A 144,179-nucleotide genomic window follows, 5' to 3' on the forward strand; every position below is an offset into this window, starting at 1 on the left:
CAATATCTCCAACGTAGGAGACTCCACAACCTCCCTGGGCAACCTGTTCCAGTGCTCTGTCACTCTCACAGTAAAGAAGTTCTTCCTGATGTTAACGTGGAATCTCCTATGCTCCAGTTTACACCCATTGCCCCTTGTCCTATCACTGGATATCACTGAAAAAAGCCTAGCTCCATCATCCTGACACCCACCCTTTACATATTTGTAAACACTGATGTGGTCACCCCTCAGTTTCCTCCAAGCTAAAGAGACCCAGCTCCCTCAGCCTCTCCTCATAAGGGAGGTGTTCCACTGCCTTAATCATCTTTGTGGCTCTGTGCTGGACTCTTTCAAGCAATTCCCTGTCCTTCTTGAACTGAGGGGCCCAGAACTGGATGTAATATTCCAGATGCAGCTTCACCAAGGCAGAGTAGAGGGGGAGGAGAACCTCTCTTGCCCTACTAACCACACCCTTTCTAATGCACCCTAGGATGCCATTTGCCTTCTTGGCCACAAGGGCACATTGATGGCTCATGGTCCACCCTCCTGTCCACCAGGACCCCAGGTCCCTTTCCCCTTCACTACTTTCCAGCAGGTCAACCCCCAACCTGTACTGGTACATGGGGTTGTTCTTCCCCAAATGCAAGACTCTACACTTGCCCTTGTTGAATTTCATCAAGTTTCTCCCTGCCCAACTCTCCGGCCTGTCCAGGTCTCGCTGAATGGCAACACAGCCTTGTGGTGTGTCAGCCACTCCTCCCAGTTTAGTGTCATCAGTGAACTTGCTGAGGGTACACTCAGTTCCCTCATCCAGGTCATTGATGAAAATATTAAACAGCACTGGTCCCAGCACCGTCCCCTGAGGGACTCCACTAGTCACAGACCTCCAGCTAGATTCTGCCCCATTGACCCCAACTCTCTGCCTTCTTCATTTCAACCAGTTCTTGATCCACCTCACTCTCTGACCACCAATCCGCCACTTCCTTAGCTTATCTATGAGAATGCTGTGGGAGACAGTATCAAATGCCTTACTGAAATCAAGAAAAACCACATCTACCGCTCTACCATCTTCCCTCCATCTAGTTACTTCCCCATAGAAGGCTGTAAGGTTGGTCAAACATGACTTCCCCCTCATAAAACCATGTTGGCTGTTCTTAATGACCCCCTCATCCTTGATATGTCTAGAGATGGCATCAAGAATAAGTTGTTCCATCACCTTTCCAGGGACGGAGGTAAGGCTGACTGGTCTAATAATTACCCAGGTCCTTTTTCTTGCCCTTCTTATAGACTGGTTGTGACATTTGCCATCCTCCAATCCTCAGGCACCTCTCCCATTTCCCACGACTTACCAAAGATGATGGAGAGTGGCCTAGCAATGACCTCCGCCAGCTCCCTCAGCACCCGTGGGTGTATTCCATCCGGACCCATCGATTTATAGATGTCCAGATTGCATAGCTGATCCCTAACCCAATCCTCATCTACCAAAGCAAACTCCTCCTTAGTCCTGATTCCTTCTGGGGCTATAGGAATCTGGGACCCCCAGGGAGAGTCTGCAGGAGTAAAGACAGAGGCAAAGAAGGCATTCAGCACCTCTGCCTTCTTTATATCCTCTGTCTCCAGGGCACCCACCTCGTTTCAGCAGTGGGCCTATATTGCCTCTTGTGTTAGTTTTATTCGCTATGTATTTGAAGAAGCCCTTTCTATTGTCCTTAACCCGACTAGCAAGATTAAGTTCCAAGGAGGCCTTAGCTGTCCTAACTGCCTCCCTACATCCTCTAACAACTGTCCTATATTCCTCCCAGGTGGCCAGCCCCTCCTTCCGTAATCCATAGATTCTCTTTTTCCACATGAGTTTGCTCAGCAGTTCCTTGTTTAACCACACCAGTCTCCTAGCTCCCTTACTTGATTTCCTACCCATTGAGGCACTGATCCTGAGCTTGGAAGAAGTGGTCCTTGAGTGCTGACCAACTATCTTGAGCCCATTTACCACCTAGTAACCTTTCCCATGGGACTTCCCTTAGCAGTTGATTGAAGAGGCCAAAGTTGGCCCTTTGGAAATCCAGAACTGTGGCCTTGCTAGGTATTCTATTCCTCCCACACAGGATCCTAAACTCCACCATTTCATGGTCACTGCAGCCAAGACTGCCATTAACCATCACCACTTCAACCAGACCCTCCCTGTTGGTGAGCACTAAATCCAGCAGCACTCCTCTCCTAGTTGGATTGTCCACCATTTGTATTAAGAAGTTATCATCAATGCACTGGAGGAACCTCCTAGACTGTGAATGATTGGCTGTGTGACTCTTCCAGCAAATATCGGGGTAGTTAAAATCCCCCATGAGGACTAAGGCATGTAGTCGCAACGCTGCTTTCATTTGCCTGTAGAAAGCCTCATCAACTCCTTCGTCCTGATTAGGAGGTCTATAATAGACCCCCACAACTGTATCACCTTTACCAGTCTGTCCCTTAATTTGTACCTACAGACATTCCACTTGCTCCTCATCTGACCCTGGACATAACTCAATACGTTCTAGTCGCTCTCTCACATAAAGAGCAACTCCATCACCTCACTTTGCTGACCTATCTTTCCTAAAAAGGACATAGCCATCCATGGCCGCATTCCAGTCATGTGGGCAGTCCCATCATGTCTCTGTAATTGCCACCAGATCATAACCTTTAGACCGCACACAGACTTCTAACTCCTCTTGTTTATTCCCCATGCTGCGTGCATTGGTGTACAAACATTTCAGGGAGCGAGCATAGCATGCTGATGGCACCCTTGGGAGGCAGGAGACCTTCTGGTCTTCATTAATACTAGAACAACGCCCCACTAGTTCAAACCCAGCTACAACCCCCTCACACTTTGAATATAACCTGAAGCTCTTTGAGTGAGCTCTGCTAACTCTTGTCCTAGTACCCTTTTTCCCCTGCAGGACAGGGTCTAAACAACTATCCTTTCCCACAGATGAAACAATAGATTGATAGTCCTCCCTAGTCCGCCGTTCTTCAAGCCCTAGCATGTTTCTCTTGGGCTTGTCCCTAACAGGCCCAGTTAAATCCCCTCCCCCCTTCATTTCTAGTTCAAAGCCCTTTCAATAAGCCCTGCTAACTCCTGCCCCAAAAACTTTTTCACCCTCTGGGACTGGTGTATCCCACCTGCCACCAGCAAACCAGGTGTCTCATATAGCAGCCCATGATTGAAAAACCCAAAATGCTGCCTTTGACACCAGTCATGTAGCCATACATTAATCTGCAGACTCTTCCTATTTATCTCTTCACCCTTGCTTGTAACTGGTATGGAGGCAAACACCACTTGCGCTCCAGACCATTTAACTAGCCGTCCCAGGGCTCTGAAGTCGCTTTTCATTGCCCTTGCTCTCCTTGTAATAATTTCATCACTGCCAACCTGAAAAACCAGCAGCGGATAGTAGTCAGAGGGCTGCACCAGATCAGAGAGTTTCTTTTTAACATCTCTAATATGAGCCCCAGGTAGGCAGCAGACTTCCCTGTGGGATGGATCTGGTAGACAAATGGGCCCTTCTGTTCCTCTCAGAAGGGAGTCACCCAGCACAATTACTCTTCTTTTCTTCTTGGCTGGGGAAGTTCTAAGGCATGGGAGTGAGTGACAAGCCCTAGGTGACTCAGTAAATAGATTTACCTCTCCATGTCCATTTACCTGGCCCTGTAGTTCCAAGACCTCATACCTGTTATTCAAGGGCAACTGGGAGGGAGGAAGGGATTGCAAGGGTTTTCGCTTACCTCTCTGAGGAGGGACCTCCCTCCATACATCCTTGTCCCTTAAGTTCTCTCCTTCTGTCTGATGGCAGGAGGGAAGGGGATCCATCATTTGTTCAACTATTTCCCTCTGCTCTTGCCTTAGGGTGTGGCTCCACCAATCTATTTCACTTTCGCATTCTCTGATGGCTCTCAACCTTTCTACCTCCTCCCTCAGTTCAAGCACCTGCCTGAGCAGATCATTTATTTGCTCACAGCGAACACAAGCAGTGTCACTGGCTCACTCCAATACAAGGGCCAGGCTCAGGCATTCGCTGCAGCCAAAGACCTGCACGGCCGCATATCTCCAGGAAGGCTCAGTCTGGATATCCACATTATTACTCACTACAGCTTTTGATCATGTTGTGACCATGATCTATCTGGTTGATCGATCTGTCTACGTCTCTCCACACAAACAAACACTCCTTCCTCCTCCTGCGCTCAAGGCAAGTCCTCTTGATGAGGCGGTTATCCCGCTCTCCTGCCCACGTGAACTGCCGCGCAAACTGCCTCGACCCACTCTGTTTGCCCTCCCTGTTCACTGCGTTCCTGGTCGCCGCTCTCCCTGGGAAAGTTTTTAATCACTCACAGCTGGTGCCGCTCCTCCTCGCTCCGCCCCCAGTGAGTCAGCCCCTCTTGTAGGCTGAGCTGCCGGCTCCTGGGCAAGTCCTGTCAAGGACCTGAGGCTCCCTCCTCGGTGGCTCTTGTCACTCTGAAGTGACGCTCCTGGACACTGATCTCCCCCGCTCCGCTCCGTTGTTGCGGGTGTCCTCTCACAAGCCACTCAACTCAGCAACTGACAGAGAATGGCCGATGAATGCTCCATCCCTGGAGGTGTTCAAGGCCAGGTTGAACAGAGCCTTGGGTGACATGATTTAGTGTGAGGTGTGAGGTATCCCTGCCCATGACAGTGGGGCTGGAACTAGATGATCTTAAGGCCCTTTCCAATCCCAACTATTCTATGATTTCATGATTCTCTTTCATGAATTAAATACAGAAAACACTAAATGGAACTATGTGCACGATATAACTCCTTGAAACACATCTTGACTGGAACTACAGTCAATAATTTTAGGGCACATTAACTTCTACTCCATCAGTTGCATCCACGCCAAAATTTTCTTGACATTAATGATACTATGTGTGTACAAAAAACTCACGTAAGGCTATATGATCACTTTATCGTTCTCCAGCTGTTAACAGATAATTTTTTTTCACTTTTTTTTTCTAGACACACAAGTTAAACAGATAATTTCATTTTTATCTTCCATTATATATCTATACCCTGCATTTGTCTTTTACAGCTATTCCAATATTTACTGTTCTTTGTGAGCTTTCAAAGGTAATGCTCAAGGTACTGAGGATGTTTCATATAGTCCTTTAGTTAATTAACCTAGCATAAGTTTCACATATGTTTTCTTTTTTCTTCATATTCAGAAAATTGTCAAATAAAGTAAGATGATTGAGGTGTCATTAGCTGTGACACCATCTTGGCAGTTTTGAATATTACCATCTACAATTGTTCACTTTTGTAGATTTTAATTTAAGTAAGTTAATTAATTTGTTTTAAATGAAATAGGATCACTGCTGTGATCAGTTATGGACCACGTAATAGGGGAATGGCTTTTACCTGATTACTTAGAACAAACTTGAGAGCAGTATCTTTACAAAGTTTTACAACCACACCCAACTAAAGGACCGCATCTATAGAATCCAAAGAACAAGGAAGAGCTGCTGTTTGGATGGGAAACCATGATTGTCCATGGTTTTTAAAATTTAATTGATGCATATGAGCTTTGGGGGGAAAAAAAAAAGATAAGTGCTGACAAAACATAATGCAAATTGTCTATTGCTTCACGAACCCCTTCCAAAGGACTTACAGGAGTCAGTCAGCTAGCAGCTTGTACACAGGTTATTTGCAACATGCAAATCCCTATTTGGATTTTTAAAGCACCCCATGACTTGCTGGACAGCTCTTCATGGATCCATCACAATTCCAGTGGAAGAGTAGTAAACCTGTATCCGATTAGTGAACTTTAAATGAAAGTATCTGTAGAATTTCAGTTAGTTGTGTAGCTTCTAAAATTCTTTCCCTGCATAAATGGTGGTACATGAATCTGTTTATCTTCAGGGCCCTATTATAAACTTATTTGTATTCACAGGATTTTGCCTAAGGGCATAGTAATAAGAAGTATGTCTAATTTATCCCAGACCAGAGGATTTTGCTTAAGGTTGATGTTGGTCACTTATACATCGGCTGTCTACACCAGTGTTTAACTTCTATAAAGGTCTCCAGGAGAGTTACCTATAGACACCTTCTTTATCTCAAAATACCAGGGAATACCAGAATATGTACATAACACAGCTGAAGTATGACTGAAAATCTGACTTCAGTTATGCTCATGTAAATCAAGTGCAACTAAAATATCTTCAGCCTAGACAGATAAAATGTCTAGTGGTAAACTGACTGCCTACTTCTATCAGAAATGCCTAAAAAAATGTTGTTCTACAAGTAGCAGTATATCCCGAGAGCACTTCATAGTGACGTGCAGGCTGATCAGTAAGCCAGCTGGTAGCAAAAAAAACATAAAAATGTGGCCTCTGAGCTCTACAGGTCTTTTCCTTGGGTAGTGTGTGCATTAGTTTGCAGCTCTATCTCTGCCCAAGAACCATATTTTACAATACTTATAAATATGTGTCTTCTAAGAAATCAATGTTCATCAAACATAATCCATACTATTTTTGGAATTACATCAAAGGAATAGACTGAATAAATGATTAGTTGCTGCTACAAGCGAAAATATGCTAACATGAGAAGGAATTATTTCTTCAGTTCAATTTCAGAATGAAAAGGAAAATGAGTAAAAAATATTTTAGTAAATCAGCAACCTTCCAGAAAGCCTAGAATTTTTAGAAATTCTGGAGAAAATGGCCTAAAACACTAGCATATTATTCTACAGAAAATAGACATTCAGGAATGGAGGGTAGTGGGAAAAGATAGGAGAGGAAGATTACAGTTACTCTTTACAGAAAACCAAAATGTATCCCAAGATTCAGTAACAACAATGTAGACTTTGATGTATAGTATCATAGTCTTTGCAAAATCTCACTTATAAACCGAAGACCAGAACATTCACACATACAGAGTAGGAAAAGGTAAATTCTCTGCATGGCATGTGTACGTTGCAGATGAAAGCCACTTATTCTCCTGTACTTTTGCTAAATTTAGCTCAACTTTCTAGCCAAAACTTCAAAGAAGAAAACTTATTCATGAAAAGTCTAATACCCTTGCAAAACCACTAATGATAATTAAAAAGTTTACATTTTATGATAATTGCATGATTACAAGAAACCCAGCAAGTACTATGACAAGCATTATTTCTTAACCAAAACCAGACTTGAAACTACTATATTAGAGAGTCTGGAAGCTGATGATCAGTGCAGTTTGAGATGCTATGAATCAGTCAAATGAATTGGGAGTCTGAAGTTTACTACATGACTTTGAGACCATATTTCCTGTGTTATAAACACTTTTTTTGTCAAAAGTTAGTCAAAAAAGGTTTTGACAAAAATTCCCTGAGTATAGAAAACAAGAAATCACATTTCTTGCAAAAAGAAAAAAATAGTCTTTTTATCTCTTTTTTGTACACTTTGTCTTCATAAGCTTTTTCAATATCAAACTGTGCACATAGTTGCTCTATTTGCTGCACTCTTTGGTAGCAGGAAACCATGGGTTTCTTCTATGTCACTTTCCTTGTAAATACTGTGGGGAGATATCCAACTGTGGTATTCTCAAAAATTAGAACAGCCCACATCTAGTAGGTGTTAAAAAAAGGCTTTGAAAATCTAATCTAACCTATTTCAGAACCAGAACTGACAAATGGTTTCAGCTAATGAAGCTTTGCAAAAGTTAAAAGTTTCAGCTTCTGCTGAAAAGTGTGATTCTGGTGTGTAAAATAGCTAAGTTACTCCAGTTGCAGAAAATACAAGCAGTACTAAGGATTGTTTTTAGAGTGTAAATATTATAGTCTTGCAAATTAAGGCAGGGAATATTTGGAAGGAAATTCAAATGTGAATGCCTAATACCTGTGTAATCATTGCATATGTACCTGTATCCACACAGACGTATAAATGTTCATAATTTATACAAAGATATTACTTTACATTTTGCATTGTAGATATATATAAGGATCATCCTAGCATCAATCATTGAAAGTTAAATATTTTTTATGGTATTTCTTGTTATGTTTAGAAAGGAACTACACTTTGCCAATCTCATTGAATGAAAGCAGTTTAGCATACAGGTTGTGCAGACTGTGCAACAACTGTTTAAAGGTCTGGAAGAATGCTTTAAAGATCTGAAAATTCATGGTTTTCATGTTTCTACACAAAGAAAATCCAAAAGGAATTATCAAGTTGTGGGGAGGGGAGAATAGGACTTCTCACTAGGTCATTCACTCCCGCTTGGGGCATTATAAACATGCAGGTGAGGGATCATAACAAACAGTATGTTGTCCTCTAGAAAAACCTACAGGGCTGTTTTATCAACATAGTCTTTTTCTTTCAAACTATAATTTAATGTATAAGTAAGTACAAATCAAGAATAGAAATATCTCAATTTAAGCAGTCACATTTTTTTTTTAATTGTGATGGGTTTGGACCTTTTTGCTTCTTTGATTGGATGATTGATTCAGCCCTGCATGCCTTTGAGAAAAGTGTTTATGCCTGAGGCTCTAGTTAGTGTGCTGTATGCCCAGGAACGGCAGGGAGAAGGCTGTCACATCTTTGGTGCTACTCTTTAAAAATAAGCATTCAGGGGTGCTGACTGCCCACTGACTTTACCAATCTCTCATGGTTTAAGCACAGCCAGTAACTCAGAAGCACATAGCTGCTAGCTGACTCTCCTCCTTCCTCCCCATCCAGCTCCAGGAGGGATGGGGAGGAGAATCAAAAGAACGCAACTCCTAGGGGTTGAGATAAGAACAGTCCAGTAACTAAGGTATAACACAAACCACTACTGCTACCACAGATAAAATAATGATAAGAGAAATAACAAGTGAAGAGAATACAACCACTCACCACCCACTGGCCAATACCCAGCAAGACCCAAGCAGTGATCTAACCCTTCTGGGTAACTGCCCGAGTTTATATACGGGGCATGACATAGCATCATAGAATCATAGAACAGTTAGGGTTGAAAAGGACCTTAAGATCATCTAGTTCTGACCCCCCTGCCATGGGCAGGGACACCTCACACTAAACCATATCACCCAAGGCTTCATCCAACCTGGCCTTGAACACCGCCAGGGCTGGAGCATTCACAGACTCCCTGGGCAATCCATTCCAGTACCTCACCACCCTAACATGCTGTGGTATGGAATATTTCTTTGGTTAGTTTGGGTCAGGTGCCCTGTCTCTGCTTCTTCCCGATTCTCCTCCTCCCTGGCAGAGCACGAGACTCACAAAATCCTTGGTCATTACTGAGCAGCAACTAAAAACATCGGTGCTATCAGTGCAGTTCCCAGGCTGAAAGTCAAAACCACATCACTGCACTAGCTACTAAGATGGAGAAAAATGACTGCTACTGTTGAACCCAGGACACAATTGGACAGGGCTAAAGAGCATCTGCAGTGTTTTTCATTCCATCACCTTCTAATCATGCCTGAGTGCACCATGATTCACGACACAGCAGGACTTTCTTTGTTGTGGCTCACATTATGTATGACAGCTGCACACAGCAAAGGTCGCTGGGCAAACTTGCTTTTGATAACAGCAGAGCTTCAGCTGTTGCATAGGTGAATGAGCAAAGAACCAAGATTCATAGCTTTCTCCAAGAAGTACCATTTAGCTGGATATATTCAAGGGCTTGGAGATGAAGCAACATGTACACAGGGGAATGAACAGTTTTATGCTGGAACTATAATCATCTGCTTCTTCTGATATAAACCAATGGCTTTGAAAGATCATTATTAGAAAGATGAGACTCCTGAGGGGCCTGATCGTGTCCTGGCTAGTCCATTATTGAATAAGCACTTCAGAGAGTGATATACTTATTTTGCATCAAGTCAGAATAACTTTTATATCCACAACAATTTTGATGCTTTCGTATTGAGTTAAAGAGGGAAAAAATGCATTTCCTTATGAACCACGGGAAACAATGGAAGTTATGTTGACTGGGAGTGTATACAGGAATGAACTGCTGTAAAGACCTGCTCCTGAATGGCTCCTCATCCCCATCACATGTCATCCTCTTGAATCCGATAGTTTTCATACAGATCACTGGGGTTTTCTTTCCTTCATTCCTTTTGATCCACTCCCAGATATTAAAAGTGGAAATGATAAAAGAGTCACATAGCTGGAGTACTATTCGAAGGGCAAGATGCTTCAACGATTCTCATATTCTCATTCACTTACATTCAGATTCTTCAAATTCTCTGTTCCTTAAGATCTCCAGTTCTTCAGTTGCCATAAAGGGAATATCAGAGGACAGCTCTGTCATAGAAGTGTCAAATAAACCCCACTTCCTAATAATTAGATTTTACTTTCATTTAGTTAATTTACCTTCATCAAAATATTTCTCAGTCTGTGACCACTGTAATCACTTGTACTTCTCCAAGGTACAATTTCTACCCAAGAAGCATTCTCTTCACTCAGTTTTGAAACCCTATTTTAACTTTTACAGTTTTCTAAAAGAGTTCAATTTCTCTAATTAGGGGCCTTACAAATCCAATTTGGGGTGTTACTCAACAAGCATTTTTCCTCCGAAGTATTACAAGTATGTAGAATTGCCTCTTTTATTCAGCTTCAGTGCCATGATTTGGTATTAGTATTTTCCCCCTTTCCAGTAAAGGACAATGTCCTAAAACAGATTGCAGAGAGTTAAAAGCAGCCACACCAAGAATTAAGAATAAGCTAATAAGATTCTGCTGCTGCAAAGTTCAGCTTCCTGTAGGAAATATTTTTCTTCTTAATAACTTAGTATACAAAAATACCTAACACTAAAATGTGCACAGCTGACAAAAAGTAAGAGAAGGCAAGGCTCTAACTTTGCCTTCTTGAAGGATGATAGTCTGGGTTTTCTTTGTAACAAACATGCATACATATCCATCATATTCCTAAATCTCTTTATTCAAATGCTTATCTTTAGGAGCAGCTTTTCAGGTATTTCAGGTTCTTCACATAAGAAGTGGGGGACTAGAAAGGGCAGTATGGGGATGGGATAGCCATGTGAACAGTAAGTATGCTACATTTGGCAATGCTAGTGAATGCAGGGAGAAGTTTAGCATCCCTCTGGATTCCCCATAAATCTACATTTGAAACTTTTGTCATATGTGTAATTATGGCAATTTATACAAATAAAGTCAGAGTTTAAGTATATGCATTAATCTAAATGTTTATAGAATAATGGTTTAGCTGTCCATAAATTATTTCAGATATAGGGGCAAAACTAAGAAGGAAGTTGTTCCTAATTTTGTATAAACAGAATAATGAATTATAAGCTATTTTCTTTAGCCATATTAAAGGTATAGAGGAGCAAATATCTTGAAAACTAGTAATTACACTCAGTTAAATACTTCAGTATGTTATATCATTTGGACAAGAGATCAAAATTAGACATGCTTTAAAGAGAAAATTACAGATTAAAAAAAATGCATCTTATCATTCTGCATTATGTAGAATTGGAAAGTACATGTAAGAAACAAAACCAGTTTTTTTTGTTGTTTTTTTTTGTCTTGAGAATTACTTTCAGTTTAGGAAATAACATATCCATTGGGTGACAAGTACTTTGCCCTGAAATATCAGTAAATTTGTTATTTTTAGATTCAACTAATATTTGTGAATTAAAAGAGAGATTAAGTGACTCTTTCAATGTTTTTGATAATATATTCTCAGTGTAAGACTGTAACCATAATGAAAACTAATGCAGGAAAAAAACCCTATATCTGACAAGCTGAATAATATGCTTATTCACATCTTTAATATATCCTTCACAGATCATTAGCTTCATGGGATTAAGAATGAGCCTGCACAGATTTTGCAATTAATCTCCTTCCTCAGGATATTGTAACAGGTATGAAACCTTTCCAAAGCCATATGGTGACAGAGGGCAGCACTCTTTCCCAGGAGTCTTGTCATACTTAGCCACAATCCATTGTCAGGCACAGTTGGTGAAATTGAATACTCACTTAGTTTAGTGCAACAGAAGTCCCCTTAAAGATACGATCAAGAGTACAGCAATCACACCAAATTACTTGCATTCTGTCAGTCTGCCACATTTCTTACATAATCCCATATGTGATTATTATACCATATACATGTTTCACTTTTTTCCTTCTGAAATGTATTCATATTTATATATGCATATGGATATCTAGAATCACAAAATTCGTTACATAAGCATCCTTTTTGCAGTTCAGTATTGTCCCATAAGTGGAATATAGTAAGCAACTGGGAAAGAAGAAAATAGTGATATGCTCTTGAATTATTTCTGTGTTTTGGCAGATGATCTAGTAAATATACCTATCATTTTTCCATCAGATTTTATATAATTTTTTGATTGTTCCCACATATAAATGGAATTTAAAATTCATTGTAAGAAATATACTATGCAGTCATCTGGAATACACCTTAATGATGCCTTTTAAAGCAAATAGAACTGTTGTCTGTATATCACAACAGTTAAAATAATTCATATAAATAGATCTTTTGTAAATAGGGGGGCTAGGAGCAGTGGGGCACAAGAGATTTATTCAGTAGAGTCCTCGGCTTTCTCAGAAAAATTGCTGTTGGCTTTCAGCAGTACACAGATCTCAGTCAAATAAAGTGTTAATGGTGTGCTTTTGTCTACTGCCTACAATAATCCAGCACAAATTGACTTTCATAATGCCCATGTGCTCCCCTGAGCTATCATCTACTTACAGCATACACAGCACAAGCCAAAGCAAAGGAATCATTCTTTCACCAGTGGCTCATTCCACCATACTGACAGTAACAATAAACTACAGAGAGGCATGATGAATACTTAAATCCAGCTAAAATTAATCAAGAGCTCAATTAGGCAGAAAGTAATTTGCTGAACCTGTAATTTGACTAAGACACAGTAGCAGATGTTCCTTCTCTTGAGTATCGTACTATGGGACCTTTAATTAGCTTAAAATAGCCTCATCTTTGGAATTAGTTTCCCATCCTCTTGGTCAATAATACTTTCAGTTTATTGAACTGCAAGACCCATGTGTTTTTCCCAGCTGCAAGATATTGGGAAACAGTGAATGGTAAACATATTTTAGCTGGAGTTATCTCATATTTTCAGGATTAGACTTTAAGAATTTACAGCAGCATCACTTATATGAATTGTCAATAACCCAGTCACAATAAGGCTCCTTTTAAAAAAAATGTTGATTTTCTATTCACAAAACCACATTTTTAGATGCCACCCTGGAGAGCACACCACTTTTCCACCCAACAGAAGAGGGACCTAGGGGTGCTGATTGACAGCCAGCTGAACATGATCCAGTTTGTGCTCAGGCAGCCAAGAAAGCCAACAGCATCCTGGCCTGTATCAGCAATAGTGTGGCCAGCAGGGCCAGGGCAGTGATCATCCCCCTGTACTAGGCACTGGTGAGGCTGTACCTCGAATCCTGTGTTCTGTTCTGGGCCCCTCACTACAAGAGAGACATTGAGGTGCTGGAGCATGTCCAGAGAAGGGCAACAGAGCTGGTGAAGGGTCTGGAGCACAAGTGTGATGGGGAGCGCCTGAGGGATCTGGGGATGCTTAGTCTGGACAAGTCTCAGGGAGGACCTTATAGCTACCTACAGCTGCCTGAAAGGAGGATGAAGCTAAAAGGTGGCCGTTCTCCCAAACAACAAGTGATAGGACAAGAGGTAACAGCCTGGAGAAGAGAAAGCTGCATGCAGACCTCATAGCAGCCTTCCAGTATTTGAAGGGGGCCTACAGGGATGCTGGTGAGGGACTCTTCATTAGGGACTGTAGTGACAGGACAAGGGGTAATGGGTTGAAACTTAAACAGCAGAGGTTTAGATTGGATATAAGGAAGAAGTTCTTTACTGTTAGGGTGGTGAGGTACTGGAATGGGTTGCCCAGCGAGGTTGTGAATGCTCCATCCCTGACAGTGTTCAAGGCCAGGTTGGATGAAGCCTTGGGTGACATGGTTTAGTATGAGGTGTCCCTGCCCATGGCAGGGGAGTTGGAACTAGGTGATCTTAAGATCCTTTCCAACCCTAACTATTCTATGATTCTATGAGTCAAGATTCGGAGAAACACATTATTTGCTAAGTCACTGACCCTCCTTTAATGAGCATATTAATTATTGCAGGGAAAATTTCCATTTTGATGCTGAATGAATAAGCTATTATTTTGCTTTGTCCAACAAGATCTCATACTGCAATGACGTAACTTTAAGCTTCATATAAAACTTTATAACGTCAAAACGAAATTAAATAAAATTTGAAAGCAGGCTTTTTTTTTTTCCATTAATTTACCTGATTTTCTCTAGGAAAAAAGCTATATTCCCTAAATCATACACCCATTGCCATGTGCTGCAATGTGACCTAGGTATTTTGACTTAATTTCTGAATCATTTAGTAAAAGTAAATGGAATAGGACAAGTTGGAGTAAGAGGGTAGCACAACAATTTAAACAAAACCAACTCTCATAATTAAAACAAATGTCAAGGATATATGGATATCAAGTTAGACAAGTCTCCCTTTATATCTTTTGCTCCTTAAAATTATAAATTGCACCAAAAAACCCCACCTTTTTCTGATTAAAAGCTTCATGATATTACCTAATGATATTTTATCATACTGACAGGACACAGAACAGTTACCAAAGCAGGTTAAATCTATCTTTCAATAGAATAATATTCAGGATTGTTTTAGCCCAACTCATTATTAACACTTCAATGCTTCACTGTTTTGTAGAGTGAGTTTACTCATAGGATGAGCATTAGAAAAATATGTAAAGGAGGACACAAGCTACAGCATCAGATATATCAGTATGACATCACCTACACTGAGGTCAGCTTCCAGGGGTTCGCTGCACTGGGAAAAGGATGTGATGGCTGTTCATTTTGTGGAGGTCTTTACTGTGTCAAAAAGAGCAAAAAGAGTACAGGCTCACTCCCTTACAGCATTACAAAAAGGAAGTGTGTATTTTGATTTTATAATTCGACATACACAGATCCATCTATCTTATGGTTATGCATGGTCCTGAATGAACGTGTATATGGCATCACTGCTAGTCTGGCAATGCTAACCACCAGTAATTGCTAGCCACCACTCAGAAAGCAGATAAATTTATATTCAAGTGACCTGTAGAGGTCATCCAGTCTAATAATAATAATAGACTCATTTCTTAACTTAAGTCTTCTTCTCCAGAGTTAGGCCCATGTGAACCTCATGAAGTTCTGTGGAATGGTAAAGGGGTCTGCACTTGGGTTGGGGCAACCCCGGTGTCAATACAGGCTGGAAAGTGAAGGAGTTGAGAATATCCCTGAGGAGAGGACCTGGGGATATTGGTGGATGAACGTTTGGGTATCAGCTGGCAATGTGCACTTGCAGCCCAGGAAGCCAATTGTATCTTGGGCTGCATCTAAAGAGGTGTGGCTAGTGGTCAAGGGAGGTGAATCTGCCCCTCTGGTTTTCTCTGGTGAGACCCTTACTGCAGTACTGCATTGTGGGGAGTTAAGGTGATAAGGTTTGCATGAAAAAGAGTTTGGGAATGAGCTCTGAGGCCTTGGTGCTTGACAAGTCCTGGGGTGATGAGCTGGAGCCTTGAAGGAGAGGAAAGATCGAAAAACAAGCCTTGGGGGATGGGCCAGGATGTAGTTGTGGTGGGAATCTCAGCTGGAAGCCAGAGGATGTGGGGGCTGTGAGAGGGTCTGCAGCATTGTGATTGGGCTATTTACATGGAGAATTTTACAGGGGTCAATGAGATTGAATCTTGTATGCATGTGCAGGCTGGGAAAGTACCAAACAGGGGGATAAAAAGGGGTTGGTTGTAATAAAGTCGGATTTGAGTCTCCTCATCAACTTGAGTCCATGTCGTGAAATGCCACACTGCATCCAGCTCTGAAGTCCTCAACAAAGGAAAAATATGGACCTGCTGGAGAGGGTCCAGAGGAAGGCCACAAATATGATCAGAGGCTGGAGCACCTCTGCTGTGAGGAAAGGCTGAGAGAGTTGGGGTTGTTCAGCCTGGAGAAGAGAAGACTATGGAGACACCTTATTGTGGCCTTTCTGAAAAGGACCTGTAAGGAAGATGGGGAGAGATCTTTTAGCAGGGCCTGTTGTAGTAGGACTAGAGGTGACGGTTTTAAAGTTAAAGAGGGGAGATTCAATTGGATATGAGAAAAAAATTCTTTAAAATGAGGGCCGTAAAATACTGGAACAAGATACCCAGAGAGGTGGTGGATGCACCATCCCTAGAGACATTCAAGGCCAGGCTGGATGTGTTTCTGGGCAACCTGATCTAGATGAAGCTGCCCCTGCTCATTGCAGATGGGTTGGAACAGATGATCTTTGAAGGTCCCTTCCAGCCCAAACTAATCTATGATTCTATGACTGATTCTTTGAATAATTCCTGGAAGCAAGGTTTCCTCTAAAATCCTGTAAACCATTTAGAGACACATCAGGACAAGAAAATCATAAGGGGTAGTCAGCATGACCTCCTCAGGGGAAGTCATGCTTGACCAGCTTGATAAATTTCTGTGACAAAGTGACTGAAATAGTAGATGTTGGGAGAAAAGTGAACATACTGAAGTTCAGCTGGTACCTGGATGTCAGTAAGGCTTTGGCACTGTCTCTGATAAGACCCTCATAGACACACTGTTGATGTATGGGCTAGTAGGCAGTGAGGTGGACCGAAAACTGGTTGAAAGGCCAAACCCAGAGTGTCATAATAGAATCATAGAATGGTTAGAGTTGGAAGGGACCTTAAAGATCAAGTTCCAATCCACTGCCATGGACAGGGACACCTTTGACCTTACCATATTGCTCAAAGACCCATCCAATGTGGTCTTGAGCACTGCCAAGGATAGGGCAATCACAAATTCCAGGGACAACCTGTTCCAGTGTCTCATCACCCTCAAAATGAAGATTTTTTTTTCATAATATTTAATCTAAATCTCCACTCTGTCAGTTTAAAGCTATTCTTCCTTGTTCTGGCACCACATGCCCTTATAAAGTCCCTCACCAGATTTCTCGTAGGCCCCTTTTGGGTACTGGAATGTTGCTACAAGGTTTTCCTGCAGCCTTCTCCGGGATGAAAAAATCCCAGCTCTCTCAGCCTGTCTTCATAGGAGAAGTGCTGCAGTCATCTGATCATCTTTGTGATACTTCTCCAGTCATAAGCAGGTTCATGTCCCTCTTGTGTTGGGGGCTGAGCAGCTGAATGCAGTACGGGCAGGTGGGGTTTTATGAGAGTGGAGTAGAAGGGGAGTATCACCTCCCTCACCCTGCTGGCTACTCTCTTTGATGCAGCCCCGCATATAGTTAGAAATATGGTTGTCAGTGGCTCAAGGTTTAGTTGCAGGCTGGTAACTAGCTGTGTACCCCAGGGGTCAATACTACGTTCAGTCCCAGTTAACATTTTCATTAATGTGCTGCATGATGGGGTGAAGTGTACCTTCTACAAGTTTTCAGCTGACACAAAACTTGGAGCTCTGGCTGATACTCCAGAGGTTTGTGCTGCTAACCAGAGAAACCTTAGCAGGGTGGAGAAATGGGCTACCACGATCATGCAGTTCAACAAAAATTGCAAAGTCCTGCACCTGGTAAAGAACACCAGGCACCAATATATGCTGGGGGATACCCAGCTGGAAAGCAGAAAAGGGCCTGGGAGTCCTCGTGGACACCAGGCTGAATATGAGCCAGCAATATACTCTTGCTGTGATGAAGGTTAATGATATCCTGGGCTGCATTTAGGCAAATATTGCCAGCAGGGTCAAGGGAGATGATCCTTCCCCCTTAATAGGCATTGGAGAGGCCACATCTGGAGTACTGTGTCCAGCTCTGGGCTTCACAGTACAAGAGAGAGCTAGTGCAATGAGTCCAACAAAGGGCCACAAAGATGATTAAAGAACTGGACCATTTCCCACAAGAGGAAAGGCAGAAAGAGCTGTGATTATTCAGCCTGGAGAAGAGAAGGTTCAGTGAAAGTTTTATTATGTATATACTCAAAGAGAGATTGTAAATAACAAGGAGCCAGCCACTTTTGAGGGATGTTGAGTGACGGAACAAGAACCAGTGGGCATAAACTTAAAACACAGGAGGTTCCCCCTGAATGTCAGGAAGCACTTTTCTACTGTAAGAGTGTGTGAGCACTGGAACAGGTTGCCCAGAAAGGTTGTGGAGTCTCCAAACTTGGAGATATTCAACAGCTATCTGGACACAGTCCTGGGTAACTGGCACTTGTGGGCCCTGCCCGACCAGCAGTGTCGGACCAGAGGACTTCTAGAAACCACCGCCTTTTTAATTCATAAAACACCGAAAGCAGAAGTTCCTTCCAACCTCAGCCATTTTGTGATTTTGTGAAATCCAAATGTCTCAACCTCTCCTCATGTTACATACTCCACCTCCTCAATTGTCCTGGTGGCCCTTCATTGGACTCACTCACTGTGTAGGTGTCCTTGTGCTGGGGAACCCAAATCTGGACAGATTGCACTAGATGTGGTCTCATAATTACCAAATAGATGTGAAGGATCACTTCTCCCAACTCACTCAGTATGCTCTTGCCAATACATTCAGAGTGCATTTGCCAGAGTTATTTTGCTTGGGAACATGATTGCTTGCTCTTTCATTTTAAGTGAAGACAGAAATTCTTCCTAGCATACACAAAATAAAGATCTAAAATATCAAGGCCAAAATTATAACTTTTTAACATGAAAAGATTCTGAATGGTCAATTTTCAAATATATAATGAATATTGCATTTTATGGGAAAAAACCAGTATCTCTCAACATGACTCCTAGAAATATTCCATGTTTTGTTTTTTTTTTAAGAACTTATTTTCTAACTCTCCTGTCAGAGAAGAATAGTTTTATTTTTGTCTACAGAGATAATACCAATCCCAAATGATAATACCTAAACGATCTTCAGTCTTTCAAGGAATGTTTTCCAGTTTTAGAAGCTTGGAGTTTCTGATGCTTTCACATTTAGAAGTGAAAGAGGGAGCTTCATCACTGGCACTACTGCAGAAATAAACTTAGTGGGAACTGAGAGGGCCTGTCTGATCCTATTCTGATAAAGTTTACCTTTCCACTAGAGAGCCTGTAAAAGTGTTACCACTTCAGCAATGTCTTTTTCATTCACAGAACACTAAAAGCAGAGAATAAAACCAAGTGCAACCTAAGTTGCTGATGATTTGACTCCTTCAGCACTTGCATAAGGCTTATGTTTTGTAAGGTGCTTCATTCCTTTCATCTTTATTTTCCTGAATAGGGAAAACTGCAGGAGGACCAGATTCCACACTGGCTAGTTAAACCAGATATGTGAAGCAATCCAACACTAGAGAAAGTCAGGACAATGGAATTGAGTGTGCCCTCAGCAAGTTTGCCGATGACACCAAGCTGTGTGGTTCTGTTGATACGCTAGAGGGAAGGAATGCCATTCAGAGGGACCTTGACTCACTTGTGAGGTGGGCTGATGCCAACCTCATGAACTTTAACCACGCCAAGTGCAAGGTCATACACCTGGGTGGGAGCAATCCCAGGCACAGCTACAGGTTGGGCAAAAAGGAAATTCATGGTAGTCCTGCAGAGAAGGACCTGGGGGTGTTAGTCAATGAGAAAATGAACATGAGCCAGCAGTGTGCACTCACAGCCCAGAAAGCCAACTGTATCCTGGGCTGCATCAAGAGGAGCGTGACCAGCAGGTCGAAGGAGGTGATCCTGCCCCTCTACTCTGCTCTCGTGATACCTCACTTGGAGTATTGTGTGCAGATCTGGTGTCTTCAACATAAAAAGGACATGGAACTGTTGGAACAAGTCCAGAGGAGGGCCACGAGGATGATCAGAGGACTGGAGAACCTCCCATATGAAGACAGGCTGAGAAAGTTGGGGCTGTTCAGCCTGGAGAAGAGAAGGCTGTGTGGAGACCTCCTAGCAGCCTTCCAGTATCTGAAGGGCGCCTGTAAGGATGCTGGTGAGGGACTCTTCATTAGGGACTGTAGTGATAGGACAAGGGGTTGGAACTAGATGATCCTGAGGTCCTTTCCAATCCTAACTATTCTATGGTTCTATGATTCTATGAGTTGGGAATATATGATGCAGACTGAGTGCATACATTCTATTAGTAAACCCTCCCAGTTAAGCTTGCTCTAGCAGCCACAGATAAGCACTGAATGAGCACTTAGTACTGACAGGTTGTGGATATAGTCCTTTAAATAGGAACATTTTTTTACAGCAGGAACTACTCTGAAAGAATATGGGAGATAAAATCAGAGACCATTCAAATTATTTTTGGTATGCTACTAAAGTATATTACCAGAAGTACTTTAAAACATTTGTACAGCCAAGAATTAGTATCAGTTTCTCATACACTACCACCCAAACTGGAGTAATTAAACTGTCAAGTGCTCATGCCCATTCCATCTTATGAGACAATGATCCAACAGCCATTTAATGGAGTTATTCCTTTTTGCATATGTGGACTTACGGTATGCCTTATGGGATGTCCATATGCAATTAAAAAAAAAAATTCATTCACAGACATCAGGCCTTGTTATTACATTTCCATAAAAATACTGTCCTACATGGCTTCCTCAAGCACAGGAAAAGTTTGATTCTGGTCTTGCAATTTCTTCCTCTTACATTTTTTCTCATAAACTGAATCAAATAGAAAAGAAAAAAAGTTGTGTGCTTTTATAAATAATATTACTGCACAAATCCTAAATCTATTTGCAGTCCTTATGGTGCATATAAAAGAACAGGTAAGTCTACAAGCATAATCTAACCTCTATCTTGTGCTCAGAACGTCTTTGAACATCATTTACTAGTGCCAAACCAACTGGTTTGATGCTAATTTTCAAAGCATTTGCATGTAAGCAGTTACACATAAGTTAAAATTTATCACAGTTATGGCCAATTCTAGTACACGGCATATACACAGAAAAGTGGTAAATGTATTGTTCATATTGAGCAATTCAACTGTCTGCACTTACTGGGACTGACAAATTTATTTATTTTGCAGATCCCTGGTAGATGTGCCCTCATCTGATTCTTATAAAACTGCTTAAGTCTCTTGAGCTTGTGAAATATCATTTAGATCAATTAGATGAAGTGGAATCAAAAGAAGTGTTCAGTGGCTAAGACAAGATACATGGAATAAATGTATCAGTAGATTGCAACACCAGTAAAATAACAGACTATTTCATTCTAGACATTAAATCCTTGCCGCTCACCTGGATCCTCAATTTTGGTCCTTAACTCAGAAGCTGATTAGGAGAATATGATAATTCAGGAAATTAAGTAACACATGCAGACTAGATTCACAGCAGGCATTTCTCCAATACAGCAACTGGCACAGCTGGTCTCCAAGTGCAAGTAGTGGCACAGCACTAGGTCCTCCACTTCAAAATCACTCCCCAGTACATCAGGCATTTCATGTACTCTAGTACTGAAAAAAAAAAATCAGAAAACCCCCAAAATTCTTGCACACAGTGTGTTCTTTTTTCAGTTGTCTATCTAAGCATATGACAAATCGCTGGAAAAGTATGCCTTTTTACAATTTGTTCTTACTACTGAAAAAATTTAGTTTGTTCTCTTCAAGGTGGCCTCCAGTTTGGACCTTGAATAGTTAAAAGTTATTCAAACATACAAATTCTAAAACTTGTGAGGATTAACAAACAGGTTAACATAGAACAGTGGCTGTATAGGTGTTCACACAAAGTTTGAATTCATGCCAAGTATGAAGTACGTGTCTAATTTGAAAGTTCTTCATATAACTAATAGGAGTGTCTTCTCCCAGAGAAATAGCCTTTTCAAATGTTATTAAACAGTCCTCAACTGTTTAAATATTAAAAAATGTCCTGGCCAACACCAGAGAGTGGAGAATGCTACGATAATTCTTTACAGAAATGTTTATATAAACTTTGTAGTGGTGTACAAATGAAGGCTGTGGTGAGTTTTGCTACTGTAGAAATACAGCTTACCTACCTGAAATCTCCCTCAGAACTTGAGGCACAAATCTGTTGTGTCCCTTTGCTCATGGCATCAAAATATCCAATAACACTATAGGATGTTACAGCTAGATGAGTCTTCTGACAGAGAACATAAAATTTTGCATGTCGGTGTGGTGTTCTCCAAGCAGCTGACCCTGTTCTTTCAAAGTGATAGGTAAATAGTATGCAACTTTTGTGTTGGAGTTTTAAGAATGTGTATCAGTCATATTGGGTATGGAGTATCAGTATATCCTTATGAAAATTAGAAAAAGGACAAAATCTATCATTGGCTTAATTTTTTTCTGGCTTCCCAAGCCCTGAACTGACAAAATTTATGAACATTTTGTTGGACTTCCTCCACATTTCTTTTTGAGTTGTATTACTTTGTTTAGAGATCTGTCTTGTCCTAAGACTGCTGTCCAGAAAACATCATTTATTTTCCTACCAAATATTTGTTAGGTGCTTAGGACAAAACATTTACATTCCTGCATGTATGCTACTTGGCTTATGTGAAATAAATATCTGTTGCAATAAATGAACACTCAAAGCTTAATTCTTTCTGTTGCTGTTATATATGAATGAAAACTACTGAGAGCACTGGAGAAGATCATTTTTTTCACTCTAAATGTGAAGTATGCTTTGAAGAACACCAAGTAGAGGATGTGGGAAGAGTCTGGTACTCCTAGTACATACTGAGCTCGGCTGTATGAACGGAACTGAAAGTCACATACTCCAGAAAAAAATGAAGGCAGTTTTGGTACAAGTCTCCAGCTCTGATACAGGTCCTTGCTGTCTAGGGGTTTGGGGTGACTATGAATGTGGAGTTAGGGCAAAACTGTGCCCCTGAAGAGGAGCTACAGCTGCAGGTTTGGAATCTGCTTCTGAAGCCCAGTGGCGAGAAGTAATCTTTTTCTATATCACTGCACGCACTGTACCTTGGGAACAAGAACAGGTAGAGAAACCTTTAGATCTGGAAAGCCCTATGAGCTTATGTGGCAAACTGCTTAGATGACAGCAATTGTGTGAAGACTCTGGAAACTCCAGAGTACCTGGGAAAGTTTAAAAACACAGAAGCAGCAAATGAAATTGGATTATTAAATGTGGTACTTAGACTTCCATATTTCAGTACCTGCACCTAAAAAAAATAATTTTTTAACCCTAGAGTAGAACAGATTCAATCTTTTTTTACCATGCCTACCCAGAAATTCATAGACATTAAGGAAAACTGAAGATTTTCAGCATTAGGATCTTGCAGAAAGCAATAGTTAGTGGCAGATGAAGGTTGCAAACTCGATACCACTGAACCAGTGACATTATGGGATGCTGCAACTAGATGAAAGTCCGAAGTCTTTTGACAGAGAATGTTAAATTTTGCATACAGGGAGTAGGGTAGGAATTCAACGCTGTATTACAGTTGTTGCATAAGACTAAAAGCTGAAGAGCTCTTTCCAGGCTTAATCACGATACTTATCTACACTCTACATAAGACACCTTTAAAAAATCCTACTTAACAAGCCTAGAATCATTCCTTGAAATTACATTAATTAATTTATCTCCTTTTTCTTACCTAGAGATATTCAGGTTCTGGCTATACGCTCTAATTCTTAGTGATTTTTATCATCTTCACCAAATACTAATTTCAACGGAGACTGGATTGAAAGTAAAGGTGTTTTCTTTGCCTAAAATATCTTCATAAGCATGAGTGTAAAACATCAGAAAATGTGACTTTTAAAAAACGGCCTTTAAATGCTATAACTGGAAACAATAACCACCTTAGCTAGCTGCCCTGCTATTATACAAAGTTAAAACAGAATATAGCCACATTGTTTGCAACACTAGGTTTTAGCATATAATATCGTCTACCCACAAAATGCTTATCACAGATCCACAACTTCGGTCTTGTGTTTTTTTCAAGTGTTTTGCCTGTAAGGGGAGAAGCTCACCAGAACAAGTATGAACTCTAAAAAATACACTACATGGATAATTGGTTCAAAAATCACAAGGTGTTTCTTGCTGAGAGATTAGTAATGGCTTGTGAACAGACTTTTTATTTGATGGAGGGTTTGTTGTTTTGCTTGGGTTTTTTTTAGAGAGGAAAGCAGCAAATGGATAAATGTGGATAAAATATGATTCATTTGAGAACTAGAAAAATTCCTCACAGTGAAAAATATCCAATTACGTTTTCAGACCTTTGATAAACAATTTCTTGTTACAAATCAATAGTTTTTATGATTATTTTGAAAACAAAAATGTAAAATATTTCACTGTCTAACCTTAAAAAAATGGAAATGAATAATTTTGGATCCATGCAAAATGAGGGTGATTAAAACTGCAAATTTTTTAATAACAAATGACAGATATCTGGGTTTTTTTTTACCATTTTCAGTTCACAATATCCAAAGGCATTGTGAAGGTCTCCTATGTGTTTGCTGAACAATATGTAGCAGAAGATAATCCCTTTCTCAAAGAGCTGATTTAAGAAAAAAATCACTCTGTGGTATACACAATAGACAAGGAGGAGTTGAACATGCTGGTAAAGGAAAAAATAAAGGATAATTCTTACACATATCATGAGAAACAACAACATCTATAATGTGACCTCAGGGATAATATGGAGCAAAGTAGAAGACATCATCAAAGAAAATCAATCAGTGGTGTCAACCACAAGCGTTTGGAGAAGAGAGGAGGAAGAGTTTTCCCAAGCTAGTGTTCCTCAGGCTGATCAAAGACCAACTGAGGCAGTGCTCCTGCCTCTGTGCTGCTCAGATGACTAACTATGACCAGTTAACAGACTGACCATGCACAGATTATTGACATGTAGAATGAGCTGAGCTAACTGAAGCTAGCCTTGTAGCCTATCTAATATACTTGTTACCAGGTTTACCCTTTATACTTAACTGGGTATTTACTCCTGATTCAGCCTTCTAGAGGCATAGACCTCAAATATGGTTTATGGCATAATGAATTAAAGAGCTCAAGATCAAGAAATACAGCTTTATTCATGTTTTTGTTTGTGTTATGCAGGTGCAAAGAAGGCAAGAGAGATGGGGAGTGAACACAACAGGAGCCATGAAGTGAGAGTATGTCAGCAGAAAAGTTTTTTAAATCTCCTGAAAGGTTCTCTTTAGAAGGAAAAGAACGGTTGTTACTGTATAATGGGTTAGAGTATTTTTCTTTAAATAGACTTTCCAGTGAGGGCTTTTAAAAACTCCTGGGTTTCAGGCATCGTACCTATGTTGCATCACACTTTAATATATTGGTACATTTGAAAATGCACAATGGGACATGCACTGAAGGGTGCTCTGACCTTTCAGTTAGACGTACAATAGCATAATAATTAGTGTGATTTTCTTTACCTGTGTTATTGTTTAGGCAGTTGGCACTTGCAGGAATTTTGTAGAGGAAAAATGTTTTACCTGGCTCAGCTGTTAGTATAAAGCATAAAGTCAGCACAAAGCAAAGCTTTTAAACTGATAAGAAAAAAAAAAAAAAAAAAAGATCTATTCAAGTTTTTAATCAGGCAATATTAGAGTAAGTAAAGTGCAGATTTACTCCATCGCACTTGACAGCCTTTGAATTCAGAAGCTGTGTGTTTAGATAATGAGACATATTACCAATTGCAACCAAGCCTTGCTCACTGGAACTTCGTACAGATATAACTGCGCCACAAAGGTATGCTCTAATTATGCTAATCATGATGCCTTGGCATTCACTCAGAGAAGTCACTCTGTATTCATCGGCAGCAAGAAAAGTGTCAGAACAGCATGCCGCTACTTGGCTACTTCCTTAATAGCCCACCAGCTTCTGTCAAAGGCTGAGTGTCCTGTTCCCAATCAGTTTGTCTAATCTTACGAGTTCTACAATTATTTTGTCATTGTGATGGCTGAAGGGTGGTCTGCAAAGAGCCTGGTGGTTTTCTAATTGTGGGTGGTATTTGGCAGCTGTTAAAACACTAGATGAAGATATTCTAATGTTTTTTAGACTTCAGAAAAAAGAAAAAAAAAAAAAGAAAATTTAATGGGGAAAGGACAAAACCCCCAGAAAACCTTGTAATTCACTGTATATGAAAATCACTGAAATTGGTTGGTTGTCTGATGTACAGTTGTGAAAAGTATGCTTATAAATATTCATAAGCTTACTAAATTCTCTGTACTGGAATATCCTTTCACCTGTCACAAAATAGTTAATTTCCTTAAGAAAAAAAAATGAGTATGACACTAAATAAGAAATTACATCTGTTGCAGAATTCTACAGCGGGATATCCGTAGGAGACAGCAATGCATCTTCTATTTTCTGGGTTAAAAAAAAAATAGAAAGAAAAGAAGGTAGTGATTGTGGTTTTTCAATGTCTCAGTAGCTGTTTTTTCCAGCAGGTGTGATTTATATAGGCTGCATACCTTTCCTGTGGAATAAAGCCCTTTTTAGCATATTTCAAGAAGTAATTAAGTTTCTATAAAATTATTTTAAGTTAAATCAATAACACTTATAGAATTCCTTCATCTGTCACTATTTCACCTTGTCCTCATGTGAAGAGTATAAATCTGCAATTTTTGCAACACAGCCTAATAAACTTATTTTAAGACAGAGCTTATAGTAAATATATATGGTAAAGTATATGGTAAAATTGGATATTACTCTAGAGATCTAACATAAAATTAAAATAATATGACAGGGAAAGAAAGACTTATGAAACCAAATCCTGTTTTCCCCCAAATCAGCACATGCATGAGATTAGAAAATATCTGGAGAATGGGGAAATAAAGTACAATCTAAACTACTCTGAAACCCAGCCACTTCATGAAGAAATATTTTCATCTCTTCAACCTCATCCTTTTCCACAACTGAAAAAAATGTCAAGCTCTGCTTCTCAATGAGGCTCCCTCCAGGGAGTGCAACTCGTCCCTGAGAGCTGTTTGTCTTGCCCTCCACCTTGCTGCAAAAAGGGGAATCTTTTTGCTGTATTAGGGCCCAGTTCCATTTCCCATGATGTTAGTGGAATTTCTTTCTCATCTTGACTGCAGAATACATATGATAAAACCCTTTAAAATATCTTACATGAGACAAAAGTATATCAAATCCTCTGTATCTAACTGGATTTTTCTCTTTAGCCATGTGCATTATAGTGAAAACATTTAGAAAAATGTGGTTATATTTATCTCTAAAACCAATGGTTTCATTATTTATCTAGAAAATAATTCATTGGTGGTCCAAATGAGGATATTATTCTTTTTTCTTTTTTGTCTGTGTAGAGAAGTCAACTGTCAAGATAAATACTAAGAACACAGTAGAAAAATATGTTAATCCTCTACTTAATCATCTGTACAAGAGATTTAAATAGAAATTTAATATGGATATTGCTAGATTCTGAACAGAAGCCAAACTAATTCTGTAAAAGTGCTCTGTCTACATATTAACTACTGTAAACATGCAGAGATCCAATCCTATTTACTTTCCTCTCAAGCAACTGATAGGATTCTGTTTCTTTTTCTTGGGGTTTTTTTTTTCAAAAACAGCAAACAAAACAAAACTGAGCATTCAGCATTTTGAGCAATTGCTTTATTTAGTCAAATATCAGAGGTATTTCGTGAGAGTATTTTAGAGGTTTCGGTTTTCCATCATATATTTGCCTCTTATTTGATTTGAAAAGTTCAATATAGAAAGTAAACCTTAGTCAAATCAAGCATTTTTTAATATTGCAGAGTTTCTTTTAGTTCTATCTTAACCAGAGAGCTGTTGCAATGGCATTTATGTTGTCATATATAGTATGCAATCAACTCCATAAAAATGTAAATACAGCAGCATATATGACTGATTAAACTCATCCCAAACCACTTTTTAAGTTTAGGACAAACAAGCAAGCAGGATTTTTTTTTTTCACCATATGACCTGGAAACAGTTACAATATGGTAAATTTTGTATTACATCAAAGTTTTCATATTATTAAGCATAGTCAGTTATAACATCAACTAGAGCAACCCCCACATTATGTTAATGTTGCAACACAATTTTGTCATTCTTCATGACCTGTCACAAGGAAGTAAACAAAGAAAAAAAAGCCTTAAACTCTATCATCAAAACCTGTTATACTATTTGCCTGAGGCTCTTTTATAGTACAAAAATTTATTTTTTTTACAAAATAAATTTCTTGGCTTTGGATAGAAGAATTATGTTTTTAAGATAAAACAAAAATAAAAAGCAATTAAAAAGTGAAAGGTTATGCAAATTGTGAAAAAAAAAAGATTATTGATGAGGTTATGTCATACAATTCTATTGAACAAGGAAAGTAATGCCAAAGTCTGTAGAATATGGCAGGAAGGTGACAAAACTGGACTGAGGGCTGGTAACTACATTCAGAATGAGATTTCTCTTTTCAGTTCACTTGCTTAGACAGTGTCTCACAAAACCCATGACCACACTCCCCCAAGTGTACATGGCTGTGTTTCAAACATGAGAAATCCCATGGGATAGCTAATTTCTGGACAAAGTCAAGGAAATTTTCCACTGTGTCTGGAAATTTCCCTAGCACCTTTTCCCTAGCTTCTTTGCCTTCTTTTTCATATTTGAACAAGTCTGTCTAACACATGAAGCAAAGTCCTTAGGAAAGCAGAAATCCTATAGTCCATCAATTCATCATCATTTTGAGTAGTCAGTGCTATGCCTCCAGGCCAAAACCTGCTTCAAAAAGGGATGCTGCAATGTCACAGTCATAGTGAAGGCTCAGAAAATAAAAGCACTCCACAGGGCTTCCATCCACTAGTCATTTTGTATACCATAACAATGAGCTGGTCAGGGCTGTGATGTAGCAACTTGACTTTTTGTTGGACTGTGATGTAGCAACTTGACTTTCTGTTGGACTGCATACTGTGTATGCAGAGTAGCAAATAACTAGATGTTTTAACACATTTCAGAGTGAAAATGAGCCCTTCCTATCTTTCGTTGTGTCCTGATTAATGCAGACTACTGAGAACAGATGTCTTGTGCTCTCCTTTGAGGCAGGCAGGTCCTACAGATATATATAGTCTCATAAACATTTTGTATGGAAGTACTTTTCTTGTATCATTTTCAGTATATTGTTATAACATTACCTTGTATGATGTTCACAGGGCCATAGTTGATGTTGAAAGACACAGTAAATACTTTAAATAGCAAAATGTTTGGAATGAATGTTTATAGAAAATCAAACGACATCATAGCAGGGAAAAGCATGGAGCTCATTTAATTAGGGGTATGGACTAACATAAGGTCAATGAAATGCAATGGTCACATTACATACCACTTACCTTCATGCAGACTTGGATACAATATACAGGAGGATGTGGATTTTTTTTTCACCTCATTTCCTAAATCTAAGAGAAGCTGCAGTGAGATTCTCATCTAGCTGTTATATTTATGAATTATGCCCTCTTTATAGGTACCTGAATTCTCACTCTGCAGTATTATTTTTGCAGAATTGTTTCCTGTTACTCTCTAAGGAACATATACATAAAACAATAAGTTTATACTGGCTTTTTGGCTGCTATTTCAAATCTATGGCAAATATGTACATATGTCACAAGTCTGTTATATATATATAGTTATATAAATTGACAATAACCAGTACAGCAAGTAACTGATACCCATTAAATAGCAGATAAGAAGATTATATTTCCAGTATAGCTTTTTATACAATGTTATTTTACAAAATGAAGATAGTTATCTATGAAATAAAAATTCATATGACAAATATTCCGTCATTTGTTTTCCTATCTTTTTGCACAAATGCAACATATATATGGTAGGGTTTCTGTCAATAAGACCATTATTCATCAGATTGCTGGCCAGAAGATTTTAAAAAGGTATGCCATCATAATTTCATAATGCTCAGAGAGAGATCCAGACAAAACTGTAGGTATGTCACACCAACTTAATTCTATCTAGATCCACGAGTGCATTCTAACACAGATAACTGTACAGATTGAAAGTTTTATCTGGAGTAGTTGCCTTTGCATTACTAAAACAATCACAAGCTCATATGTATTTATTTACACTGTCATTTCTGAGTGGAAGAAGTGCACAGCTGTGCTGTGCACACAGCATAGCTGTGTGTTCCTGCAGAGCTGTAAGTGAGAGCAAAGTGCAAGTCCCTTTAAAACTTCTAAGAGAATCCTGTGTCTTGCTGCCTTAACCCTTTTAAATGAACAAGATAAAAGGAATGAGGATAGAAGTAGGTATATCAAGTTAAAAAACAAACCAATAAACAGATAAACAAAAAGAAAAAATTAAAAAAAAAACCAACCTTAAACATTATTTATACTAAAAGAGAAACTTTCAGTATATTATTTTTTTTTTTAATTTTACTTCACCTAGTGTGCAGTAGTCACACTGTGGGAGAGAGAAAGAATGATGATTTGTGCATCATCCACCAGAATTTTATTCATGATTCTGCAGAAGTTTTTCTTTTGTATCTAGTCTTTCAGTTTGTAAGTCACATGGTTGTGTTCAAATGACCAGAATGCTTATATATTATGAAGGTGGGCAAATATTGTTTTGGTAATTAATTAGATTGAGCGTAGGCTATTTTTGAGGAAAAGTATTCCAGAATAGTTTCTGTTGGACAAGAGAAATCCAGATTCTCTCAGTGTGAGTGCTTTTCTGTAGGCACCTAGGGCTCAAAAGACTGCAAGGTAAACCTTTCTCTCACACTCTCAATTCTTAGTTACAATTAAATATTATTCCTGGTAGCATTCATTGAGTAAACTCTCTAGAAATCGCCTGGTGGCTGACATGAAAGCTGCTGCAGGTCCAGTTCCATATCTTTGAAAAAAAAGTATTTTGAGCTTTTGTGGGCCCAGAAATATTTGGTTTTACTCTGCATGAAAATGCAACTCCACTTAAAAAGGAAAATACAACTCAGTATGTCTTAGTAATTTGAAACTGGTGTGCCACTCATGTCCCTTATTTCAAGTTCCTGACAGGAAATCTGCTCTTCTCAGCAGCTCTAGTTTGGATCCTGGTTACCATAACCACAGTGTATGAATAGGGCATACACAATAAACTGGATTTATTGAAATCCAATTTTAAAGAGAATTTTTCTACCCCAAAATTCAGGCAGGACTGAATTCTGGCTGTGGTTCAACCTAATAGAGTATAACTAAATTGAAAGCCATTTTAGCAAGCTCAGCTCCATGCTGTCTCTTGTATACGCTTGTCTCGGCAAGCAGCACTCACTTCTCCTCAGTCTGGAACTGGAAGTCCCTGCTCATACTGGAAGTTTCAAATCATTCTTAGCTCCCTATTCAAACTCATTTGGAAGGCTTTCTTGGCATATGGGTGAAATTACCCTTCTCTTTAAACAATGAAAACACTTCCTGACTTTAATAAATGTAGGACTGCAGATATTAAAACTTTAGCATACACAGCTTTCAAAAAAATGCTACATTTCTTTGCCTTTTTCCACCACATTAGAAAGAAGGATGCATTAAATTATGATTTTAGATAGGATAATAGACAGAAAAAGGTCCCAAAGCCCTATGATGTTTTCAAGGTTCTCTAGATTGTGAACAGACCTTATTTCCAGAATTAGAGAATCATGACTGACTTCTGTGCTCACGTCACCACTGCTGAAGCAGTCAGGACCATACTGACCACCTTCATGCCACATATTGTGAAAAATGAATGATCTCTTGCTTGGTGGCTATCCCCCTGTTTCTTCACAGCTAGCCATCTGCATACCATGCAATGCAATTTAGCAACTTTGCATCATGTACCCAAGACATCTATATATAACCCTAAGGTCCATTTCAGACCAGTTCCATCTTTCACTGAGGAGGGAAGATCACACCTGCATAGTCGGGTTTCATCAGCCCAAGAAATGTTGCTATAGGACTTCAGTACAGATGTCTGCTCCTAACTTGTACTAGCAACAGTTATCTGGGGACACAGCTGTAACAACAACTCAGGGTTATATACTCCTCACTGAGAAAAGATTATGTTCTTGGGAAGCCGGTGTCATGAAGGGGTCACTCCAACGGCCAGCAATGACTCTTCGCATTAGGAGCCAATATTCAAAGACCTTTAAGGGGAACCTGTTCCAGTGTCAATTAAAAAGCTAACTTCTTCCACAGTTTTCTTACTTCAGATCATATCAGTCTAGCCTGTGTAGATCTGAAGCTCCCACCTCTGTTTCTGGAAGCTAATTTTCAAGACAGTCTTGCTTCAGGAGAATCGGAAATGTTGTTTCTCTTCTTCCCATAAAAATCGTGTTGTCTGCTTTGCAGAGGCTTCCTCATACCTCTGTTAATTAATTTCCCATTGTGCTGAAAGTTTCTATATATTTTTCTTATATTTATATATGGTTTTATATATTAGAGAGAGATAAGGAGGGAGGGAGAGAGAAAGGATGGGTATGGAGAGAAGAAAGGAAGGAACAGAAGGAGAGAAGGAGGAAGAGACGGAGGGATTAACACAATGTGCTTTGCTTGAGGGGAGCTTCCCTAAAGCTTGGAAAGTTTCAGTGTCTTACAACAATACTGATGGTATCTAGAATGTGTCTTGGAGTACAGGAATCATAGAATAGAGGATTGGCAGCTGTAGCGGAATCATGATGTAGGGGATTGGCAGCTGTAGCGCAAAAAGAATAGCAAGCTACAAACTTAAAGAATGTGTGTGGATCATAGATTATTAAACCCACATGTTATCAAATACACCTTGTTGCATATCAGTTTGTCTTAGTCCATAGCCACTATTCCAAAAAATGAGCTGAGACATTTGAATGAGTAGGGAAACCATGGTCATGAAAGAGGAGAGCTAAACCAATCGAGTAGGTATACCATCCAGATATGGTCTCTTACCTGGATAAATTTGAACTTTTTTCAGTAGCAGGCAATCTTGGAATTGTGACCAAAATGTATTCTCCTAAGAAACCTGCCTGAGTTTCCTGAACACTTTCAGCAGCAAGATGATTTATAAGAAGATTCTTGACAACACATCCCCCACTAGGCCAGTTCACAAGAATGTTTCTCTATGTGTTTCCTACTGTTATTGAGGGCTCTATTCAGCCTAAGGAATTTGAAAGGTCCTGCTGATGACTGGTGCCAGATAACTGAAGTGCATATATCCTCTATAGGTTGCAGGCTCAGCTGTCTGACTCTGAAGCATTTGGTTTCTCCCTCCAATATAAGTTATTTGTCTCCCTGTTTTCAAACTGCTGAAGTGGGCACATAAAATAATTGGATTGCATCATATTTGCACACACAAATATTCCCATTTGGAAATATTTGAGCAAGTTCATCTTTTGTACGCATACATGACACTGCATTGAATGCATAATTTATTACTTATTTTCAGAACAAATAGCCTGGAAAAATTGCATGCACAATTGATAGTAATTTGAGTGTGCAATCTGACGTTGGAGCTTATTAACATATTCATTCTGTCTAAACTCTGTGTGCAAATTCAAACCTTGATGTCTTCTAACAAAAATTGTTCCAGGCATCAGCAAGAGCATGAACATCAGATCAGTACAAGGTACAAAAAAGAATGAAACACAGGAGGAGGTCATGGTGAAGCACAAAGACAATTATTTAAATTCACCCTACAATGGAATCAGAAGATTTAAAAATTATTTTATGGAAAACATTTCAGTATTATGATAAACAGCAAACTATTTCTTAAATCTGTGAAATTTTTAATGGGTTTGTATGAAGACTTCACACCAAAAAAAACCAGAGACAGTAGTAAAAAATTTAACTTACAAAGTTAACTACTGTAGTTTGTTTTCTTTTTTTAAAAAATTAAATGAAGTTGCCAACTGGATGAAGACAGTACTTTCAGGCTGTCAGTCTCCTGTGCTTACAATGAAGTAAGTTTACATTCACCGTGATCACAGTTCATGCAGCAGATTTGGGCACCTTATAAAGATAAATCATCATCTGGAAAGAAAAGTCATAATTGCAATTGCTTTTTCTCTCTACAAGAAATCAGAACTATAGAAACGTAAATATGGAGATCCTGATATTGAGTAGGCATACATGCACAGGATGAGAAAAGATATTTCTCATACAGAAGAGAATTCCTTAGCCACCTGTCCTGTGTGAGGGCAGCAGCATCATGCAATTTTCTTAATTACTATCTATGAAATCAATAGAGCATAGCAACAGAGTATACATATGCAAAAAGATTATAGTAACACGAACTGTTGTTTGTATGTGACACAACTACATATACAAAACCACCAAATCTTAAACAAAAAACTGACAACTCAAGGAAACTGCTAAAAGTATGAATTCACTATGAACAAAGGTTATGTATTTAATAGTACAGTTCTGCAGAGTATATCTTTCAAACATTGGTGCATTACATAAGAGGATTTGACAAGGTTACAATTTGTGTTACTAGTGGAAATTTTTTTAAGAACTAACCTTTGGGCTATAAAGAATGACAGATATTCAAATATTCACAAATGAGTATTTGAATTGAAATATTCTGTTCCTTTTTGCTCCACAACAGAACTTCCATCCTGCATTGGAGTGTGTCATGCACACAACTGAATCCTTCATGGCTGCTATTCAAGAGATCTGCAGAGGACCATTTGAAAGTAACATGTTGCTCTATGTGACATCGTGGTTTTTTCTCCTCAGAAATCATAATTCTTTTACACATCTAGTAGTCTTCCTAACAGGAAACCAGCTCTGCCTGTCATTTTGATTGGGGAGGAACCTTGTTTTCCAGGTCACTGGCTTGAATTCTGGAGACAAGATATTCATGAGGGACCTGTATGGGGAATTTACATCTCAGTGCAGAGTTTTCCTCTCCATTTGTCAGCATGTGAGGTCAGTGAGTTGCTCTCTTGTCAGAGGGAAGATAATGGCTGCTGCATTGCCTCCCGCTTATTACACACTCAGTGCATCTGACCTTCATGAGAGACCCCCAAAGCATTCTGATTTTTGGCTTCTCTCATACCCTAAGTCAAGTCTCTTTTCCCATGAACCTACAATCTGTGACATTCAGTAACACTTTGTTTTCTGTCTCCAACCATATCCTATTATACAAATCCTATTGCTACATAGTCCTTTATTTCATAAAAAAAAAAGAATAGGATGCTTTCATTTATTGTTATTTCAGTGGAAAGACAGAGTGCTACTACGATTAAAGCTATAATAAACTCTTGTTAACACTTCCTTTACACTTTATTACATTATTAGAATAATTAGAATATAAATATTGTTCTCTATTGCTCTATGGTTTTAAAAAAAGACAATAGGTAACGCTTTTATTCTGAGTTCCTAAATTTAGGAAAAAAAATCTATACATGTTTAGTACACTCTTATAATATGTTATGCTATCATACACTAAGTACTTCTTATTGTTAAATACACAGCAAAGTCAGCAACCGCAAAAGTGAATACTGAGCTTTTACTTTATTAAGGCCCGATCTAACATATTAAAGTCAACAACTATAAGAATGCCATATTATATCACTTAACCTTGTATCTGACCCTTTTCTCATAAAGGTTAACAGTGTATTATGTGAACTGTCAAGTTAACTGTACAATAGAAATGAAGACAGTGTGACCAATGCCATGACAAAGTCCAAATGTACATTAAGATTCAAGTTTCTCTACCTCATGGTAGTGATTTCATGAGGAAGAACTCATTTGTGAGCATATGCAAATGACCTAGTGATGGGGTGGGTTTGGAGAAAAATGATATAAAGCTTCTTAAGTTAGAAGACATGAGGGATTTCTGTTAAAAAAAAAAAACAACAAAAAAACAAAACACTAAAACACGAAATTTTCAAAATTTTATTTTAAAAAATCTGTTTTGATTGTTTCATTTTTCTGGACAATACTGCTTCTCACTACAGAGGACATTAGTGTCATTCACTGGAAAATGTTATGGTTGAACAATCCAGTTAATGACAGTGGTCTGCTGTAGCACCCAGTCAATAGCTCTACACTTTTACAGAATCATGGAATCATAGAATAGTTATGGTTGGAAAAGACCTTAAAAATCATCTAGTTCCAGCCCCACTTCTATGAGCAGGGACACCTCACACTTATCCATGTCACCCAAGGCTTCATCCAACCTGGCCTTGAACACCACCAGGGACGGAGCATTCACAACCTTCCTGGGCAACCCATTCCAGTGTCTCACTACCCTAATAGTAAAGATTTTCTTTCTTATGTCCTATCTAAACTTCCTCTGTTTAAGTTTTAAACCCATTACCCCTTGTCCTGTCACTACAGTCCCTAATGAAGAGTCCCTCCCCAACATCCCTATAGATAAGATGACTAACTCTCCTCTCCAATTAGTCTGTTGTAGAGGTCAATAGTTCTATATACTGAATAAAAAAGAGATCTAAAAGGATATATAAGTAATAAAATCTAATGAAATTAAGGTGAAGGGTGTGGTGAAGGTAGTTGACTAATGCACACAACTTTTCCCTTAATTCTTAGATTTTCTTTTATAAGTCAGAAAACTGAGATGGGCAGGTCATTGGCCTGTTCTGCTGTGAGAATTCGCCAGTATAAGATGAGGCTTTCATGAACTCTACCCTTTTTAGCAAAACCATTTCATAAAACAGCAACAAAGAGCTAAATCCTAAAAAAACAAGAGCATACACATACTTCATTTTCAAAATCCTACAATCTACCCCATAATCTGATTTGGCTTACCTACAGTCTGGGATAAAAGCAGAGTTAGAAATCCTAAAAATCTTGATGAACACTGGGCTTTAGGAAACTTTGGGAAAGAGAGAAGGAGGAAATGTAGCATACAGTCCAATCTCTGATTCGCTGTTCAATTCCAAAATCTAAAAAACACATCACTGAAGTTGAAAATAAATCCTACTAATAGCTGAATTGGTTTATATTCTTAGACTTATTGTAAGATGCTAAATTTGCAGAAATATTATTGAATTTGAATATGTTTTTTGACTTAGTAAGTGACAGGCATCTGAAGAGTAGATGGTATTTACATTTTCAAACAGCATATGAGTACCTAATATAAAAGACAAGATACCAATGAAGAGAAATGCACATGTAACTGAAAAAAAAATATGAACAAGCACAATACAAGAAATAGTGTTTTTGTAAATCAGTACAACAATAAGGTTGCTGTTTTGCATTTGAAAATATCAGTTTGCTGCTTTATTTTCTTGCAATTATTTGAAAATAATCTGGATAACTTTACAATCAAGGTATTTCCTCTTGGCTCCCTGGTATACACCAGGCTGCCTGAGGAGATGATCGACATCCTAAGGTGTCCACAGCATAATCAGTCTGAAGAGCCTCCAGTATTAAAATTCTAACTAATGATAATCAAAAAGAAACAAAAACAATAACAAGATTGTGTTTAAAAGCCAGGAGATAAAAGGCTACATCTGATTTAACAGAGCAGGTAGACAATTTGTCTATATGCTGCTAATTTGTATCCCTGAGGTATGTGTCTTTTACACATGTATTTTTTACATGAGACAAAGAGATTCCCCAGGTGTCTCCTAGTGCAGAATTGACCAAACTGTACACAGAGTAGGCACTTCTGATTATTCAGTAAAAAACGTTCATGCAGATGTAGAAGTGATCATACAGGACAGCATTTTGTGCATCATTAACATAGATGTTCTGTATATAGTTTATAGTAGCCTGTAGAGATGAATTATGTACATGCTAAGGAGGTCACACAGGGCCACAGGCTGGGGAGGTTTTTAAAACTGGTCAGAAAATAAATTGAGGAATATTATTTACCTGATCCAGAGGAAGACACTTGCTATGGAGACCTCCATTACCATCTGGTCTGCAACCAGCTACCCTAAGAGATTTCATTCCTCACCCAAGAATCATCATATGCCACTATCACAATATTTTTTAGTAAGCACTGTGAATTTCGGTGTAACAACAGATAAGATCAAGTACTGGCGATCAAATAGTCCTGCTTCAAAGTAAATTATTTCCATAATAATTTAAATAGCAAAGCATCAGCTAGATGGCAGGAAGGGAAGCTGCAGCAGAGTTCTGCTGAGATGCAGGTGAAAGGGAATGATTTGTTAGGTGAGAGAAGCTCTTTCCTTCTGAAAGTGGGATGTCAGGCAGTATGCCCTCCCGGCATTATTGCTGCAAGTGAGAGAATATGTCAACTTATGGTGTCATGTGAGAAAAGAGAGCTTGCTCACTGAGCTTGTTTTCCCAAACTCTGATCCCTACTCTTTACAACAGATTTGCAAACTCTCAGACCAATCTTGGAGTGCATCACTTATACAAGTTTTCTGAAAGCGCTTTTTACAGTAAAGTGTGAAGCAGGTTTGAAGTGAGATTATCCTCTTAGAAGTGATAAGACAAAGAACATTCCCCTGAGGTCTGGACAGACCATATTATGTCTGATGAATTTCAGAAGGCATGTTAATCCAGTATAATTGCAGGGGACATAGGATTTATGTACTTTGTTTCCTGCTGTTTAGCTGAACCTTTCAGGACTTTTAAAAAGCACTGATGTAACACAGGGCTCTGTTGCGCCCCGAACACAGATGCACGCATCTTATAAAAGTCTCTTCTGTGCAGTAACTAACTGAATAAGACATTAGACAGCGGTCCAGACACACACATGGAAGTCACAACATTCCTATTTCTGCATAACTTAAGAGGAAGAGACTAACTCCATTGTAACTTGGGAAGAAAAAGTACTGCTGGAAAGCAAATTGGGTAAGCTTCTGGGGACTTAATTCGGCTGGACTTTATTCAGTTGTGTTTCTTACTGTCATCTCCAAAGCACAATTATGTCACAACTACATTTTTTTTTTTTCCTAAGACCAAGATAAAATTTCTCTCAAAAAGCACTGGTTGCTTTGTCTTTGGATGTCTTAAAAAAAGATGGGAACGATTACCTGACATAAGAAGTATAAGCACAAAACTGGGCACAAAACCAGAAAAAGCTTCAAAAAATGCATTTAAACAGCCACTAAGGCACACACTAGGCAAAATGTTAAATTCTATACTTTGTCAAAGACTGATCAGTATTCTTTGTCTTTACAGTCTGGGACATGAAATCATCCTTTTGCAAATAAGCCATGATCAGTGCTAACTTCAAGATTTTGTTCAAATAGAGTTTTAATTTCACAGCAGATTTTCCATGAGAAGGGGACTATTTATGAGTCATTTTAATATTTCCAAAAGAAAAACATATTATCTGACAGCTTCATACCTTTATTGTTACCTAACCTCTTATGGGTATCAGCTGGGAAATCATGAGGATCCTTCCCAAACTACAATAGTTATTCTCAATAATAAATTTTTGCTTTACCACTGAAACTTTCAATAATGACAAACAAATAATGTACAAAGGAACACAGATGACAACCAAATTCAGGCACTAGTGTAATACACAGGAATAAGATGTAGATGTTATATAGAAATAAAATAAAATAAATGTAGAAGAAGGTAAACATTAATCAGGAGTTAAAAATTATTCTGAATTAAAAAACAGTAGAAAAAATGTGAGTACAAAATTGTAGTGAATTCTTTGCTACTGAAAGAGTTGGGACACAATGTGTGAAACTGAGAACCTTTTTCTAACCAAAGGAAATGTCTGCTTTGCAGCAAACGCTGATAGCTTGTTTTTGTAATCACATTTTCATGTGAAAGACACTGTTTTCCTGCAGCAGAATGCTGCTATCCTTATAACTGGCATCTGGAGTGAGCCCTGGCTGATGCTATGTAGACATCCATGTTTGGCTTATATTTCTTCTTTTTAAGTGACCACAAACACCCCATATCATTTCTAGTTCAGCACAGGACACACAAGGCTCCAGAGGAGCTATGAGCTATCTTCCTCATTCAAACTTTGCTGCAGTCGAGAGAGACTTTCTGTTGCTTAGTTGGTTTTGTTTGTTTGTTTGCTTGTTTGTTTTAATACTGGCCTTGATTTAAGTTAATCTCTTGTTTTGATTTGGTTCCCCACAGTGGGTACAGAGGTTAAACACTTTGAGGAAATGAGGATACTTCTTTACAAGCTACAAAAGCATAAACAGTGGTACAAGTACTTTTCATTAATCAATATACCCAAGTTTTGTTGTGAGATTTGCCTCACTTTTGTATACTACAGAAATAAAAATTCATTTCTATAAGGAAAAAATATATTAGAGGATAAAAAGCTCTTGTGAATCAGAACACAAAAAATAGAATGGTTAGTCAAAACCATTGGTAAATATACTGGGGAATTAAGCATAGGAAGCTTCTATAATACACATAAGCATACATTAGTGTTAACTCATAAATTATTCCACTTTGGAGAGAAAGTGACTGCAATGCACTGAGTTACTATCATGCATATAATGAATTTTTTTTTTGATAAATTATTTCTATTTCATAGAATCATAGAATAGTTAGGGTTGGAAAGGACCTCAAGATCATCTAGTTCCAGCCCCACTGTCATAGGCAGGGACACCTCACACTAAACCATATCAACCAAGGCTTCATCCAACCTGGCCTTGAACACTGCCAGGGATGGAGCATTCACAACTTCCCTGGGCAACACATTTCAGCACCTCACCACCCTAACAGTAAAGAACTTCTTCCTTATATTCAATCTAAACCTCTGCTGTTTAAGTTTCAACCTGTTACACCTTGTCCTATCACTACAGTCCCTAATGAATAGCCCCTCACCAGCATCCCTGTAGGCCCCCTTCAAACACTGGAAGACTGCTAAGAGTTCTCCATGCAGCCTTCTCTTCTCCAGGCTGAACAGCCCCAACTTTCTCAGCCTGTCTTCATATGGGAGGTGCTCCAGTCCCCTGATCATCCTCGTGGCCCTCCTCTGGACTTCTTCCAACAGTTCCATGTCCTTTTATGTCAAGGACACCAGAACTGCACACAGTACTCCAAGTGAGGTCTCACAAGAGCAGAGTAGAGGGGTAGGAACACCTCCTTTGACCTGCTGGTCACACTTCTTTTGATGCAGCCCAGAATACAGTTGGCTTTCTGGGCTGTAAGTGCACACTGCTGGCTCATGTTCATTTTCTCATCAACCAGCACCCCCAAGTCCTTCTTGGGCTGCTCTGAATCTCTTCTCTGCCCAACCTGTAGCTGTGCCTGGGATTGCTCCAACCCAGGTGTATGACCTTACGTGGCATGGTTAAACTTCATGAGGTTGGCATCAGCCCATCTCATAAGCATGTCAAGGTCCCTCTGGATGGCATTCCTTCCCTCCAGTGTATGAACAGAATCACACTGCTTGGTGTCATCGGCAAGCTTGCTGAGGGCGCCCTCAATCCCACTGTCCATGTCACCAACAAAGATGCTAAACAAGACCGGTCCCAACACTGATCCCTGAGGGACACCACGCATTACTGGTTTCCAGCCAGACATTGAACCATTGACCACAACTCTTTGTGTGCAGCCATCCAGCCAGTTCTTTATCCACTGAGTGGTCCATCTATCAAATTGATGTCTCTCCAATTTAGAGACAAAGATGTCATGTGGGACAGCGTAGAACACTTTGCACAAGCCCAGGTAGATGACATCAACTGCTCCACCCCGTCCATCATTTTTGTAGCCCCATCATAGAAGGCTACTAAATTGCAATTTTTTTTCTCTCTCTCATAACACCATCTCTCATTTTAAGTGACCACCATGAAAAAAATGTTGTTGTAAGAGAAGTATTTTTCCTTATTTTTTCTGCCCCAGAAATAAACCAAGAGCATCTTCTCTATACCACTCTCAAGTGGCTTTTAGAACTCTGCAGACAAGTAAACATATTAATGATCTGCTATTTATAAGATTATCCTTCTGAAGGACCAACATGTTAAATAGGAGAAGAAATGCAAAAATCTGGTCTGGCAAAACCTTAAGTCTCCCATGCATCTTACTGCTTTATGCATTAATACATTTTTAATACACCTCTTTCCTTTCATGATTATACTTGTCAGAACTGGAGCTCCAAGATCATGAGCAGCTCAGTTGACCGCAGACAGTTTTTCAGAAAAGGTACTCCATGTGTGTAGACAGAAAAACTACTAGTAAAAGAAAAGCCATTACATTGTTGTTATATCTGCATTCTGGTTTTAGATTTTTTTTTCATCCTATGAAGCACTAAAGTTCACTAAATAACTATTTATGTATACACATAAAAACAATCAGCTTCCTAACCATGCTAAACTAAACGAACAATACCAGTGAGTTTGTCAACTATTTTATCATTCAGCTGCATTAATGCTGTAATGGGTGTCTTTCTGTTTTTTGGGTAAGACCACAAGTGAAGATTTACTATACAGAACTCTTATTGCTCAGTGTCAATCACTAAGTGCCTGTCCAAACTAGCAACTTGCAGCTACGACAACTGACCTTCAAGATATTTTTTTCTTTTCCCGTTATTAACCATTTAAGCATTGTTTAGTGTGCCAATAGGGCATCTTCACAGTTTCTGAGCAAATAGCTTGTTGCTCTTAAAGTGAAAATATTTCATCTCCACTTCAATGAAGTCTTTTCTGGAAGCACATGGAAAAGAGCAATAGTGTTATCTCCACACTCTGTAGGGGTAACTTGCACATAAGGAATAGCTGCCTCACAAAAGCTGAAGGAAACAGTTAATGAAATTAATTTCTAAAAGAAGAATTGGTGCTGAAATGCCCAAATAATCATTTTTAGGAAGGAAAGCTGTGATTTAGGCATTTGATTTCTTTCCCATCATGCCAGTCTTACTCCCTGGAGCAAAGAGAAAAAGGAGTTGTATTCTGACAAGCTCTACACTTCCCAGACATTTAGAGAGAAGTAAGCCCTGCAGAAAGTGCATAACACTTTTTGTATCTCTGGATTTGCTATTGGGAGGTGCATACAAATCAGAATAAATTTTAGCATTATATGAAGACTGTGACTCGTTTCTGCTGCATTGGGCTGGAAAAGGGTGAGGAGGGAAAAAGCAGATTAAAAACTCTACAGAAGGGTAAGGCTGGTTTTCAGAAAACCCAAAAATATTCCAACGAGAGCCAATAAGGAATTCATGAGAGAAAACTAATTAACTGGTCTCCTAAATGCAAAAAAAACCTCAACATCCTGACACTCACAAAAATCCATGCTATCTATCCTAAGAAAGGATCCATAACATTCTCATCTTTCTCAGAGCTACATATATCTAAAAACAGGGAAGAAAGGCCTTCAGATAGCAACGGGTAGTTTCACTTCAACTTTGAAAACTGCTATCTAAAAAATTATTCATATTTTTTGAATTTCAATGAGACATTATAGCTTCACGTTACATTTACTATAGTAAAAATTCAGGGTTTCTCTTTATTTTTTGGGGAACACAGATTAAAAAAAATAGTTCAGATACAAATCAATATATATGGTCAAAGTTTATAGGAATACAGCTTGCAGAATGTTTAGCAAAGAGACAATTAACCTGTCCTAGCAGCCCTTGCACCATATGGTATCCTACATGATGCAGCTGCGTATGTTACATGTGTAACCAACTGCACAATATTTATATTTGTTTTCCTACAATGCAAATCAGTCAGAAAACATGAAAAACAGGATTTTATCTTTTTTTTCATCTGAGATTTCCAAACAGGTAAGAAAAGCACTTATTCCACAGTGTTCCAAGATACTGAGACGTAAAAGCAATTAAAAAAAAAATCTTGCATCAATCAGCTGATATCTGTTGTCAGTAAAGTTACTTTTAGTTGATCTTCTCTACCTGAATTTTGTGTAAGTATTTTCTGCAATGCTAAAAGAGAAACCATTAGACAAGCAGGAGCAGATTAAAATCAGTAGCAGAACTCTGGTTGTGAGCAAGGGAGATAGTGATGGCTGTACTGAAAGAAGAATGATAAAATAGTAATTAGTAAAATACAGTTCCTAAGGATTGGATATCACTTCATCTGAAATATGGGGTGAATTCTAATCACTCAGGCTTGGGGGAGGAGAACAGGTAAAAAAAATTAGAGAAAACTAGAGGAGGTGCAAAGGGTTACCTATTCAGAGCAGAAGGAAGTGGTAAAATAGCATAGTTGGTTCAGCCTAACTGAATGAAAGTTGGAAAAATATTTACCAGTAAGCTCCAGAGTGAAGAAAATACTAAGCTAAGGGTAGTGCTGAGACATATTTGATAATTACAAAAAAAGAAATAAAATCAAACCCACAGAAACATGTGATTCTAGAAAAAGTAATGAAGACAAGAAATTTAGCATTCACTGCTGTAGCTTGAGATAAGACTAAAGTGACCAAGAGGCAAGTTGCAGTCTGAAGTCCCATGTCACCTGTGAGAATGATATCCTTCATCAGAATGGTAATAAAAGGTGTAAATAGATTAGATTAGAATTTATTATCACCCAAATCAAAATGAAATAGGAAGAGAAATAGCTTCAAACTTCTGACATTAAACAGCATGAGAGAGTTAAAATATTCAACCAATGCATGTGGAAGTACAAAAGTAAATTTCTGAAGCAATTAACTGAATGTTTTTCCATACATAAATACAGCATCTCAATGTCTATTGTTACGGTAGTCCTGTAAGAGGCTACAGATACAGTACCTTCATGTTTCTTTATATGTAAGTGAATATGGTTATGATAAGAAAAACAACCTATTTTCTCTATTTCTTTTGGTTTTATTACTGACAATCACCTAGTTAGCAACGTACAGGCTGTGAAAAGGTTTGTATAATGTTATAAACCCAGAAAATTAGTGAATTCGGAAGCAGAAATTGTTCTACATATTCTAGTTGTTGCTTAATCTATTTTACAACTCAAGTCTCTGGCTTTCTGATGTGCAAAGTATATGCATGCATAAAAATTAGTCCTGAAAGATTTATCTAATGGCAGCTGACATTATTAAAGGAGAATTGTTGATACTTCCTTGCCAAAAGTAATTAATAACAATTACTGAAAAATTACTACATCTGTTACAGAGAAATTGTAGGAATTTAAATTTGTATTAGGACTAAGCTTCTTTGGTAGCAGTTTTATCATTGTTACACCATTTTTATTCCTGCTGTGATAATTTAAGACATGGCAGGGCTTTGTGATTCAAGACAGCTTTTTTTTCTTTTTTTGTACTTTTTTATCTTCAAACAAAATTTAATAGATATTTTTTCTCAATATAGACTAATCATACTAATGGTGATTTTGGAGCAAATCAACTGATAAATGAGATTATTTATATGTGGGGTTGTTTGGTTTTTTTTTTTATTTAGCTACCCATTATAGTGATTAGTCTATATTAAGACTAAAATATCTCTGAAACTTCATTTTAAGGTAAAATAAGGTAGAAAAGAAAAAAAAAAAAACAACAACCAAAACCTGCTTTGAATCACAAAATTCTGACACTTTTCAAATTACCACAGCAGGGTAAAGATACACTTTCCTAAAACCCAAAAAAGGAAAGTTAGGCAATAATACTACAGGGAGAGAGAAAAACAGCATACGCACATGCACATAGGCACACGTGCAGAGACATAACACACACTCAACGTACGCTCTTAAAACCGTAACTTTTTGATGGTGAGAGACCTCGTAACACATTACTAGTCTCATGAGCCACTGAATCTTGGGGATTGGTAAATGGACTCTGAAGCCCTCTACTTCTAAATTCCTGTTATGAGTAGCTTGAGTTGCTCAGGACACGACGTCATTACCATCCAATGACTGTTTGGTCAACTGTGTGAAATGAATTGGTGGCCACAGTTCAGTTCCTAGTGGACAAGTAATTACTACTGCTGTTGACCCGAGGGCCCTTTTTCACTCCGTTACACAGATACAAACAAGTAACTCTATGTGAATTGAACTAGTGTAAATGCAATTAGATTCTGGTTCTTTGGTGGCCTGCTGCAAGCTTGTGTGCCAAGTTTCATGCAGTTATGACAATGTAGGTGTTGCCCACATTAAGTGAAGTCCAACATAAGCAAGTCTAAAGTCTTGATATACAGATACAGGACAGGCTAGGAGGAGCCTTTACAGTCTGCAGTATTTAATGAGGATGATGGTGGTTAGCATCAGCCTTTACATGCACACTGTTCAGAAGAATAAAAACCAATCTGAATTACATTGCTAGATGTGTGATTTCAGGATTACCCGGTAACAACCCACGGAATTTCACTGTGAAGAAATCAACATCTAATACTGTGTATAAGAGTAAATATCTTTAAAATATCAGAGACAAAGAGATATGTGATCTATTCCTTATCCTATTAGATTAGAATATACATGAACAAAAGCACATCCGGGTACATTCATTGGGGGCATCCAATTTATTGCAAAACGTGCAATGCAAACCCACAAACATAAATCAAACAATCATCTTCTGTCATCCTAACTCCAAAACCTATTGGTGTAGATGCAAACATAACAAGATATTCACAAGTAGACTGACCAGAATGTTGCAGGCAGAAAAGTTTTTTACTTAGTATGCCGAGATTTGTCAAATCCAAATGAGTAGTTTTTGGGGGAATCCTGGGGAAAAGAAACCTATCCTGACCTGACAGCAGTCTGGAATATGGATTTACATGCTTACTCTCTTTGATGAAAAGCAGATACCTGAATCTACACTCCCCATGCAAAATAAAAACTTTAAACATTAGGCTATTCATACATGAATTTCAATTTGCTACTGTTTGCTCTCTTTCCGGAGAAACAGCTAAAAGGACAGGAACTAGAGCTCAGTCTCCCAAAGCCAGGGGAGAACATGAATGGCCATAAGAATGTTCAAATTTCTGAAATATAGAATAGGCATTTATGCCTAGTTTATGTTTCATTCTCTTTCCTTTTAACCCACCAATCCCAACATTTTGTAAGGTTTTTGCCTGGTGTATCATATGGGAGGAAAACACGTTTCATCTCACACATTCACAGGATGAGAAAGTATGCCCTCCTTGCCCATCACAAAAGGTGCACAGAGATTTGAGCACAGGTAGCACAAGCTGCCACATTGAGGCATGCCTGGAGCTGAATGTGTTAGCAATGTAGCAAGTGCCTTTTGTGTCTTTGTTAATAGAGGTTTAAGTCTCAAGCTTGATGTTATTTGAATGTAGATCTCTGTGGTTTAATTACTATCATTATTATTATAGATACAACAGTAATTATCTCTTCTTACTGTCTCATTATGTTTTGATCAATTCACATAAAAGTTTACTGTAAATATAAGGTTAGGTAACATTAAAGAAAACATATAATTATGGAATGTATAATCAAATACTTTCTAAACAGTTGTATGTTTTCCAACAATTAAATGCCTTTAAAATAAATAATTAATTGTTTTTAATAGGCAAGGTGCAGCTTTTGAAGCAATGAATATATAAAGCTTTATTTGTTGACCTCAAATTACTTTAGTCCGCTTATATTGATAACATCTAGGTTTCTGAAAAACCTGCTGGCACAAAATCTTTTCAGCTTTATTAATGATTCAGATGGCAGTTTCTGAAGAGACAAGTCCCACAGAGAAGGAGCACTTGATTAATGACCTGGAAACACTTTTCCTTTTCAGCTGATTAAATAAAATTGACTGGATTTTTACATTTTTATAATAAAATGACCCGCAGGGCTGAGATGACACAGTGAAAGCAGCATGTTCACTCTTCAACAGATTTTTATTTTGTCACTTGTAAAAATGAAAGGGCTAACCACCCAAGCAGAAAAATGCACTTTATCACCGTCCACTGCCAACATGCTGACAATTGCTGCATACAAATACAGAAACATGGAGGAAACTAGCCTGTGTTTACACTCAGCCTGATTTTGTCTAATGATGACAAAAGGTCTATGACTTCTCAGGGTTGGAGTGATACTATTTAATTATTATGCAAAATAGATTTATAACAACACTACTGGCAATCATAAAAGGCTTTATAATATGGTCCCTTAGAAGTGATACCACATACCTTTCCAGAAATTTGCACATCACAGGAGATTTGGTTTTCTAAAGCAAGCTATTCTTAAAGAACAAATGAAACTCTAACACTCTTCCCAGCTAAAATAATTGGAGCCATTATAGACTTAAGACCAAATATCCTCTGCAACAAGTAAAGCCAGTAGATCAAATATATTGTCTCTAAACATACACACTTGCACTCACAGCAGTATATAAGGTTATTGTACATAAAGCCATAGAATTATCTGCTATGGCAAGTATCCCTGAGTATAGCTAGGTTTAAGACCCCTATGTTCATCTTTTCAAGTTTTATTGTCTTTTTCCTTGGCCATGCCTTTTGCATACAAACACCTACCCTGACAAAACAGACAATAATTTCATTAAATTTAAGTAATAAAAAGTTTTGTGCATTTTTGTAAATCTTGTCTTCCTAATACTAAACTGCTGCAGTATCAATAATGCCTTGTTGGTTCAGTGGGCTGATTTAAATGACCTATACCTCATATGAAATCTTATCTCTTCTAGCGTAACTCCCTCCCTCAAAAAGAGACACCTTATCCTGTCTACTGGGAACAGTCCATGGCTGACCCTAGCCCTGTAATCAAGCTCAGATACTGACTGAGAGTTTTAAATGGACAGAGACAAATACACAGCCATGAGTGTGGTATTTGCAAACACTGTCAATTACCATATTCCTGAGCCTTGACACAGTGGTAAACCTGGGGTTACATCTAAGAAAATTCAAAAAATATACAGCGTGTCCAGACCTTCTCCGAACTGCCCAGGTTACTGAAAATCTACAGAGTTTGAGTGCAGCTTCTTCCTCAAATTTCATTTTAAGCCTAAAGAATTTAAAATGCTCTTTTAGAAATAATTTCTCTTAAAGAGCAATGCACTGTATTATTTCTCAGTTGTCTTCTACTCTGTTCTATATCTGAATACCAGAGAAGCTTACAGTCTTCAAACCTGCAAGGGAGGGAGATGCATAACTTTAACAACATTAATCTAACATTTCATCTCCAAGTTGTATCACTTCCACCACCTCATTACAATTCAGTTTTTATCTGTAGCACGTAAACATGTAAGGCAAAAACTAATGGCATTTTTCTGCATTCCACATGGGTGGTGGTGGAAGCTCAAGCAAGACAGTTGGCAGAACCAGTGAACTCATTTTAATGCTGCCAGGAGAAGCATAATTTACTTTTTTTTTCTTGACATCTATTCATTAAGAGCTAGGCTAGGATTTCTAATGTATCTGTCATTTCAGCATAGGGATATTTGAATATTTAAGAAAAAAAACTAATATTATTTAAGATGAAGTTTCTACTGTTCCTATTTTTAAATAGATATGTGAATAACCATTATGATAATGATTTGACTTAGTTTCTTCCTGCTTCAGCTATGAAGTTCTTGAATGAGTATGAATGAAAGATAATTTATATATAAATATATATATGTGTGTGTATGTAAATATTTTTAAGTTTAAAGTAACTGACTGCTGTTTGGTGTAAGTATTAAGTAAAGTTTATCCAGTTTGAAATATCAAGGTCAGACAAATCAATTTTTAAAGTGTGCTTCTCACAGAGGACACCCTCTCCCTAAGAAAAATCTACATCAAAATAAAACTGACAATAACGTAAAGAACCTGAATCTTGAGTACTGGATCCCTTAAACCTGGGAAGGACAAGTATTGGCACTCTGCCATTTGTTTCACTGTTTAAATTCAGTCGGAATGTGTTTTCATCTGTTAGTCTCTTTCCCACCTATACATGCACTCATAGTCAAGCATACAAGGAATCAAAGTCAGTGGGGACATAGCAAGAATAAACATGCTTTAATTAGCTAATTTTTCATTATAAATTAAAACCATCATGGTAACAGTGAACAAAAATAGTACTCAAATACATTCAGCCTCCCACAAAATTGTCCGATCTCAATACTTAGCGTGAGGGGAGCCCTTGAACTGCATAAACCAAATAGTGTTAGGTTGGATGCGAAATTGCAAAAGATTGGGAATAATTTAATATAGCAATGTGCAGCTATTACATCAACATATATATTTCCACTCATGGCCTTTGATATTGGTTAGCCAAAGGGAAAGGCATTGAGGCAGAAGGAGAAAAAACATAAATTTCAAACTCCCTGAAGAACACAAAACAGGAAATATTTTCAGACTGCATAGACTTCCAGAAATAAGGAGTGCAAGTGGTGTGTTTTTTCTAATACTGCGTGAAGTACTTTCCTACTGGTGGAAAGTACTGGGCAAGGTTCTTCTCCTGTAGAAGCATGGTAAGGGAGCCCAGTCATGGAAATTCAGTGCTCATCTTACAAGACCAAGAATTAGGGGCTGATGTACGTACACTGTAAGTACAAACTGTGGTACTTTTCTTTCTCTTTTTTCTTTTCCTGTACTACAGAATTAATTTTTAACTCAGTTAAATGGAGGAAAACAAGGTATTGCACTTGGCATGACTTGCATAAGAGCAGACTGAGAAATTACTGGCTAGATGTCAGATCTGCAGAAGAGGATTTAGTGATTCACAAAATGAATGTGAATTAACAGTTTCATGGCATTGCTCAAGAGGCAAATACCCAGTGTGTACAGTAAACAGGAAGCAGGTGGTCTTTAAAGTCTCCCCCAGCCCAGATAATTTTATGATTGTGTGATTCTTTGTGGCCTTCAACAACAATAACAAAATGTATTTTGCATTCAGCTTAGCACTGAAGTGCTAGTCTTACTTAATGATGTCAAGAAAAAACAGGCTTGTTAGAAAGAATCCAGAGAATGGCAGCATGAATGATCAGAGGTCTGGGGAAAATGGTATTGTAAGCAAAATGCTGAGAGAATATAACTGTTTAAAAAAGAAAAAGACTGTGGAGGGAATCCACAGCTGCTGCTAAGAATAATAATTTATTCTTCATGTCTGTGACAGATAGAAAGGTATAATGGGAGATTTAGGTTTATCACTAGGAAGTACTTTTTATTCGTAAGAGTATCAACCATGAAACATGGACTGTGGAATTGAGTGCATCCTCAGTAGGCTTGCTGATGACACCAAATTGTGTGGTGCAGTTGAAATACTGGAGGGAAGGGATGACATCCAAAGGGACCTTGACAGGCTTGAGATGTGGGCCAGTGCAAACTTCATGGAGTTCAAGGCAAAGTGCAAGGCGAAGTGCAAGGTGAAGTGCAAGGTTCTGCACATGGGTCAGAGCAATACCAAGCACACATATAGATTAGGTGGAGAGTGGATGGAAGCCCTGATGTGAAAGCCTTGGGGAAGCAATTTGACAATAAGCTCAACATGACTAGGCAATGTGCATGCTGTCCTTGTTTCAGCTGGGATAAAGTTAATTCTCTTCTTAGTAGTTGGTACAGAGTGGAGTTTTTGAATTAGTGTAAGAAACTCTGTTGACAACACACTAATTCTTTAATTGTTACTAAGTAATGCTTACCTTAAGTCAAGGACTTTTCAGTTTGCTATGCTCTGTCAGTAAGGAGGTGCACAAGAAGCCTGGAGAAATCATAGACAGGACAACTAACCTGAGCTGGCCAAAGGAGTATTCCATGATACCCTGTATAAAAACTGGGGGATTTGGCTGGTAGCCACCAATTGCTGCTTGAGGATGAGCTGGACAACAGTCAGTACGTAGTGAGCATCACCTGTGTTTCTTGGTTTTTATTCCTCTCTTTTCTCCCCATCATTGTTTCCCCTATAATTATTATTATTAACAATAATATGGTAATTATCACTATACTAATTTGTTTCAATTACTAAATTGTTCTTACCACAACCTGTGCATTTTAACTTTTTCTGATTCTTCTCCCATCCCAGATGGCAGAGGGAGCAGGGGGTTAACAAGTGAGTTGCTGTTTAGTATTTAGTTGCTTGCTGGGGCTAAACCACACAGCTTGCAGCCCAGAAAGCTAACCATATAGTTAGCTTTTGATGCTGGGCTGCATTAAAATGAGTGTGACCAGCAAGTTGAAGGACGTGATTCTGCAACTCTATTCCATTCTCGAGACCCCACCTGCAGTACTGTATTCAGTCCTGGCCACCCCCAGCCTCAGAAGGATGTGGAGCTGTTGGAGTGAGTCCAGAGGAAGGCCACAAAGACGATCAGAGGGCTGGAGCACCTCTCCTATAAAGACAGGTCAAGGGAGCTGGTCTTGTTCAGCCCGAAGGATAAAAGGTTTCAGAGAGACCTTATTATAGTCTTCTAGTAAATAAAGGGCCTACAAGAAACCTGGGGGGGAAGATCATAGGGATAGGAAAAGGGGTAATGGCATTAAACTAAGCTAGGAGAGAATAAGATTAAATATTAGAAAGAAATTCTTTACTCTAAGTGTGGTAAGACACTGGAGTAGGTTTCCCAGAGAAGAGAAGGCTGCCCCATTGGATTGCCCCAGGGATGCTGGCGAGGGACTCTTCATTAGGGACTGTAGTGATAGGACAAGGGGTAACGGGTTGAAACTTAAACAGCAGAGGTTTAGATTGGATATAAGGAAGAAGTTCTTTACTGTTAGGGTGGTGAGGTACTAGAATGCTTCGAAATATTGTAAGAATCAAGAACCTAAATTTTTTCAGAGATTTGTTTCTTTTTTCTTACTTGGTTAGACTGAATGCATATCAGTTCAGTTTACTGCTTTTTAGTGTGGACAGTATAGAGTATTTTCCTTTTATTGCCTACATGGGAGTATCAGAGAAGCTTGTTCTCTGTTCTACTGTATTTTCTACTGTATTTACTACTGTATCCCTGCTACTTCCTGCATTTTTAGTATGAGATTAAAATAATATTTTTCAGTGCTAAATCAATGAGGACACTTGTGCATCTGACTTTAGGAATTATATGTACTTGGTGGAGCTTTTGCTTATTTAAATATTTTGCAATGATTTTAAAAGTGTTAAGATTAACAACAAGCAATTAATATTCTTAACATGATTAAAGCCTCCGTTTAAACAAAAACCTCTGTTTAAACTTATCCATGTTTCTTCTTAGTCCCAAAGGCTTTGCTAATAAAATGAAGATAAAAAAAAAATCCATTTTCATCTAAGATTTTGATAAAACCATGGAAAATTAAAAATGTGAAAATCTTAATAGTTTTTCATCTATTAATTTTTTGTTCCAGTTTTTGTGCTTACCCTTAACTTCTTAGCCTTAGAAACATCAAACTGAAGGTTTTTTTCTTTTTGAGGCAGTCTAATATTTCATATTTCTATTATTTCTAATATTAATCTACAATTATTTTGTGGAAACCACAGAAAACTTAGTAATACAGTACTCATTTACAAAAAATACTCACTATGAGGATAATTTCTGGTAATTGTCATCAGCAGTTGTGACAAAACTCCACCAATCCACTGAATACTAATATAATATGACTACATTGTCAAGTAATATTTAAGCTTGAAAGCTTAAAGTGTAATTGAATTCATAATTTCCATTGATTTCAGATTCCTATATCGATTTTTTGTTTTTCACTAGGATATGAATCTTGAAATAGATCAGCAGAAGGAATTTTGTGAACTTTGGCTATTCTTACCTGCACAATTTCTTTCTAATAAGCTATTTCATAAAGAATGGGGAAATCTTTATAAACACAAAACATTTCAGAAAGCTTTGTTGATTTTTTTAGTTTGTTTAAAGCATGAGAATTGTTTGAGCATACAGTATATTCACAAAATAGAATTCTTACAAAATAATCAAATGTGAAAACAGGAATCCTTTCTGGCCTCACTTTATTATTCAACTTTTATTTGAGGCCGTTTTTGTCATCCATATTTTAGGATTAAAGTTTTCAACTATCAGTATTGGCAGGGCAGCATGAGCTGTAACAAGAAACGAGGTTAGTCTTTAAATACAGCACTAAACATCAGAGGCAATTTGGTTGTAAATGCGGTACAGATTTTGTCATACCACTAAGCATTTATCCGTTAAAATAATGATAGAACTCAGAAATTGTGTAGGATTCAGTTTGGGTTTTTTCTCCATCAGGTTCACTACCAGTTGCCCCTGCCAGCCTTGTGTTGTAATTGCCACAGCAATTACATATGAATGAATGCTACTGACTGTGAAAAGTGTATTTGCATAGAATCATAGAATAGTTAGGATTGGAAAGGACCTCAAGATCATCTAGTTCCAACCCCACTGCAATGGGCAGGAACACCACACACTAAACCATATCACCCAAGGCTTCATCCAACCTGGCCTTGAACACTGTCAGGGATGGAGCATTCACAACCTCCCTGGGCAACCCATTCCAGTACCTCACCACCCTCACAGTAAAGAATTTCTTCCTTATACCCAGTCTAAACCTCTGCTGTTTAAATTTCAACCCGTTACCCCTTGTCTTATCACTACAGTCCCTAATGAAGAGTCCCTCACCAGCACCCCGGTATGCCCCCTTCAGATACTGGAAGGCTGCTAGGAGGTCTCCACGCAGCCTTCTCTTCTCCAGGCTGAACAGCCCCAACTTTCTCAGCCTGTCTTCATATGGGAGGTGCTCCAGTCCCCTGATCATCCTCGTGGCCCTCCTCTGGACTTGTTCTAACAGTTCCATGTCCTTTTTATGTTGAAGACACCAGAACTGCACACAATACTCCAAGTGAGGTATCACGAGAGCAGAGTAGAGGGGCAGGATCACCTCCTTTGACCTGCTGGTCATGCTCCTTTTGATGCAGCCCAGTATACAGTTGGCTTTCTGGGCTGTGAGTGCACACTGCTGGCTCATGTTCATTTCTCATTGACTAACACCCCCAAGTCCTTCTCTGCAGGACTACCATGAATTTCCTTTTGCCCAACCTGTAGCTGTGCCTGGGATTGCTCCCACCCAGGTGTATGACCTTGCACTTGGTGTGGTTAAAGTTCATGAGGTTGGCATCAGCCCACCTCACAAGTGAGTCAAGGTCCCTCTGGATGGCATTCCTGCCCTCTAGTGTATCAACAGAACCACACAGCTTGGTGTCATCAGCAAACTTGCTGAGGGCACACTCAATTCCATTGTCCATGTCAGCGACAAAGATATTAAACAAGACTGGTCCCAACACTGATCCCTGAGGGACACCACTCATTACTGGTTTATTTTGAATGTGTTCAGAATATCAGGTTGAATTCTGTGTATTTGACATACATTTGACCAAACATTTTGAAAAAAAAAAAAACAAAAACAGAAGTTCTGGTCATTGCCAGAGGGAATTTTTAATTTCACAATAGAATCAAAATTCATTCAATGGATAAAATAGAATTTTCATTTTAGCGTCCCCTGTTTCATAAGTAAAATCATAAGAATGCAGAACTAAGGCAAGGTATTCATTGTAGTCAATCTGTTTTAGATGAAAAAATTCTGAAACAACCAAGCTACTTTATATTTTCATTTATAAAACAATTGTCACTGCTTTCAGTTCCTTCTGTGGCATCCTGTTTGATTGTACTCAGTTTGCATGTGAGTGTACATAAACCACACAGACATAATTAAGGCACTTTTGAGCCTTATTGAGCGAATCCATAGCCTAGCAGGTACCTGTTAAGTCTCTATGTAGTACTGCACATTTTCCAGTGTTCTTCTCTGGAAGGATATGTTTCTTTAGTCAGCTGGGAGGCATTACAACCTGAAAATAAAATAAATCATTCTAGTCAGTAGACTGTAAATATGCTTTTGTAAATTCTTTAGCCCTCATTTCTCTTCTAGAAAGTCAAAAGACTAGAGAAAGTGTGCAAAAGCAAGGTAAGCTGGAGAATTAGCTCAGAGAATTATCAGGAATTCACTGTAAATATCACAGAAATAATGAGCTTCTATAAATAGGAAAGCCCCACGGCAAAGTCATCATCAGAAAACTTTTGCCATGTTGTGTAGAAAGGGACACTGGTACCATTTTAGTATTGCTTTGTAGAACTTCAGGCTGATTAAAAATTTTCTATGAAACCAGTTGGCCAAAGTTGAGATGATAGATTAGGGTTTTCCTCAGAAAACAGAATGCCCTGCTGCCACTGGGGAAACCCACTCTGCCTGTAAAGGGATCATAGCAGTTTTGTGATGGAGGCATCTCTGCTTAACAGAAGCTGTGAATCCCCCAGAGCAAGTGATGCATTGACATTTGAGGAGAAATGTAATTTTGGACTGATCACTAATTGGTGGATAGCTAGCTTTATGTAGCTTTCCACTCACGGAGTATTTCATATCTCTTTCTTAGCGGTCCACCTTCCCCAGGTATTATGCAAAAAACTTAAGTCATTGATCAAGAATTACATATTTCAGTTGAAGTCATGTGTCTAAGTGAAATGTCTAGCTGTTCCATGATGCTGATTTCTTGTAACACTGGAAGGAAAAGAATGAAGTCAAAATAAAATACAAGAAAAGCTAATAATTCTTTCCTGTGTTAAGGAAAAGAGTGGCAAAGGACAAATGTCTTCAAGAGACCTCAAAAATACAAGCACATTTTGCTAACTCAGCATTTCAAAAGGACAATTAAGGTGGGGGAAAAAACAAAACCCTAAACTAGGGAATCCTATTATGAGGAACCCTGTAGGTGATGGAGCTGTTTGCGATTCACTTGTATAGATGTCTCAGTCAAGGGTAGGAGGGTCGTGTTGGATAAATTTTTCCTTAAAAGTAATTTTTTTAAGAAGTAATCTAATTGTCTCTTTTTAGTCTCTGATTTGGATTGTTTTCAGTTGTTTTTATGGGTGATACACGTTTCATCTTGTGTGAATGTATAATTCTCATTATTATTGTAAAAGAGTAGTCCATGTTTTGATGTGTAGAATGGTAGGTTCCTCTTTTAAAATGCTTTTTTCTTTTTCATTATTTCTTTTTCATTATGAGGCTTCACTACCGTGTTCCAAATATTTGCTAAAGGTTTATTGGGGGTTGTTTCCATTCTCTTTGTGAGAAACTGAACTGTCATCTTTTTTCTAGAATCTGATACTTAATCTGATCATTATTTTAAAAACAGGCATGTAAACCAGAGGTTCTTTATAAAGCTCATGATATTTTGAGCCAAATTGTATTACCAAGACTGAGTTGGGCAAAGAGTCTTTGTTTGGCATTCAGCAGTAGCAAGTTCCTACTTCAGAATGTCTGATTCCATATACACAGCAAGCAGGAATGAGGGACTGAGGCTATGGGAATATGAAGCATTTTTATATGTACTCAGTATTAAATGAATTATCATAAAATATTGCTATATGTAAATGCTAGGTTACCCTAGGACTAGATAGGGCCATGGAAAAAAGGGCAGGGGGGTTGGTTGATACCTGGTGCAAGTTAGAGAATATCTTTCATTTGCAGGTATCTAAGCAAATACAAAACCATATCCTCCAACTTGTAATATTGTTGATTATTCAGGTTCAGAAGAGCAGGAAGCTAAATGGATGCTTTACAGTTGGAGGCTGAACTAGCTATTCTTGAGACTTAATAGGTTTAACCACTCATCAAGAATGACAACAATGTCCCTTAGTGATTCCATGATTTCTTATTTTTTGTCAAATCTACCTAGGAAGAACTTCATCTTTCTCAGCAATAATTATGGGAAAAGGTAGTGCTGTTTACAATAAAATATATGCATTTCTTGCAGCAGTAAAAGTTACTGTCTCTTATAAATCCTATTTACTCTTTTATCTGTCTGCTTTTCCTAAAAATTAGTTTGAAAAACACTTTCTCTAGTCCTGAGTATTACACAATAACTTTCAAGAGTCAGGTAATGAGTTTAGTTACTTAGGATAACTCTGGAGACAACCAGAGGGAAAAAAAAAAAGCCACCCTAAAAAAACAAACAATTATTTATTCCACTAACAAATTGATTTTTTTAAATAGAAAAATAAATGCTTTAATTTTAATAGATACTGGAATTAATAGGTATTAGTTAATAATGAATGTAAAATTAGTATTTCCTCTTCCATATCATGAAGATAATGTTTGAGGAGAAAACATACTACCTTTGGAAGAAATTATCCAATTTGCAGACATGGCAACCAGAGAGACTTCCAGAAGCAACATAAGGATCACTTGGACTAGCACAAATAATTATTAATAGTAGAATATCTTTTTTCTGTAGGACCCTGTTTTTTGATTAAAATCTTATGCTTTAATCACTAATCACAGGTTAGATAAAAGCTTTTTAAAGGTTCTGGAAACTTTTTTTATACTTAAAACTTCCACAAAAAAAACCAAAAACAAACAAACACCAAAACAAACAACAAACCAAAACAAACCTATGGAATCTAAGGTCAGCTATTCCTTTCTCATTCACATTTTCAAACAGTGTTGACTCCTAAAAACATATTCGGCTGCAGACAAAGGTAGTGCACCACCAGGAAAATAACTACAAGCTATTCATGTCACCTGTGACTTATTTTTTTTTACGATTGGCCTACTAGCCAAACCCTTTTTGAAATAAAATCTTATGTATGTGTTCATATCACATATACGTGTATGTGCCACATTCACAATAAGGTCATTAAAGGAACATTCATAAAATGCAATATTCATTAATAATAATGAGATTTGGAACTTTGCTGCATAATTTAAAGTTATGTAAAAAATCATTGATTTGAGAATATTAAATATTTGGTTGGAAGTTTATTTGAGGATTATTAGGCATCAAGAATTCTAAAGCAACATCAGCTGTGGAATTGACTAAGAAAAGTTAATGAACATTCACAGCCTGCCATCAGTTAATAGAGCATTTTTAGCCTCATATGAATCCTCATGCAGAAATACATAAGCAACATTTTTAAAAAATCATTCCTTTATCTGGCTTTATAACAGAATCGCAGCTCTGAAAAATCTGTAATAAAATGGATATGGCATCATTTGAGGACAAAGGAGGTAGCAAGGACAGTAGGGAGATGGCATTAGAAGGCCTGATGAATGAAAGGCTGATGGCTCTTGTTAGTATCATATATACAAAGCAACATCTAACTTTATATTAAGTTTTGTCTTTTTTTATTCTCTAATGGAGTGAAGTCTCTGTAAGAGACACTTCACCTTCAGCTCTACACTTTTAAATGAATTCTAAAGTGTGGTATCTAGAAATCTTGTTTCTTAAACAAAACATATAGTACAATTCCTAGAACTGTAAGTATCAACCAGGTCAGAGCTCAAACATAAGAAATAGCTCAAAGGATCATTTTGCATATGTAAGTAGGTTGTCAAAAGAAATTCTTTGCCTCTGAATATGGAACATTTCAGCTATGGAGTTCTATAAAACAGGACTGTATAGGTCTAGGAGTTCATTGGCTAGCTCAGCTCTGCAGTCACATAAATGACTCATTTGTGGATTAAGTTTTCTATATTAGGAAGTAGTAAAACACACCACATCAACAATTCATTTGTTCCTAAGGATTTCAATATATTTTAATGACCATTATCTGAGACAGCTGCCACCAATATGGAAATACCTATTTTAGTAGGTTAAGTTTTTTAGTTTTCAGTTTCACTTTGACCATAGCTTCAGGTGCAGTTATATCATCATGTATCAGTCCTTTTACTCCAAGATCAATAAGGAAATATTTTAAAGATTTGACAATGACCAACTTCAACTGTCTCAACATGGCAGACTAAATGGACTGGACAAACTAATCCTGTCTTCCAAACAGCTTTCTGCTGTTACAGTGTTGTCATCTTGCCTCCAAAGAGGGGAAGGTTGCTGCATTCACATATTCTTCCCCCCAGCTGATCTGTCAGAGACACTGCCTCTATCTACAGATTTCTGTTTCAGGAGGACAGAATCAGTAAATTGCCGTTTTCCAAATCTGATTATCATGGACATGTGTAAAACTTGGCTAAAATGGTTACCCTGGGAGACAGAAGAAGGCATTACTTACCCTGTGGGAGAGTTACCTGTAAAAGTAATGCTAATATACTTGTGTAATAAAATATTTCTTAAAGAATTGTCCATGCAATCATGCAAATGTTGAGCTTCTTAAAGTCCACTAAACCATTACATAATTTATATCAGAAGTCAAACCACTACTGGCACTAAGCGGTTTTGTACCTGCTCGATGTAATAGGATATTTTGTCGGTATAATAAAATCAAAGCAAACCTCCCATCATCATGTGAACAGAATGGTCAAAACTAATTGTCAAATTCTGTGATGACTGCTCTTTTTCATATTTATTTGAAATTACTCACAGAAGTCTAATGCTTCATTATATGTTCATTCAGTAAATTTGTTCACTACTGCTTATTTTTGATAGATGCAATTCTGACAGCTGAAATAAAATTGTAACAGAATTATTATAGAAAGACTATAGCTTACATAAATAGCAATCAAGCAATGATGCAGATTTGATGCTTATTTAAAGTTACTACTCTGTATGTCAGCACACTATATGTCTATATGTCACTCAACGGTCAGCACACGGAGTGGCCTCATATCTGGAAATGTAACTCTGGGAACATTTCTGACACCTGCTTGAACACTTGTTGATTTATTTTAGATCTATCTACATAGCTTTTATATGCATTTTCCAAATACTTCTCTATCAAATACTCTAATAAATTAAAATATATTTTCACTAGCTAAGCATATTACTATCAAAATTGCAAGAATGTGTATTTTAAGTAACTATAGTTGTGATTATTGAGACTTAATCTTGCATCTCCTTGCTTAACAAACAGAAGCTCATCAAGAATTCAAGCGCTGTAATGTACAAAACCTTGAATTTTATCAGCCATGCCAAACACTGAAGGTAACTGCAACCTATCTGTGATGTTGCAAAGTGTTTGGTCCTAGCACACTTTCTAGCAAAGCTTTCGCATTTGCAGTTCTACAAAGAAAATCCACTGTGCTAACAGGTTGCCATGTAGACTAAGAATATTGGCAGTACTCTGTTGTATATATGCTTCCTGGATAATTTATTTGCACACTTTGTGCTATGTATAGAAATGTCCCAAGGGTCATGTTAATAATGAAAAAAAATAATGATTTCTAATAACTGTAGTTTAAAACTTAACTTTCTTCAGCAAAAATTATTGTTTGGGAAAAGCAGAGAGTCCATAACTGCAAAGTTGCATTAATACATTTCCTTCTGTTACAACTCTCACACTCCTGCTTGTCAATGTTGCTGGCATTATCAAAACCATATTAGGCTTGCACAGAGAAAAGGTAAAAACACAATATATAGGGCAGAAAAAGTAGCTGGGAAGCTGTTCCATTACTCATTTTTTATTTCTATGTAAAAGAGATGCAAAGACTACCGTTAGAAACTTTTTTCTAATTCTGGGTTTAACAGAATAGCTCTCTAAAAAAGAAATTTCTTGCTTGGAAAGGTGAATCTACTGTCAGACTCTGAGCAGCTTTTTCTCTACCATGTGGTCCTAGCCTGTAGATTTGTCTATAAATGTTATGAGAGAATAGATGCAATGATGAAATGCTTTCACTCATCCAAACAGTTGTAACTCCACCCCCTGCCTTTTTAAAAAAAAATAGCATTTAATTGCCAGAGTTGATAAGGTTCTCATTCTTCTATTTTTACAATTACAGAAAAACCAAACTTAACCTTCATAAAGAGGAGGAAAATATTAAGAGCTAAATACTAATTTTGCCAGGTAATGACTGTGGGTTCAGTATCCTATGCTGTTTTACTTGGATTTTTCTGGAAAAATTACTGACCAGTACGCAAGTAACAATGACAGACCATAGAATCATAGAATAGTTAGGGTTGGAAAGGACCTTAAGATCATCTAGTTCCAATCCCCTTGCCATGGGTAGGGACACTTTCCACTAAACCAGGTTGCTAGACAGCCCATCCAACCTGGCCGTGAATGCTTCCAGGGATGGGTAAGCCACAGCTTCCCTGGGAAACCTGTGCCAGTGCCTCACCACTCTCACAGGGAAGAATTTCTTCCTTATATGCAACCTAAATTTCCCGTTTAATTTGAACCCATTACCCCTTATCCTACCTCTACAGTCCCCAATGAAGAGTCCCTCTCTGACAACCTTGTAGGCCCCCTTCAGATAAGCTCCTGGAAGTCTGCTATGAGGTCTCCAGCCAACTTTTCTTCTCCAGGCTGAAAAGCCCCAGTTTTCTTAGCCTATTGGAGAAGAAGGCAACAGACCATTACAAGGAAAGAACAACTGGAAAGTATGCTGTAGGAATGGGTTGAGAAAAATCAGTTGAACATTCCTTACATGTTGCCTAAATGATTTGGTTTAAAACCTTCAGAAAAAGGAATCAAAACTTCATGACAGAAAACAGTTCAGAGAAGAATGTACAAAACCGCAGTGAGTAGCTGTATAAGACTAGCTATGCTTAGAGTTACACGGCTGAGGCCATGTACCTGTTGTACATGTACCTGAGGTTTTACAGTTGAAGATCATACTAAACTACCATTCTTTAACATGTGTTCTGCTGATGAAAAAAAGATTCTTTTATTGTGTCTAAATTAAGATTTCTCCAAGTCTTTTGCTTTTTAGAAACCACTACCATATAATTTCCTCCATTTTTGGTCACTTAAAGGTTTCTCCAGAGAAAAATCAAAGAACAAATAACTGACATTCTCACCCTTAGTCTTTCACAACATTAAGGTCTTTTCAGGGAGATTCAAATTACATCTTTTCTTTTTCTTCTCTGTTTTTTTTTCTGTAGTCACACATTTACTGATAAATATGTGAAACAATATTAATTTTATATCATCATACTTTTCTTGGAGAAGTATGCTTTCCTTGGGGTTTGCCTTGATATTTTATAGCTCTTATTTCCAGTGAAAATAGAAAGTGTCAGGAAAAAGACAACTGAACACCTTATCATGTACCTCTTTTCAATGTGTACAAGTGTTGGCTTCCTTTAAGTACTTTGAAATATTTTCTGACCTGTTCCTCCATTCTGGAGTCATTATTTTCTTATCACAATTGACTTTACTGAACTCCAAACTCCTGTAATGTTGTCAGTGCTGCAAAATAACCTTATTGGGTATTTAACTTCATCTGAAACCTTATTTTCACAGAGGTTTGAAGCATTATCTGCAATTATTGAGTGGATTCAGAAAGTTGTTACAGAACTGATGGATTTTCCAGCTAGCAGGAAAGACTGGCTGCCAGAAAACCTGCTGCAGGTTACTTCTCAAGATGAACTAGGACAGTGATCCTAGTCCAGCTGTTAGTAATTTGATATCTCTCCTCTTCATGACCAGACTCTGACCATTCTGGACAAAGCAGTAAGAAAATATAAGAGGAATTTGCCACAGAAATCTTTTTCTGGTTTATTGTTAGAAATACATTGGTTCTTTCCTGACTTTTTCCTGGACTCCATTCACTTGACTGGGGGTAAACAGGAGACTTTTACTCTGGAATTACAGTGGTAGTTCTCCTTTTAAATTTATACAAAAACTGAGATCCAGCATCCTGAGATACCATAATATCTCTTTCTAAGTTGAACGGTCCTATCCCTGTGAAAACAGAAATAAATCCTGTTCAGTTTCAGAATAAGAAGAAACCAAGTACTTCTTTTTTACTCACACCCTTAAGCTGATAGTCTGTACAATTACGTCATTGCTAAGAATTCATATTAACTTTCAGTCTATTTCTGTGATCATTTGATCCAGAAGCTGACATATAATTTTTCTGAGGTCTATATATTAAAAATATATGGTTACTTATTTTGAAATGATGAATTTGATTTCATTAATAACACTATTTTTTTCAATTTTTAAGATATTAGACCAATTTAATTTTATTTTTGGCTATGAAGTCTTGACACAGTTTTTTCTATTTTCTATACGTGTACATATGGCACTAGATATTGTATCAGAATTGTGAAAACACCTGGTTTTAGTTTGCTTGTTGAACCAAAACAGTTAAGAAAATAAGTGTATCAAAACAATAGATCTTTTAAAACAAAATGAAGTACTTATTTTCATATTCTTATATTTTATTCATTTAAAAAAAAAAATTAGTATACCTAAATGTCACCTAGGGATTGCACTCCATAGTGAGACATTTAGCATCTTCACTGGGAAATGTAAAAACAGCATAATGAAAGTTTGAGCTCCATGAATATCATTTTGTGAAAAACAAGTGTCAGATCTTGTGCAAAGCCACAGACTTGATTCCTGCAATTGTATGTTTTGCTTAACTTACCCCCCCACAAAAAAATATTCAGCTAATATTGTGATATCATGTTATCAGCACTGTGCTTGAAGGAAACTAGAAAAAGGTGACATTTCTATTTCTGCACCATGTTAGTTTGTGTAGTTTAAATCCTCTTCTTTAAACGACCTAGAAAGCCACAAGCTTTCATTTTTTTCTGTGAATTCTGATACTATAGATTTCTCTTAATAGATTAGAAAGGAAAGTCTCATAGCTTACTCACAAGGCTGCAGATATCTTGACTGTACTTGTCACATGACAGAGCTAAGTCAGGTCAGCTGATGCAAAGTGGTGGAGAACCACAACTGAAACTCTGCTTTATATCACCTGAAGTCAAAGGATAATTTATGCATCTGTAGTTTCTATGACCAGAGTTTAAAGATGAAATGACAGCATGTGCATTTCTTTATGCACATAAGCAACACTTTATGTAGAATAATGTCTTTGTCTAGAATGTATTTTAATCATGGCTAGGTGATTCCTCTCTCAGATATAAAAAATAGTTCTTCACAGTTAGGGTCACATTTTAGCTTACACGTAATTTATATACACACAAATTTAAGTTGGGAAGTACCATTCATGCACCACCACTTAGTTGCAAGTTTAAAATCTGAAAGGCACAGTATAGCATCAATACTAGTGTCTCTGAAGGCAGCAATATATTCTTGCAGCACTTTTTGAAGATTAGCTTGGTTGATCAGCAACAAAAATGAAATCTGCCTCCCATAGATATTTGTAAACACACCTTGTGACACACAGACATGTACATGCATGCAGTCTCAGTCACAGTTCATTATCATCCCATATATTAATCTGTTTGACAGTTCTCCTATGCAGAAGTATTCTACAAAGAAACAAATGCAAAGGCTAGTTGTTACCCTAAAGTGTAATAATATTAGACTGTCCCAAGACGTTGATAAAAAACATGTAGATCATTGCACTTTCAAAGGAAGTCTGTTTCTATCAGCATCAAAATCAGTGGACTGGGAAATTTGCAGTGTCTAAATAATGTTTATAGTTTTGCTGTTATGTTTCTATTTAGTGATACAGCCCATGTGGCTTCCTACTTACACGTGGCTGATGTCTTGCTCAGCTGAAGAACCAAATGGAAAATCCTTTGATACAGTTTCTTTTGGTTTTCTACTGCCTTGTATATTAAAAAAAATGTAATTTAAGTTTATTTTATTTTGTTCTGAAAGTCGTAAGAATATGTTCATAATTTACATAACAGCAATTGGCTAGAATCCTGGGCTTCCTTCTTACCAACCACTTTTATCTGAAAAGCTGTATGGTGGACACAGACTCAGTGGCAAAGAACACAAATTAAGGAGGTATTATCCACTCCATATCCATTAGTATTAATTTCTGTAGTACATTCCTGTATGACATGATGGTGTAGAAGTGCATATTTTCCCTTTCTCCCTACCCATTTTTTCAGGTGAAAAGAGAAGATAGGAAATTAAGATTAATTTCTTAATTAAAGATTAATGTCTAACAGTAAGCTTAATTTCTACTATTTCTGTTTGTATTTCTAGGCTGTATAGAATCTAAGAATCATAAAATAGTTTAGGTTGGAAGGGACTATTAAAGGTCATCTTGTTCCCTTCAATGAGCAGGGTCATCTTCAACTAGATCAGGTAGCCCAGAACTCTATCCAGACTGGCCTTAAACGTCTCCAGGGATGGGACATCTACCACCTCTACCACCTCTCTGGGCAACCTGTGTCAGCATTTCACCACCCTCACCATAAAAATTTTCTTCTTTATATCTAGTCTGAATCACCTGTCTTTAAACTTCTTAAAAAGAAGTTTAAAAATGTGAGGGACTGAATGTACTTTCAGCTGAGTGTATGGTCTGATCCATCTCTTTCTTCTTTTTGTCCTAGTTTTTATGGGAAAAAGACATGTGCATGGATGGGAAGGAAAATATTAGGGTGGTTTAACTTGTACAGTTTTGTCTAGATGAAGTTTAGCTTTAAGAATACAATTAAATTAATTTACATTTAATTCAAAGAACTACTCCTCAGGCTAGATGAAGCCTATGTAGGACACTTAAGGACATATGCATTAGGTGAATCTTGCAAAAGGAGCACTGCAGATGTTTCCCTTCTGGGGTGCTTGATTCTTTCACAGTAGCTGCTCAATAATTTGAACATCTGTCTCAGCAGTCTAAGGGCATAAATTCTGGTTTTGCAGTGATTGCTGAAGGTCAACACATTTCACCACAGCAAAGGAATGAATTTCAATCATAAAAAGCTGTATTACAGAACTAGTACCATGTTCATAGAGAGTACCAGCAGAACAAGGCGGGACTGGTCATTTATCAAATTGTCTATTTGTCTTTTAGGTTCTTTGGCTGTATCTATACTCATGATAGTGAATTCCTCTCCAATACAAATGTAGTCTATGTTTGTGAATTATGCATAATACTGTCTAATTATTTGTATAAACATTTCCATATTGCTGAGCACTGCAATATCTGGATCTCCAGAATAATTTAGTTTCATCAGTCTTCAATTGACTATACATAAAGCAAGCCATACTGCTTTGACAAGTAAAGCTAAATTTTGCTCTTATTCACTTGTTCAATATTCAACCTTCTAGACAAAGAAACACTATGGGAAATAAAAAGATGAAGCAGGAAGAGTGTAAACGTAGTTACTTATGCTCACTGAGAAAAAAATGTAACACCTGTAATTCATTTTTTTTCATCCCAGTCTTAGTTTGTTGACCATCTTCAAGTTGCTTTAGTGTATAGTTAACATTTGCAGAGACACTTTTGGCAGAAGAACACTGACTTTGGCAGCTTTACAAGTAAATGTCAGTTCTGAGTTTTCCCAGGCCTCCACAATACATCAGAGATTACTTGGCATAAATGAGAATTGGCCTATTCCAAGTAGCTATCTGTATTCTCATTTCTAAAGAATTAGAGAATACTGTTTTTAAAGAATTCCAGTGATTGCTAAAAGTAGGTTTGTGTAAATAAATAGAAATAACAACTTTGTGCACAATTTTTCTGTCAAGATTACAGAACTTCCAGGCTACTACTACTTTGCCTGATCCATTTGTTACCCTACCTCAGTGTTTTTCACTAGATTTTTGTCTTTGTTTTGAGGCAAAAAAAGTCCACACACTAGAGATAGTCATGTCCTTTGAGAAATATAGATATCAATATGTACATATATTTCCAATACATTCAGATCTGCTTTACCCAGGATGTCTTCAGTGATTTGCCTTGTCTTTTAAGCATGATGAGGTGCTTAAAACATGTACTGAATTTCTGCAAAACTAAGAATTTCAGCAGTTAAGAAAACTCAGTGTTATAATCTTTATTCATTGCTATTGTTTTGACTTAACTAATGCTAACTGAGCTCTGGATTCTAGTTCTCATGAAGAAAAAACAAAATATCCCACTAATTTTGACCTACCGTTGGATTGTCATGTGCAAAGCTATACAAAGTTAAATTTTTCAGATAAATAACTCAGAAGGGTGAACTAATAAAATTTAATTTCTTACAGATAAGCCAAACTTTCAAGAAAAGTTTTGGTAACTGGAATGTATCTAACATGAAGGAATAATTGCTTCAGATAAAATAATTTTAAAATTATAAAACAATTTATAAACACTTTTGAAATCTCAGTTTATGAGTTGAAGAATGAAATAAATCATACTATTACCTGCTCCTTAGCATAATTTACTATTGAGTAATCAGTGTCATTTGAGATGAGAAAAATTGGTTATCTATGCATGCACACCATTTCTCTTTAATAGAGAAAAACCAGGAAAAAATATTGCAGCATTTTCATAAGAATTAAATGATGGTAGGAAATGAAAAAAAAAGGTAGAAATTAGCAAATTTCTATTTAATTATGTATTTAATCTATTGTAATATGTAATATGTAATACGTAATAATCTATTTAATTATGATTAAATATGTAAAAGAACACTTAAGTAAGAAGCCCATATAGAAAAACCTACTCAAATTTAGATAAGGAAGGGCTAAAGAGACAATTATCTAGTGCTTGGTAAAATAAGAATCTCCTTTTGGGATTTCCAACTTCTTCAAATATTGGTGGAACCTTTTATTTTTTACAATGGAAATTGTCAGAAGCTTTATTATTACAATTACTCAGTTTTTGTATTTTTTGCCATAACATTTTCCATAGCATCATAGAATCATAGAATAGTTAGGGATGTCATTCTTATGTCTCAAACAGTATTTTTGTAAAACTTCTGTCAGGTTGCTACAGAGAAAACATTGTTACATATGCTAGATCTAATATTTTTTGCTTTGAACTTTTCAATATCACAAGAAGCTAGAAGGACAGATATATTTATTATTTCAGACAAAGTCATAGCTTACAAAAAAGACAGTTCATATCTATTTGGTGGTGGAAAGAGAAGAAGTTCAGATATGAAATTTCAGCAGCTTCCAGTCATTGCAACTCCTGAGCTGAGCATGACCTTTAAAAGTAGTGGTAGTAGTTTTATATTTTACTTTAGTTATTAGCTTATCCTTAACCCCTGGGATTTACGTTCTTTCGATTCTCCTCCCCATTCCACACAGAGCAGAAAGAAGGAAGTGGGGGAGTGAGCGAGTGGCTGCATGGTTCTGAGTTATCGGCTGGGTTTAAACTTTGACAGTGCATAAGGGAAGAGTGACTGAGATCATCTACCTGGACTTGTGCAAACGATTTGGCACTGACTAGCATGATGCTCTAGTCTAAACTGGGGAGGCATGGATTTTAAAGGTAGACCATTTCATAGATAAGGAATTAGCTAGATAGTTGCATTCAAAATGTTGAGGTCAACAGCTCAACAACTCAGTGGAAACTAGCAATGAGTGGTGTTTCTCAGGAGTCAGTATTGAGACTCCTGCTGTTTGAAATCTTTGTTGGTGACATGGACAATGGGATTGAGTGCATCCTCAGCAAGCCATCTATATGCTGGGCTGCATCAAAAGGACTGTGGCCAGCAGGTTGAGGAAAGTGATTCTCCCCCTCTACTCTGCCCTCTACTATTCCCACCTGGAGTATTGTGTTCAGCTCTGGGGCCCCAACACAAGAGGAACGTGTAGCTGATGGAGTGAGTCCAGAGAGGCCAAGAAGACGATCAAAGACTGTAGCACCTCACCTATGAAGACAGGCTGAAAGAGTTTAGCTTGTTCAACCTGGAGAAGAAAAGGCACAGGGAAGACCTTATAGCTACCTTCTAGTACCTAAATGGGGCCTACAAAGCTTGACTTTTTACAAGGACATGTAGAAACAGAACAAGGGGAAATAGCTTTAAACTGAAAGAGGAAATGTTATGTAAGATATTACGAATAAATTCTTCACTATGAGGGTGATGAGGCACTGGCACAGATTCTCCAGAGAAGCTGTGGATGCCTTATCCCTAGCAATGTTCAAGGCCAGGCTGGACAGGGCATGGAGCAACATTGTCTAGCAGCAGGTGTCCCTGTCCATGGCAGGGGTGTTGGAACTAAACGATCTTAAAGGTCCCTTGTAACCCAAACCATTCTATGATTCTGTAATTTTAGGATGATAAACTAACATACAGGAGAGAGCTGGAACCAGTTTTGGACTTTATCTGCCGGTTATGAAGCAAAATCACACATACTTGAGGTAATAGTCAATGAAGTTTTCTTTTATCCAGTCTGGGCCAGGACACAATGGAAACAACGATATTATGATATAAGTTTCAATATCAGTAGCTTTTCACTGTTGTATGTGTTTTTTTAGTTGATTACCCTGAAGACAATTATGAAAGAAAGTGAATTTTCAATTGAGGATAGGATGGGATTATAGATTATTTGCAACGAGTTCAGGAAAGAAACAAATATTTTTCTGAATGTTACTTTTCCAAAAAATTCAGAAGTTAAATAAGACAGTGGTGATAAAAAACATACTAGCCATACTGGCACAAACATGCACACTTCATTAGCTTGAATTTTAGTTAAGATTCGGCATAAAAAAGTATGGACATAAAAGCATGTTGCTCAATTATATTTAAAATAATTTTAATTAAGTATTAATGTATGAGAAAAACTATTTTAATAAAAAGAAGAGTACCTGTAAAGAAGCAAGACACAGAGTATTTAAAGGGATTTTTTAATATGGAGATGTGATCTCTTTGACTATGTTTGACTGAAGATCATATGCAACATGTACATCAAGCTGCAAACAAAGTAGAAAAGACTAAAGTTTTGAAATACAAGGCTTTTTCCTTCTCTGCACTGAACTAACTTTATGACAAAACAGTACAAAGATGCTTCCCTATAATAAAACATGAGTTACTACCAGAAGACCGTATGCTTTAGCTTTCTGCCCTAACTTTTCTTTCTGAATTTATGTATGTGGTCAACAGTTTCAAAGTGAGCTTCAAACAGCTAAAGCCCAGTGAAGTTATTTGAAGTGAAACACAGTTATTTTTCTATAAAGGATACAAAACAAAATTTTTTTTTAAGTTGAAAAGGTGTGACTTAAAATGAGTTACTGTCTTTCTAAATTTTACAGCTTTGAACAGACACACAACTGAAAAGTAGAAGACCTAATTATTTGGCTTCTATCTCGTCAAATACAATGTATTCTTTTGCCCTTTGAAAGTCTGTATTTTTGATTTATTGGATTTCTGAGTTTTTGAGGTTTTTAATTTATTTCAAAATGAATTCTAATCATTTTATATTTAAAAATAAAATACACAATAGCCTGAAGATTTTCATTTCAGTATTCTCAAAACACTTCAGAATATAGTTTATTCCTAGAATTCACAAAGTAAATATTTTAATTCTTAGGAAAGTAAAAGCAAGTAAAAGCTGCAGGGTAGTTATCACCTTAAAAGGAATAGACATGTCAGAATACACTTCATAATAATACACATTAGAAGGAAAAAACGTTTGAAACAAAACACTGCTTATACCAGTTTTATAGATACATGTATATGTGAATTCTTCTGTGTGAATAACAGAATTTGAATTGAAGAGACACTTCAGAGCTACTAATAGCTACTAACTGTTGAGATCACCTGAGATTTCTTTGTGCTGACTGAAAGGGACACTAAAACGCATACTCCTTGCTAACTTGAAAATGGAGAATGAGATAGTTTTTGTGTAAACACAAACAATCTGGAAAAACAACTATCAACACCAAAAAAAACAGTGTAGCACAATCTAAAATTCTCATCTCTTATAAAAGGGGTTTCAAATAGATCCTGATTTTCACCTAAGTATGTGACTTGGACAGTGGCAGGATTTCTAAATGATGATTCAAAAGTATAGATACACTGTGAACATTGCTCACCTTCAGATTCCCTTCAAGCATGCGTATCTCTGATCATTTGTGCTACCTGCAATAATTCTTTCTCACTCTAAAATTTTCCAGACAAAATTCAAGGCTCAAGTAGCTGAGGAATATGCCCTTAATCTAATCCAGATATATCCCTAATCACTCTCAGCATTTTGGCTCAGTCCCTAAATTAAGTGCACTATAACCAGCTATGTATTATTCACAATATTTTCTTGTAAGGCGCTCTTCACTGTGGAGCATATTACCACCAAAGGACAGCATATGCCTGCATTTTGTTTCCAAACTAGTTTGGGTGCTGAAGCATATTTACCATTAGTATACAATTATAATAAAGCCTTGCGATATTCTCAAGAATCTCACTGAAACCACAGTAGCCCTACTTACAAGCCAGACCAAGATATAAATATAATATATGAAACTATATCAGCAGAATGGCTGCGTCTTAGAATCATAGGATCACAGAATGGTTTGAGTTGGAAGGGACCTTAAAGATCACCTAGTTCCAACAGCACTGCCATGGGCAGGGACATTTTCCACCAGACCATGTTGCCCAAGACTCTCCAACCTGGCCTTGAACACTGCAGGGATGGAGGAGACACAACTTCCTGGGCAATTTATTCTAGTGTCTCACCACCCTCATAATGAAGATAGAAATGTGTTTTCTACCTCAAAGCATCCTGTCTTTGAAGTATAAGATAGCCTGCACATCATGATTAATGTGACTTGACACACTCAAAATAGGAAACTATAAAAAGGAATAATATAAGATTCAGGACAAATTTCAAAATTCCAAAATGGAATATTTCACTATAAAATTCCAGCACTCCAAAACAATCTTTCGAAAAAATAAGGCTGTATCAATAATTACCTATTTTCCTTAAACTACGGATTATCATAAGAATAGATATAGGAATAAAGAGAGCATACTAATACTGTTAAATGCATAAGCACTTTTGAGATATTTTCTTAACAGTGCGAGGTTTTACGAGTGATAGATTTAATTTGCTGTCATCTCAAAATAGAGAAAAAATATTTTCTTGGCAAAATAATATTCATACTATATACTTGGTATGTAATTTATCAAGCATATTGACATGAAACATTGTATTTGATTGTACTTGCAGAGATGTCAAATAGTAGATTTACAGCAATATAAGATTGAAAAAGAGTCCAGTTCATCTAGTTCACTCCTTAGCCAAATGATAGAATCAGATACTCCTGTCATCCCAGGCAGACATGTTTAGCCTGTTCTAAGAAAGCTCACCTGATGCAGAATATTCAATTCTGTAGCACTTCCTGTATAAAAGAGGTGCCTGAGAGGCATTAGCATTCACAAAAAAAAAGTCTTTTTTCATTCCTGTCCAAACAAAAGGAGTTTCCAAGGAGTTTGCCATACTGTGCTAAAAAAACAAAACAAAACAAAACAAAATGAACCAAAGCCCCTGAAAAGCAAGCAAACAAACAAGAAATACCAACAAGAAAACCCACAAAAAAAGCCAAATAAACAAAGGTGTATGGTACAGTCTTGAGTTCTTTGAGTAAAAAATGGGTGATTGAAGAGTCTACAGAAAGATCAAAAAGTTGGCTACTGTTGATGGCTATGAATTTAAAATTCTGTGACGTAGTTAGGGACTGTAACATAGGGATTTCATTTTGAGCTAAGTCATTGGAAACACACATCCCTAAGACTGCCTACTGTAAATGTTCTGGGCATCATACATTTTTTAGTAGTTGTGTCCTTAAGAAGTATTGTTCTGTCTTCTGGAAAATACCTACCTACCTATTTTAGCCAAAAGATACTGCAAAGTTCCTTCAAATTGGGTCTCGAACTGCTTAAAGCTTTTGTAGAGTGACCTCATAGATTATTCCCTTCTGCTTCTGCTGTAGTATTGTTTTAGAATCATAGAATCATAGAATAGTTAGGGTTGGAAAGGACATTAAGATCATCTAGTTCCAAATCCCCTGCCATGGGCAGGGACACCTCACACTAAACCATACCACCTTAGGATTTGTCTAGCCCGGCGCTGAACACTGCCAGTGATGGAGCATTCAAAAGCTCCCGGGGCAACCCATTCCAGTGCGTCACTACCCTAACAGTAAAGAACTTCTTCCTTATAACCAATCTAAATTTCCCCTGTTTAAGTCTTAACCCGTTACCCTTGTCCTGACACTACAGTCCCTAATGAAGAGTCCCTCACCAGCATCCTTATAGGTGCTCTTCAGATACTGGAAGGCTGCTATGAGGTCTCCATGCAGCCTTCTCTTCTCCAGGCTGAACAGCCCCAACTTTCTCAGCCTATCTTCATACGGGAGGTGCTCCAGCCCCCTGATCATCACCCTTCTCTGGACTTGTTCCAATAGTTCCATGTCCTTTTTATGTTGAGGACACCAGGACTGCACACAGTACTCTAAGTGAGGTCTCCCGAGAGCAGAGTAGAGAGGCAGGATCACCTCCTTTGACCTGCTGGTCATGCTTTTTTTGATGCAGCCCAGGATGCAGTTGGCTTTCTGGGCTCAAACACACACTGAAGCTGGCTCATGTTCATTTTCTCATCTACAAACACCCCCAAGCCCTTCCCCGCAGGGCTGCTCTAAATCTCTTCTCTGCCCAACCTGTAGCTGTGCCTGCAATTGCTCCAACCCAGGTGCAGGATCTTGCACTGGGCACAGTTAGACTTCATCAGGTTGGCACCAGCCCAACTCACAAGTGTGTTAAGGTCCCTCTGGATGGCATTCCTTCCCTCCAGCGTATCAACTGAACCACACAGTTTGGTGTCATCAGCAAACTTGCTGAGGGCACACTCAATCCCACTGTCAATGTCACTAACAAAGATGTTGAACAAGAGCGGTCCAAACAGTGATCCCTGAGAGATACTACTCGTTACTGGTCTCCAGCTGGACATTGAGCCATTGACCACAACTCTTTGCATGCACCCATCCAGCCAGTTCTTTATCCACCAAGTGGTCCACCTATCAAATTGATGTCTCTCCAATTCAAAGACAAGTAGGTCATGTGGGAAAGTGTCAAACGCTTTGCACATGTCCAGGTAGATGACATCAACTGCTCTACCCCTGTCCATCAGTTCTGTAGCCCCATCATAGAAGGCCCCCAAACTGGTCAGGCAGGATTTCCCCGTAGTGAAGCCATGCTGGCTGTCACCAAGCACCTTGTTGTTTTTCATGTGCCTTAGCATGCCTTCGCGTAGAATCTGCTCCAAGATTTTGCCAGGTACAGAGATGAGACTGCAGTGGAATGTGATAAACCACACAAAACTTGGTTGCTTTACTGCAATGCCATATACGTATAAAGTCCGCCTGAAAAGAGAATGTGATCGCCTGGGTTTTGGGAGGGGGAAGAAGGGAGGGAATGAATTGAAGTTGCATTATATTTTCATCAAAGAGCGGGATTTCTTTCTGCTAAAAACAAGATGGTAGACATATGCTTTTTACATTTTCACCTTTTGAAAAAGGCAGATTTTTCTGTTATCATATTTTGTTCATTCTGCTACTTGAGTAATATTATTGTTTTGACATCTGAGTGCCATGAGCATTAGTTTTATTCTGATTCAGTGCTGCAGTGTCACTGTTAAAACACCTGTAAAGGAAAGAAACATTAAGTGATTTCACAAGCAGTTTCTAATATTTCACAAAATAAAAAATAAAAAAAAATCATGATAAATCTGCAGGGAAAGTATCCTATTAAGTGGTGCCAGTTGGTTATAACTAAAATTTTATTCAGTATTTCATTTGAAGATATAGTGATGGATAAATAAGGTGTTCCCCACAAGAGAAGAAATAACAGAGAGACTTTGGTTGCAGTTCAAGTCTAGGAAATACTTTTATAAGATACATGTGCTGGATTTCACATGAGGTAGGTCTTATTCTCATTTGACAAAATACTGTTACCAGTGCTAACTTTCTTGCTCCCAAAGTGATGGCTGGGAACTGTGAAAAAATGCATGCAGCACGAGAAATCCCTACACCAGTTATTTTCTTGCATAATTTTCCAGAGATGGAATTAGGTATGCATTAGTGTTATGGAAAAGAATCCTAAAAAACAAACAGATCTCAGAAAGATGACAATGAGGCTTTGGAGTGGTCTGTCAAACTTTTAAAACTGATTAATACGCAAAACAGAAAGTCAGGTTTAACCTCAGCCTCCACTAATTTTGGAGTCAAGAAGTGTTTTCTTGTTATACTAAGGCTAAAGAAACATCTGACAACTCATTCCCAGGTATGAAAAGTCATTGTCATTTTTAGTCTTTGCATCCATTTTACAAATGACTTATCAAAAAAGAAACAAACAAAATAAAATTTAAATTTCTTTCAATTCAAATCCGTATTCTGACCACTAGAATTAACTGTCTCCCAATGAAATCCAAAGGAGGGTTTTCATACACATGGTGATAATTTTCTTAAATTAATTACAGGTTAATATTTAATAGTAGCTAGTATTATGCATTAGTTAATATTATTTTCAATACAGAGCACTTAGGAAGGATATCATCAAACTGATTAGAAGCAACAAATCTACCTGAATAGCAAATAGCTCCAATATTCTTCTTCAAGTAGCTGACTTGGAAGTAAGTGATGGAGAATGGGAAAAACCAAAGCAGAAAGATATACTTATGCCATCCATCATCTCAGCAGCCTGAGAGCTTTGAAGAGCTCCTGGTAGGCATTAAGTTTGCTTCTCCCTGAGAAAAATATTGAAAGAGTTAACATTTGCTCTCTCTGAATGAATCCAGCCTGCTGCACAGGAAAACGACAGATATAAGTAACCTGGATTTTATCCATACAAAGCACCATATTTTAGGAAGATATAAAATTTTCGGTAGACTGTAAAGCATTTTGTTTGTCAGATAGTGACTTAAAATGCTGACTAATGCAAAAATACATACTGCCATATACAATATGACATAACGGAGTTAGAAAATACAGAAAAATTTAGATGTAATTTTGAATTCATATCTGATATTTTCTCTCTAAACAAGCTTAACACTGTACTGATAAGACTGCAGTAAAACTTTATACCTTATATACTAAACTCAACATCTCTGATTGCAAAAACTGCATAGTAAGTCAGTCAGCACAGTCTATGCTCTTCTGCCTTGAGCAGAATGACAGACAAATGCCACCAACCATGCCGGTGTTCATTAATGTTCAGCTAAAGCCACTGCATCACAACCTAGAAACAATGTAATGCAAGAATGAGACCTCAGAAAGCCTGCGCAACCCAATGAGCGTATCTACCATTAGCTGGTATTCAAATAAACAAGCAGTTCATTAGTTTGTTATTGCTGGTCCTAAATTATATAAAACTCTCGGAGAAAAAAACAACGCACAATAGTTACAATCTGTTTGGGTCTGCTGAATCCAATCAAAAGGACTTGGAGAGTGCATGTTGGTGCTGTGAGACTGAGGAATGCAAGTGAAGGCAAAGGGTCTGAGGAACCCTCCACAGCCTGTTTTGTACCTGCTAATGTACTCTGTTCACTTAATGGCATCTTATAAAACATCTGGTCTCAAATGCTCAAATATTGATTCAGTATATGGAAATCTGGTATTACACTACTGCTGTTTCTAGGAACAGCTTATATAAACAGATCTGACATGATTGTGCCATATGGTTTTATTTCTGGAGTGCTTTGACTACATTTTTTAGGGGGAGGGGGGTGATTAATTTGAGTGATTTATAGGTCCCCCTCACTTCCTTCAAGGTGGATGATGACTAAGCTGTAAAAAACACAAATTTTGGTGTCCAGGTTCATAAGGGTTTTCAGTTAATAGGTAACTGAATGACAAATCTCTGCTGTGCATTCACGTGTGACGCCAGTGAGTAGGTGATAAGGGCTAAATCCTCCATAGAGTACGAATGTGCAGGCTGAAAAGGAAGTACATTTTACAAGCTCTATATGCTTTTACCATGCTGCATTTACACATTAGTGAAGGCAAATACAGGGAAATGAGAGGTTTTGAAGAGACAAATAGGCTGTGGCCCTTTTACAAACACCAGCCAGAGCCTGAATATTGTACCTGGGTAAAGAAGCTGCAGGTTCTGGGTTGCGTTTAAAGTCTAAGGTATTTGCTCACCTTGAAGATGCTATTTGTCCTGACATTTCTTCCTCACCAGCAAGACTCTCAGGCCATGGTGTCTCAGGTTGACTCACCAAACTGACAGTTTTTCTGCCAAAAATCTTTGTTTGGCTACTCAAACACACCAAAAATGGTGGGTTATCACTTGGCATATCTGGTGATATATACATAGGTAATTCCTGGACTGGCTTCCTCTACCTTTGTTCCATGTATTTCTTTCATTAAAAAAATGCTTTTGACCTATTCCCTAATCGCTTCAAAGGTCTTTTGCTCACACAGCTTTGTGGGTGCAGTTCCTCCCCATGCTTCTGCTATGGAGTCACTAGAAGAGGTAAGAAGACAATAACAACCCAGTAGTATTAGAAAGACTCATGGCTGTCCAACTTTGTCCTTTCTCATATTGAAAACAAACTGTCTCTTAAATATTAGTAAGTAGTTTTCATTTTGTACCTATGCTAGGACATACTATATTCTCCCTGTTGCTCATCATTTGGTGCTGCTGATTATATCCTGGTACTTACCTGTTGTTCTCCAACCTACAAAGTGTGTCAGGCACAGGCAGTAGGGAGCAGAAACTGTTAAATACTGGGCTAGGCTAGGTTAGACACACTGGGCAAGGTTAAACCCTTGGGTGAACTGAACCTTTGCAATCCCTAGACACATCCATGAAGTTTTTAACTTTCAGGTCATGTAGGTGCTAAACCACCTCAGAATATCACATTGCAAATATGTAAATTACCACATCATATCAGACTGGTAGTCCATCTTGTCAAAAGCCTCTTACTGTAGAAACAGCAAATGTTTTAGAAGAAACAATACTGCAGTAAGCAGTTTCCAACACTTAAAACAAAGCTTTTCAGTTAGCTCATTGACGTTTATGTGTTAGGAGGATGTAATAAGTTCTGCTGGCTCATTTTGCTTAGAGTGAAGACTATCTCCTTGTCTTTCCTTAAGGACATTGGTTTATTTAATTGACTCATTGTACTTACATTTATAAGAAAGGTTGAAGAATACTTCTTGAGTGCCTTGCCACTATTCATTTTAATATACATCTTTTGTCTTTCTTGTGCTAATATTTTCCCCAAGGAAAAGACCTCTTCCTTTTTCCTTGGTGGAATAATTTGTTAATTTCTTTATTATCCCTACTTTGGATTCTGCCAACTAGTAATACATACTTTTCATCCAGAAGTGGTAAACACTGAACACCATGGTAAATATGAAAAGGCAGTTGGCTTGTACACAGCACTATGGATTTTAAAGTCTCCTATATTCTTCCCCAGTCTTGCTTAATATCTTTATTGTTGTTCTGGGTGAGGGGATCAAATGATCCTTAGTAAATTTGCAGATGACACCAAGCTGGCTGGGAGTGCTGATCTGCTGGTGGGAAGGCTCAGCAGAGGGATCTGGACAGGCTGGATCAATGAGCTGTGACCAATTGTATGAGTTTCAACAACGCAAAGTACTGAGCCCTGCACTTGGGCCACAACAACCCCATGCAATGCTACAAGTTTGGGGCAGAGTAGTTGGAAAGCTGCTCAACAGAAAAGGACCTGGTGGTGTTCACTGATGGAGCTAGACATGATCCAGTTTGTGCCCAGGCAGCCAAGAAAGCCAACAGCATCCTGGCCTGTATCAGCAATAGTGTGGCCAGCAGGGCCAGAGCGGTGTTCATTCCCCTGCACTGGGCACTGGTGAGGCTGCACCTCGAATCCTATGTTCAGTTCTGAGCCCTTCTCTACATTGAGAGACATTGAAGTGCTGGAGTGGGTCCAGAGAAGGGCAACGGAGCTGGTGAAGGGTCTGGAGCACAGATGTGATGAGGAATGGCTGAGGGACCTGGGGGTGTTCAGTCTGGAGTACAAAAGGCTCGTGGAGGACCTTATCACTTTCTACAGGTTCCTGAAAGGAAGATGGAGGAGGAGGTTGCAAGGGGGTTGGAACTAGATGATCTTAAGGTCCTTTCCAACCCTAACTATTCTATGATTCTATGATCTCTTCTCCATAGTAACAAGCAGTAGGACAAGAGGAAATGGCCTCAAGCTCCTCAGGGAAGGATTAGATTGGATATTAGGAAAAAATTCTTCACTGAGAGGGTGCTCAGGTAGTGGAACAGGCTGCCCAGGGAAGTAGTGGAATCATCCCTGGAAGTGTTCAAAAAACATTTAAATGAGGCCCTTGGTTACATGGATTAGAGGTGGATTAATTCCTGGGACAATGCTTGGACTTGATGATCTTAAAGGTCTTTTCCAGCCTAGTAGATTTGATGATTCTAGGCCAATGCACAATATTGAGAAGCATTAGCAGAGCATGAAGGGAAGCACAGTGCTGACTTGAAGCAGTAAAGTCAGAGGGTAAAGAGTAGTCTGAATAGTGAAAGAAATCCTCCTGGGACACTGGGTTCCCACTGAGGTCCTGCTGGCACCAGGGTATCCTCCCAGCAGGGTCTGGAGGTCACCACCAAGCCTTCCCCATTCTGAACAGTCACACCAGGGGCTCACTTTCTCCCTATGCCATGGCACCCCCAGCCATGATTCTCAGTCTGGTCTGGGGCCATGTTATAGGGATTCAGTGGGGCTCAAGGAACCAACACACCCAAAATAGTGGACTAAGTATCAGCTTATTAGCTATCTTTCTCAGACACAAATTAATTTGAATTAATACAAAGATGTAATCTCTACCAACAGGAGACTCAGAGATCAAGCTATTTTTAGATGCACCCTACTGGTGTCACCACAAACTCTCCACAAATTCCCTCCTGTCCACTTCTCTTGGTGTTTCTCTGAGAATTAATGAGACTTCGTGCCTTTGAAACTTTGAACTCTTCTTCCCTGAAATGCTCTGCAACCTGCACTTTTGTGATACTTTCACCACTTCACAGGTGTTTCTGCCACTTCTGTCTTACAGCTTTTGCTTCTGCAGAGCACTGGGCCTATAAATATGGCTCAGACTGGCTTTCTGAGTGACTTATGAGCCCAGAGAAATCTCAGAAAGTAGATTTTTAAAGTGCAAGGAAACAAACAGATTCAAGTATAGATAGAGGTGCATATAAGGGAGAAACATGAAAATGCATCAATTAAGGCTCCTGATATTTAGTTATTAAGATCTTAGGCACCTCAGTTAGCATAACTGCAAAAAAAATAAGTGCACCTGAAACATTTCATATGTTAAGAAGAAATTTGCACTCAAACGACTCTTGACAATTAGTCTCAGAAATTCTTGGATGGGCTATGGAAAGCTGATGAGCCTAATCAAACCCTAACATCTCAGATTTTTTAGAAATTCCATATCCCCTCCTCTTGATTTGTTTTTAGCTTATGTACAAAACCCAGATGGAGGCCAATTTTTTATATTTGGTTTAAATGTGGCCCAGGGGTACATCAATCTCTCCAGACAAATTGATTTCAAAAGAACCTAAGTGTTTAGTCAATATCTAATGGTGATTATTCATGGGGTTTCTGGTACCATCAATTCTCAATGTAAAATTTCCCGTCATATGGGCTTGAATGTGAATTCCAGCCAATGCTTATTGCTATTTAGGGGTTCAGGATTGATCATCAGGATTGATAATACTCAGTGCAGGACTGATGATTTTCATTTCCATAATCCTTTTCATGCAGGCTTGAAGAAAACACCTCCTTAGGCTATGGAGTATTCCACTGTACTTTTCCAGTATTTCATACAAAATGAGCACAAGTTCACTGGCAGCTGATTTTCTTATATAAGACTGTACAGTGGTAAATTTGTACATAAAAGAACATAACTGACAATCCTTTTCTTGCATGAGTTGAAAGAATACTCTCAAACTGTGTACACTGTACAGAAGCAAACAAGTAAATTTGAACGGCTGCCAGACAACCCCCAGTACTTGCCTTTTTAATATCACTGGTATTCAGGTTTTGCTGATATGACTTTCAGCTTGCAAATACCATGTAACAATGTGAGTTCTGCGAGAAATGTCAAATAGGATACATACCTGTGAGGGAAGTCTGCCTAATTTAGAAGTTTATTATATATTTTTAAGACAAGGTCCAAGCCATAGTACAGGTCATTCATTTGAGCCTGTTTAGATAAGTTCCACAATATACAAGCAGTATACTGTATTCAGACTCAACCTTTAGAAGGGCTAAGGGAATGACAGAGAACTGCTTTAGGCCTACTTTACTCCAGAGGTAGACCAAAATTCCCTAGCATTTTAAACTGGATACTATGTGCATCATGTGTGCTGAAAGTATAAAGTTTGAGCTTTATGGTGAGGTAAATTTGTAAGATATCACATTTTTGCCTTTGAAAACACAGGTTAACCACATAGTACATTTGACATGAAAATAGCTACCAACAACAAAAAAGCCCCCAAGACATGGAAAACTTCTTTCATCTATTCTTTGGTGATCAGCCACAGAGGAACCCAGGAAGGACATCACAGTGAAAATACTTCATACCAAAGCTCTTTTCTCCTTATCAAAGCTCAGTTAATGATGATTATGTTTATTCGTACTTTTTTGATGTTACAAATGCCCTCATTCCTTTCCATAATGATAGAGATCAGGACAAGAGTAGAAAGCTTACCTAATTTTAAGGTTGGAGACCTGGGACAGTTGGACAGACCTGGTTTGTGAAGCACAATGTAAATGCCAAATGCTTACTGAAAACGCTTCTGAGAACCTTGACAGTCAACAAGGAGAATTAGAACAAAAATTACCATATTTCTGAATTTTCAATAGAAAAATAAATAGACCTGTAAAAATAGCTGAGGCTTCAGATCTTGTACTTCTCATGTAGCTACTGGTATATTCATTTCATATAGTAATTAATTTACATCAAAGAACTAATGAAAAATCACATCAGCCTGAAAAATTTCAGCTAAATTTCTTTGAATATGTTAAACAAATTCTATTAGCTTGCTAAATATTAAATGTCCAAATTGTGTTCCTTCCTTGCATTATATTTACATATAATGACTGTACCAGTACTGTATGTAACACATAATTTATGACTCTGTGTGCCAGAATGTAATGCTTTCAGTATGTTCTGTTTCTAATCTAGACTCTGATTACTGTTGGCTCCCAAACTGCTCTAGGAATCAAGAGTCTCACAAACACCACAAAAGTCAGACTCTCACAGCAATTGATAAAAAGGACTTGAAGTATAACTCAAAGCATATAGTACAACAAATCAAAGTTATACAGCTGTGTAATAAAATAAAGTTTTAAAAAGGGAAAATGCAAGATAGATATAAGGAAAGACTTCAGAGAATTGTTTTATGATATAAGTCTAATAGAGAAAGTAAGGAAACATCACTTGGGATTTTTGCATCATGAATGCATGAAATCTTCACTGCGTTATTTCAAGGTGTAATAGAGAGGTCTTTAAAAGGTGCTACATCTATTAGTAGAGAAGACATGTTGCTCTATGTTCCTCAATGATTGAAGTGAGAATTATGTCAATTTCTTAAAGAATTTTCACCCATGTTTAACCTAATTTTCCAACTTTACATTAAAAGGTTGAAAATATAAGCAAATCCTAATGTAAATATCTATATAAAATCTATTATATTTATAGTAACAGTGAGAAAATTGCTTTGGGTCGATCACTTCATGAAAAGCAAATAAAGATGGGTAATTGCATCACAGTAAACACAATAGTAATAAAACAAGAAAGGCTTCACATCTTAAAAACTATTGGCATTCATAAGCTATCCTTGATGTTATAATGTACAAGATAATTAAAACAGAAGACATACTTATTTTTTTACAACCTTTACTGTGATTATATGAGTCTTTGTTGTCTTTCTTTTGTATTCAGAGACAAACAGCTGCATGGAAAACTGAATTAATTGACTACACAGTATCTGATAGTTTATTGGTGAGCTGATTAATTATATTTTTTTCTTTCCTCCTACAACTGATTTGACTGAAGTAGTTTGTTGTCATCTGGAAGTAAAGTCCATGTGCAAAATATGTGCAAGGAAGATGTGCAACCAGAAAAAAAATCACTGTAAATCTGTCCATTTTTACCAATCTTCCCCAAAGGAGAAAAAAAAGTTCAAGGAAAATGGATGAAACACTGAAGGAAAAACTATACAGGAAATATATTAATAAGCAAATCTCTTTTGAAAATTGTTGCTGTATGGCTTAGATGCTTTCAAATTGCGTAGCATTTTTCTCTATGGAAGCAAAACTGAGTAAACTTCGTTTTCTTCTGTTAGCAAGGACTACTGAACCAGTATATGATTCTGTGATATTTTCTGCATTAAAAAAAAATAGAATTAAGCTTTTATAATTAATGATAATATAACACTTATGCCATATTACGACCCAAGAGGTGTGTGTTACTTGGATGTGAAACTTCAGGGTAGTCACAGAAGACTGTGTAAAGCTGTCATAGAGGCTTCCATATCACACCCAGGAGAAGCAAGGCATTGCTGAATTGTTGCTGGAACCTAGCACAGTCCTCAGCTATCCCCAGTAGACATTCTTCTCAAACTTATGCTGGAAGACTCAATGACATACAGACAGCTCGAGTTCACAAAGTCACAAAGGCTTGCAGTTGCACTGCTGAGCAATCTGTTGGCAGAGAGTAGAGTGAGAATTACAGAGTTTCATCTTCTCCAGAAGAAATTGCCATTAGAGTGGTATAAATTTGTGTGAGTAAACATCAGCCAGTGGCAATCCCTGTGATCGTCTGAAGACATAAATCTACAGCTAAAATGCGTTCAAAGTATCCCTACATCCACAAAGGCTTTGAAAAGGTCATAAGTAAGGAAGTGGAAGCAGTTTGAAATTAAGTCCTCAATACCTAAACTTGCAAGTATTTGCAAATGTGGCAGTTCATGTTTGGCTGTCATTTGTCACCATGTGTCTCTAATGCTTCCAGATGCTGTGGGATGATCAGCCTAAGCAGGTTGCTCTCTTAGACTAATTGGCACTGCAAGCAAAGCTAGACAGGAAGACTAACACGGGGCTTCCATGAAACTAATGTGACAGGCTGTAGCTGAGGGCAGACGACATGCATGCAGAACAATCCTGCAGTGTCATGTTCATAAAGAAGAAAAGCACCCTGTGGGTCAGACCAGAGAACTCTCTTCTAGCCCAGCATTCAGCCTATTGATGACAGTACAAGGTACTACTTTGAGAAAACATGTAAGCCTCACTGCTCCTGAGAGTTACTCCTTTAAAAATTCCCTAGTATCCTAAATATTAGGCAATATAGCCCTGCTTAGCCCTTTTTTATTGTTCAATAATCTGTTTGTTTCGTCTAAACTCTTTCTGAACCTGCTAGTAATGCCTATCTCCACAATCTCTATGACAGCAAGTTCCAGAAATTCAGACTGTTGTATAAAGAGATGTTTTATCTGCTTTAAATTGATCTCCTATGAGTTTCATAAATTGCCCCCTAGTTCTGCCATCATAAGATTTGATGAATGAAATCATTCTACTTTCACCTTATCAACTGTCTTCATGACTTTGTAATTCTCAGCAGTTGTATATGAGCTCAGCAGACATAAGAGATTCAAAATCCCTGACTCCAGTAGCTTGTCTAAGGGCTCCTACTTGAAATGCCTTAGGGTACATTTATAAATTAGGCATTGCCTTAAACAACAATACACGTTTGTGAAAAAATGTAATAGGAGTATAGATGTAAATTGATGCACATCACAGCTGGTAAACGACACTTTACAGCAAGAAAACAGTAAAGATGGCACAAAGAATTCTTCAGTGTTAAACAGAAACAGTACAATATTTTTATTGAAATAAGATTATTGAAACAGATTAAGATATTTAGAACATATGAAATGTCTGTTTCTGGTCTGTTCCTGTTTTTTTCTTTTCCCTCTTAAAAAAAAAAGAAATCACTTAAAAATAAATGAGCATTTTTAAATGAGTTTACCTAGCAAGGCCACAGTTCTGGATTTCCAAAGGGCCAATTTTGGCCTCTTCACTCAACTGCTAAGGGAAGTCTCATGGGAAAGGTTACTAGGTGGTAAAGGGGCTCAAGATAGTTGGTCAGCACACAAGGACCACCTCTTCCAAGCTCAGGATCAGTGTCCCAATGGGTAGGAAATCAAGTAAGGGAGCTAGGAGACCAGCGTGGTTAAACAAGGAACTGCTGAGCAAACTCATGTGGAAAAAGAGAATCTATGGATTACGGAAGGAGGGGCTGGCCACCTGGGAGGAATATAGGACAGTTGTTAGAGGATGTAGGGAGGCAGTTAGGACAGCTAAGGCCTCCTTGGAACTTAATCTTGCTAGTCGGGTTAAGGACAATAGAAAGGGCTTCTTCAAATACATAGCACATAAAACTAACACAAGAGGCAATATAGGCCCACTGCTGAACGAGGTGGCTGCCCTGGAAACAGAGGATATAAAGAAGGCAGAGGTGCTGAATGCCTTCTTTGCCTCTGTCTTTACTCCTGCAGACTCTCCCTGGGGGTCCCAGATTCCTATAGCCCCAGAAGGAGTCAGGACAAAGGAGGAGTTTGCTTTGGTAGATGAGGATTGGGTTAGGGATCAGCTATGCAATCTGGACATCTATAAATCGATGGGTCCGGATGGAATACACCCACGGGTGCTGAGGGAGCTGGCGGAGGTCATTGCTAGGCCACTCTCCATCATCTTTGGTAAGTCGTGGGAAATGGGAGAGGTGCCTGAGGATTGGAGGATGGCAAATGTCACGCCAGTCTATAAGAAGGGCAAGAAAAAGGACCTGGGTAATTATAGACCAGTCAGCCTTACCTCCGTCCCCGGAAAGGTGATGGAACAACTTATTCTTGATGCCATCTCTAGACATATCAAGGATGAGGGGGTCATTAAGAACAGCCAACATGGTTTTATGAGGGGGAAGTCATGTTTGACCAACCTTACAGCCTTCTATGAGGAAGTAACTAGGTGGAGGGATGATGGTAGAGCGGTAGGTGTGGTTTTTCTTGATTTCAGTAAGGCATTTGATACTTTCCTGTGTGATGTACTCTAGGTTACCCTGCTCGTGCAGGGGGGCTGGACTAGATGATCTTTCGAGGTCCCTTCCAACCCTTGGGATTCTGTGATTCTGTGTCTCCCACAGCATTCTCATAGATAAGCTAAGAAAGTGTGGGCTTGATGATCAGATAGTGAGGCGGATCAAGAACTGGTTAAAATGAAGAAGGCAGAGAGTTGTGGTCAATGGGGCAGAATCTAGCTGGAGGTCTGTGACTAGTGGAGTCCCTCAGGGGACGGTGCTGGGACCAGTGCTGTTTAATATTTTCATCAATGACCTGGATGAGGGAACTGAGTGTACCCTCAGCAAGTTCACTGATGACACTAAACTGGGAGGAGTGGCTGACACACCAGAAGGCTGTGTTGCCATTCAGTGAGACCTGGACAGGCTGGATAGTTGGGCAGGGAGAAACTTGATGAAATTCAACAAGGGCAAGTGTAGAGTCTTGCATCTGGGGAAGAACAACCCCATGTACCAGTACAGGTTGGGGGTTGACCTGCTGGAAAGTAGTGAAGGGGAAAGGGACCTGGGGGTCCTGGTGGATAGGAGTATGACCATGAGCCAGCAATGTGCCCTTGTGGCCAAGAAGGCAAATGGCATCCTAGGGTGCATTAGAAAGGGTGTGGTTAGTAGGGCAAGAGAGGTTCTCCTCCTCCTCTACTCTGCCTTGATGAGGCCACATCTGGAATATTGCATCCAGTTCTGGGCCCCTCAGTTCAAGAAGGACAGGGAATTGCTTGAAAGAGTCCAGCGCAGAGCCACAAAGATGATTAAGGCAGTGGAACACCTCCCTTATGAGGAGAGGCTGAGGGAGCTGGGTCTGTTTAGCTTGGCGGAGAGGAGACTGAGGGGTGACCTCATCAGTGTTTACAAATGTGTAAAGGGTGGGTGTCAGGATGATGGAGCTAGGTTTTTTTCAGTGATATCCAGTGATAGGACAAGGGGCAATGGGTGTATACTGGAGCAGGAGGTTCCATGTTATCATCAGGAAGAACTTTAGTGTGAGAGTGACAGAGCACTGGAACAGGTTGCCCAGGGGGGTTGTGGAGTCTCCTACGTTGGAGATATTGAAGGCCTGCCTGGACAAGTTCCTGTGTGATGTACTCTAGGTTACCCTGCTCTTGCAGGGGGGTTGGACTAGATGATCTTTCGAGGTCCCTTCCAACCCTTGGGATTCTGGAATTCATCATTTTTGTGTTTTTAAGCAACAACTTATAATTTTCACCCTTTTGAAAATTAAAATTTAAAAACATATTACAAAAAATAAAAGGGTATAAAATTTTATATAAAACAAGAAAAACTGAGATTATGTTTTTTTATGTGCATATTGTAACATACATGCAAGGGCTTGACTCTGTGGCATAGGTTGAAAGCATCAAAAATTCAAACGATTGTGATTTGCAGTCATGAGTTTAGATGGAATGATGAAGGAACCATAGTAAATACTGAGATTCTCATAAGTTCTAATCTCTATTTACAAATAGGTTTAATTTTTGTGAAGAAATTCATTTGGGTCAGACCTCATGTAGGTGAGCATGCTACACAGACATGTTTACTACTCTGGCAGAGACTGTTGATACCCTTTTTCCTGACAGTGGGATGAAAAGTATAGATTAAAGCACAGAGAGTGAGAAAGACTGACACAGACTTAAAATCACGTGTCTGTGCTTCTGAAGAAGCCGTAGCTTTGATTAAAGGCCTGGTGTTTCTTTCTGTATGCAGGCCCAGGCCCTATGCTTTAAATGCTTACTTCATCATGGGGAACCAATCTTCAACTATGTTTGGAGACTTGAATTCAGACACAGTAAGAAAGATTTAGAGGGTCAAATTTACACTCACTGTAACTCCTTGGCAGTAAACCAAGGATAAATTTGGTCCATGTGTACAAACAGAAGTAACTAAAAATGTGCAACTGTTACAGAGCCAGATAAAGCAGCAAGTCAAGAGAGAACAGAGGGCGTCAGCTTGAGAGGTAATCAATAGGTGTAGGAGGCTGGAAAAGATAAGAAACACCAATGTCAACAGAAAGTCAGAAGTAGGGTGGAAAAAAAGCTATCACAAAGTGGAAATATAGAAACTTTCTCTTTCTTTTGGTATCCATCAGTGAAGTTTGACTTTATTTAATTGTTTAGGGTTATATTATGAATTTGACTACATTAGTATGGAAAAGCAGAAGCAATCAAAAATATTTCAGACTTTTTTAGGCTAGAATGAAGTCTTAATATCCAATTTTAATAGAAGAAACTTGGTTTCCAGTCCTGCTTATGCCCCACAACCCATGGCCTAAAAAGGAGACATTCTTAGATGATATGTACAGTAAAGGGCAATGCAGCCAGAAGGATCATGTGCTGCCTTCAAAAGCAATGTGCAAATGGGTAACCCAGACCCAGACTGTAATTGCTCCTGTTCCAATGTCAGTAGTTGCTAGTATATGAAAAAAGCTTTTTCATGAAAGAATAGCTATCTAGGCAGATCAGAATCATAACACATATTAGATCTTGTGAGTCCAGATGTGCAAACAGATAAAATGGTCACTGGTCGGAGGAAGATTTGGACTGAAATGACATGCTTACTTCAAGTCAACAGAGTTCTATATATTTCCCCAGATTCAGAGTGTGGTCTAATTTTGGAAGTGGAAAGGCCAGCTTACAAAGAAAGAGTCATTATGTAAAATGAAAATCAATCCACTGTTGCCCAGTATTCTGTGCAACCTTTTATTCACATGAAATGAGGAAAATGTAGATATAAACAAGTCATAGACTTTGAGAGGTTACACTCCCCTAACTCAGAGGCTGCTGTGCCTCTGTATAATGTAGTTTAGAACACATACAAAACTGGTTTTTGTTACTTTAACTGTCAGAAAGGTCTAAATACATCTAGATCTTACCTTCTCTCCCAGGCACTTCCAATACAAAGGCACCCACCAATATTAGGGAGTCCTCCAAACATTAACTGAATTTTATTTTTAATAATTTAGGTGTATGATCTAAACTGCTGCACCTTTAAATACATCCACTCTTTTTCTCATAGTTTTTTATCACTGAATTTTCTCACCTATGAATTAAAATATTTTAGAGCTTATTCATACTGATTTTAAACGCATGCTAGCAAAAAAAACTACAACACATAAACTGGAACTGCATTTTAGCTCACTTTTAAGAAACTTCAATAGCAATAGCTGTTAGTGTTATGGTATGTATGTTATGATAACATTACAGCATCTTTCTATTTAAGAACTTTGTCTAAACTATAGGATGCATTTATGTTGCCAGGTACAGTTCAGACTCTTGGTCCTTTGATTCCCCAACCAGAGGGAATCAAATGCATTAAAGTCTCCTTTTTTTATTTACTCAGTTCTTCCAGTTAAAACAGATTGTGGTGCACAGAGCCTCATTCCAGAAAGGAGTTTTAACATCACCAATGTACAAACATCAGGACTGAGATACAGGAAGCTTTCTCAGTTTCCCCACCTTAGATGAGTGCATTCAGAGCTTGCCAAATGGATGATATTCTGCTACACCCCCTATAACTGCTTTTAAGCTGCTGCAATTCTAGTGATGCTAGCTTAGAACATACTGGGGTACTGAGGAGAAGGTTTTTTTTCTTGGTTGGAAAGATTCAACTAACTTGGCATGAGTTCAGACTCTTCACAGGAATGAGTTTGCATTTTGCAGCTCCTACTAAAAAACTTCAGGTAAAGAATTACCCAAGCTCTATTCACAATGTATTTAACACTTAATAAAACCATTACACCCAGCACCAAACACAAAGCTAGGAAAAAAAAGTCAGAAAAACACATATATTGTTTTTGGTATGCACTTGGAAAACTGCATCTGGCACGTTTTAGCTGTTTGCCCAGATAGCAAAACTGGTGCTGTGGGGAAATTTTAGGCACAGGAAAAACATGAAGGACACCTGCTATCAAAGTATAAAGTTCCTCTGCTACTCTGAAGTACCATCTTTAAGTCCCTGCAGAGAAAGGTCTAAACATGGCATTAGAGTTTTTTGAACTTGCTTTTCTTTTTGTACCTTTTATCTTTGTCTCCTCTGCACTAGACTATCACATGGATAGCTCATGCAAAACCATGCCAAAAAATAAAACAGTCCTTTGGAGCAGTATGTGTGTTGTGTTGTTTAGACTCCACAGAAGAAATGGGACAGGATTTTTCTGTTCTTCACTCTTGTTATTGCATGGCTGTCACCAATCACATGCAACCCAACCTCTGTGCTACACTTATGAGCTATTTCTTTAAGTGCATCTTCTTGTTAACTTTATCTCAAAATAATCAGGAAGTTTGTGGAAAGCATACTGAGGAGGAGAAAGAAAAAAGGGACAGATGAGACTGCAAAGGGACTTTTGCTAAAATCCTTGCAAGAATTTGGCTTCTTAAGGTTTAGGTGCCGCATATTTCAGTGCCTCTATTATTTTCTCCCCCAACCTTTATTTTATCTCAGTTGGTAGTATCCATGAAAACAATACCTCTAGAAGAACATGGTGCATCCTGATCAATTGCTGCATGTGCACCTCTCAACATTGCTCAGCACTTCTTTTGTCTTGTATACTGTTTATTTGATCCTGAACCTGATTAATTACAGGGTGTTATACAAAAGGCAGAAAAGATAAATGGATCCTGAATTAGGCAGTCCTTTGGGTAGTCATCAGACATTCTTACTGGCTTCAGAATTAGACACTGAAGGTTAATTTCATTAGAGGCAAGATTTTGTAGAGACTCAGTCTGTTTTAATAATTCATCATTATCTTAAATTTAGACATAAAAAGGATTCTTGAGTACAACATGCTATTCTAAGCAGTCCAAATTTCTTCTCTTTGTAAAAGAAAATGCTTTACAATATGCCAGACTGTGCTTATTACTATTTTTAGTCAACAACATTCAGGCTTAAAGCTACTTATGTGTATGTTTAGACAACTCCAGCCCTTCTCAATATGCTATTCATACCTCTTTATCTACACTTGGAGCCTACATCAGTGCCCATTCTTTTTTAATAACTACTAATTCTGATGAAACACTCTGATTCTATCCACAAAAGCTCATTGAAGCTGCTTTAAATAAACCTAGACTGAGATACTGTCAATAAAATAAAAATGTTACCATAAAGACAGCAAAAACTAGAGTTTTTCTGCTTGTTTCCAGTGGACTCACTGAACTGTAGAAGCCTCAAGTTTATGCCTAGAAGATCTACTAAAGAAGTATAAGAAAAACAATTTCACATTTACATGCATAAATTTTCTGAAGAATTCTACCTTACACTATAAATTTTTGAGGGAACTCACAAATTTCAAAACAGTAGGAAAACTCTAGCAGGATTTTTGAAATATCTCCTGCTAACTTATTTACTTCCTGTTACAGACAATCCTACTGTGACTTTTGTCATTGACTTTGTTAGGAGCAGAGCTGGGCCTGAGTGTTTTGAGAATTATAATCTAAAAAATACACTGTGGTCACCTTTCTACCAATGGTTTAACATTTTTACCTCAACAATTAATAATTGCTAATGTAACGGAAAGGTTCTCATAGGATATTACAGATTTGCTCTGCAGAAACAAGTCTTTTAAAAGAAGGATGACTTAACATGACAGATTTATTATGTCAGCAATTAGTGTTTCACTATGTGGCCAGTGCCACAGACAAGCAAGAGCTTGAAAATTGTTGTACTGGCAGAGTAAATGCTATACTTACTATAGGACATGGTAGGCTAGAGTATATTATTTTGCACTTTCCAAGGACATCAGATTCCCTTGAAATTCAAAATGTACAATAACGTAGCAGCATCTCTAAAACAAAAAAAAACAATGGAAAGAAAGCAAGGTTTTCTATCTGATAAACGTATTGCATTAGCCTCAGTCTTAAAAAAACTGAGCAAATAAAATTCAGATTATTGATTTTATAGAGCTATAGCATCAAATCACATACCAAAAAAAATAGAAAAAGGATTATGGCACCAAAAACCTCATTGTGTGCAATTGTGTAACTATTACATTTATAGTGTTATGTCAGCTCAGGAATATTGTGTTTTCCTACTTCTTTTTTTTTTAGTTGTTTTTTTTTTACCAGAAAAGTTATATTTGGAATTATCATTTGTTTGAACTTAAAGTAAAAATAAGATATGTAGCATCTAATTTATATATTTTCCTTTGTTTATTTTTCATAATTATACTTCTGATTCATTTAAAATCAGTTTTGAGATGCTGAATATTAGAAAGGAAGCACAGATGCTGATTCTGTTTGTAATGGCCTAAAAAAGTGCAAGCTTTAATCTGATGTCTAGGCTGCATTAAAAAAATTGGATTGAAAAGGATTAGATTAGACCTTCTGGATTTAAAAATGTTAAAACTCCATTTATGCTTTAACATAATCTCCTTCCACTCTCTGGAGCCATCAAGCTGAGCTCTGTCCCTTGCAAGTATTTTTTATTATTATTATTAAATTTGTTTCTTTTTCATTTTAACATCCTAGTTTTATATTAGTAATAGCAAGAAATCCTCTGAGACAGATCTAAAAGTTCTTTCTGACCCTGTGAATGGGAGGGCAGGCACTTAAACCTCTGGCTTTTACGATGATTTTATGTATTTGTGCACAGTCACAAATGTAAATATTAATAGCTAGTTTTTAGAAGCCAAATAAGAGTGAGTGCTTTTAAGGACTTTAGAGGCTTGTGAGAGAGTGATGATGTTTTACAGTACAACAATTTATTTACAATGCATTATTATGAAGTAATGCTCAGTTTAAAAAGCAATCATGCACTTTAGTAAACCTGAAGTACCTATTACCTACAGCATCTGTAAATAAAAAAGGTATTATAATATTTGCAAGCTTTTTTTCTGATACTTCAGAAAGCAGATTGCGTTTTATTTCTCATGAAAATAAACCAAAATATTATTTGGGATGTTATAGGACAGCAGCCCTCAGAAGCAAAATGGAGGAATAATAAGGTCCTTTCTGAGATCAATGTAACCTTTTAAGTGATGAATATGACTCTACTGCTGAATTTCTGGCATCCCACATCATGGGGGATGAATTTTTCCATTATCACTCAGCCTGCATTGAATTGAGGTAAAATGAAAATATTTTAAAATATTAGCTAATGCTATCTGATGTGTGAAAGACATTCTAGAATCACAGAACACTAACTCAAATGTGATTATATCAAACCGTTGGTTCCACTTCTGTTCATCCATGGTAGATAAGTTCTTCATATTTGTCCATGGAGCTCTGACAAGTCAAATACCTTATTTTCTGCCAGTAAGATCAGGCTCTGGATATCTTCCAGAAGATCCATTATCATGATTTGGTCTGACCTAGTGATACGAATAACTAGGTGCCGTTATTAGAAGGGTGGTGTTTGTTGAGCTGGGCTGGAGAGTTCTTGATTAATTTCCGATATCTGTTAAAACCTAGTAAGGAACTATGTTTGCTCTAATGAATGAACCCCACCGGGGAACCTGGTTCAGGGTGTTAAAAATGAACTGTCAAACCAGTGTGAGTTGTGACACCATCATAAAATGAATAAGTAACCTGATCATTAATACCCATTCTCAATGTAGGCATCATTATCACTCCATCCAAAAAATGCAAATATGTTTATAACATCCATAATAAAGAATAAGGTTAAAAAGTTTTGCTACCCAATTTGCTACAGTCTTGTGAGACTCAAGACTGTAAAGAAGGTGTAACTAGTAGAGGACCATTTTCTCTTAGCACCATCAGAGAAACTGATATACTTTATGACTGTGTTTTTTTTTAAACACAATCTGCTTGTTTTCATGTACCATATCAACAGCTACACTTGAAAATACAGATGGTTTATGCTCATAGAACACATTCAGTACCTGAGCCAGATTGCCTCTTAATAAAGACCAGTTGGATTTTCAGAGTTCACTTTCCTCACCGCTCAGACACGTGTCATTATATACTGCACACTTTCTCAGCTTCTTCAGCTAAAAAAGAATATTGTTATGTTATGCAGTACAAGTGCATATGTACTGCTGGATGGATCAGTAAAATATGAGCAAAAATACAGTGGGCCCACAAGGTGATGTCGTATGGAAAAGACAGCTAGAAACTAAGAGTAGTTTCTCTTAAGCGATTCATAGTTACTCCTTTTGTAAAAACTATAAATATTTCTGAATAGCCACAAAAAAACATTACTGTTCCTCCAAACATGAGAAACAAAAACTGTATGAATTGAATTAATTTACTTATCTAATTTGTTTAATTTAGCTCAGTATCTGGAAAATTGGGACAGTCCAAGATGAGCTAGTGCTAAGAAAAATATTTCATATTAGGAATTATTGAATCACAAAAACAGTGAACAACTACTACCAAACACACCACCAAAAGCAGCCAAGAACTCCCTTATTTAGAAGCTGAAGTAATTTAAGTCTGAAATTTGTCACCTTCTCTTTGACTTTGCAGTTAATGTTATGACAGAAGTGAGCTACTATTAAAGGGGGAACCAAAGCACCTGGCTACAATTAACCATTAATCCTAGGAGCAGAGACTGTTAGGCACTGGAGAGATCTGGATGTTTAGAAACCAGATGGCAGTCCTTGCAGTGAGAAGGGAGATGTGGGCTTTGAATTAAATGGAGAACGTTTTAATAAATGTAGAGAAGATTATGCCACTTCAGCGGTGAGCACAGAGCCTGCAGTGGCTTACTCACTGTAGAGGTAGACATCCCCACATTTAGTCAACTGAATTCTATCATTTTGAACTTATATGAGTTGTGTTTGATTGCTCTCGAATGGAGCAATATCAGAACTGTTATTCATCAGTTTAAATTGACCTCACCTAAAAAAATATTTTAATCAGCCATGATGATATTCCACTAAGCAATTCCAATTGGTTTTATATTTCAATTCAATTCTGAAATGATACAAAATTCCAAGAACTGAAACTTCAGTGGAATAGAAAGGTTAGAAAAATGAATGAACAAAGAACACAAGCTAAATTGAAAATGTTCCTATTTTGCCTTTATTCTGGTCAAATTCCACCTTTTATAATAGAGCACGTTTTCTTTCAGTGTCAGAAATACTACACTGGTATATCATATTCTCCCAAACTCTTGTCCAAAAAGACCTTTAGTTTTGAACTGGTCATTATAGTGTGCACATGTGATTAGCATTATAATTCTGTCTACACTATTTAATATTTTTAAAAGCCATTCAGATAACTGTACTTCATGATATTTTGCAGGTGAAAAATATTTTCTAGGTAATCTTTTTCTTTTCCTTCCAGGAACTCTAAACAGAGAGTCTGATTAATTGTACAACTATCATATATTTATTCACTATCATATGTTTATTCACTGTCATATATTTAAAGTATACTAAACTATATTGATTATGTTCATGAAGAGAACAGCAAAAAACTATAATCCCACTTTTCAGAAAATATAACTATTGTTAATTCATTGTTAAATACTAAACTGATATCATTTTTGACCTAATAGACTTAAGTCTATTGATACACTAATATCAGCACTGCTGTTCTCATTTGCAGCTAAAATCTAATTTCTGCAGCCCAAGTCAATTAATGTATATCATAACCTTATATTTAGTACTATGGTACAGATTTTATAGAATCAGTACCTTTATTTCTGCATAATTTTGAGGCTGTGTCCTACAGCAAACTGTAAAAGACAGCAAATTACAATTTTGACTCATCCTTATGGTACAGTAGCTGATTGAGGACTGTAATGTTCCACAGGTTAAAAGGCTGTGTAGGTCTTTCCAGATAAGGAAAACCTACAAGAAGGAAAAGGAGACTTACAGGAGAAATTTCAAGAAATGCCAGTATCTGAGGACATTGTGCATAAAGTCTGAGAAACCTGTATGTACAACATTCCCTCAGGGCTCTCTGTTGCCTCTTTCATGACATCTCAACGTTGGTCACTGAAGTGAGGAAAGGCTCTTTCACTCTTCTTTGTGAGTGATTCAGTCAACTACAGAACCTAACCAAAGGAGATATTTTCCTTTTCCAGTTCAATGGACTGCTCAGACTGACGTAGCAGAATAAGCAAACCTATCATCACCTGCTGTGACAAGTCCAACTCCTTCCCTCGTGTGGCCACCAGTTACCCCAGGTTAATAAACTGAGTTCGGTCAACTCACAGAAGCACCCAGCCACCCTGCACAGTTAAAATATCTGAACAACATAGAGAATGGAACAGATTTCAGTGAAAGTACTGGTATCTGACAAGACATAAAAAGCTCTGTGTTCTATAAGGGAATGTCTCCTGAGCATGAGAAACCACAGATGCAAAATATTTCTGAATATAGAAGTCTGTAAGTCAATTGCAGGTCCAATGGAAATGGAAAACAAAAGGAAAAGATTTTTCCAATTTTATCTCACAAAAGTAGATTAAAGAAAATACTTTAATATTTTTTCAATATTTTTTCCTTCTTTTCATATTGTTTTATTTTTATAACTTTTACTCTTAAGAGAGACTTCAAGAGTAACTGAAATACAAGAAATTGTTTCCCAAATGGTTGTATGGAGAAATTTAGAAACAAGAATACTGGGATCCTCCAACAAGCATCCAGTCTTTCCTAAGTATGACAAAGACGTTAGAGGGTCTTCCTATTTCAGCTGTCTGAGCCATACTGAGAGGAGGAAGAAGTATCTTTGGACAGTCTAATCATCAGGAAGGATCTCTGGAATGCAGTAAGGACAACACTTGGACCCCCAGAGTTCTCAAGGGAATTTTTTGACATATCACAGTCAGCATGACCACTTTTATTAAGCTAATGACTATTTCTTCTCCAAAATCAGCACTCGCATTGTTTTTATTAAACATAATTCCCAATTCAAATTCAGCATGGGTTTTTTTTCTCCCACAAGAATACAGGAATGATGTAAGGTGTGAATCTTAGCAGTTTCCATCAAACCTTTGCAAAAGGCAGTCCACTGTAGCTTCTCGCAATCGGTCTTAAGTTAATTTAGTAAGGAGAAAGAACCACTAATCTGAAAAATATAAACTCAGATGACATAAATAGCCTTTCTCTATGTTTTGCTTCTTGTGACAATTTATAAGCAAATGCATGTGCATATTCCTCTTCTAGACAAGTTCTTCATTATCTACAAGAGTTCTTTGCTGATAGTATCTAAACAATTCTTTATAATTAGATGAGGCTTTATTGTCCTTCAATCTTTTATGTATATGTATTTAGAGATCCAGGTATATATGTATCTAATTATTTTCTTACATTCTCTATGTCAAATACCACTGTAATCAATTGCTATGTAATGTTTTCTGAGAAAGATGCCCATGCTGTGGACTTAAGTGTATTAAATTAGAATATACTAAATCTAAAATATATTAACCACTTTTAAAAAATATTGTAAATGAGAACAGTGAAAAATACATCTTATGTTGTGTTCTGTGACTCATTCTTTGACTATAATTCTTCAGTGTAAAGAATTAATGTACTGGAGAATCAATATGCTTTCAGACAGATACTACATCAGTGTGTTTCCTTTGTTGGTCCATATTTTCATTATTAACAGTTTATGTCAGCAGTGTCCTCTATACATCTAGGACATTTTAAATCTGCTTGATCAGTGTGGCATTCTTGACTGTGTGAGGCATCTTGGGTAGCACAATAGAGTAAGAAACTAAAGTTAAGACTAATGTATTGCAGTTAAGATTGCCAAACTAAATCTCATAGAATGGTTGTTGGATTTAATTGGATTGCTTTTAGTTTACAAAGATTTTTTGCTTGTTTTCTGCTATGCTTGACTGAATTACTGATTCCAATTTCATTTTAGATGAACAATCCACCATTTTGAGGGGTTTTTATGTTTTATCACATAAATGTTATAAATTTGCAAAAAGTTATCCAGACAGAGGTAGTTTTGTTTGCTAGAGAAACTCCTTAGAATCATTGTTCTTTACTAACTGCATTGGAATGGAATCACAATTACCATGAAATTACATTATTTATAATTTAACAATGACTGGGCTTACTGAGCAAAGCATGCAGTTTGGCATAAATAGTATACAAAATTTAGGTAGTTGCTACCACCCAACCCGATTTTGAATCAAAGATTGAAAACTGTCTTATTTGCATGGCATTATATAGAAATTAGAAAAATAGAACTGACCAAGCATTTTGGATGGCCCAGAGAAAAGGACTCTACTCTTTAAAATAAGTTTGCTGCCATTTTACATGAAGTTAGAGTAGAAATTCACTGAGTAGAAACTTGATTAAGATTATGCAGGAATTAAAATAAGAAAAAGTGGTGGACAATTGTATTGTATGGACAATGCCAGAAAAGAACTCACTACATTTATACTGAAGCTTGTGGTAAATTGTTTTAGCAGGCACATGAGGATACAAATCAGAAAACTTACAGTTTTCTAAGTGTATCTATATTCATAAAAAAGCAAACCTGTACTGGATGTGCTAGGTGACCAAGTGGTCATCATTCTTTTTTGTTCAGTCCTAGACTCTACATACAAATAAAAGATCACTTTTTTTTTTTTTTTTCAGAAATAGACTTATCAAGTAAGGATTTTGCACATAGTCCTCATGCTTCTTTACATCATCTTCACAGTCTTTGCAGATATCATGAGAGAATTAAGATTTATTTAAATAATCTAAAATATCAAAACAGTGTAGTTTCACATGAATTTAAAAGAGAAAAAAAATAGTTGCTAGACTTGGGCATAACAATATTGGACATTGATTTCCAAATTATGATATTTCTTCTTTAATTTTTTTTAATATACTGAAAGCTACTTAGAGTCCAGTATTTCTTTCTGAATAGGAAATAAGCATATGAACTGCATGTAATATCTTGGATTTACTACAGGTGAGCACATTGCCTGCCTAAGTGGAATAACCACATTTAGAAATCTCAGCCAGTTGCATGGAACCAGCCCATATCAATAGTGGTAGTTGGTCTTTTTAGCCTCTGCAACATAGCAGAGTCATTTACTTGAGACAGTGTTCCTGTATCATGAGTAGCCAAATTAAAAGTGTTAATTTATATAAGAAATCATAGCTCAGTTTAGAATCATAGACTCATAGAATTGTTTGGGTTGGAAGAGATCTTAAAGTCCATCTAATTCCAATCTCCTGCATGGGCAGACATAAAGTAAATTGATAATTACTATTCTATTGATGTAAAAGTATCATGCAACACTGAGTGGCTACTATCAGACATAGTAATGAAAGCTGGGCATTTCATACAGAGACATCTGCCATCATCCCGTCAGACAGCACTTTGAAAACAAAGCCCTTGAAATAGTAAGGAATGGTTTGCTAATATATATCAGAATTGGAGTAATAAGTTCTTATTATTTGTTTAAGTCATGTTAAACTAGCTGTTTAATTTAAGTCACTCTTGCTCTTGGGTGAATACAGTACAGACAGAAATACATTCTATTTTCATTTGCACCTTGCAACTAGATTATTGAAAATGAAATTTTATGACCTACAATGTAGCACATACAGTAAAAAGTTCTTCTGTGTCCTCACCACTGTAAACTGGTATAGCTCTACTGAAAGGATCATCTAGCCTTCCAATACTGGAGAAAATGTGTGTAACATATTTAAGCTATATTAGAAAACTGTATATGCCTACTCAATAGCATCTGAGTAACTGCTGAATCACGGAGTGAGTATTCACCTTGTCTCTACCTCAGATCCCTTTGTGTGAAGCAGAGCCTCCTTCCAAGTTTCTGTCTCTTCTTTCCCCTAGAAAGCATTTTTTTTATTCCTAAATAATCTTCTACTGCATCTTCATACAAAATGCAGTGAAACTCTGACTTTAATTAGATAGTTTGGATTCACTGACCAAAGATCACACAGACAATTTTAATCCAGTAATTTAGAGTTGTGCCAATAATAAAGGTTAAAAATGAGATAGAGATTATTTGTCAATAATTTTAAAATAAGTAAAGAAATGTGCTTCTCTGCATATTAAATCTTGCTTATTCTGCTATAAAAACATACGTCAGAGGAAATAGCCTTCAACTGAATATGAACCATTGATTATCATTGCTGTGGAAACAAATAGATTTATGTTTTTTACTGCTCAAAGGAATTAATCTTTCCTTAATCAGCCCCCTTTCATTTATGAAGTTAAAATATCAATACTTTAAGAAATGTTAACAATCTGTCTTTGAAATGTGCATGATCTAATTTCTCACCTAGAGAAATGAAACTTGGAAGACTCTGAACCTAAAAAATCATTTGTTCTCCGCTTTTCTTGGAGTACCTTGGGGTTGTTTTTAAATTAAAATGGAATAAAAGTTCCAGTTTCAATAAGCAAACAATCTATTTTTAATGCACTAATCATCTGTGCAATACTGCTGCCAAAGCTAATTCTGTGGGGAAAAAAAAAAAAGGAAAGAATAAGGCAGGAGAAAAAAAGGAAAGAATAAGGCAGGAGAAAAAAAGGAAAGTTAACTGAGAAAAATCTGCAGGTACATGGGTTGCCAGTTTACCAGGACACTTAACTCTCAAGTGCATGCTGCACATTTTCTCTAGCCTTCTAGCTTTTAAACTTTCATTCTTTATGATGATAATGAAGATGGCAGGCAGCAGATGCTTCATCTTGACCATGAAAGAGAGGAAAAAGTGTGACTCTGGATGTTCTTATGAAAATGAAGATCGTGATCAACAGACACTTAGGGGATTAGCATAAACACTGTCTTCAAAGCACTTTCAAAAATGTGGAGAAACTCATTAATGTTATAGCATATGACTACCCTCCAGGGTTAGAGAAACATGATAAAGTTTATGTTAGTGTAGATACAAGTGAACTACCAAATAAAAAATTCAATTAATGCAAACTCTTTTATTGTAAAGAACCTCTCCTTTATTCCTGATGCGTATTTCTTTTTTTCTCTTATTCTGTGGAAAATCAAATAGCTCAACTTGCTGAGTATGTGTGTTACCAGCATTTATCTGTGAGCCAGTACACGAGCTCTCTGAAGCCAAATAACATTAAAAGTGGGCAAGCTCCTCAACTCCCATGAAAATTAGAAACCAGATAGAAGTGCAGCAAAAAAATAGAGAATGGCAGGCTGTATTTTGGAAGATGAAAGGACCCTAGAAGAGCAGCAGTCTAATTAAACCAGAAGTGGATATGCTACAACCAGAGCACTCCTCTGTAAATGATATATCGTTAAAAGACATTAAAGCTTCATTCCTGAAGAAAATTTGCTACAACTAAAATAAGATGAGAAAAACATGAGAGAGAGACTAATTTAATTCTATAAACTCCAACCCTCTAAGAATGAAGGGGAAGAACTGGAAGAAAAATACCTTTTAAGTAAACTAATTCTTGAAGACATCAGAGAAAACAAAATATGGACTATTAGAATGAAAAAAATAGCTACTCATAAGGGCTACAATGTGGATTATAATTATTTTCATATCCTTCACTATCCTATTCATATGATCAAAATCTTCTTCCTACACCTGATCAAGATGTCAGAGCACTCACAATACTGCACAGTAATCTTTGATGCATGGGAGCAATAGAGAGGAACTTTTCAAAGCAATAATAATTTTATGATACTATAGGTTTTAGGTACCAAACATCAACCTGCTTTCTAGGTGAGCTAAATATTTCCTGTTTCACCTGAAGTCTGTAGGTTTTCCTTTTGAGCCTCTGGCGTTACTCTCTGATCACAAAATAAAGATCATCGAATAGTTAGGGTTGGAAAGGACCTGAAGATCATCTAGTTCCAACCCCCCTGCTGTGGGCAGGGACACCTCATACTAAACCATATCACCCAAGGCTTTATCCAATCTGGTCTTGACTGTAGCCAGGTCTGCAGCAAAGCCTTTAAGATGCAAATCACACAAATCTGTGGCAAGGTCAGAAGCAGGAAGATTTATACCCAATTACCCATTTTTATTTTTAAGATCTTGATCAGCATATTAGGCTATGTTATGGATAGCTGCATCAAAAATTAGGAAACAGATTCAATAAAACATTTCTGTGAAGATGCTGATAATGAGATAACCTATTCCATGTTCATATCTTCAGAGGGTTTGCAGTAAGAAAACACAATAACTCTGTCATATACACCATAGAGTGCACAGAAGGAAAACAGGAACAAGCAGATGAAAAAAGGATCACTACCCTCCAGAGGACCTGCAGGAAGCCCTTAGTGCCTGCCTTGCTGTGCAGGCACTAAGGGAAGGCAGGCAATAAGGAAGCTAAACCTGCTTATTTTTTTGTTGTCTACACTGTAGGCTCACTCCTCTGATCATCTCAAAATTAAGATTATATATAAATATTATTTCATGTGCAGCTTAAGCAGTTCCAATTTTGCAAAATATGAGATTGTTCAGATCTATAATTGTATTCATGACCTCAGGACCAGTTTCAAGATATAGAGGTGGTAAATCCTCTTGTGTTATATAAAAAAATCCCTTATATTTGCCCCCATATGAATGGATGTGGTTCTTAAGAGTTTGAGTTGTGATATATTTATTGCTCTGAGAAGATTCATTTTGCTTTTCACAGTAACTGTTATCTTCATGACTTTGACAAGAGAGTTGGATGTTTTTAAGCTGTCAGATACGACATGGGTAAAAACCTGGGTCATGGCTAATACATTAGAATAAACAGAAGCATTCTCCAGCCCTTTTGAATGAAGAACTGGGAGCAGCTTTGTACTGAGAGGAGATTCCTGAGTCTTTGAAAACTGATTTTAGAGACCCTTTAAGGAGAAGTACTCACAGCGTACCAGGTTGCTCAGCACAACACATAGATGGAAGATCAATATTGTCAGGCAGAGCAAAGGGTACAAAGAGGCAAGAAAAACTGTAACAAAACTCAGGTAGGCAAGGCAGAATAATGTTTAGACAAAACTTCCCCAACAAACAATCCAGGTAGAGAAAAAAATCTCTTCAAGACTAAATGGACTCATGAGAAACCCTGCAAAAATAATGAAAAGAGCAAAGCCAATAGTGATGAAGAAATGCAGCTGGGGTCAGTTTATATTGTGCAACAAGGGTGAAACAGGCCAAAGCACAGATGGAAATTGCAGTCAATTGTGGAAAGAATCAATTCCTTCAGTTCTGCACTTATTGATATTAGTTCATAAAAGTAAAAGGAATTTGTTCTATTCTCAGATAATCCGTGTCCTTGTTTTGTTAATATAAATAGTGAGCTGCAAATATCACTATTTAATACTTTAAACTGGATGTAGAAACTTTTGAAAAGTAAGCAAAGGTTACTTCCTTACACTATGGTGTGAGGAATCAAGCACACATTTTTGTGTGCATAAAGATGTAAGAACAACTTTTGGCTCACTGAGTGTAGCTGGGAATTCCTAAGGATTTTGAACAATTATGATTTTTTTCCCAGACCAGTAGTTTTAGTACAGCACAATACTCTACTTTCCACTTCTGTAAAATGAATGCTCATTAAAGATTAAAAAGTATTATTATGAGTCAACAAGGGCACCCAACATTAAGGTTTCAGAAATGCTGAACTATATTGAATTAAACAGAAATGGGGTTTGGGGTTTGGTGATTTTTTTATTTTTTTTTTATTATTTTTTTAATTACTTTCTCCAAAGCTAAAAATACTATCCTGCAGGATTTAAACTAATGAAATGCATGAAAAAGAAAAGAAAGAAGACAGGAAGTTAAGTCAAATGTGTACTGCCTTGAGTGTCCTAAGAATGTGTATCTTCTGTAAATGGAATTGAAGATCTTTCTTATAAAAGTGGCTTTTTTATTATATAGAAGCTCAACCAGTATATAAAAGCTATAACTATCCAAGATGGTATATTTCAAATTCTACCCCTTTTGCTCCTTCTAGGATAGGGGTGATGGTAGGAAATCTAGAGGATTTGCTACTTAAAATGACACCTAGTAAATCATTCAATATAAAGATCTTCACGAAGCTTACTTTTCTAGTATTAGGATCTATAGCGTTAGTTTATTCCAATGCCTTGTTTCACTCTTTGTCTGTAACTGATATAAAATATTATGGCTTTCGAGTGACAAAGATAGTTAATGTTGTTAATGACTCCCTTGCACTGCAGTGTTAGGGCAATTGCTACATAACATATCTCTAAGCACTTTATGAAACTAAGCTTTGGAATTGATTTTTATAATCAAGTAAGAAAGAAACATAGCCATCAGCAAAATCTGTTGCTCTGTTTAAGTGGTGCTACCAAGGGGAATGCAATGCTATAGATCTGTGTATGGCAATTCTGATTCCTTGTTTCATAATATACTTGATCTTGGCCAGTGCTGGCCTGAATTTTGGTCACACTGAAAACTGGGATTAATTTTCAACGGATAGCTGCTTTCTCAGTCAACACAATTAACTCCTGGTTTAATCTAGTATATAGAGTGCTATATTCTCCTTAATGGTATTTCTTATTAACACTATGGAGCTTGTGCTTCCATGCCAGGTCAAGAGATAACACCCTGGGAGGCTAAAGCTGAAGAACGTGGTACTTGTCTTACCCTTCTTGCCAGGTTCTCTAGAAGAATAATCATCAATGACCTCTCACTTGTATTCTTACTTTTTGGATGCAGCCTTCAAGGAAGCAAAGAAGGAAACATACCCAGCTGTTGAGACTCCACAGTGCCATCTATCTGGATGAAAGTAACAAACTTTTCAGTCACAAAGCAAAAAAGGAACAGAATTCATAAAATGAGGATAGCTAAGAACTGTCATTAACTGTCTTCCTGACACAGAGCATGTGTCAGATTTACAGTTGGCCCAATGGATAGGGGAAGTCTTGCAATCAGCATTAAGAGGGAAGAAATGAAAAGGAGAGAAGAGCTACTTACAATGCCTTGTTACCTGCATTGTTTCAATAAATTACACTGTTTCTTTGTACAGATGGTAAATGTTATCACATCTACGGCTCTTAACTATGCATCCAGTGCTGGTGTTCATAACATGTCCCCTACAAGCTTAAGGCTGAACGATTTGTCATCTCTTTAATCCCTTCGGAGACAGTTATGCCTCAGGGGGCTCAGTCAATCAACAGCAGTAGAGAAGAGCTGCATTTCAAATTTTCTTATTTATAGGACTTGAATAAGCAAGGAAAGTGAGTGCAAAACACTTTTAAACTAAATGTGCAATCATCATCATAACTTGGAATCTGAACACATGGCATTCAAAGTTGAGAAAATTGCTTATGTTTCAGAAGACTCGCCAGAGTTAATCGGCAATCAGAGATCACTCAGCTGGTATGCAAAACAGTAGTGGGGGAGAAGGGCAGCAAAATTACCAGGAAAATGGTGGAGATGAACTGAAAGAGATCGTTCAATCAGTAATATCACCAGAAAAGGTGCAATAATACAATTGTCATCAATTGTCTTGTGTACATCAGCAGGGGAATAACCACAGAAACCATGACTACAGTGTGGTTATACTCTATCCCAACAGGTACCCAAAGGATATTGCATATAATGTGCTGTGTTGGAAAATGCAGAACATGAGGGACAAAGCATACAGTCTTTTATATTACTGCCACACACATGTAATACGGGGATGATGGACAGAAAACTGAACATGGCTGTGCGGGATAATTGACTTGGTATTTCTGGGGTTGAGATTTCAGCTTTTTCTGGTGACAGACTTAACAATGTCTATCTGACCTTTCAGGACATAGGGCTACACAGCCGTTCAGGCCTTGAATGTCCTGTTCCTGCTTAGACCATTTTAATCTGTATTTTCAATGCCCTGGCTTTGTGTCTATAAGAACATGCTAAATAATAGGAGATATAGAATGAGTCCTTCTGTACTCATTGTCTCCTTGTACTTGGTAAACATGTATCCAGAGCAAATATATTAAACAAAGCATAACTCTTTGTGTAAAGAGCAGCATTCAAATGCAAAGCCTTTGCTGCTCCTGACACTTCAGTGCTGCTAAGTACTTCCATGCCTTTTTCACAGATCAGTTTGTATTCTGTATTAAGGTGGCCATGTGAAAAATGGGTTGGTCAACGTATTTTATTCCTCCACATTTCTATTGCACATGGTTTGTAATATTGAGTTGTTGAAGTCTGGAAGCAGTGGCTTACGCCCTCAGACAATATACAAGACTGTAAATCTATAGAAATCATTAAGCAAAATTTTTTTTTTACCATACAGAGAGCAATATCCCTTATCCAAAATATGTAGTATGTGGACAGTGATTTCTAAATTGACAATAGTAACTTTTCTGCTCAGCTTTTCTTCCTTTAAAAGCTATCTCATCCTAAATCACATATCTGTGCATTTTTACAATTTTATATACTGACAGCTGCCATTTCTGTTATTGATTTGATCCTCCCTATATGCTGCCTCGGGAAACTATTCCTGTGGAAATTCCTTTTAGGCTGAGAGAGTTGGGGCTGTTCAGTTTGGAGAAGAGAAGGCTGCCTGGAGACCTCATAGCAGCCTTCCAGTATCTGAAGGAAGCTATAGGGATGCTGAGGAGGGACCCTTCATTAGGAACTGTAGTGATAGGAGAAGGGGTAACGGGTTAAAACTTAAACAGCAGAGGTTTAGACTGGATATAAGGAAGAAATTCTTTACTGTTAGGGTGGTGAGGTACTGGAATGGGTTGTCCAGGGAGGTTGTGAATGCTCCATCCCTGGCGGTGTTCAAGGCCAGGTTGGACAGAGCTTTGGGTGACATGGTTTAGTGTGAGGTGTCCCTGCCCATGGCAGGGGGGTTGGAATTAGATGAACTTAAGGCCCTTTCCAACCCTAACTATTCTGATTCTATGATTCTATGTTTTATGACATGTCTTAAGAGAACACAGGACAGTCTAAGGATATTAATACAGTTTCTCCTAATTTTGCAAAACTCAGGCTCTCATTTAAGTGATTAATATGCAAAGTCCAAAATGGTTTTTTTATTTAATTATTTAGTGTTTCAGTCTCCAATGTCAAAACTTGTATCTGAATTACACCTCTGAATGTTACTTCTTATTTAGCAATATGCCTACAGGTCCATTCAGTATGAAAGCACTAAGATCAGATGATTATTCAGAGTTTTTATTCTCTTAAAATCAAAATTTGGAGTTAAAACCAAAAATATGACAAGAAACTCTCCTGCTAGCATTGAGATACATATTTTCATGTAAAGGAATCTAAGATTGTCGTTTTCTGCATAAGAAAAATAAAAAAAGAAACTACCAAAAATCCCACCAAAAAAAACAGTATCTCCTTATTGTTGAATGTTGTCTTCCAGTCAAGAAGTCAAAAATGTGAGACAGTCTGCTTTGGCACAGGGACAGCTCCACAGAGACATTCTGAAACAGGAATTGAGCAAAGTAGTTTATGCTAAGAATATTACTCAGCTGCTGCTGCTACAGAGATATCTGGAAAACTACCACTAATTTCAACAGGAGTTGTATTTGGATGCATGTTTACAAACCATTGCCAAGAAGTTTAAGGAGAAAAGCCCATAAAATGTATTTAATACAAATGTGACTAAATGAGGAGCACATTTGTATTCTTCAGTAATGGGGCAATGTAGTTACTACATAATTTCATAGAATCAGAGAATAGTTTGGGTTGGAAAGGACCTTAAGATCTTCTAGTTCCAATATCCCTACCATGGGCAGGTACATCTCACACTAGACCATGTTGCCCAAGGCTCGTCCAACCTGGCTTTGAACACTGCTGGGGATGGAGCATTCACCACTTCTTTGGGCAATGTGTTCCTGTGCCTCAGTATCCTCACACAAAAGAATTTCTTCCTTATATCTAACCTGAACATTCTCTGTTTTAGTTTGAACCCATTACCTCTTGTCCTATCACTACAGTCCCTGATGAAGAGCCCCTCTCCAGCATCCTTGTAGGCTCCACGTTTCTATTTGTAAAAGACACTAAAAATTAAAATGAATTAAATATATAGGAAGCATATTAAACAAGTGCAATACATATAACCAGAATGCGTCCAGGTCATTTACAGTCTGCTAAAATACTTTTTTTAATTTCTCTAGGGAATATTTAGAAACAAGTTTAAGAGAGTGGTAAATATATAATGTCATACACTCTACTGTCTTATAGGAATGCATAGCAGACATGAAGTTATTGCTTTAGAGAAGTTATATGAGTGTTAAACTGTTGTAAATGAAAAATCAGCTAGAAATTAAGAATAAATACACTGAAATTGAAATACATTAAATTGCCATGCTCTAGGACTGGAGTTAAGCCAGCTGTGAAACAGCCTGAAAAAAATATATTAAGAAGTCAGCACTTATTCAAAATTTAAACATACATAAATTAGATTCATTTTCACAGTCATTTACAGATGTACTATTGCCAATGTACTGTATGCTTCTATGAGTTAGTATGGCTTTAGATATCATTAAATTAAAACTATTACCTTTGGGAGGATGGCCTCTGTACTGCTGCAGAAAAATTCCTAGTTTAGAAAATAAGAAAGTGGAATTGAATAAATTAGAAAGTATTCTTGAACACATACATATAAGTAATGGTGAACATGTGTTACACATGCTTTTCTCCATGGAAACTACAGAGCACATATATCTGCTACTGATGTTAGCTATAGGGCATAAACATTCAGCTCAAGTATTTTCCACAGACATGTCATATGGTCTTCCATTCAATACCTGTATCAACCACTGCAATAACAATCATCTAAATAAACACTATTATCCTTTTATTTCTGATGGAAGAAAATTATTTTCCTCAGATAAAACAGTGAAGCAACAGAGTAGGGATAGAAGACACCTTACAGAAGCAATAAGACAATTTCCTGATGCCTACACTCTCCTACAGGTTACCTTCTGTCTATCACTGTGTTCTAGTTTACACACAGAACTCAAAGCAGATCTGATGGTAATTGACAGGAGTTTTCTAGCTATGTAATTTGTTTTTCTCCTTTTATGATTTCAATTTGCACAGATACCCACTCCTGTGGAAATTAGTTGCTACCGCTTATTTTTTTACCATTTGCAAAATTTCATAGCTCCTACATTCAGATCACATGCAGGAAGTAATCATTACCTAAGGCACATCCTTTTATCCCAACTCCCTCACCCGCAAACACACACAGAGGCACAGATCTCAGAACTGTTGCTACAGCTGGGAGTTAAAATCATTACCAACAATACTGTATGTCCATAAGCAAAGCTTAATATTCAAAAAAGGTTCAATTGTCCACTAAGAGTTATAGGCAAAATCATGTTGCAAATTCCTCTGAATAATGTAGTAGAGTATAAAGTCCCTTGAAATATTGTCTCAAACCCAGACACTGGATGATGAACTGGATTTATTCTTCATGTTGTCTAATGGTCTGACTATCACAAAAGGAATCCAGCTTCCTTGCCAAGAAATCTGAGGTAGCACCATAGTGTGAAAATATGGCCTTCCATGCATTTTTCTCTACTGTAAACACTGAACATCTTTCATTCATATTCAGTAAGGAAGTACTCCCCAGGCATCCAAACCTCATACCCGGATTCCAGTTTGAGATTTGATTATCCACCTTAATCCCATTAGACACTGATCTTTTAAACAGCAGGAAAATTGCTGACAAAATGCCACCAAGAACATTAAAATTCCATTCACAGAGGGAATTTAATATTACAATTAGTTGCAGTAGCAACATAAGCATTGTAATTGTTTACATATATTTAGCTTCTGAGAGAGGATTAAAAAATGTTGAAGGAACTATCAAGAGCAATTGTTACATAAATGAAAAAATGGAGGAGAAAAGTAAAATAATTTCAATTTTTAAACAAGACTAAGTTTCATTTGCTTCTAGCACAGGTGTTGTTTATAACTTTAACTTATCTATTAGTTGTTTTTGCTCCTCTGCATAAATAAGCTATGTGCATTTCTTTTAGTGTTACACTTATCAGAAACAATCACTTAAAGAATTGTGTAGTATAAGGAAACTTGGTTTTCATCATTTGGCTAATCAGCCTAATGGCAAATGCCTAAAGACCATTTACAAAACCAGCTGGAGGGAATCTAACCTCTACTTCCCTTTAATGAAACCCCTTGTCCCAAGTTGCATCCAGCCCTACGTTTTTCCAGCCTGACGTTTGCCTAATCCTATTGAAACAACTTCTAATGACGGGGATTCCAAGGTCTTCTGAAGAGACCAGTTTTGGCGCTTCTCCCTCATTACTACTTGACTTTCATCTCTAACATCTAACTTAGATCTTCCTTGCTGTAGTTTAGGCCATAACCTCTTTTTCTGTTCACCATGGTCATGGACAGTACATTTCTCCTTCCTCAGTGCATTTTTGAAGGTCATCATGCTCAAATGATGGAATGGGTAGACAGTAACCTCATGAAGCTCAACAAAGGCAAGTACAATGTCCTGCCCCTGAAGGAGAGTACCTTCATACGTTAGTGCAGTATGGGGCCCAGCTGGTTAGGTAGAAACTACACAGAATGGGATTTGGCAGTCCTGGTGGATAGCACCTTGGAAACGAGATCATCCCTTGTTTTTATAGTCAGCTCCTTCAGTAAATGTGTTTGCGTATTAAAAGAAGTTCATGAGAAGACATAGATGACTTTTCTGGGAGGTGCATAGTGAAAGAAGAAGGGGCAACAGTTTTGAAGTAGAACAAGGGAAATTCCAGTTGAACATACAGAAAATTCTTCCCCATGAGAGTGTTTAAACACTGGAACAGGTTACCCAGAGAGGCTGTGAAATCTCCATTCCTGCAGGTTTTGAAACCTCAGCTGGACAAGGACCCAGGTGACCTACTTTATTGCTGACTTTAGACCTGCTCTGAGCATTTTAGACAAGAATACAAAGTTCTAACAATAGCCTTCTGCCAACTGTAGTAACAAGGGAATAAACATGCAGCAAATCCAAATGCTTTCAAAAGAGACACGGAATACTAATACACTGAAAAGCAGACTAAAAGCAGACAGGCTAACATGCTGAACAAATGCGCAGAATTCAAATACTTTAGCACTGAAAGAATTTACCAACACATACGTATTTAAAGGTATTTTATTCATAATGCCCAGTGTGCCTTTTGACATTATAGCTGTACCTTCCATCCTTGCAAGCCATTCTTACACACTTTTCTATTAAATATCTTCTAATTCGGCAAAAGCTAGGTAAAACACCTTCAACTGTGTCAGTATTCCAAAAATTTTATTTTTTAAAAAGTCACTCTGGATTTAAAAAAATATCAGAAATATCCTCAGGTTGTTAAAAATCCCAATTTTTTTGCCCTATTAAAAAGAAAAGGGAGATATTTTTAATTACTTTTTTTGCTTTTATGTAGCATTTGCTTTTTTTCCTTCCTTATTTTTCTGTTTCAAGACTAGCTACTTCTGTAATGAGCATTCATGCAAGTGGAAAATGTTATCATTGAAAGAATTTTCACAAAACCATGCATAAGTGTGTGCAAGTGTGAATACAGGAACACACATTCACAGTGTTGAAAGTTACTGTCATTCTTAGGTGAAGTAGTAATGTGAAGAGGAAAATATTCAAAAAATTATATATATATATATATATATATACACATTTATATAGCCTATTTTTCAGATTTTTCTCGGAGAAGCAGCAGCATTTTGGATGAAGCCTATTGATTTTCCAAAATAAAATCTTAATTTAATCCCTGTTTTTGATACTCAGTCTTTCTGAAGATGTACGTTGGTTCTATAATCTACCTAATGTACTGTAAGAAATCCAGTTCCATATTGCAAAACATTGTTTTATATATCTTTGGTTGGTGAGGGGTGGTTATTTACTTTTATTCAATGTTTTCACTATTAGAGGAAATAAAAAAGAAATACGAATATGGGTGTAAACCTATAAGATATTTCATTTTTAAATCTGAAATAATTTAATCTGAATCTGAATTGAATCTTTCATCTGAAATATGCATTATTTTGGTGTGTCTATTCTGAATTGTATCTTACCAGACCAGGAATAAGATAAAGGAAACATCCAGCATGCAGTCTCTTCCTCCCGTAATATTTTTAAATATACATACTGTACAGATGAGACAGTCAGGTTTACCTCCCTTCCTCAAAAAATCCTTTCACAAGCACCTTAAGATACAAATATAGGAAAGGTTTGCCTCAGTCTGACATCAGTGACCACTGCTGACCAGAACTGAAGAGCACTGGATAGGCAGACATTTGCTGCCCTCTTTTGGAACATTGAAGTGAAGATGCAGCAGATGAGTCAATGTGGGGTTTTTTTGATCAGATGCTTCCTTTGCCACATTGCTCACAGTCAATGGACTTTTAGTCAACTACTTGACTTACTGAATTAAAAATTCATTGTTGAGTTATGTACTTAAAGAGCCACCTAAACAAAATATATTTACAAAGACGGATTTTTCTAGTAGATGAATCATGCAGATACACTGAATGCATTCTTTAATAACTGGGTAATTGAACATTTATTTTATTGTATGTCTCTTTTTTTATGTTAATTTTAATAAAAGGGGGCTTATGCAAACATGAGAAGTGAGTGAAATGTCCTTGAAAAAATAATAGAATCTGTCTTTCTGTTGTAATAGAAAAAAGAATTCATAAAGAGAGGCAATATCTCTTTATTAGTAATAATTCTTTATTCATAAATTCATCTTTATTTATTCAGCCTTTACTTTGACCTGACAGACATGTCACTGAATATTAGAGCTAATAAACTAAGAATCAAATGAGATGCAGCATAAAAATCTGATATAATACAGAAGTATGAGTAGCTTATAAAAAATGTCATCACCTGCAAACACAACAAGGAAATTATCAGGAAGATATCAGAAACCTTTACTGAGGCATTACGACTATAGAAACAAGATATAATGTCCATCAATGTCATCAGAAGTGTGCTAAAAAAAAAATGTATGTTTGAAAAGAAAGCATGGAGGACTGTTTTGAATCAGTTATGTTGCTAAAATAAGGAGCTTCTGCTGAGCAGGACAGGTTGCTAAAGGTAAGATTATTTTATGCACAAAGGAAAGTCCGTTTACACTACAAACAATCAGTGCACACAGCGGTCAATCTATGCAGAAGTTTTTTCCTTGATTATTTTTTTTTAATCAGGATTGATGTCATTTTCACTACCACTAAATATTTTTGGACAGGAAATCATCAAGCAAAAGAAATTACCCATTTTTTATTCTTAAAAATATTGTCTTATACCATTTTTATTCATGATAATTGTTTCAGTGTTATGTTTCAACATACATCTATATGATAAAAACAGAGTATAGCATTTTGTGTTGTATCAAATTCTCTATAACAGCAGTTCTGAATAGACTTCACTAAAATCAATTCCCTATGCTACATGACGTGTCTCAACCCTGAAACCTAGGTCAGATATTCTCCATGTTTTGGTAGTGACTATTGGACTTCAATGCAATGCCTGCTTTGTGTTGAGAACAGGCTCTATCAAGCATCAAATTAGAATTCTGATAGGACCTTAAAATTTCTCTGGTTCTGAGTTAGAGAATACAGTAACTGGAATGTGAGTGTCTAGACTGAATTATATTGTTTGGTGTGATTTCTGTCACTGAGACTACTAAGGACATTTAAATGTTGATAATGTTTTATCAACATCATCAAATACAAAGAAGAGGATTTAAAATGACTGTGTGTCTTTTAGAAGGTAACTATATGGTGACAAATTTGACACATTCAATGCAATGGCTATACAGCCCCAGTTCAGTGAAGGACCATTAAGCAAAGCACTTATATAATATCTTTCAAAAACTGGGCTTATTTCCTAGAGAGGAAGTTACAAAGATACATAGGACTGTAAAGATTGTTTGGATTATATACAATGTTGAAGTATTTCTTCTCCATTACTTACCTGTTTATTAAGCTTTCAACCTTAGAAAGCTTTTGGTTGTAAAATACAAAATTACAGTGATAGGTTACATGTTTTTGCAGTATAAATATGTCTCTCATTGCTTAGAAGAACCAAGGAGCCATATCAACCATTACAATTACTCTGTTACAATTACTCTGTTATTTTCTTTATGATTCTGGATTTAGTGAGATTAACAGTATATGTTTTCTGTCCACCTTAAAACCTCTGAACCATTCCATCTCTTCCACGTTTTATTTTCTTGCCAGTCTTTTTTTGCAGTTCTCAGCTAATAGGCTTATTTAAACTTGAACACTCATCTTCAAATTGAGTATATCCCTAAAATGTTGCTTTGGGAAACCTGAAACATAATTTTTATTGTCCACTAAATCACTGTTAAATATTCTTGGTATTACGTGCATTGAGCACCAGAAGCAATCCTGACCAAAACGTGTAAGGCCGTATACAGCATAGGCCTTTAACAACTTAGTGTATTCTTGTAATTCTTACATAGTGCTTCCACATCTGAGCTGTAAACCATCAAAAAATCTTCTCTGAATAAATCCCTAAATAGATCCATGCAGAAAAATCCAATGCATCTATTACACATGACAATACATGTGCCATCTTATATTCCTCTTCATGTATTCAGATGCTCTTTTTTTTTTTTTATTTTGACAAAAAGAGTGTATGTTTTTTCAGTTTGTTTTAGTCTGGTAGTCCAGCATAATGCCCATTATTCACAGAAAGATTCAGAGAACACTGGATGAATCTCTGTTATTGTTTTTAGAAACTCAGTGAACGTTAGTGTAAGACTACCAAGTTAAAAATTGCATTTTGCCTACCACAAACATGGTTCTGTCTGATTCTGATCTAATCCTTGAAGTCAACTGCAAATTTCTCTAAGGTAAGAGAATCTAACTCACTTTAAGTGGAGCCTGCAATGATTTATCTATCTGTCAGCAGCTAATATTGGAATTCTGCTGAAGCAAATTCATCAGATGCTATAATAGAAGACCATTTTTACTTATCTTTTATTTCCATTTCACCTGCAGTACAAGAATTTGAAAACTTTCTCAGCCACAACTAGAGCATAATTTCTGCCAGTGGTGCTTCCAAATATGCAATCAGTCACTCTCATCCCTAAACTGTGATGACTTTAGAAAGTGGTATATGGGGAAGAGAGTTTAGGAGCCACAGCACTGATGATCTTGGACAATATATCATTACAATGTCCTTCAAGGCCATCAATGGAATGGCTCATCTACTGTCTTTACAATTCCCTATGTAGCTATTCCGCTGAACTGATTGTGATAAAGAATTTGTATAGGTGGCATTAGAGTTTCCATAAAAGATCTTAATAGCTTGTGTTACAGGGGCTGTTACCAATGCCATTTTGAACAGATATTTCCAGCTACAGCTGCAAAATCCGCAGTTACATGGGTGCATTTGTAAAAAGCCTACTTTTGTGTTTGTGCATAAAATCTGAGTGTATGCATTTCTACACTTACGGATTTGTGCATTTTGCCTAGAGTTATGAGGAATGTCATAATTACAGTAACAGCATCTACAGTTAGAATAGACTTACTTTTAACCTGACATTTCAGATTTTACCTCCTTTCTCCACTGGCCAAATAGAACATGAAAATTGTTAAACTGTAATAGCTATTGTACCATAAAATATATTTTTATTTATGCGGTCTGCTTTTAAGCTTTCCCTGTTCCTATCAAGAGCTTGGGGTTCCTCACCCTTGCTTCCCTCCAAAGAGGTTAATAATCCTCACAGTTTAACTTACATAAACCATAAACTGCTTGCTGCCTGATAACTATTTAATAGCAACCAGATTTCAGAATTTATGCAGACATAAGGATAAAATATATACTATAAACTTGCATCACCTAAGCTCTTTCAGTAACGTGTCCATTACAGTATTTACATGTTCTTTAGTGTGTTCTTTACATGTGTTTCAGTAACGCGTATTTCGAGGGTCATGCCTTTTATTAATCTCAAAAACCTGACAGAAGTAAAAGAACATATATAATGTACTTGCAGGGGACACATGATGAGTGCTGTTTCATCATATGTGCAGTATGAGCTGCATCTCTCTCCAGAGATCTTCAAGGGTTTAGGATAATAGGAAGGCAAAGAGAGACAGAGAGGTGAACCACAGCTGTCAGCTTTTTTATTCTCAGTTCTAGTTTTCTTAAGGGGTTTAAAACTGTCACTATGATCAAAAGCCTAGCACTTAAGATAGCCCCCAGGCAGCCAAAGAACAACACTTTCATGTTTAGTGCCTCCTATCAGAATTCATAATATAGAGGTTGCCTATCACTTGTATATTGCATTTTCTGCTTGAGTATAAAAGATGCTAGCAAATGTGTATGCCATTAGGTTTTCTATAAACCTTCCTTCTATATCTGCCCATTAAAAATATGTGAAAATATATGCCAGTATACTGAAGAATACCCTTTACATGTACATAAACTCCAACAGCCTAGTTCTGTCTAGATGCATGCTGAAAGGAAGCTGAGCAGGACTGTATGTTCCAGGAAACAATTTTACCCACAACAATGTTTGTTATTGCTCTATACTGGCAACCTGTCTGGCTTAGAAAACTTACTTGCTGATAGTCCTGCTTTGAAACATATCTACCCACTGTTGCATCTGGATTTATCATAGCTCATACAAAATGTGCCATTCAGGAAAAAATCTCTTAGACATTTTCTAATGCTATTGATAAGAACCCTCCAACAGTTGTTGATTTTGCACTTTTATACTGGGAGCTACTCCATCTGAGAGGGTTCAACAAAAAAACTCACATTTAAATAGTGGCAAATGATCTGTGTTCTTTTACTGCAACCAAATATTAAAAAAAAATAAATACGGATAAGCAGGAAAAGATTTATCATCTCTTGGGTAATTTTTGGCATGTATTTCTATCCTACTGTCAAAAAAAAATAGTTTAGGACAATATTCACAGAAAACAGAGGTTTTCATTTGCCTCCAAGGTAAATGCTTTCAGCCAGAGGACAAAAACAAACTGAGAAAATGGTTGATGTCAACAATTCTTCAGAAAAATATGACTTCCAATAATTAAAAGTCTTAATATAATTCTTATAACCTTTTACCAATATCATAATTGTTTTGAAGAACCTTCCTTGAAAAAAAAAAATTAAAAAAAGAGAAAATTACAAGCAGCCAGTTTTAACATGCTTGTACTTCAGATGGCTTCTGAGTACTTGTTGACTATGTTGTTATTCCTCTGAAAGCTTCTTCATCAGAAGCCATAGAACATGCCCCCCATGGAGCAGACAAAGTAATGTTTATTCAGCTCTCTGATGGCATTACCTGGGGTCTAGCCTTGGCCGCTTGACTCCTGGGTCATTCTGAACAACTCAATTTACTGTTCTGCTTCTTTTTGATAAAACAGAGACAATAACATTAGCTCCTTTGGGAAGGTTTCCAATATATACTGATGGTAAAGAAACTGTTACATTGTAACTTACACCCTCATCAGAACCTGCATTAAATTTTTACTAATTGCTATTGAAAGTAGCTGTTTGAGACTTCAGGCTTTCTTTCATAACATTCTTTCAAATTTCAAGTTATTTGTGCTGTATCAGATACATCTTACTCTATGTCTGTACAGCATCAGGTACTAAGATATTTGCAAACTGATGGAGTACAATAGGAAACATAATAATAGTAACACTTAAATTTAGAGATTATTTTGCAGTCCATATTAGGAAAGAAAATGTCTGATTTTCAGAGGAATTGTTGTTCAGACCAGAGGGATTGGAACTAGATGAACTTTAGGTCCTTTCCAACCCTAACTAGTCTACAATAATACCCTGTACAATCCGGTGGAACATATTGCATAGGAAACTTTACTGAAGTACTCCTTTTCCCTTCTACAAAGCTCAGACCATCTGACACCTTGAGTCATCTCAATTTGAATGAGTAGATGACAGTGCAAGGCAAAGGGATCTCTAATGTTATTATAGGATTTGAAAATTAAGTACATTCCTCTAATGCTACATAGACATCCAGAAAAATTAAATCATAAGGTAACATGCTAAACAGCCAAATTGCAAAACTTTCACCTTGTTGGAGAAATTGTGTCAGAGACTTTTCTTGTAATCTGTTGTCTCATGTTGACTTCATGTAATTTTCAAATCAAAAATAACATAAAAGTTCAGAGACTGTCTTTTCTGGACTCCATCATGGTAAACCGTAATAAAAATATCTCTTTTAAAAATCAATCAAATTATACAGTTACCAATTAACAAGCTTCACAAATCCATAGCTTTGAGGTAACTGTGTGAGTCAACGAGTGACATAATGGTCACAATCTTTGTATCAAATTTAAGAGATTATCAAACTTGTAGTAATTGTAATAAATTACCAAGAAGCTTATGTATTTTCACTTGGTTCAGATTAAATCTATGACTTGGTAAATCTGGGCACAGTTTCCTGCCTTGTTTTGAATTCAGGATGTGTAGGCTTTTGGTGCTTTGGTTCTCCATTGTTAAAATAGAAGTAAGAGTCTCTCCTGTTGCTGTCAGGATAAGAAGGGTCTAAAGTACCATAATTTCTCCACCAGTCTACTTGCATGCTCTGAATAAGTTGCTCTGAATAATGTGCTCTTAGTATAAGACAATGATGAGTAGACACAGCCATTCTCAGCCTTTCCCTTGCAGAATCTTTCTACCAGACTACATGGTTCAGAGGGTTACATAAAAGCATAGCGTGGCCTAATTAAATATCAAAGCCAGGGAGATGCCCTTATTTAGGTCTATCCTTTGCAAGCCATCTGGCATGGAGCTCTTAAGTATTGACAAAATAAAGTTATGAGCAAAAACACCATTAAACTGTTCTTCCTTAATTTTTTCCAATTCCTAAGTGATTGATTTAGCAAAGCTAGTACCTGTATTGCAATTCCTTTCTTTTTCACTTCTATTTATATTGATTTATTTGAGTTTGATATTGATAAGAAGAAAAACGCATGAAAAGATATTATGTCTTTCCTTATATGGGGGCCCATCTATTTATTCTTCAAACATTAGGCATGGCATTTCCTTAATTTTCAAGAAATTAAAAAAATTAAGAACTCATTATTGAATGCAACCATCAGCTATAAGCAATTATTTTAAAAGCACTGATTTATTATTTTATAGTGTCATACACAGATCACAATCTCACTGTGCTAAGGACTGCAGAAATTTACACATGCAAAAAAAAGATGACGTTTGTGCAAAACTGCGGGATGTATAAAGAAGGATTTTTTTTTAAACTTATTAAAAATCTTCCATTACAAGCATCTTCTTTTGTTTTTCTCTATAAAAGAGATCTTCCTTTTAATTGTCACAGCCTGAAAGCATCCTGGACATGTGAAGTGAATGAAGTTCTCATCTTAGTATTCTATACATGAAGTCTCTACACACTTTTGCATGTAAGTTGAAAGCAATGTGAAGTGCATTAGAGTATAAATTCTAATGGAATTGTGAAGTTTAAAGCTATCATATCTGTAAAATAATCAGGGTACATATGGAAGCCCTTTATCCTCTTCATTAATATTACTGCAGCAGTCTGTGATCTAAAAGTCCCATCTGATGGGTCAGAGCCTTGTTGTGCAAGGCACTGTGCATGCAGTGCTGTAAAAGCTTCCAGTAGAGACATGTGAGGGGCTACTGGCAATGCTATAGACTACAATAAAAGACAAAATGGGAGAACTGGAGTAGCAGCTCTAAAGAAAGAACATTGTGTCATGTGGCCCAACTGTAAAATAGAAAAATTGCATGTAATTATTTCCCAAGCTGAGTGTGATGATGTGAAAGGGAAGAACTAATGATGCACTCTGCTTGTTAGAGGTTTTTCCTTCCAGGAGCTCAAGGTTACAAGAAGTGTTCTTCACTTGGATGATTTTTTTTCTCCCTTCCTTCCACTAGAAATGTGATGGTTACAAATAAATTCTGTACATAGGGAGTTAATAACACTCCAAAAACACTGTGAAATAATTTTAGTTACAAATGCCAGACATACAGTCTTGGCAATGTTTTTTTCCTGACTTCAAGCATCCTGTATTGATTGATTAATTATTCTACCAATGAACTAACAAATATTGACCTTATAGAGTTGAGTAGCATTTAGCCAAAAGTCAGTAATCTACATCGATCACTTAATGGAACATCAAAGCTCAGCATCTCTGACAGTTTTATGTCATTCAGCAAAAATCTGTCTATGCTTTGATGATACCTTGACCTTTCTTATTAGGCATTCTTGGCAGAAAACTAAAAGCAATAATAAAATTAAACCTGTGGATAATGCTTTGTTATCTGGAGTGAAACTCACTGCTGCAGGATATCCCCTTCAGATTTACCTACCAAGATGGGTAGCATTTCTTTTTCAAACTAAAAATACATAGTTTTCTATTTGTATGATTGGACAGCATGATAGAAAAATGTAATTTTACCACATCAGATTATTAGGAAAACTGTAAGGTGAAAATGCTGGTGTATTTAATAAAAATAAAAAAAGAAAACATGTACACACAATTTCAGAATAGGACTGTGATGCCTGTAGCCCTCTTAAAAGCTAGGGAACTGTCTATGCAGCTGTCACAGCAGCAATTCGATTCAGCTTTGTCTGTTCACAAGAGTTATTAACGATTCTGTGATTCTATGATCCCTGATCAGGTACACACAACACCCTTGCTAACCTTATTTACCCTGCTTCTGGGTTATGTTTTCCACCTCTAAACCCAACTAATGTGCATTTTCACACACAGTAAACATTGTAATCACTTATGACTGCAAGCGTAGACATACCCTGAGGGAATTGGTGGGGTGCAGTAGCAGCTGAATGGGGAAAGTTTATCACACAGCTTCCTGCTCCAGAGCAGGAAAGCCTCCAAAGCCTTCATTAGTGCCTAGCACCTCAAGCTAGCTCATCTGACTTCTTCAAGGTAGTTCATTGTCAATAATTAGGGCAGTGAAATATCAATAGCTACCCTAATATTATTGTAGTAAGGAGTAAACTTCACTCCCACACAAAGAAAATATGTTCTGCAACCAGCCCTGGATGACAGAAGTGGTACATCATCAAAGAAATTATCAAAGTCAAACTGACATAGAAGGAAAAGATAGAGGATTATAAGGTTTTTGTGATTATTGTGTATAAGTTGGGATTTTTTTTTACCCCAGGAGCTGAAGTAGCTTCTCCCCTTGCAAAGAAACAAGTCTAGAAAATCCTCTTCCAGTTTTCCCAGAGCACTCATTTCAACCTTCTTGTCTGTACTATTCAAGTACCACTTGTATAGGCCAAGGTGCTGTAGAAAGCACCTTGGGAAGTCACATTTACTTACCTAAATGACTCAGGAGAGTCAGGTGAGAGGTGTTTTCGTGCTCTGAAACACATTGTTTCACTAGACTGGTTCACAGATAAAACTAGCCCAGCCACCGCTTCCCCTCACTTTCAAAGCTGTTGTTTTGATCCCGATCTAAAATGTGGCAACATACATCACAGTGATATCTCCAACTTCAAACTGTTGTAGAAATAAATATGTTATTAGGGTCCATTTGAGCTGTGAGAAATATTAGAGTTCTAAAGAGTGCCAAAAGAGGCAAAGCAAAGACTATCAGTGCCAAATTTGGGGAAGATTGTATGATCATAACAGTCTGGTTATAGAGTATCCTGATCCAGTCCCACTGAAAATGTTCCCTGTATTAAGTCAGGGTTGTTACCATAGAGGTGCCTCAATGACAGTTATTTCTTATTCACTGACACAGTAATTCATACTACTAATTTTTCTTAATTGTTTCACTAGGATCTTTTGTGAAAGTCCCTGCATTTTGTGAATTCTTTCCTTTTACTAATATTACATTGCATCCAGATTAGTTTTTGCTTTGAATGCTTCCTTTTCACTGATCAATCTTTTCTACTTGTGTTGGTGATGGATTCAAACATTTTGCCAAGACTGTATTTTCAACTGGTTGCCAACTAAACTAAATGCATGAGTTATCATGCAAAAATGGTTCAGTTCAATATGAAAATAAATAATGCTTTTGATTCACTAGAACCCTGAGCATTTATCTTGTATATTTGCTAATGATGTAGCCTCATTTTGGGTACCTAAGTATGAAAACAGATTTTCAGAAGTGCCTAATAACCACCAAGCTTTTGAAATATCATTTTACAGAGCTATTTTTGGAAGTGATAGCATTAATTGTCAAAATGCAATTGCACATCTTAGAAAATCTACCTCAGTTTCTTTAGTGAAAGATATTGGACCTAATATTGTTTCTATATACCCTGCAAGTGTTGCAAGGAAACTAACAGTTAATAAAAATCTACAGTGCTATAAAAATCCACCTTCTGCACTAACCAAGTACGAAAACAATCTCACTGTTTCCTACATTCTGGCTTAGGAGATAATTGCCTCTTACAAATCCTTTTCTAATGGAACAAAATCATAGAGAAATTAGATGCTCATCACATCTACCCATCTCCCTGCAATAAAGCAGGATCAACTCTAACTTGGTTCATTATGCACAAATCCTAAAAACTAAACACACATTCAGGAATAAAATACATAAACAGTCCAAGCCTTCTAACTTCTTAGAAAAACAATAACAGAAGAGCAAAACCAATGCTGTTTCTGAAAAAAATCAGGGTATTCTACATTCTAGTCGTGCAAAACCCAAAGTATATTGCTTTTGGTATTCACATTGCTTAAGGAGATATACAGCTCCCCATTTTCTTGTTTCCATTATATTTACATAAGACACCTTGTTTAATAATTTCATCTGAAATGATGACATGGAGCACAACTCTGGAAAACAGAAACCCTAACTTTATAAGTTGTCTATAACCTAGAATAATAACTGAACATTTTACCATACACAGGACAGAAGAAATTGTATGCTATTACCAGTATCTGGAATAAAGGACACTATTTGTCTACTCTTCTACAATAGATATTCATGTCTGCAGATACACACACACATGCACACACACTCTTCCAGCTACAGAACTGAAGAGATATATTATTTAAAACTGCTTTCAAATAATGGTGTAATTTTTTTATTACTCTGCCATCCATAAAAAAAGCTTTGTGCACAGAACTATACTGAGTAGGGAACTCTGTCTAGCATAAGTCATATTGTTTATCATCTCTCAAGTGTTAATTTACTTTTAAATATTCTAGACCTACCCTCTTTAAAATGGTACATTCTGTTTCTATTTTACTGTATTCAGCAATCAGTGTCTATTACTCTTGGTAACCATGGCAACAAGGCAGCTAACTGTTCTTAAATCTTCATTTGTCCACTACTTTTACAAAATACTGTACAGTTAAGAATGCTTTCTTACTAAAGACATATGGAAAAGCTGGAAGGGAGAAATGTGTAACCTCTTTTAAGTAATAATATGATGGGAATATGTTCTGTAAAATAAACATTTATTCTCTTTGGAATTTAAACATTCTTTAGGATCCTACACTAATCACGGTTTCACAGTTTTCAGGATCTTCAAGGCTTCACTCTAGTATTGTTCATTTCTTGTCTGTGCTTTAAATTTTCCCAGATGACCTCTGATATCTTTCCCAGTATTAAGAGTTTGCCTTCTGTAACAGTCTGCTTCTGGATTACAAGTAGTACCATAAGAAAATAGCTAGAGAGTCTGGCACAAGCATAGTTCTCCTCTGATTTCTTTTGATAGCCTCAAGATAGCGTTGGTAATCTATACAGTGGTTCAGAATAATTTCAAAGGCTTCTGTGATTCTCACAATCTCCAGTAAAGACATAAAAAAGATAGTCTTCTTTGTGTAAAGAATCATGGGTTTAAAATGGACAGAGTAGATTAACATTCAGAGAGAATAAAATATGCAATCCCATGAACTGAGAAGACTGGAGAAAAGCTTTAGTTTTCCTATAATCATGTAAATCTTTCTTAAGTTATGAATAAAGCAACCTTTATTGAAATAAAAAATAATAAATTAACAATTGTGTGCATCTATTCTGTTTTCAGACAATAGAAATCCAATTTCTTTTTTCAATAAAAAGCACTGAAAAAGGTGAGATACCAAAAGGATTCTTTGACCAATTTTTTGGGGGGTGAACTCTTTAGAAACACATTCATTTTCTATCACTGCTGATACTGATGATACCATAAATAAAACAAACTTTGTTGTGATGCGTGCAAATCATTTCCTTATCGTGACAATTAATTAAAATACTTACATGCTCAGGATCATAGAATCATAGAATAGTTAGGATTGGAAAGGACCTCAAGATCATCTAGTTCCAACCCCCCTGCCATGGGCAGGGACACCTCACACTAAGCCATATCATCCAAGGCTTCATCCAACCTGGTCTTGAACACTGCCAGGGATGGAGCATTCACCACCTCCCTGGGCAACCCATTCCAGTATCTCACCACCCTCACAGTAAAGAATTTCTTCCTTATACCCAGTCTAAACCTCCCCTGTTTAAGTTTTAACCCGTTACCCCTTGTCCTATCACTACAGTCCCTAATGAATAGTCCCTCACCAGCATCCCTGTAGGCCCCCTTCAGATACTGGAAGACTGCTAGGAGGTTTCATGCAGCCTTCTCTTCTCCAGACTAAACAGCTCCAACTTTCTCAGCCTGTCTTCATATGGGAGGTGCTCCAGTCCCCTGATCACCCTCATGGCCCTCCTCTGGACTTGTTCTAACAGTACCATGTCCTTTTTATGTTTACTTACAGCAAAGGGAATGTAGTCCAGGAAGATATCCATATTTTATCTTCTTCATCTTCAGATGCTTCTTCATCTGCATCCTCATGTGCTTCCAGAGTCTTTCCTTCTCCTATCCATCTACCTTTTACCATTGTGCATTTTTCTAACAAATTTTTAGTTTCTTTTCATATAGTGAGAAATATTTACACATACAAACACAAGCACACCAGATGCCTTTTGTGTAGAAAAATTTTTACCTTCTGCTAGTGAACCTACAAAGGAAAATGAAGGACTGACAAAAACCACAGTGAATTGAAATTGGCTTTTCAGAATGGAAACATTTTCTTTAACCCTAACCAGACATTGCTATACCTCATCCCTAGCAAATCATAGTACTTTGAATTTGGTTAATAGAAAAAGCACTTGTAGTTGCAGTGTCTCATGATATTTTTAATATTTGCAGTGTCTCATGATACATAGGCACAGCTGTAGCTGCCTGGCAGTCCTAAGTATAGCTGTAGAGAAACGAGGTACATTTTGGGAATACTGACAGACTTGAAGATTTGGCCCCAGTTATTTTTTCTGCTCATTTGGATTTGTGTAAATCTTTAGCTATGATTATTGAAAGTATCTAGGTCAAGCAACAACTGTTTTCTTAGTATAACAAGTTCACATTATAGGTATCTTTAATATAAATTTGAACATGAAATATGATGTCATGAATTGCACAGCTGCTGTGATTCTGCTTTTGGTAAATATTCAGCCTAAGTACAACCCAACTCCAGATTAGCACCCAGTTCTTGAAAAAAGAAACACTGCCTTTCTACTGCTGCAAGCTTGCAAATCACATTACACTAACTAGCTTCCGAATTTAAGCGTAACCATGTCTCTCATAACACTTTGGTTTCATTTACCTTCCTTGAATTTGGCATCATCAGAAAGGCTTTCTCTGTGACATAAGGGTTAAAGAAAAGCCTATTCTGACAATATGTAATTTCTACTATATTAATTTTTTTTTGTTTTGCCTTTTGCCTTTTTTCTTTTCAAAGGGAAGTATCTATGGTGTTGTCATACTAAGATTACTGTCCTACATTTGGTAAACAGAAAGGAATATCAGTGTTTTCGATCTTTCAAGTGCTCCCTTATATAATGTTTCAGGGAAAATTTTAAAACTCCAGCTGGGTTATAGCTGAACCTTTTTCTATCACTGCAGCTAAGCTGAAGGCATGAAATATAATGGTAAAAAGTACATTGGAGCCAAGTAAAAGGCCACTATAACACTGCCATTGTCATACCATTACAAGGATTTTATAATGTACAGCTACTGCTTTTCTCAATTGACATCATATAGGGCTCAGCTAATGGAAAGAGACATGGAACATAATGCACCAACTAGATGCTGGGCAGGAAACAGTAAATGGATAATGAATCTAGGCCCCCCCCAGCTAAAGCAGTCAGAACTCTGAATAGAAGAGAGACTGATGTTTTTAGCCATCTTCCCTTCCAGACATAAGCCAAAAAAAGCCAGCATTGAAATGTTTTCGTTATCTGCCTGCCCACCCTATCGTGAAAGTCAGCCAGCCATGCTCAAAAGCATTTGCTTTTAAATGAATCATGGCAATACAATAAAGATGCAACATGCAGATTAAGTTCAAATCCATGACAGAAGCCAGGGCTCACGTCAGTATGTTCCAAAGTGCAAAAATTGCTCACAGTCAGAGAAAGTTCATCCAATAATGTGGCACAGGGGTTGAACAGAGAGCAACATGCTGGGTTCAGTGTGATGGCCTTGGTGCTACTGCTTTTCTTTCAAGCAGCTTTGGGAATTTAGTAAACCTGTCAGCACTGATAAAATTTTCACCCATACAGTGCGATGGTTGTTAAAATCTGTAAATCTCCTGCTACATCTTTTTAGCTCTTTGGATAGGTTACATACCACAATCACGAGGCTTCAGTTCTGTAGTACATAAATAACTGTGCTTTACAGCACTGTTGTTTTTAGGTAGCATGAAAAAAAGTCTTTATTTAGAAAGAGACAAAATTGCATAGTTCTCCACAGGCTGAAAGCTTGCAAAGTTTAAGAGGACTATGGATTTTAACTATAGTTTTTCTCAAGAATTTGCAGGTTCCCTATAGCACTGGAAGTATTTTGATTTTTTTTTTTTTTCACTGCAAGCATATCTAATTGAGCACATTAAATATCTGTTTGTCTTTAAGTGTCTCCCTAATGCAATTGCTGAAGTCCATGAAAGACAGTCCTGGGCATCCTGGTAATGAACCAAAGCCAGAACTCCAAAGTCAAAATGAAAGTTCTCAGTTGATTTTATTTCTTTATCTTTTTTTTTTTCTTTCCCCCCTCTGATGTTATATCTAAATCTTCTTCCAAGGTCTCATGGTCATTGCTAATATCCCCATTTCTTCAAATTTAAAATCAGACATTTCAGTGCTAAAGAGGTCAGTAAATTGATTGATTTTTCAAAGATAGTGAGAATGCTAAAGCTCTTAAAACCAAACTTTGTCACAACCGATTCAAACCAGAAAGTTTTCAAAATTTAGACCTTAACAATAGGAAGTAATGATCTAAATACAAATACCAGTGGCACAACTGGAAAATACTGACTTTTATATATGTTGAACTTTCCTGGAAGCTATAAATTTAATTTGTTCCTAGAGCTAATTATGGGGGAGAAATTGTTATTCTTTTTTGCTAATAAATCTCTCTCTGAATAATGTTTCGTATTAAAATACATCAAAGATAAATAGCATCATCATACTTCTTTTATGCATATGTTTATTTTCCAAAAAGAATGGAAGGCTTTTTCTTTGAGAAAACTACCATGTTTTCCTATGCTTCTGATTAGTTTGAGTTTAAGCACCTGCATTAGCCCTCAGCCTTATAAAACGCATTATACACAGTTTACTGTATATTTTGCATTGCAAAGGTGGTTTTTCAATGCTCAGGTTAGTAAATTTTACCCCTGCTGGAAACTAAAGTAATTGACTTTTGCAGCTTGCATTTACCTCTTTCTTAAGTTGTATTTATTGCACATTTTACAGTTTCTACTTCTCTGCAGTCTGAACAGAACAAAAACTCCCAGTGTTTGTAGGGTTTACACGCATTTAAATTTACATGTATTAAAAAATTTTCCACAATGGACTGTGCTGGAGAACTCAATGGAATTGAATTTTCCTAAAAAAGAATTTCTTTCCACATTCTGTCTACTCCTTTATATATTGTTACTAGGTTGAAATTCAGTGCTATTTTGTAGTAGTCAATATAAAGAGCAAAACCAAATTCCATTTCCAAGTACAGAGTTCTAATAATTTCTTTTAAATTAAACTGTGAAATACATACTAATGTTGCATAAAACACACTGACAGAACACTGGCTATGGTAAAGGAAAGCCATTTGAGAAGAAAGATTTTCTGTTTCATAGATAAGCCACTAGTCCAGCAGTATCTGATCACAAATCAACTTATTAAAGCCTGGTAGAAAATTTCACACTGACCAGAGTGTCAATGCTTTTGTGGTTTATAATTTCATGAATATGAAAGTATAGGATATACTTGGAATATCTCATTCTTCTGATTTAGGTTATAGGTAACAATGGATGGCTTACGATCTCTGATCAGCATATGCCATATTACTTATAAATAAGGTCTGTGAGACTTGAAAGACTTTACTCCACAAATAAAAACCAAAACAAGAATGAAGTGTTTATAAAATATTTATAAACAGTGGGTGTAATTAAATGCCATGAAAGAATAATTCTATTTCTTTTTCTTTTCCTACTTCAGAACATATCAAGTCAGATCCTATTTGGATATGTTCATGCATAAAAATAAAATGTGAGATTGCAGAGTTCTCTGTTTACAATGTTCTTTCTCTTCTTATATTAACCACAGTACTTAATAGCTTGATCCTAACTAGCTGTTTGTTAGAAAACTGTAAGTGCTTCTCGAAGTCTTTCTTTTTTTCTTCAGAATTGAATACGTTCTCTACATATCCTCCTGGGATTTAATGATCACAATGAAAAGTCAGGACATATGGCACTTTATTCTTTCTGGAGTGCTGGCCTAATTTCCCTGTATTAGGAATGTTTTATCAGATTGAGATGGAGTCTAACCTCATCACTTAAAAACACCTGTAAGATAATTTCGACTCATATTACTAATAAAACTGCAGACAAAGATTTCCTTCGTAGAAAATTAGCATTTACATCCATCTCTGAATGAAATGATGGGACATAACTCCTCTGCACATCAGATATGCCAGAAAGAAAAGCCCTATTGCAGTAAATCTGAAAAAAACCCAGGAGTCACCTCTGAGATAATTGAATCAGGGATGATATGATCATAAGACATAAAAACACATTAAACAAATGAGCATATTTTACAATACACCACATGATTTAAAATTCACCTTTTCCTAACAGAAGGTGAAACATATAGCTTGAATATGGATGTTTTATTACTAACAAAGTTTTAGGTTTCAAAGTGTAATTAAACCAAGAGGAAACTGCTTTTGAGTAAATGCTGGGGGAAAAAAATCCTCTTAAAACCTTGCTCACATTTTGCATTCCTTTTCTTACCGCTTTTTAAGACTTTATTATTGAATCAACATAAAGGATAATATAAAAAAAAAAAAAGGAAAATTAAGCTACAGCTTTTGGCAACTTATGGGGGCTTTTTGAGCTTTGAAGCCTGAACTCCGCACCCACACCATTTTTCCTTATTCTTGCACTAACCAGTTTCAATGAATCCATATCTTTTTTGTTTAATTTCCATCATAATGTACCTGTATTTTACAGACTGTACCCCTCTTTGTTTTGCAGTACTGTCATGCTTTATAATGTGATTGCATTAATCTTTTGGTGTTCTGGTCGCCTGGCCTTTCATAAAACTCGTATCATGCAGTTTAAGGTCCCTGGCTGTCTGCTACCCTGTTTCCAGAGTAAATCCCTGATATGCGGACAGCACGGGCACAGAGAGGATGTTTTTTTCTCATGCTAGAGAAAGACATCTGAAAAAATAAGAAAAGTAACGATACCTTTCTCATCATTCAAGATGCTCAATGCTTCTTCAGATCATCATAGTTTTGATTGTTTAATTCGAAAGTGAGAAAAATCACTGAAAGACAACAATGTGTCAGCAGGAGCATAATTGTAGTGAATTGTGGGGAATATCCTGAAGCATCAACAATATTCACACCGCCTGTCCTCAGTTTCATTGTCTCAGCAGACTGGTATTTCCTTTTGGTAGCTTAACCCTGCACAGATTATAAGAGTAAGGGCAAAATGGAAAATTATCTGTCTCCTGTGTTTCTGTGAAAGCATATGCCTAAACATATCTAAATTTTAAACCTGCTTTTTCTTTTTGGGGTTTAGTTTTAGATGCTCCTTCTCTTCTCCCTGGGGAGGGTTTGGCTGTGTGTGGTAGGATGTTTGGGTTTCTTTTCTTTTAACCAAATACATTTCATATTACATATACACTAATTGCTGAGGAATTAGGATGTAAGAACTCCTGGGAATTGGACTTCTTATTTATAGTTCCAAACAGTTGCTACATCCTGTTTTCATATGCTTCTGAGTTAAATTCAGGAGGCTACACAAGTTTCACAAATATCTCATCTTCGCATTTCATTCTCTTCTCTAGAAACATCAAAGGCAGAATTGCGACTTTCTTATTTGTTATGTATGTGTTGTTCATATCGGTTTGCAGGCCCACCTAACTACAGAACAAATTAACTTATATGCCTAAAAACCAAATGCAAGAACAAGAAGTTTTTATGAAAATTCAATAAAATATGGTGTTTCTTGGTCATAAACATAGCATACTACTGTTCACTTGCAGAGATAAGGAGCTGGATTGATGAGGAAATAAAGACATCCAGCCATAAAATGAAGCCCATGATTTCCCTCCTTTGCAGATACTAATATCAGAAATAGAAACTCAGTAATAATAGCTATATTATCATAAAGCTAAAGAACCGTAATATCAGAATATATGTATACTAATTTTTAGATGGAAAGAGTAATATTACAGTTAGCATTTCTCTTATTCTTAAAGTTATGCGAATTACTGGAACTTAAAATATATAAAAATAATAATAGAACCAGTCTAAAATAGCGTAATTACATGGTAATGGACACCAGTGGAACATACTTGTCCTTCTGGGACTTGTTCTCAAGTCCTTTTCTCATGATATCTCACAGGTCTCCAGTTCTGTGCCTGCCTGTGCAAATTTAGCTTAGTTAATAAAGAACTGAGTTTACTCAGTGATGGATGGCATAGATCCTGCACATTTCATTTGCTAGTGTTAGTATAAGAATGCAAAGGGATGATCTAATAATCTGGGAAAGACTGATCAAGAAAAGGCTAATGTCACTACTATCTGTTGCATCGCCTACATCAGAGCTCAAAATTTCCCAGGAAACAAACTTTGGAAAGCAGATGATAGAGCACATAAATTTTTCTGGCAAATTGCCTGAGGATCTCAGCCTATAAGCTGAGAATCCCCACTGTAAAGAGCAATCCCAGTTTTCAGAGTTCCTGAAGTTTTTCGTCATCTACAAGTATAACTATTTCTCTGCTATCCTATCTGCAGACCTGCTTAGAGCCTCATGAACACACAGTGAAGCTTATCTACACCTACAAATTTTTATGCTGCACAAGCATAGGTGTTGGGACCATGTGTCAGTTGGCCAAATGTCTTTTTAATTTTGCTCATGTTTGATAAACTTGAGGTATAGATTTCCCTGGCACATTTGATAGAAAGCTATCTACCAGCAGAACAAAAGGAAGATGTGATTAGAAGGAACTAATGATGCAGTAGGTTAAACCCTGCCTCTTTCCTCAGGTTAGATTGTGTAGTTTCTATTGTGACCACCCAAGAAGTTCAAAAATAAATAAACCTCCTATATACTCCCTACATATTAGCTCATATAATGAGTACATTTCTGAGATCTTTTTATCTGAGTAGATTGGTCAAATGATACTTTAATGAAGTTATGTACATATTTTGTAGGAAATGGCACACTGTGAATACACTATTATATTTTCCATACAGCTAAAATAAAAAGTGCAAAAAGAGAAACATGCGTTTCCTTGATGCATCAAACATCAGAACACATACACACAGAACGTGAACATGATCACAGAAATTAAGATGAAGTGATTATGTTCAAAGTTGCTGACTATTGATGGTCTGATCTACCTTACACTGACTATCTGGTATTTTTACACCATACTCATATTTTGTCATTGCACATAAGACTAAACTGTAGTAAAATTAAAGATTGGACTGACACAGTTAGAAGCATACACACCAAAAAGACAAAAAAGAAAAAATACAATATTTAAACTTGGTATATATCTTCTACATTATTCACATTTCAGGATATTAATATTTGCCTATGCTCTGAAATCCTTTACTGTCTTGTTATGTACTCAGGTGCAGCTATCACTGATGTCAGCAGAACAGAGAAAGGACTGAGGTATTCCTCCCTCTATTAGCTTCCACTTTCTGTTCTATGCCAAAGCAAGACTTCAGGATTTGGCTTATTAAAACTGTTCTACTAATGCACAGGAATGTGTTAGGAGCTCAAAGTATTACTGAGTGAAATTATAAGCCTTATACATACAGAAGGTCAGCCTGAATTATCATAATGGTCCCTTCTGGGTCTTAAAATCTATGAATAATCGGTGTCTCCATCCTAGCATAGACTGCTACTTCATCTAGTCATCATCACATTTCCAGCAGAGGCGTGCACCTGACATTTCAGTGGAAATCTAATCCCCTTTCACCCTTCTAATGCAACTCATTATATAATTACACAGGAGAAGAAAAATTTCTTTCTAACTTTTGTAAGCTATAATACTATAAATGAAAGTAAGATACTTGTTTCCTTTATGCTGTAATCATATTTTAATCCATTAAAAATGTATCATTAAAGTATTGTACTTCATAAGTTATTAACACATGCAGCTGTGTCTAGTAACAATGCGGTTAATACTAGTAGCACATTAATGAACCAAACCTTAACGGGGCTTTTTGTGATGAAGGAAAATTTTTAGCAGCTAGGTAACCAAGAAATGTTCATCCACAGTTCAGATAACCTTTCCACAAATTCATATTACAGCAAGGCTGCACAGAAATATGAGACTGAATCTGAAGGATATCTTCCCAGTACATCAGAGTATCAGGAAAGCCCACACCAAGTAAGAAGGCAAAGCTTTGCTGTAAATACTTCTGTGTTCAAGGATTTCTTTTGTTTTCATTCTATTTTTTCCAGTGTTGCAATGCTGCCATATCACACTCCCAAAATTAAGTATAAAAGAGCCATGAGCTGAAGTAAATTTTAGCATTTACAAAGATGCAAAGATGGCAGTGATACAGTGAAATACATACCAGTAGAAAAGGTTAGGGAAAAGTATGTGATGGAGTACCAGACTAGTCAATGAAACAGGGACAGAAGTGGTCAGCCAAATTAAACGCATCTTCGCCCTTCTGCTCCTTCTACTGTTATTTCAAGACAAATTCAGGATGAGTGAGGAGCTGTGCAAACTCCTTAGTTAATTCTCTCAGCACACCTTAACCCAAGGAATTAAAAACTATGTGAACTCAGCAAGCTGGTTTGCACAACCCTAAACATTAGAGATGAACTGTAGCAGTTCCTGTTTTCCTCTCTATGGAACCTTCTTATAGTATCCTAATCCACTCAAACCACTGCTGTTGTGTGAGGGAGAATCCTTCCTCTGTGGTACAAAAGGAACTTATGCCAGAACATTCTCTGTTAGAAACTCTGATTTTGTTATTCTTTGTTTTCCTGTTTCTCATAACACAGTACTATTCAGAGCAAAAGTGTTCTCCTTACTTCTAGAATGCAAACTTTGGTTATAACTGAAATTACTGCTTTCACTTCCCTACCATTTTTGCTGGATCCACTAAAAAAAGCATGATCTAGAAACCACGCTAAATACATATATCAGGTGTCAAGAAATGTAATTGGACTGACACCTGCACACAAAAGGGACTGTAGGTATGGATGAGATGCAGGCAGCCATCTGGACAGGGCGGGCAACTTCATTCTTTATATAAAAGCCTTTGCACTAAGTTCCATAACAGCTCCTCAATTCATAAATCTTAGTGAGATATGACTTCTAATTTCTAAAGAATGTTTATAATTACCACAAAGAAAGCATCTCATTTCTAGAGAATCTGCAGAACCCCTTGGAGCCAGCTCTGAGAATTCACTGGGCTACAGGCTCCTTTAACGTATCTTTACTGCTTTCCCTGTGCAATTCCAAATCAGGGTAAAGCACTCTAACCACACCTTTCCTTTGTGCAAAAAGGCTGATTGTGGCTAAAGAAATACCACAAGAAAACGTGTCTGTAAACCTAAAACTGCATTTCATTAACTTTCAGTAATATGCATACTGTTGATATCCTTAATGTGGGCTTATATCATCCAACTACTTTTTTATTTTTTTCCTAAAGAGCTCTTAAGCTAAACATTTATCTTCAGATGCCAATGACAGTAAAAGGTCTCATTTGCTCCCCAGGTCTATTGAGAACTTCGAAATTATTACAACTTAAATAGACAGATTTGACAGCCTCTCTTTGTTTTCCCTTGGACAGTATAGTCCCCTTACTGTCCCCTTAGTACAATTCTCCTTGAATTTCTATTTTTATTTATAGAAATAAAACTTGTATTAGCCACCTGAAAAAATTGTGTTGTCTCTGTGTTTGTATCTTTTCTCTATCTGATATATATCCTGATAGTGATTTAACATCTTTCTGGAATTTATATTGCAAAGACTGGTCGTGAGTTACCAAAATTGCTTTTATATTTTGAAAAAAAAAATGTATATGAAAGCATCGGCACTTTCTCTGTATACACATGTGTATGAAAACACACATATGTAATGACACATATACATACAGTCACATAGATGAAATGCATTTTTGCCACAATCTCCTTGGCAGAGCCCAGAAGAAAGTGAACATATTTAAAGGTGATATAATAGTGATGTAAACAGTTTGGATATTGATAGATTAGTGCATTTTAGCATGAAAAGCTGCCTACCGATATTCAAAAAGACATAAAATGAAAACACTTTTTCTTTCCAATGGCAAGCAAAGTTATCCTGCAATCTAATACACCCAGACTGAATTAGACTACTTCACTGCAAAGCACCACCAAAATTGTGCCATCTAACAAATGTGTACAATGAGTCATTGACCTGATCATAGAAATCCATATGTGCTAATGGAGAAAAAAGGCTGGGATTTAACTGGGGAAGTGAGAGAGATAGCCAAAAAAGCACAGCTGCATGAAGTATGTACTAAGGAACCTTGGTCTCTTCTGGAAACCACAGAATCAGTGTGGTTTCTGCTTTCAGCCCACCATTCTGGGAGGACTGCCAAAGACAAAAAAGAACTGTAGGATGATAGTGAGGCTGACTGGAAAGGAGGAAGACAGTTAAAATGAAATAGGTTTTCTCTCTGAGAGGGAAATCTGCCAAGCACACAACTTGCTGGTAGGGTCATCAAATAATGAAGGAGATTTCTTGGGCCAATCACACCTCTCCTCCCAGATGGAAACTGGGGAAAGGATCCCATTTCCTCTGCAGTAAACAATGGCTAGAATTGTTGATTTTCTGGGCTCTGTCCTGGAAGCAGGATTTGGCAAAAAATAATTTTGCAGAGGCAAAGCTTAGGATAAGGATCTGGAATAAAGATAGCCGGGTGTTGCGAGGAGTAGTTCAGGAAAAAGAGAAAACCTGAACTCGGGGTGAACAGCTACACCATAACTGATCATGAAGACCCGGGTACAATATGTGATGGACAGACCTCTTGGCTGCTGTGTGGGGGGTGCACTGCTGTGAACACACAAAACATGTTAGAGATGGTAAATTTGTGCATAGAAAAGGAGTTGACAAATGCTCAGGGAGGCTGTAGCTCCAAAATAGACAGAACAAAATCTGTGTAACTGGAATTTACCACTGCAAAACAGGTGATTATTTCAAGTAGAAGAATGTAGGCAAAGGTTTCACTCAGCATGAGGGGCAAAGTGCATGAAACAAATAGAACAAGATTCAGGCCATGAGATTACTGCAACTTCTACAGCACTCCTTTTCCCAAATGGCAGACTGGGAAGATACTCTGCTTCCATGCTAAGCAGTGTTACCTGGAACCAGGACTGGACAAAAATGGGACACTAAAGCAACAATGGAAAATAAATACTATTAAATAGTCATGCTGTTATGTCTAATAAAGAGATTACTAGATTCTAGAAAGGGATTTAGAAAACATGTTAAATGTTAATTTATTTTATAACTTTTGTATATACGAGGGAGAAGGATCTCCTTTTTTTCTTTTTTTTTCTTTTATTTCATTGCTTACTATGAAGCCAAGGGCTGAATCACAGCTCTGTAACAAATTGTGCAGCACTGTAGGATTGAATCTGCAAACTCTATTCCAGAAGCACTTAGTACGTGCATAAATCAATTTTTTCTCTTAAACAAAAACAACCTTTTATGCTTCACTTGCAGAAGCTACATTTAAATAAATTCTGCAGAGCAGGATTTGGAGGAGAATTCAGTTGCTAATAAACAGAAGAAATATCTTAAAATAAAAAATAATGCAAAGTACGTTTTATTGACTAATGCTGTGTAGACCATAGGTACTATTCAGAGAAAAAAAAAAAAAAGAGATAATTTTTAAGTAATACTTTTTAAAACAAACATACCAAAAAGGATACCAAAACAAGAAGCCTGATTTTTGAAATGTAGATACTGGAAGGGTGTGACTATGAAAAAAAGAAATAAAAAACCCTGTTAACTGTAAAGTAATAAACTGTAAAGTGAAAACTCTGACTTAAAATAAACAATATTAAAGGAAATTAATAGCTGGATATTAAAAATGACCATAAGGAGTTTTTCTTGTTCATAATTTCTAGCAATTGCACCACAGTGGCAGCACCATTTAGAGCAGAACTGCTGTCAGGGTGACAGAGGAGGAAGTACAACAGATCTGCAGGTGACCTTGAAGATGGGGGTTTTTGTGATCCAGGTACTTCTGACAATACTTCTTTGATATGAGACTTCTCTAAAACCAAGAGGCTCTCTTTTTCTATAATGCTTGTCAGAGGAAAATGAATACACGGTTTTAGCAGTCACATAGGTTAAATTAACAATTAAAATAATTTCTTTAAAAATTAAAAACTTTCTTGGTCCCAACAATACAGTACTCCACTAATTTCAGTCACCAATCTCACTTATTTATTTCCAATTTTGTAACAACTGCCAGTGCTCTTATCTTTGTTTAATTAGCTTCGATTTCTAATGTTAAATTCCTGCATTAGATTAAAAAGGCCACAGTAAGCCACATGCTGTCTGTAAATAAGATGAGTCTGTTGTGAAAGGTTCATATTCAAATGCACACTGTTGATGACTAGGAAAGCTACGGGTAATCAAGGCTGTAAATCTGTCATTGTGACATACAAGTAGTGCTTAGCACAACACTTCTTAATACAAGGGCAAATATGAAAGTGGAAAACTTGAAGATGAGCATTGTGAGGAAAACAAGCAAAAGATTCCAAGCACTCATTGGAGATCTCTGCTTAGTTTATGGGAGTTAAACCCTACATCTGAAAATTTCCAACTTGGATTCACTACAGATACCGTGATAAACCATTTGTCGGTCGAGAATCACTGTCAAAATTGATATTGCTAGATAATTATCTCATCAGAATGAGCAAGCATTTTAGTTGGACAGATAGGACAGATACTGAAAGGTATTTTGTATTTGAAAATCTTTGCAAATGGAAGTGAATTTGATATGATGATATTCATGAGTCCTTTTTATTTATGACAAATGCACACCTGGCTGGGAGAATTTTGCTATTTGCTCCATTTTTGTGCTTGAAATAACTGCTATCTTCTGCCAATCCTACTAGTTTTTAAAGATATGAATACATATTCCCAAACTGCTCAGCAGCTTTGAGTTTTATTAGAGTTTCTGCTATATACATAGGGCTGAGTAGGGATAACAGGAAAGGCCAGATCAGGTTCTGTATATGCCACGTAACCACTTTTTTACATTTATAGGAACTCATGTTCAGTGGCTGAACAAACATGTCCTATGCTAAAGAAAGAAAAAACAGATTTGTGCAGAGTGAAAATCTGTTGTCCTGCAGCATGTTGCTATATTTTATTACATGCCTTCCCAAAAGATGTTATGATTTTGTATTTCATGACAACAGTGAAATTCCTAGCAGCAATACCCATGCTTTCAAAGCTGAAGTTGTATGATACCACAAGAATTACCTGTAGTAAGGTAAATCACTGAGAAAGTCTGAATTACTGGGACCTAATAAAATGTTTTAATGTCGAGCTACCTCAGGCCACCATATTCTTTGAGGGCATTCTCCAGTTTAATTTTACTTTCCAGCACCTTTCAGTTTCTTCCCAAGTTCACACAGGACTTTTTGATGCCCATCCAGAGGCAGTATGAAGTATAAAGCAGGGGCAGTACAAGCTACCTACAAAATGACTAATGAACAAAAACATTAATTAAAAAATTCATTATCCTATTTGTCATACATTGTCTATATACATACAGGAAAAAATTGCTGTGGAGTACAAGCTGAAATCCCCATGATGAATAGCATCTTACACCTCAACTGATTTTACTGATCTCAGTGTAACTGAAGGTCACAGTGTCAAACTACTTTTGGCTACTGCTATCTCACATAGACAGTTTTCGCAGAAACTTGGATGATAATGTGATCATATTGGGTTTTTTTGTTCAAATTAGTGGTCCCCTCCTAATTAGGCAAGAAAAAGAGTATGACACAGCTTCGAGTCATTTTGCATCTGCAGTTTTATAGACAGCAAGAAGAAAGGTCCATCTAACATTCACTATCCAGCACTTGATTTACCTTAGAAGAGGAACAGACATATCTGGACTTTTAATAAGAACACCAACATGATTTGAATACCACATGACACATGATTCTCTAAAATTGCAGGATTGGTATTCACATTGAAGACAGTGTGTGGAAATACTTGCCATAGAAATATTGCAAATAAATACTTCTGCGGTGACTTGGTTTTGACTGTCTCTGATGATTCAATACATTGTTGAACATGTAGAGGACAAGAAATAAGTCCAAGTTAAAGCAGGCCTGTTCCAAGGACAGACTCCTGCACGGACAAGGGAGAATAAATTTCTTCAGACCAGAGAAGCATATCAGATTTATAGATACTGACCATCTGAACTAATCCAATTATAAACTTTATGCCCATTTCTAAAAGCAGTGGTATTGTAGGCTGAGCTCTTGGGGCAGTCATATGGAGATTAATGCTTTAACCAAATTATCTCAGATCTGACAATTCAATGATAAGGTGCTCTTGTCTCTGCATATCTGTCTGAGGAAGACACATTATCACCAAATGTTATCTTAGCCTGTCCTGAGACTCTGAATGTACTGAAATTATACTGGTGTTTACAGTGTAGTTGCACCCCTAAGACATCTACAAAAGAGCGACACAACAGCTCAAAGCTCTGTGGAAGTTCTCCAGTTAATGCTCCCAATCACAGCCTAATAAAAGAAGCAAAATCTTCTTTGATTCATGAAGCAAGTGACCAGTAGGTGATGGTGCCTCATGAACTCTATGGACAGTTCTGTTTGCCACACACCTTTTGCTTCAGAAAATATAGGTCAACTAGATTTTCATTTTTTTTCTAGCAGACTAAATTGGGTCATGTTCCTAGAGAAGTGGGTCATTTTTTCCTGTAAATAAACAGTTTCATGCCTGCACATCTTTAGTTCAAAGGCTCTATTGTTTGTACTCAAAACTGTACAATTCTTTTGCTTAGCCAAGAGGCAGTGATTTTTTTTATTTTTTTTTTTATCCAAAGGGCAGTCTTTAGGCTGACCCAGTAAGACACATGATGTTTTTCAGTACATGACAGTGAAAAGTGTCCCTCTTCTGTCTTCCTATCAAAACACTGACTGGGGACAAAACCCTTAGCTAGTATTGATTGATTTGCTCCACTGACTTCAACAGAGCTGTTCTGATTTGTATCATGTGGGAACCCATGCTAAAAAAGATCAGTGTCCAGTGCATAAACAGAAAACTTTTTGCTAATTTTTAAACACACCACAAAATATTTTTCTCAGATCTCTTCAGGTGAAAATAAGAACCATTACGGGGAGAGCACTGCAAATCTCTGACAGGGTATTCTACCTGCAAAGCTTCAAGCCAAACTAATGATTCAGCAAGCAGGGCTTGCTTGATTCATACAGGATGGTTTAGTTAATTTTTATAACAACAAATCTAACTGATATCATCTTCTCTCCTAGTTTCTTTTTTCAAGATTCAGGCTTAACAGTGTTATAATTTACATCATCATGAGTGAAAGCATGAGAACTCCCATATTGCATAGATAAGTTTACAATGAATTGTTTACTTGTCTAATATCCATAAATACAGTCAGCATTTGAAGTTCACATATATGAATGCTATGTAAGGGCATTCTTAAGCCAACCTTTCCCCAGTTCTTGGCATTTTTTTTTTCCCCACAATATTATCTAACGTCTAATGTCCGCAAGAATTTTTTCTCTGTGTTCATAAATTTTCACTTTATGTCTCACAGAAAAACCAAGGATTGAAACATTTTTTTTTTAATGCACAGCTCTCTTACTCTCAAACTGATGTTTTTTTCTCACATGCATGTGCCTAACAAACCCCAGAACATCTACTATCTTTACAAGTTAAATTCCTCTATTATTTTATTATTAAGAGAAATGAGTTTATGTTAAATACAAACAAATCCAAATGTATTACTATCTCAAATTTCAGCAAAGATTCGTAAATTAAGCATTTTAAAAGAGCATCAATTATTGAACAGGTAACTTATTTTTTATCATAGAAATAATGTTAATTTTGTGAGACATCTAGTGCTACATTATTGATATAATTTTTTTATCTTCTGTGCTACTTTACATGCTTCAGGACAGACTACATAATATATTTAAAGTGTAACAGCAACTAACACAAATATTATTCTTACTCTTGAGTCATAAATTTAGTCTACTTTTAATATCCAGTATAATTTCTCTATATATTACAAACTTACAGAGAGTCCTTCCAATATGATTTTTTTGTGGGTTTTGGAATCCACTTTTGAATAGACACATGACAACACATGTTGATTTGGAAAACCCTTCCATTATGTCCTAGAATTTCTCAGCTTCAGAGATACTCCAGAGGTAATTTACCATATTTTCAAAAAAAATGAAAGCTAGATCTGATGACGACATTTCAGAGTTTGCTAAGATTCTGCCGTTGGTATCTTGGTATCTTTGGTAAACAATAAAAAAACCCTCTACTGTCAGCAATGTTTTCTAAGTTAATTTAAAAAAAACACCAAACAACCAACCCAAAACCTTACAGCAACTTCGCTGTGTCTCTAGTGATTTTACTCTTAATACATTTATTTAGCTATTGTAATGAATAGGAACACCATAACTAACATCAGTGAATCTCTGTTTCAGAAATGCTTCTGAAGAGAACCAAAACTAAAATTAAGTTTTATTCTTTGCAAAAGAAGATTGTTAAATAGCAAAATACCCAGTGTAACTTCCAATCAGTAAATTACTCATTTGCAGATTGCTTTTATGATAGAAATAAACTTATTCTCATTATTTTTACTACATTTACTTATATGTGAAAGAGGATATATGGCAACATATGAACATGTGTATATGTTCATATGCTATGGATATGAACATAAGTGGCATGTGTGGATTAGATTGAAGGGGAGTAAATCTTCAAAAGGAGCACAGCTCATCCTCCAGATATTTGCATTGTACAGCCTCCAATGATCACCCACAAATACAGACCAGGTCTGTGTTCTCAGATGAGATCCTTTGAGAAGTGTTTTCATTACATGCTTTTTACTTTGAAAACATGGCTCTGTATTAGTTTAAAATGGACTTTTCAGGTTTCTCATAATAGTATTGGACATTCTCATAACATGGCTAGATTAGACATCATATGTGTGATAAACCAAATGACCAGATCTCATTCCAAAAGTATATGAATTAGTATTTTTATCAGAAAACTGATAGTTGGCACCACTAGGAGAAACAAAGTAACAAATATCTGCACATATAAAAGACAAAAATGGAAGCTGCACAGCCCTAAATTTTAGCACTGGATTGTTTTCTAAACTTAGGCACAGTAGGCATCTATTTGCCTAACTCACAACTAGGAGGTTGAAAAAGCATTAATATAAAGGTATGAGCTTTTCAACTGGATGCAGTGAAACAGAACATAAATAAAGTAGAGGAAGGAGATGTAAGGCCAAAATGTGTCAAAATGACAACCCAAAATTTTGCTTAAATTTCTTTCCATTTTTTTGGTGGTGATTTACCAGAAAGAGGAATATAAATTCTGAGACACTCTTCAAAATGAAAGTAGCTAGAAATGAAAAGAAATCATAGTAGTGGGAGAGAAAGGAACTAAAATGAAGGACTCTATTAGAGATAACTATGAAACTTTTAAAGTTCATAATAATAAGTTCTCAGAATTCCATGTAAATGGAGGATAATATGAGATAGGAAATAACCAGTATGGGTCTACATTCACAAGAAAATAAATCATTACCTTGTTTTTCCCCATTCTTTCAAAACTGTAACAAGAAAGATAATAACCAGTGTTGTCTCAGGATATAAGAAAAGGAAAAAAGAAAGAAAAAGTAGTATTGTATAAAAAAATACCAACAAAGAGATTGAGATGGACTCAGCATGGAACAAAAATCCTAAAATGTTAGTTTAAAAGACAAGAATATTACTGGCAGCTTAAGAAATTGAAAAACTGGTGTACGAGAGATTTTGTACTTATGTAACTACATTTCCAATTCTGAAAACACACCACAACTATTCATTTGCTTTGGTAAATTTGTGAGGTTTATGCCTCTATCAACACCATACAGTCCTGTGTTGACCAAGACCACTATTAACCAAAATCAAGTTATGAAATTAATACTAAATCTCTATTTAACAGCCTGTCATAAAATATATTTTAATAGTACTTTTGGTCAACAGTCTTATCATGCTTTTACCTACAGTGTGATCAATATGAGCATTATATCTAGCCTACATTTTCACCCACCACTTCAAAAGCTTCATAAATCATCAACTTTTATAACTTCTTGATTACCTCCTAATGTTCATACAAAACAAGGATAAAAACAAAAATCACCCTCTGATGAAAGCATGCTGAGCACTTGAAAAACTTTTATTAAATGATATCCAGTTAGCAACACCCTGTTGGGCCATCACTGTGTAGTGATGATTATGGAGTGCTCTTTCGCATAAACTGAATAAATCTCATAAATTCTTGATGGAGGTGCTTTAAAATATCAGCTATTGACCAACTTTACCCCAGCAACAGAAGAGAATTGATTTAGTTTGCCTCCCTTCTAAGAAATTTTATCCCTAGCCTGGGGCTTGGGGATTGTACAGCAAACAGATCAATCCCATATACTTTCAAGGACTGGAGAAAACTGTTCACTCTATGTCTGGGTTTCCTGAAAGGTCTGCATCTTGCTACCTGATTTAGTGATACTTGCCCACAGTATGACAAGAAAGGGGGATGAGAGTAACCCATATTTAACATCAAAGAGAGGTCAGATACGGATGATTAAAGCTGAAATCATCAGGCCAGTTTTTATGATGAGGCTGGGTCTACAGTGGACATGTAATAGAATTCCAGTTCCACTCCAGCCACAATTCTCCCTATAGCGTCTCTACTCTGCCTTGACTGTTCAGGGAATGTGCAGAGACAACAGACAATGCTGCACATAACACACGTGATCTCTATGCATGCAGACAGGCTTCTTGGGCAGTGCAGCTGCACCCAGATTGCACCCTGATGACAGAACAAAAACAAAACAGCATTATAAAGGAGATGCTAAAATCAAAAATGCCTTATGTTGCTGTTCCGCCTCTACAAGGTTTGCATTGTAGATTTATTCCACAATATTCTCTAAACTTTCACAAGGTGTGAGAAATACTTTTGTTTGCCCACAGCCCTCAGTGTATTAAAAATGCTAACAGCATTTTACCCAGTGTAAAATTTATTTACCAATAAAGATTTTTTTTTGCTACATTTAATTACTATTTCAAATGAAAAACTGAAATATCTCTAGAGCTCTTCATGCTATTATGTGTTTCTCTTTCACATCTCTACAATGCTGCTTTGTTAACATACTCTGTCACCACATTGAAAGAAAAAAAATCCATAGGCAAATACTACTCAAAAAGAGTACATTGTGGTAAGATAACTAAACAAAACCAGGTGAATTCAACTGCAGGAAGAAATCTCATATCTCATAAATGTTGTTCTTGCAATAATACAATCTCTTACATTTGGGTAACATC

This window comes from Melopsittacus undulatus, chromosome Z (genome assembly GCF_012275295.1).
Source record: "Melopsittacus undulatus isolate bMelUnd1 chromosome Z, bMelUnd1.mat.Z, whole genome shotgun sequence".
NCBI classification, from domain to species: Eukaryota; Metazoa; Chordata; class Aves; order Psittaciformes; family Psittaculidae; genus Melopsittacus; species Melopsittacus undulatus.